We start from the raw sequence: 121,896 nt of genomic DNA, 5'->3' as shown, positions 1-121,896 counted from the left end.
AAATTTCCTCTCACCTTCTATAAGCCTAGAGCCCAGACTCGTACAGTGCGCAGCAATGAAGCTGCCTGTCAACAAATGGCAACAAACAAGGAGTGAGATGACTTTTCCCTTTCTCCTGATGCTCATGAATCATATGGAATCAATGGGTGTATATAGGGCTAACTTGGCCTTAAATCACTATATTTCAATTTTTCCTGTTCAGTGTAAAAACATTGGCGGGTAAAAACAGCATGAGGAAGGATCAGCATAGCTTTCAGAAATCTATCAAATCATTTCAGTATTTTTTGTTTTATACTCTAGGATTTCTCCCCTCAGTTACACACCATACTTCTTAGATTCATTAGTGGGCATGCAGTGCTAAGAAGCCATGTTTATTTTCAGTGCCAAGAGAAAATACTGAAATCAGAGACACTGTTGATTATTTCAAAGAAAAAAACCCACCAAACTAAAATAGAAAAAAGATAACAAAATGAAGGTTGACTAGCTCCAAAATAAACTTTTAAAATTCTGAGTTTATTTTGACAAATCTGCAAGAAGCATTATCAATTTTGTGAATAATATTAAAAAAGGATAGAGATTCGATTGGCTGTGTATTTTCTTACAACTTCTACATTTATGTCTATAAATAAGGGGTTTTTTCCTGTTCTGTCACTAACATGCAAATTTCTACCAGAATCAAGAAACATGCATAATAGGATGAAAAAAATATTTCAGGGTAGCATTGTTTTTGGGGGGAAGGGGGTGGGCAGGGTGTTTCCCCACTGGAAGTAAAAAAGACATTTTTACACAACTGCTAAGCAAACAAGAGAAAGTCCATTACAATCTTCAGACTTTTGACAAAGACTCTTGGATAATTGTACTGGTCTAAAAAGCAGATAAGACATATAATTTTAGAAGAAACAACCCACTGAATCCTTCAGTAAACACAGCTTGGCAATCTATCTTCAATTCAAAATAATGAGGTGGCAGAAGCGTGATAAAGAAATAAGTCTTCAAAAACATCACGTAAGGGAATCCAGCTGTGCTTGTATAGTTTCCAGCTATTTAAAGGGAAAAAAAAAAAAGAGAGAGAAAAAAACCTCCACTCATAAAATGTTTAGAAACATGCAAACAGAAATATCCAATACCTTCAACTATGTATACTAAATATATTTGCATACCAATAGAAAAATCCTGTACTCATGAATATTTGTTTCTACATGAAGCTATTAGAATTCATTGCCGCAGTTTAAATATTCAAATTTTAAAGAAACACTTGTCTAAATAGTACCTCTTTAGCATGCACAGATGTTTTCCTGAGAATTTCTAATGCATAATAATAAGGAAAAAAAAAATAGTTCATTTTGACTGGATTATGAGCCTAGCATCTTGGCTGAAAATGTAACTTGAAGATGGTGTTTCCAGAAAGATCCCCTCTGTCAATCATCAGCTACTCCTACTGATCTAACTGCCCGGTATGCTTACAGTGACCCAAGCCCTGCCTATTCCAAGGCTGAAGGCACAGACTCTTCTTGAAAATCGTTTATGTGATCAAAGAAATCCAATCACCTTAATTTAAGCTGGATCCCTTTTCTCCAGTTTTATTACATTTAATTTATATAGGCAACACTTCCTGCTGAGCAGCCTAAGGTGTTTACAAAGAAACCATAATATTGTAAAATCCACAGACCTTGTTGTAGAACTCAAATAGCTCCTGATGGCTAAATTCTACGAACATCTTCTTCAGGTTCTGTAAAGAAGAAAGGAAAAACAAATTAAAAAAAAAAAAAAGTAATAAGCATACTCCTTTTCTCTTTTCTCTCTTCTCTCTTCTCTTCTCTTCTCTTCTCTTCTCTTCTCTTCTCTTCTCTTCTCTTCTCTTCTCTTCTCTTCTCTTCTCTTCTCTTCTCTTCTCTTCTCTTCTCTTCTCTTCTCTTCTCTTCTCTTCTCTTCTCTTCTCTTCTCTTCTCTTTTCAACATTAACTCCAGTAAATTTTAAACTATATGAAAGAAAATGGTTAGTTTCCTTGGATTTACTATAATGTTCCTTGTACATGTATATTTCATTTAAGTGAGGAATTCAAATCTACCAGTATATCTATTTTCCTCCTGTGAAGAACAGTAACATTGAACTGACACAGTTATTAATGTACTGCATAGGCACAGAGAGCTGATACTTCCATTCATTAATCTAACAGTTCCAATCTTAGCATGCTGACACTGCTATAGGCATCCATGCAGAATCAGCCCAAGTTAACAATTAACACAACAGCTTCAAAGCAGTGCTTAAGCACTTAAAAAACCCACAAAATAACACAACTGATGAAAACTACTGTAGATAAAACAGATGGTGATAATAATCTTCTGCATGCATGTGCTGATGTCTGTGGAGATGGGGGTTAAATTAAAACTTCTGTCCTGCTTAACTTGCTTGTAGCCTGCTACCATCAATCACAGTGCAGATCTACCCACACAGTTCCTAGCTTTATTCCTCCTACTTCACTTTGTGACTTTATTTATTTACAAGTAAATTTCTATTTCTGCACATTCTCTTTGTTTTTCTTAAGACTTTTCAAGGCTTGGAGGCATTCCTGAGCGTAAAAGCTGTACTTCCATAAACACTAATGAGGCTCTGTGAAAGCCAAATCTCTGGACACCTCTACTCACAAAATACTATCAGCTGAAATAACGTACACACATCACGTTTCTTCAACTGGTACCAACTTCATGTACCTCATGGGTCAACAGAAGAACACTTGTTTATCCACTCAGCTTAAATGAGCAAGGACTTTTGCATACAGACAAGGCTGAGGGCCAGATTCTGTGTACTCAAAGCAATGCAAGTCTCAAGTTATGCCAAATAATGTCACTGAATTTGGCACACCCAACGCACAAGAGCAGCAGAAGCCCTGGGAACACAGTATAGGTACTGCCTGGTGCCTGCTCCTGAAAAGGAGCTGTAAGAGACACAGGAAAGAGATAAAATAGCTGGGGCCACCCTGTCTGGTGCAATTCCTCCTTCTCACTCTGCAGAAAGAAGGATCCCTTCCAACAATTTCAGGATGGCTACAAAAGCCTAGAAAAGGACCAGTGATTTGCATGAGAAACCAATCTTCCCCCTCTGGGAAGCAACAATGCAATACTGTGAATTGTATGGTGAATACAAAATAAAACTACCGGGACAGCAGTTTTCTCTGCCATGACTCCAGCTGATCCTCCCTCCAAAGCACATAATGACATGACAGGAAAGTAAAGGCATTTTTAAAGGCTTTCTAACAGCTAAGAAACAAAAAAGAAAGCAAACAAGGGTTTTTTTCAGAAGAGAAAGTGGGTAGAGGAAAGATACACAAACAGCAAAGGGATCTACCATTTCAGCTGGGACGTTTGATTGGTATTTGCCTTCTGAGAAGGATTTTGGTGACAGAATGAAAGGAATCAGAACTGCAAAGCGGAGGTTCAACAAAAGGAAGATATGTATTTTAAAAGTTTATCAATCATAATTAATAGCTAGGATCATTTCTTGAATGATTTCTGGAAGGGGAGTCTGCTGGATTTTGATATGACAGTTTTGCAATGGCTCCAGAGAGGGGCAGAGAAAGAACTCTGACCATCAGATCTCATTTCTCTGATCTCTGTGTCTCATTCAAAATGGGGATCTTCTGGTACCACTTGAGATCAGCAAGCACAATCAATTCTCTTTCTCTCTCTCTCTAACTGCTTGTCTTTCACATTTTCTAACTACATTAGTTACTGTTAGTTAGAAGATAGAGTATGCAAATGAAAAAAAGTGCACACCTTTTAATTCATGTTCTCTTTACACTTAATTTAAAAAAAACACACTATGCTTTATGAACAGGATGAGATCTCTCTTTCCATTATTATTTTATAATCTCACTCTGATAACTAGGACAAAACTTATGATTGTGGCAGGCAAATGTCTGTGGAGATAAATAAGAAAGTATGCCATGCTAAGCTATGTTTCTGATCTGGGGTGGGAGTAGGTGTATCAATGGGAGACAGGCGTAGCAATCTTGTATGAAATATGTTGTTTATCTACACTTAATCATCTGCTAAAACACATTTGTTCATATGTGTAAAAACCTCGTACATCTACTACACCACTACAACAGAGAGTAGTATCATAAAAAACCCCATGCAGAGGTATGGCACCAATTAAAAATGTTACTTTACTATATTAAATTTCTCACTAGCATGAGTCCATTAAGGAAGGTGACAAATTATCTGTATTATGTGGTCAGGAGTTCCTATATAAATTACAAAAAGATTGTACAGTGATTAGATCCCTCCAAAAAGCCCTACTTCTCAGGTGGTTGATGGCCCCTATTTTTAGCTGAGATATCCATTATTTACTTATTTGCTTTATTCTGTGTGAATATAAACAAGTGCAATTAAAACTGTGTGCCACAGGACTAGGTTATCATCCAGTTCTTCAATTACTGAGTAAAACTGTCTTGAAAATGACTGTATAGATAGAATATTGCTAAATCCCCCAGAGCAGGCAAATTCCTAAAATACTTAATGGAATTTTACTCAGATAAGCATACAAAATTACAGACCCCAATATTTGAACCGTAACTAAAACACAGGATGAAAAAAATGGCTTTCAGCTTACTTAATTGTCACTGTGTGCAGACAAAGCCTCAACCTATTTATGAAAAGTACAGCTAAGCTGACTTCTTTTATCTGCACACACAAGTTTTCAGATGTTGCCTCTGATCTAGTATGTGCTTCCCAGATGTAAATAAGATAACAGCAGTTTGCTGGATGTCTAACTTCTTTCTTTTTTTTTATCAAATACATCATTCTTTTTTCCTCTTTCCTTATAAATTTCGCCCCATCCCTCATCTTCACACTACTCTCTCCCTCATTTTTGGCATCTCATTTTCTCTCTTTTTATCATCTTCATGTGAAAGAAAACTAAATTGAGCAACCAGAAAACTGAACGAACTTATCCCCATTGTCACACTCTGTCACTCCAATAGCTTTTCTAATTACATCCCAAATTTTGTTGCTGTGCCAGGTTAATTCCTAGTTCCTCCTTTTAAGAGTTTAACCTTGAGTGTGACAGTTTCATAGCATCAGAGAAACATAGCTGAACATGCTATTCTTATGAAGACAAAGAAATCTCTAAAGTACCAAACATTCACTCTTTGGGTTGCTTTGATAATACAAAGACAGGCTTTTTGTCTGATACAATCTCCATGAAGGGTGGCAGGGACTGCACTGGAGCAATATGCTCAATGAGCATAGCTAAAGAGTATGTGCAGCACATTAGCTAAATAAAGTTGCTGTTAAGTTCAGTGTGTTCATCTACTGTAAAACATGACAAAGCATTACATTTACTACTGGAAAGGTCTGTGTGAATTGCAGGTGTCACCAAGAAAAATCTGAATTCACTGCAAGGAATACAGTAATAAGCTTTTCATAAGAAATGTATGGTTTAACATGTTTGGCCATGTATCACTAGTGAATGTATTTTAAGTGTAAAAATTAGATTTCAGTGCCATTTTGCCTTCATACATCTAGATGACATCTGATTCGATTCCACCTCTTCTCACACCTCAGGGTTGTATCAATTTACAAGTTACAGCCTCCTGCGAACTGTTAAATTCTAATAAGCTTAACTGATTAAGGTTGTCTTCTCCCCTTAAGTATCTTTTCAGTTACTGTCTGCTATTATTTTAAAAATCATAACATCTTCGTCAGTCTCTAAAACCAAATTTCCTTTGGGGGTGAAAGGGGGCAGGGAAAAGAGAAACAAGAGGAAAACGAAGATAAAACCTTTGTATTCCCAGTCAATATTAATATATTATCCTAACCAAAACAGCCCTTGTGAATGGCTAGCTAATTTGATGAAATAGCCAGAGTCTTTTAATATACACTTAGCTTACAGCCACCACCAAACAGTTAGGAAAATTTTTAGCTGAACATGATCCTCAGCATTAAATTATGAAGATACAAGTATACAAGATACATAGGAGTCTCCAATTTCCCGTTATTTCAAATTAACCAAAAATTTCCCATTATTTTGGTTAACTGTTTTGGTAGTAACTTTTGCAGCAAGAAGGTAACTAATACCTTCTTGCTGCAAAATGTTTCTGTGGAAATCAAGCAAAAATTGTCTCCTTAAAATACTTCAGAAAGCAGATGCAAATTTCTGGTTATAACCAAAGGATTGGGGTTTCCTTTTAAGGGGTTGGTTGGCTTTACAGTTGGGATGTTTATTTGTTTATAGTTTTTTGTTGTGTTTTTTTTAATACAGTGCTCTAAATACTCCTATTTTAATTTAGTAATACAAAAAGCCTTATTACTAATGACAGAGTTTTGCATCCTTACATACTACGCAGCTACTCCACACATTTAGTCCCCAACTGCATGTGTAAGCATCGAGTAATGCACTAGAAGTTTTAAATAAAAGCTAAACTTCTGGTTTAAAGCTAACTCGAATACAAGAAACTGATACTACTGATCTCAACACCAAAGCTATAACTACTTCAAAGATGTTGAAAAATAAATGTCAAGTATTTGGAAGCAAACGGAGGGATAAGCTCAACTATATAATATATTTATAAGCTAAATGTCTACTGATAATGATAATGTTCTGTGACTGAGCCGTATGTAAAAAAATAAAGTATATTCAAAGCTTTTTAATAGTAACTAAGTTAAATGATACATCTGAGTCTTCATATTCTAATATTACCTTTAATACTGTCTTGAGCTGCATTTTCTTTAGGTTTGAGAGAAGACTATTTCCACATCTGCTATCCATTCTCCAATTTATTCCTGTTAGATTTCCTTAAAATCTCAGATATAACAGAATGATATGGAAAACTAAGCTAATCAGTTTATAGACAAATTAAGATTCATTCCTAAACAGACCCCAGTTGATTATTACTAGCCTACATTTCCCTGTAGACTTTTTTGTGCTACATTATTTCAGACTTCCTTTAAACTGGCATGGACCCTGGAGAACTGTACATTCACCTAGGTACTTACAACTTACAGCCCTTTTCCATCTGTATCTCACAGAATTTATCAAAAAGTTTGAGCTGCTTGGTCAGGAAGCTCAATTTTAAAAAGAGCATATGCATTAAAACAAACCAGCATCTCTTGGAAGCACAGCTGTTTCTTAACTCTCAGCATCTAAGAGACAGTAATTAAAACTTCTTCATATTCTTTCAGCTGTAGACACATGTGATTCAGCTCAGGGATTCAGCAAAACGTAGGGAGTTAAATACAGACTAATATATTCCTAATTAAACTTCTTTCATGTCATCAAAAATGTGACCTTCAAACTTCATTTTTTCCAAGCTTATCTCCATTTGCAATACCAAATTACTATTTTGTAGAGGAAAAAAAAATCATGTTTTATGACTGAATTACATGCATTTCAAGTTTCAGTGTTATAAAATGTAAGATACTAATTCACTCCTCCTGACCAACATAATATCTAGTTCGTAAACATACTGCGTTCTACCTTTCAAAGTTGCATTTCTTTTTCATATAAGCTTAAGAAATTCAAATTCCTTGTGGATTCAGGGAGATCAAGATCTGCATCATACTAAAGATGTCTTTCCCTCTCTTTGCAATCTATATGCAAGCATCCTAACCAAGGTCTGTGTCAATGCCTGAGATCTAACCAATGTGTCACTGGAATTTATGGAGGTACATACAGATAAATCTTGAATCTCACTCCATCAGATTCAGGATCATTTAAACATATTTGCATGGAAAATGGTAAGAATAAATTCATTGCCCAGTCTGGTAATAAGGCAACAGATACTGCAGGTATTTGGAGACCTACAGAAGACCTGACATACTCCCAAACTGCAATAAGAATTGTCAGTCACTACCATTTTCGTTATTCCTGTTCCTTTCTGTCCTCACAAAAAATATCCATTACTGGCTGAATGATCTGATGCAAAACTATAGACAGGAAATGGGACACAACTACCAAAAAGACCACATAGGCTGGGAAGATCACAGAGCATTAGAGGCAGACAGATCTCTTTCTTCATAGTAGGTAAGAAAAATGCTTTTAAAACTGAGAGAATTATCTGGAAAAAAAAAACCCCAAAACTACAGTTTTCACCTCAGTGCATCGTGTCAGAGTAAATACCATCTCGCTAAAGAAAAGAGAGATAGAAAAGCCTTTTTTCCAATAGCTGTATCCAAGCAAAAGTGTTTTTAGGAATTTACATTCCTATAAGTACCATCATTATTTTAGTTGTCCTTTTAATGATACTTTTGCATGGAAAACCTCTCAAAACCAGAAATCTAGAGATAAGGGTTGACACTTCTGTGCAGATTATGTTAAATACACTTTTAGAAAAACATCACAGTGAACAAACATGCTTTTTGGAGAGATGAGTGGCAGATGTCTATCAATGTATGCCTATCACTTAAAAGCATGTCTTTTGTATTGATACTTCCCTGTATGTTGCATATACAGAAAAATGCCTCATAGAAGATCTGTTGAAAGGCTGACTTGCTTTATGTCAGTTCTGTATTTACCTTCATATGCCCTCTCCTTTTTTGAAGATAACTATACACACTGCACAAGCTCCTGGCTGATTCCTCAGCAGACTCACATGGATTCAGTCACTAAGAGTAACAAGCATCCATCCACATGAATGTTGTTGCATTTTCAGGATTCAATGGCAAAACATGCATAATTTCCAAAAACAGTATATCCAACAAAACGTGTTTAAAAATCAGTTCGTTCACTGAAAGGTGCCACAACTACTAAAAATGTCACAAATTAATCTGAGGAACACAGGTCCTAATAATTATTTTCTTCCTGTTTCATCTCTCACCAAATTTTGTAAATTCAACAGCACTCCCAATAGTGCAGAAAGCTCTCTGAAGAAGCAACCTTACTAAAAATTAAAAAAATACTCCAAACACTCTTCTTCCTATTAAAGTTCACTGTATCAAGTTTGGAAAAAAGAGTTCACAGGAAATCACATACACCCTAATTGGAGCATGCCACATATACTGCCTGTAACTAACAAAATACAACATTCCTCTTTAGTCAGAACTATAGTGTGATAACTGGTTTTATTCCTCAGAAAAAATGAAATATTCATCTTTCATATTTTGGTACACCTCACTTGTCACAGAAGTTATGATATTTTAAAAATTAAGTTCAGGAACACTGAAAGGAAAACTAGGCAGTTGTGACCCTGTGTTTCTTTTATTTCCACTGGGGCTAGCATGTATAACTCTTCAAAGTCCTAAAGACCAGTGAGTTCACATTTCCATTCTAAAGACAGCCCACATCAAAACGGACACAACAGTCTTACATTCACCTCAAACAATAAGGAATTCACTTTTCCTCTACTTATTGTGTTCATACATAACATCTGCTGAAGAAATGGGAAGCGTAGGCATGCTAGCACCAGGAACGCTTTCAAGCTTTTCTGACCTCACATGTTCATTGGATTTGATCACAGCTGATGCCATTTTGATCTGATATCACATTAAATTTTATGAACTGCATATCAAAAAGATGTCACATAGCTATAGTTGTGAAATATTTTCATTATTGAGATCAGAAAATAGTCAAATTCTAGCAATCTAACAGAACTGAATGTAAATATTAAGTGCAACATTAGCCTAGTATTGTCATTCACATGGCAAACAATGCACCATGGGTAAGCGTCCTGGAACAGTGAAGCTCAGCACACAGTATCAAAGGCAGAATGAGAACCCTTTGCATCTAGATAGACAATGGTCAAAACCCCGTTGGCTCAACACCACACACAGAGTATTTTAAAGAGCTTCTCACACAGCTTGCTTGCAGCTGATGTAACTAACTTGGAGTTACAAATACTTTCTGTTCTAGCCAGTTACACATCTAATGTTTGGTCTGATGCTGGATTTAGAGGAAGCTCAAATTGTCATCCAAACCACTCAGAAAGCCACCCCTTTCTTCTTGTCTAAAAGCCAGATAAAGCCTTCTCTGTCCAGAGAAGAAACCTGGGTTGTTATCTTCTGTATCCACATCTAGAGCTACAGATGTGACAGAAATATTACACAGTGAAGTCATGCAGATGACCAACATTTTAGGAAGGATTTATACCTCCATTTAAGACTGGAGGAAGGTGGCATCTTTTTGAACTATTACCTTCTGAGCCTACCTGGTTCAGTAAGAAAATGCAATGCTGTATTGTTTTACCACAAAAAGCTATTCTTTCTTCATCACTGGAGTACCAGACAGTATCTATTGTTTCTACTGAGGCACAAGAAAAGGGGCTGGATAAGAGATGAAAGATCAGTGAGAGGCAAGATCTAAGGAAGCTCAGATCCACATGAAATCAGTGTGACTGATGTGAAAACATCCTTTCAAAAAATCTGCTTAAATATTTACAAAATGTTGAGATTAGATAATTTGAAAATTAGTTATTTTTGTTTGAAAAAGGTCACTCAGAGCATCACAAATTTGAATTTTATTAGGCAGATCAGCAAAGATAAAATGTTTGGGGCTTTTTTTTTTTTTCCTGTGCTATAACGATGCTAGCGCCTGTCAGAAAGTATGTTTTTGATCTCCAGTGGGCAAATCATTACAGCAGCTAGCAACTGGGGGCTTGCACACAAATCTCAGCTGCTGAAAGACAAGGAAGTTATGCAGAAATGAGAGATGTTAACTAGCAGTCTAGTCCCCAGAAGGATCAAAGACAGAACTCTTAGGGAATAAGGTTGTTTGTAAAGTAATGCATATTTTATCCTTCTTTAAAATGCATTTATTTTTATCAGGAAGTCACCTCCTTACTATTTTTACGGTATTCTAAGGGCTGTAAAATATCTACAGCTTTTGCTACAAGGCTCACAATCTGCAAATAAGTGGTAGTATCTCTTCTTTGCCATAAGCAACCCAGCAGAGCCTTGAACCAGTGCTACCTGTTTGTACCAAGGACACACTGACATCAAGAGTGTGAACAAAATTACATTGCATTACTAGCCTGACCAAGTAAACATCAACATTTCTCAGGCAACAGGCCACAGCAAAAAACTGGAAGAGGTCATTAAAACCAAAGTTTCTCAAATTGGACAAAAAAGCGTTGCCTTTTTACAAGAATTACATATAGATTAAGTGGTCTTCTCTTATTACGACTCCACAAAATTATTAAGAATGTGGAAACAACCACTTACTATGAAGCAATCAAGCAACACCTTTCTCATTTGTCACTGAAGGTTACATACATTCTGTCATACATACATTTATGTCATACATTAATGACATAAAATCAGCTATTTTGGATTTCAGACAATGAGATTTCAGTGATTTTGCTTTAATACTTTTGCTGACAAGTTATTTAAAGCTTGATGCAGTGGAGTAGTGTGAATTCTCACTGCTTCCTGAAAACTGGACAAAGTACTAAGGACAGAAGGTACAAGTTCTGTGTGTTTTCACATACACCAAAGATGAAATGAGATCTCTCATCCACAGTTTCCTCCAAAGCCAGACTGTGAACATAAGTGTGTAAGTCATATCCTCTCAGGAAAGAAAAAAACCCCTATTTTTGGCTGACATAAGCAACTTGAAAGAGGGTATCAAATCCCTTTTTATTTTCTTCAAGTCTTGAGTGCTATTGAACTACAGTTCATCCAGGTTTCTTTAAAAGACCTACTTTAAAAGTAAGTAATAAGAAGGGAAATAGTACTAGATTCAGATTATTTTACAGATGGCAGGAGCACAATCCAGTACTCAGGCCAGATGCATTGGTTTCAATGATTATCAAAACCAAGATACTTTTTATGCTTCTCTCTCAAAAGGAATCCTTTCCGCTCCCAATTAATTACATTTTTCTCTTTCACGACAGCACTGCATGATGCCAAACAAAAATGGTAGAGCAAGCAATAAAAAGTGTATGTAATCTTTTCTCAAAGATAGACACAAAATTAATATTTAAACTAAACTTAATGTCATTTTTATCTTTTTAACATATTGTCCTGGGTTGTAGTAAAGGACGTGTACAAGGTATTCTATCACCATCTTCATGAACTGTTGAATCCAACTGTTGGAGCAGTGTTTTCCCAGGCCCCCTCCCTCTGGGTTATCTTCTGTTAATGGCCCATCAAATGACTTGCTGCATGACTCATAGATAACACCGTCCAGGAGCTATTTCTTTTTAATGGGCCATCAAGGACCCCCTGCATGACTCATCATCCCATTGTGAGATGCACCGCGCAGGGGGAGGAACTAAGCATTCTCACCTGGATATAATCTGGGGTTTGGGACAGTACAGGTAGCCCATACACACCGGATTTCTAGAGGACCAGAGCTACCAGAGCTTTCTATGGGATCACTGCTTCAGGAAGACCACCTCATCTGGAATGCTTCCATCACCCTGCTAAGGTTGTATTCTGACTGTGTCAGTAGTCTTTTTTATTATTGCATTTATTTTATTTTATTTTATTTTATTTTATTTTATTTTATTTTATTTTATTTTATTTTATTTTATTTTATTTTATTTTACTTTTTTTCCTTTCTTCTTATTAAATTGTACTTCTGACTTGGAGCCTCTCATTTGTTTTGCTTTCAAACCACTACACATATGAGTTCTTCAAAGGGAAAAATGCAATAGTAAGATGTTAAAGGTCAGTTTGCAAATACTATTTTCTTAGAATCACACATCATTAAGGTTAGAAAAGACCCCCAAGATCATTGAGCCCAGCCAACCTTTGACCAAACACCACCATGCCAACTAAACCACAGCAATAAATGCCACATCCCAGTCATTTCTTGAACACTTCCTCCACTGCCTTCCTGGGCAGTTGACTCCAATGTTTAACCCCTTCCAGGAAGAATTTCTTCCTGATGCCCAACATGGACAGCTGGAGCTGCTGGTGGCCATTTCGTCTTGTCCTGCTGCTAGTTGCCTACCTTTCGACAACCTCCTTCGAGGTAGTTGTTAGTACCAAGGCAGTGTCCAGTTGCATTCGAGGTCTAAAACTGGCCACTGAGCAGCAGAAAAATGAACTAGAAGAATGAATAGGTGACAGCTGAACTGGTAAACCAGAAAGACAGCCTGATGATCGTAGTCAGGATCAGGGTGACAGCAATGTTTATAAAAGAGCATTTTAAGAGTATCTGTCCTTTCTTACTGGTGTGACAGAATTAACAGCTGAACACACACTAAAGGGAGATGCCACTGGATTCCAGGCATGAGAAATGTTTTGTATCTATTGAAGAAAGTAATTCCAAAACCCTGCACAGAAGACTGAATTGCCCAAATTGCAAACCAGTTTCTTTAAGGAGAACAACAGTCTAAAGTACTTGGGAGCATTATTTTTAAAGGATTAAAACACTATTGTGAAAGAGAAGTAATGCCATTTGGACTGTTTCGTTTATTTTGGAGAAAAACAGGTTGACTGGTTTACAGCCATGAACTAGGCAGGATTCTATGGTCAGGCAATGGCTCTGTGGGATTAGAGGCTAACTGAGGAATACATAGATCCAACAGCTGATTTGCCAGTTCGCAATCTACTTTTCAAACTGATAAACACACTACTTGGGGTTTTGTGGCATTGGTAAAATTCCCTAAAAACTTCTATTTATTATCCTCTAAAGGTGAAGCCTACAGAGATGTGAAATCTAGAACGCAGTAACAAAGCCCGATACTACAAAATGGGTCAACTGAATAAGCTGGATGTCTATATACCTATATGTAACAATTGTAGCACTAAAATGTATCTCTGTGACAGGTGATTACAGTTTGTTCTGTTGAATACTAAGAGATCCCATCTGTTAAGGGAGTTCACCTCATAACAAAGAATCATGTTTTGCAACAAATAATAACCATCTCTGAGTGGAAGAATTCACAAGGAATACCATTTCAATCCATTCATGACCACTAAGTTTCTCCAAATCTCACAGGGAGCTGATCCAAACAAAATTCCTAAAAGCTGGCAACCACATTCTTCACTCTTAAAAGACCTAGATCTGGATGCACAAGTTATTTCAATAGATATTGACTGATAAGCAGTGAGAGTAGACCATAAAGATGATCTAGATCTTTGGTAGGAGGACAGTGAAGTTCACAAGAGACAAAGCTGTTGAACAGTTAAGTCTTGGGATCTGAAGACTTACTGGCCTCCTGTTTGTTTATTACTACCAGTTTGCAAGTGTTGCGACTGCAGTGTGATTAAAGAGCTCCAGCACAAACTTCAATAACTCTGAAATTCTAAAGAGGGTATGAAACATCCAGAAAGAGCAAGAATACACCCAAAGTGAATGCCCAAAGGGTCCTGAGCTCTTAGATAAAAAACTGCCACTATTAGTCAGCTACACCACCATTCAGAGCATCACTGGGCCACAGGGCTCTTGGTGTAGAGGCAAAATGCTATGGTCAGATAATACAAGGAGCTAGATTACCTTCAACAACTCAAATGTGCTTTACAGAAAGTCAATACGTTAATTTGGCATTAGTGGTTGCATAGCCCATTCTCTCAGAATCTAAGACAGCATAAAAACACAAGGCTGGCATAAACTCTGTATTAGCTGCATATATTCTAGTTAATGTGACAGAATGGCAATCTTGTACCCAACATTACAATTCCGTGAGCAATCCAGCAGTGCAAAGATATAGTATTAATGATTGAGAAATCATGCCTTGACTCCACGGCTTTAACTTAATTGTGAAATTAGACTTTGTTTATTTCACAGCTGGGTACTGACAGGCTATGAATTGAACTGAAAATGCTATTTACAGGCCAGTATGTGGCAATACTTCCAATCAAACAAGACACTGAAGAGGTGAAGATAGATATCAAAATGGGGCTGTAAATTACCTTGCTGAATGCTCTTACCCAAAAGCTGCCTGGAATATTTCACTACTCTGAAGTCATACCAGAATTAATCTCACAGGCCATTATTCAGAAAATAATACTAAGAGTGGTTACTAGAAAATGCTGCATTTTCTACACTACTCTTTAATACAGCATGGCATCATTTCCCTAGTGTTGCACTTTCCCGTATAATACGTTTTTCTAACACTGATTTATGGAAACCAAGAAACAGTGACAGCGACTCACAATCAAAACCTACACAAATTAATGAAATTTTAAAGCAATTTACTTTAGTTACTTCATATAATCCCAGCATCTCATTGCTTCTAGTTGCTGACTACAAAAAGCACCAAAATCTTCTCTAGTTGAATGACTACATTTGAAAGCACAAAACAATGCAATATTTTAAAACTAAATATAACTTTGTCACAAGTAATGTTTTCCACCCTGACCACAGTGATTTAAATAGCTTCACAATCAAGAAAATGTGTGAAATCAGTTGTGACTGGGGATTACAAAGAAAGTAATTAGTTCATGCAGCTCAGTCTAGAAATCAACATAGACCTTGGGAAAGACAGACCTCAGGATCAAGGGTCTGCAAGAGTGGCTTCTGTCCAGCCCTACCATCACTCTGTGTTCTAGAAGTGAGAAGGAAAAGGCAGTCCTTCTCCTGCCATCCCCACAATACCCAACTAGATGATACCTCACTTCAGTAACAGTCTGTTCCCCGCATTTCCACAGCAAAAAGCAATTTCAATGGACCACAGTTACAGACCACCATAAAGTCCACCTATTAAAAAAATGTACCTAGAATCAACTTGTTCCTATTTAATCAGGATTTGAGTAGTGTGCTTCACTAGTAAGAAAGAAAAGTTTTTTTATATATATATATATTTTAAAAAGTAAAAATGTTAGGTCTTGCAGTGATAAAAACTTCCTGCTCCATCAGTGCAATAATTTTTTTAATGCCTTTAATTAAGTAAGCAACTTCTAAGAACCTCTCATTCACTTGATGTTAAAGTCTCAGAGTATGCCCAGTATTTTTGCCAGTATAGCTACTTCTCAGTGACCTGTAGTAAATGCTCTATTATTTAATTTATTTAGTTGGGTTTTGTAGCTGTTTTCCAGTGAACTTCAGTGAACATGTTATTTGGGCTTTTTAATTTTTTGCGAGGGCTCTGTATTACAAAGCCTATCCATGCTACATGAGAAATGGTTCCTTCCACACTACCATTACCTAGTAGATGGTTTTGCCCTAAAACCCGTAGGTAAATATTGAGTACATATATGCAGCATTCATTACTTAAAATCTTGGGTTCTGTTCTTCAAAATACTTATTTCACTTCAATCTTTTTTGAATAACAGGGAGGAAGAATGCACCTGAAATAAATAATCTCATTTTAGAGATAATTTTTAACAAAAATGAAACATGATCAAGGGCATCCACATTTTATGTAAATTCTTAGCATGAAATCATTTTATTTGGTTAAGATAAGTATCAGTGGACAAAAGGGGGGAATGGAACACTGTAAAAGTACCAGCTTTTTTGTATTCACTGAATTAATACTATGCCAGTGTACACTAAAACAACTGCAGTGGTGTATACAAGTGTATAAAAATGTACACAAGTGAGCTTTCCAGCACCCCTGAGAACTTGCCAAAGATATACCACATTTGTTCACAGGTTTGTGTGTCATCTGCAGCACAGCATGAGATTAGACTGGCTGTACAGTCTAATGCTTTCTTGGTAAGTTTATCTAGACACAGCTCTGATGTTCAGGTCCACCTTTTGCAGAAAGATGAAATGACTTGCAAACACTTCTGCTGACTTCATTTTCCTCTTGATCCTCAACACTAACAGCAGAAGTTTTAAAAGCAGCACTTCTGAAAAAGCTTAGGAGAACTCTAAGAGTGGTAACTTGCCTCATACATCATTTCCTACTAACAGTTCATATTTTTTACTAAGAGTAAAGTGCAGATCTGTATAAATCAGTAAATTTAGTTTCCTCATGTTGTAATGAAGAGCTGTAACACTTTGACTCTTCAGTTATTTTTATTTATTTCCAATCCAGGTTTAGACATCTTTTGCATGAGAGATGATGTGAACTCCTATACTGCCTAGATTCTACTTTCATAGTCCAATAGAAAATGTTACGTCACACAATATACTTCTTGAGAAAACCCTCATGCCTATAATATGAAAAAGTCCCTATCAAAAAATTGAGACTGAAACCTCATTTGAAAATTGCTTTTCAAAAAATCCAATTAATTAACAAGAAGGTTTTAGGCAAAACCATCTGTCTGTTTCAAAAGACAATTAATATCTTTGTCCACAACATTAAATTTTACATGGCCATAGAAATACTAACAGTTAATTCAATACTGTGCCATCTTGCTAGAGGGAAAATACAGAATAGCTCTTTTGTAAACTCTATTAAAAATGTATGAGATATTTTTTTGTTTTGGAAAATTTGATTTTTTTAATCCATAACCCTTAAAAGTCACACAACACTAAAAACCCACATGTATTCTAAGCAAAGTAGATCAGAAGCAGGCAGTATATACTTATAGCAATGGGCATGGAATCAGAATGCCTGTCTTAACATGAGCAGGTCACATGTCTGTACGGCAAGCAGACTCACAAGACAAACTTTCTCAATATGCAAACCTTTTGTCCCAAACTACTTTTTTGAAAATTATGACACATGCATTTTATACAGTCAGGATAAAAAAAGTGTTATTACTTTTAAAATGCAAAGCTGTATTTGGTTTTGCCCAAGTAGAACTGGCAGAGGACAGAAAAAGTAAACGGGGGAAGTTACCATTAAACAAAACTAAGATAGAAAATGCATTTTTTCCTGTGTTAGAAATTATTTCAACAAGAGACTGCAGCATGTTATAGGAATATCTAGTAATACCATGGAAGCCAGAGATACAATCTTGGAGAAGGAAGCTATTTTCATTGTAGAATCACATACTGGCTTGTGTTGGAAGGGGCCTTAGAGGTCCTCTAGTTCTGGGACTGGACAAGGATGCTATTCACTATATCAGGTTGCTCAGGAACCCATCCAACCTGGCCTTGAACCCTTCCAGGGATGGAAAGTGCAACAAATTTTATTTTGCAATATCAGAAAATCAAAGAATTCTGAAAAACAAAGGCATATTTGATGCTTGATTCCATTCCTAATCCAAGTTGATCCTAAAGCCCTCTACAAACTTTTCAAACTTGAAATCAACTCAGTGGCCCAGAAAGAAACACCTTCTGTCACACTCTGCTAACCAGAACTGCAACGACATTTAAATTCCACCAATTTCAAATGGTAAATGCTCTTCAGGCTTTCTCTTCTCCCTTCATGCATTTGCAGGGTAAGTATTTCAAACACTTTGGTATTGCTGTCAAAGGTCTTTGAAACTACCTCTTGAAACAATGTGTCTGGCCCTCAAAAGTCATCAAATGCTAATTTATTTTCCACAAATCTACTTGCATTATCCAAAGAACCCTTCTGTGCATGCATGTGTTTAATTGACAGAATAAACTTGGAAGTAAACTCTTGGTCATTACAATTTTTGTTCAGTGTTATAGAATTAGACCAAACTGGCATTCCAGTTTAATTCTAGCTCAGAACACAAAACGTGACAAATTCTCAAGCGAGTCACCCTATGTCAATATGCCAGAAATTACAGAACAAAGATTTGGCATGAAAAAGGAATAGGAAATGTGCAGGCAGAGCTTCCCTTAAAAGATAATCTGCTTTCCAGATTAAAAAATACACAATATTTTCAGATTTCTTCTGTTTGACTGTGCACACTCTGAAACCAATGGCTTTAAAGGCAGTATGGATGCATTTCCAAAGACGCTTTTTCAGAATTCAGCTGCATTTCTTGAGTCTTATGTGAATTCACTTGTCTAATAACCTTCAACAGACCTCTGTTCATAGGCTTGTCCCATCCTTCCTTACACTCTCATAAAAAGTTTTCAACCACATTTTTGAGCACAGCTTCCAAAGGATTATTACTTCCGTGACCATACCAACATTTTGGCTTCAATTAAAAATACTTCCAGATGTATCAGCTCCGTTTATAAAGTCAGTTTGACTCAATGACAGTTGCATTGCTAATCTCAGCAAATGTCTTCCCTCTATCTGTTAATTGCCATGCCATTGTCAAATTGAGGGGAATATATTAAGTTGCTGCTTAGAGGTATACTGCATTTTATCCACTCAGCTTTAGAAAGATATATTTTATAATGCAATAAGGATGAATTTGCTTTAACTCCCAAAACACCTTGAATCTCAGTTCCATTTTTTTCCACCTTTATCCCAGTTCCTCTTTCCTGAAGAATCTGTTTTTCTCTCTATACATAGAACTCACTGTTTGTGAGGTCTTCACTTTCTTTCAGGAAACAAAAAAATCCACACTTAACTAAAGGAATGGGCCAAATATGACTTAGAAATGTGAATGAACTTTAGAAAAGCATGATGTCCTGCTTTTAGTTCTATTTTTAAGAGTAAGAAACAATACAGATTCTGAAAAAAAAATTATTATTATTATATTGTATCATAATGAAACAGAATTATTGCTCACCATCAACTCTCTCGCAAATATGCATCTTTTTACGTAGTGTTTTTTTTTTCAACACCTGGATAAATCCTTAAATTTTGCATTCCTATTTCTAAAGCCCCCTTTTTTATAAAATGGTGGTTGTCCCTTAGAATTAGGAATTTCAGATTATTATAATATTTTTAAGTAAACACAAAGTACAGTAATTGATTTAATTATTCTTTCTGCAGATTTAGTACATATTGTTTGTTCTACACTCTCACTTTCAAATTTAAGAACCCAATGAGCCCTTTTACTATCAAATGTTGCATAAAAATAAATGTGCTAACTATGAATAAGCCTTAAATTTACAGTAAAAATACTAAAAATCTTATTCAGACTACAAAAACTATGTAATTGATTTCCTTTTTTTTTGCTGCCAAAGCATCAATTGCTTCTCTAGATGGTAAAATATTTTTCCTTCCTTGTGCAACCCCCCTATGCAAGGTTATCACTTCACTTCATCTACTCACTCCCTTTATTTCACTAAAATGCAATCTACTGCTCTACTGTAGAGCCTGCTGCTTAACACTGGAACCTGCCTAAACATGTCTAAATATGCTTCAAGATTTCATACAGCTTTAGGTGACAGCATATTAACGTAAATAAGGATTTCCACCCAGACAAATCTGATAATAACTTGCTATAGTTGTCAATTGTTTATCAGCTTATGTTAAAAGACAGCTGATTTTTGTGCATATGCATGGTTAAAGCACAGTTCAGGAGAGTTCAGCTTACGTGCCTTTATCCATATGGAGCAAACTGGGTGATGTCAGTCAGCGTTTCAAATCTACAAAGACTTTCAGGCACAAGAACGAAGTTAGATGTTACATTCTCATAATAGCTTAGCCCCTTCAAGCCATTGCAAAGCTGGCATGCAAATGGTAAGAAGCACAAGCCACCCCAAAATGGAACGTGCAGCTGATTTTTCTTCTACCAAGATTTCAGAGTGTTTTCCTCAATAATAAAGTAACAACTTGTCTGAATTTAGTAAGTAAAAGAACTCATATTTCTTGAAAAGTATTTAATCTCAAATACGCTTTATAGCACACAAAATACTTTTTAGAGCTTTAGTACCCATTATATTACTTTATGTTTTTACAACAACCAAGAACACTTTATTACTGAATTGGGGGTTGTTTTGTTTGTTGTTGGGGCTCCTTTTGTTTCTTTGTTTGATTCTTTGTTTTAGGACATAAGCAGCTAAAATTTTATCTACAGGACATATGGGTAGACCCTTCAAATTTCTTAGTCTTAGCTGGAGTTTCCTGTAAGCTAAACAAGAACAATGTTGTAGCATTCACATATGTCAATATTTAAACAATTTATTTACTTTCTATTATCTTTCTCCCCACTATAAGAATGTGATGTGTTTCACCAAAGCTTCTGCTTATCATGTAAAACTTCTAATTAGAACAGAGAAATATTTTCATCACCTTTACCAGAATTCTGTGATTTTTGTAGGCAATTGTATTAACATAACTCTAATTAACATTAAAGTTTTTAATAGACACATATACAACAGGCAAGCTTATTCTCCTAATACAAGAAGAAAAAAAATAAAAAAAGAACACTATAAAGCCATAATTTATTGTAATGACTTAATGAATCTTTAGACATAAAATAACATTCAATGTTTAGTGCGGTGCAGGAAAGAAGAGAAATGAGACATAAAAGAGGAAAAAAATCTACAAGACATATACTCTAAATATAGGGAAATACTTAAAGATGCTGAAAGTGATTTTCTCTCCCCGTATATGTATCACAGCACTTTTCAGGAACAGTATCTACACCTAGGCAACAGTTAACATTAGTGTAACAGTTATTTAAATTCATTTCTGTTCAAGCCTGTTATCACTATAAAATTCAGCATAACAGCAGTACAGTGAAGATCTTACTGTGTCTCCTCAGCCTCCTTTGTGAGAATCTCAAACGCAGGCTGCAAAGACAATCTTTGTTCTTCATTCGGCCAGTTTTCCTTGTTGACTTTTTTTTTTTTTTTTTTGGTCTTTTGTCATTACAGCAATGAAGAAAACAAAGAACTTGTTGAATGCATATTACTGCCTTGGTTCTTCTGTACAGAAGTAGTTTAGTATTTGATAACTCTGCAAATTTACTGGCACTTGTGCAACTAAACGCAGCTCAACGCTTGGACAGCTTATGATTTCACAGTGCATCTGCAGAGGTCATACATAATAGATACTTTCCTGAGGTCCATCCAAATGAAAGGAACTGAACAGACGCAATCTGTGCTGATGACATCGACATAATCATAGCTGGAAAATGTAATGCTGCAAGGAACATGATGTCAAAATTATATTGCAATAGCCAGTTTGAATATTTAGAAAGCACAGTAAATCTAGTGCCCATATATGCAGGAAATATTATACATAGTATTCTACATCGTTAAGCATGAAGTCTACAGGGCATCTAGAAAGAGAAAGGGAATACAGATCCTAAGGAATACTGAAAACTTTGCATTTAACATTATGTCAGTGGCATCATGCTACACCACTAAATATAGAGAAGAGTCACCAGTATAAAAAGGCAGTGAGAGTTTACCTCAGCTCCCCCAAATTCTTTCACAAGGAAGGATTCTTTAAATTATTACAGAGCATAAATAGAACAAGTGCTTAAATATGACTGAGAGAGAAAGAAGAGGGTAAAAGAACATTGGAATGAAAACAAATCTACATAAATTAGCCAAATACTCTCTTCAAATTGAAATAAAGGTTCCTAAACACTGTGACAGGGAGGCCTAGAAGAGTCTTGTCATCAAAGTAATGGGGAAAAAAATCTGAATTAATTTTATAATGATGATCAGAAAACTTACAAAGGTGCCACTAGACAGAGCAATCTAATGAAAGCAAGGAAATAATAGCAGATCTTTAGCTCCAGATTCTTGAATTCTCATCTAAAGAGTAATGCGCCCTAAATCAGAAGGTATCTCTGAGTGCTATATCACCAAATATATTAGAACAAGGTGAATTCAGAGATATTAGAGAATATTAGTTTCTCAAAGCAGGATAAATATTAAGCCACAAAAGCCAAAAAATCCACTGGATATTGACAGCTAAGATCAGCTAGTGGCACAAGCCTCTGAACCTTAAAATCATGAAGCTCAAAACAAACAAGCAGCCACACACATACCTTATTCTCTGCCCACTGATTGCAATGCTGTTGCTAATATGACCCAACATGACACAAAGCTTTCAGTTCTACATCCAACACATCATCAATAGCAACATGTACCCTAACTTTATCACACCTACAAAATCTCAGAAGCAGGCTTTCTACTACTGTGAAGTGACAAAATAGTATATCAGATTGTCAGTCCATTTGTTTATTTTGCTTCAGTATATGTGACAGATTGTAAGACAAAAATCCACTCTGTCCAGACCCTCAGTTTTGTGTACCACCCCTGAGATACTGGGTACACTAACCAGCATCTCTTCCACACCTAATTTTACATCAAACATCCTAAACCATGTTAGACTCAGTGATGTCAGAAATAGCTTCAGGGAATATTGTGTATTGTCACTGTGAAACAGGCACAGCAGGTTACTTCAGAGAATAATCTCTTTCATTAAAATTGTAAGAAGTGAAATATCATTAGATGATTCATCCTCTGCAATCTGTATTGTTTTGTAAAATAATTGAAAAAGGAGTTCACTGATCCATGTTTTACTTCTTTTTCCCTTTAATTCTCTTGGACACAGAGGAAAGTCTTCAAAACTTTCAGAAGCAGTTTATTTTACTCCTTCATTTGAGACGAGTCCCAAAAGGGCTAATCTTTAGCTGAATGAACACATGCAGAATATTTAATTTTGGTACCATCATAGCACTGATTTAAACACAACAGAAAGAAAACATCCTCAGTCAGCTCTTGTCCAAATTGAAAATCTCCAATCTTCTATCTGTTTTCATATCATCTCATCTCCTACAGCCTATTGCTTCTGCACCAAAAAACCCTGAAGCTTTCTTTATTCAAATTTGTCTTTAAATGCAGTCTTCTGATGCTCTTTTCAGATACACAACAGAAACTAATTTTAACTTTCTTCTTGTGCTTTCATTCAACTATTGGATACAAAAAGAACATTTAAACTGCAAAGCTGAATTTAGGAGATTTTGTAGAAGGATCCTGTCACACTTCAGTAATTGTATATAACTAAACAATCTGCACTTGAGTGAAAACAAGTTTAATGTACTTAATGAAAGTTCAAGTTTCCCATTCCTCAAAAATTGCTTTGAAAACTGAGGACCTGTGTGAGGCACAATCTGATTTCTAAGAGCAAATTTGCAAAAAAGTAATGTGTAGTAGAATCTTCTGCATCTTTAGGGTTTGTTTTGTTTTGTGGATTTTTTTGTTTGTTTGTTTTTGTGGGGTTTATTTTGTTTTGTTTTGCTTTTGGTTTTTTGGGTTTTTTTGGGTTTTTTTAAGAAGAAAAAGGACCTATAAAAAAACAAAGACAATGTAAGCAAATGCCTTATCAGGCAGGCACATGTCTGTATGAACAAACAGAGAGTAAACAGTAAATTCACACATCAGATACCATGAACACTAAGAAAAAGTTAATAAAAGACTATGCAAATTCAAGTTAAGCGGCCATAGAAGCCATAGCTTAGGATTGTCTGAGTAGCTCATTTTATGATGAAAAGGGACATTATGCTTTTTATTTGAAATATCTGAAAAAGAGCAGTGTTTCTCAGCACAAGTCAAAAGCTACCACAATATAAAGCCACTAAACACAATGTCTATCTTTACATGCTACTTTCAAGCATCTCTCTGTTGAGAACAGGAGATAAAAAAGAGGTAGTACATGTAAAATATACATTATAGATTTGATATGGAAGAAAGGAGCAGTTCCAGCATGTGAGAACAACACAGAGTTAAAATCTGAACGTCTTGAAATTGTCAATCTTCGCAAACAGTTGGTGGTGAGGATTTACAGGATTTTATTCTGTTACTATTTTTACTTTTCTGTAACTGACATTTCGACATTGTCCCTCATTCTAAATCAAAATTTACCTTATTGCTAAATGTAGATGCTTGCAAAACTACCATAACCCCAGGACAATGGATGATGCAGTATTACAATCCTAGTACTAAAGTACTGGATTTGCAAAGGGACACACAAGAATGAAGTACAACAGAAAAGCAGCCTCTGGCCACCTGCTGTTCTTGCCGCCTCTCAGCTACCTCTCCTTCTCTAAATGATAAATCTCCTCCACATTAACAGCAGTAACTTTTCGAAACATCCACTTTAAGATCTAGCATTTCCAAATAGAAGTATCAATTCTAGGCAGAAAAGGGAAGAGAAAGAAAGGAAGATAATCTAATGAGTAGCAATCCACCTGGGGTTTTATTTGTTCACTCTTGATGTGCTTTGGGATACATTGTTTCATTAATATCACACAAAGATAACAATCGTGTTCAAGTTAATCTTTGCAAAAATTCAGTCAGGAACATGCACACTGACCATTCTCTGATTGCCAGTAAGTCTCATCAAGCTTTACAATACATTTGGAAACAGGACAAACAGTTCTCCCCTTCTCTGGTTTTCAAGTAATTAGAATAAAAATATTTGAAACCAAATGTTTGCTATTAAGCTCTGTAGCTTTAAAAAACTAAACCAGCAGGTTAGAAGTTGAACAAATATTCAGGAACAGAAATATAAGTGTGAAAATGTTTTGAGGTTTTAACTATTAAATATAGGAAAACTTGGGTGGCACACTGCCTTGCAAACTGTTGATTGTGATCTGTAACAGGATATATCAAGATTGAAATGTGAGAAAAATTAGAAATGATTTACAACCTATTCCTTATGTCCAGTATCTTTCTTTTCCCTCACGTTTAAGTAAAAAAATCTAAATGAACTGCAAAACATTTTATACTTCTTCAAGCTCCCTCTTGGAAACCAAACATCCAAATCCTTATTTCTTCTGGATATCTTAGTTTTCTGGCCTGACTTCATAAACAGTATTGTAGACACATAGATGCCAAGATATCACCAACTTCCAACCTCCTAATTTTTTTTCTTTTTCAGGCTGAAAGAATTTAAGCTTTTAATATAACCAGTTAAGAATGTTTCACTATAGTAACTTTCAGGTAGAAAATGCTGAATTTGACATGTCCCTGAAAAAAAATTTAATTTTAATGAAGGAATAACTAGAACATGCCTCCTCTCCTGCCTGCTTCTCTGCCTGCTTCCCTGGGCCTGAAGACCATCAAGGACACAAGGGTTCCCACATTTTCTACCACTAGTCTGTCCAGAGGACTGTTGCAGAGCAAAAGACACCTGCAAGTAGGGATTTCCAAACCGGTGCCAGCCCTGGCTTGCGGACAATTAAGACATTGGAGTTTCTGAGCTCTGGACCTGAAAGCAGCACCTCTAGGGCCTGCTGGAAGCTCTGGCCAACAGGCTGTCTGGTGGCCAGATGGATCCTCAAGGCTACCAGTGCTTCTGGGTGGCAGCTGGCTAAACACCTGCTAGTCTGCCATACTGCATAGCGTACAAAGTCTTCCAGGTTGACCTGGCATCTGATAAGTTCCTTTGTAAGAAACCAAGATCTCTATCTGTACATGACTTTCCCACATCTATTGTTAGGTATGGGAAGGCTTGTAGTTATAACAGCCTCAGCCTGCTTCATAAAGGCAATGGCCTTTTGTTACAAAGGACAGAACACAGTTAAGTATCTGGTTTTCATTTGTGTTGCTGGTGGGGTTTCAAATGATCCAAAAACAATATAAAAGAAAACACAATAAATTAATCTTTTCTTTGCCTTGCCCCTTCACTGGGACTTGAATTTGTACTCTATAAGGCTATTGATTTAACCACATTTGTGGTATTATCCAAGAGAATCAGTCTGCCCCTTAAAATTTGGATTTGGACACAAAATTTAGGCTGTTTTTACTTATATCTCAGCTAAATGTTTGAATAGCAAAAGACTACATATACAATGACATCTTGGATCCAGAAATCCTGACCCATTCTGTACGAAATATCTACCAACCAAATCTGAAGGGTAAAATCAAATAAACAATTGTTCATTAAATAACAGATTACTTTAAACATTATCATATAAACTGGTCCAAATAAGCATGGAAAAAGCCTTGCAGTCAACCTTTGTATCTGTTGCAATGTGAGCAACACATAAACAGCTTAAAAAGAGTAGTAAAATCATAAGTTTCTGAGCACAGCCAGTAAACCAGGAAAAATAAAGTGGTTTCTTAAGCAAAATAAGCATTGAAATGAAGTAGAAGTACACTGTGCTGAAAATGGATGAGAAGCTGGTGAGATGTCCAGTAATGATGCACTTAAATAAGCAATTTGGCCAGAATTTGCAGTCATCTGTGAATAATTTATCAATTTAATCAAAGCAGCTCAAAAGAGTACACTGGCTAAAATCCACTGAATATTTTTGCAGTGATAAAATTCAAAGTCTCCCTCAGCTTCAGTTCTTTTACTTCTAAATCCATAAAACCAGTGAGAACATTCCAGTACACTGCCTAGGTGACAGCTGATCAGAGACTATATTTTCCCTCAAAATATTCCTGAATAAAGACCATAAAAATGGTAAAGGCTTTCTTCTTTCTCTGGGAAAACAAAATAAACACAAAATACAACTATTTAAGCATCACACACATTCACATTGAGACAGTACACTCTCCACACAAGCTGTGAAGTACAATCAGGGCCTGAGATCAGGCACACTTGCTTATCCCACGAGTCATACATTCTGTCCTCAGCAGCCCATACAAAGCCTGTGTCATAACACAGTCTTCATGTATTAAATTAAAAAAAAAAAAAAAAAAAAAAACAACCAAAAAAAAACCAAACAAAAAACCACCAAAAAACAACCAAACAACAGCAGCAGTGGTCTCTTCATTCCTTCTCCCACCCTACACACTACAGATGCTGAAAAGGGATTTGAAGGCTTCTTTAGGATGAAATTCTTATACTGTAGTCAGACTGGTTGGGTCCTATTTTTAAATATTTTCAATTCTAGCCTTACTGATGAGAAGAAATCAGAATTATGAAATGGTTTGTGCCAGAAGGATGTTTTAAGCGTCATCTAGTCCAACCCCCTTGAAAGGAGCACAGACATCTCCAACTAGAACACATTACTCAGAGACCCATCCAACGCTGCAGAAGAACAACAAATTCTAGCTCGTTATAAAACAACTCACTCTGTAAGACAAATGTGAATAGCTTTTACACCTTATCACTGTCCTGTGATCAGGAAAAGCACATTTGTTGCTATGAACTGTAGAGTCCAAGGCCCCCACTGTATATTTAATTACAACACACTTCTCTTTAGACCGCAGAGGTTACTGTCCTCAGCAAGCATGCTTACCTGGAACATGATGATAAAGGGCAACTTATTTCACAACATTTAAAAACTGGATCCCTTCTTTTCGACCTGCAGCTTAGCCCTCATAAATATGCTTTCACCCAAATGCAAAAAACTCCAATTTCTGGCACCCTTTCTTTAATATGATGCAACCTTTCACTATTCCTCAGTAATGCAGCTCACCAAAAAAATCTTATTCCCCCATTCCCAACATAAGCAGACTTGGCTCATATTTCCACTAAATTTCTCAAATACAGCTTCCAGAAAAGGGAATACCAACATCCTTTTACGTAGGAGATACAGGCTGTAGTTGAATCACCCAGACTGGGCTGCATTGCTGAGGCCTTTGGGCCTCAGCACTGAGGCCTGTAGGAGTTTGTGGCGCAGATAGAAATTCAGTGCCAGGAGTGTGGTGCAGTTAGAATTATAACTTAAGGTGTTGGAAGGGGTCAGAGGGTTTTATAGTAGTTAGCAAGTAGAGTAATTAGTGTGGACACAGTAGCTGCCTTAAGAGTTTCATATAAAACAATAAGTGTTTGCATTCTTCCCTGTGCCTAGTGCCAATGAGAATTTACCTGTAAGTGTAAACTATGTAGAGTGTATAAAACCTGCCATCTTTCACACAATAAACGGAGAAACGTAGCATTAATCATATTGATCAGATCTGTGTTTTGCTCTTGCCAACTTCCCACCTTTATCAGGGTTCCCCTGCGACTTACGCTTTTACTGTTTATCCAGCTCATGCAACAATTCATTTTTAAAAACCCCAAAATTTAAACCTTGAAATTAAAGCATTCCAAATACTTAAAACCAAAATCTTGATGCCCTACCCAGCATGGAAAAATCGGAAAAAACTGTCTCCACATTGTGGAGCCCATGGATGCCTTAGCTGCAGAACTTCTCCTCAAAATACAGAACAAGGAGAACAAAGCACATATTGGCATGTTCATAGTCTTCAGTTTAACAAAGCCAAATGACTCCATCTGAGAAAGTTCTGGAATATTTCACTTATCAGCAGAATAAAATGGCATTGCTCAGTATGTCATGGGTGAAATATGTTGTAAGATTATGACCAAATTAATTTTCTTAATTAAAAAACCCCAGTTAAACCCTTCCACTTTACAACTCTAAGGACAGAATATTGAAAAGGCCCTAAAGACTATTAATTAGAAGACTTTGATTTGTTTTGCTGAAGAAAGCATTCAGATTGCTGAATCCATGTAAAACTGATATAAGAATATTGACATGAGACAGAACTCACATTTGCACTAAAAAATAGTTTCCTGATCTAGAAAAAAGAGTATCATTAATACTTTTTCTTCCTAGAATAAGTTTGAAAAAACCTTCAGTGACTTAACCTGGTTTGACAGTAGTGATCACTGCAATGATTTAAAAGGGAAGTAAATATATATGTATATATATATATATATATATATATATATATATAAAAAATGTATTCTGAAACACACATATGCTACTCTAGATTTTCAGACACTACTTCAAATAAAGTAAGTTGTACTAATGCAATCTATATTGCAGCATATATGCAGGACAAAAGAACAGGAGCATGACACAGCAGCTCTCACCAGTTACTTTTTAAAAGTTGTATTTGAAATAGAGAAAATGGAAGAAGTGGAAATTAATACAATCTTAACTCATGATCAACAGATCATGAGTTAAATCTATTAAAATGTGACTACTATTGTGCCAAAATGAACAAACTTCCTTCAGCATTCTGTTTAAGTGAGTTAAACTTTTCTTGATACATTCTCACTTGAGGCTCAAGAATCCATTACAAATGTCTAAACCAAGACTGGATAACATATGTCTTGTGGCTTTTTCATATTATCATTTTAATTTTAAAAATATCTCAAGAGGTAAAAAAGCAGTGAAGATGAAAGTATTTCTATTAAAAGAAAAAAAGAAAGAACTCTGCACAATTTAATTAGCTAAGAAACCAGAGCTTTGTTAAAAATTGTAAATATAATAAAGATTATTGCTCAGCCACAGAAAAAAAAATCTCCCAGCATGCCTCTGAAGAAAAATATTTAAATTCACCAAAAGATCAATTACTGTTTGCAAGGATAACTATGAAAGTTAATGGAGAGCACTGGCAAGCACTGTTCTCCTAATAAGCTGGTAAAGTACCACGGATAAATTAATACAAAGTGTTAATGCTTTAGAGACTATGGCTCTCCCAAAACACAGCTCAATCACATACAGAAAATAAACAGAGGAAGGGCATAGCCAAGACTCTGAAAAAAACACAGTCCACAAGTTAATATACAAACCCTTGTTACATTTTGGCATTAGTGAGTATTCAAATACTTTTCAACAAAAGTATTCTTCCTCAGCTGGCTCCTCTTAAGATCTGCCCTTAAGGCAACTCATTTGCTACCTCCTCTTCATCTGAATTTCAGCCTGTACGGATTTGCTGAGTCATGCACACAGGAATGAAGCAGGAGAACTTCAGCAATCTTACACTTGGACCTAAAAGATGTATTTTAAGAAGCCTAGTGCTCTCTTACACATTTTCCTAGGAAAAGCTAAAATGGAAAGAAATATGACAAAAGAATACTCTTTAACTCTGTACGTTTTGAATTTTCACAAAGCTTAGTTAGTGCAGTTCAAATGTGCTACTGCTGTCTCAGGTGCTTTTAAACTATGCCTTAGGCAATGAAAAATAATGTACTTATCACCTCAGCAATGGGATCTTGGTTATGAAGTCAGGGACCAGCCAACAGTCTCTTGGAATGGTTCATTGACAAGTGTCCATGGATATGAAAATCTCGGCTATTAGTAGAGGTTGTCCATCTTTTGATTTCTTTGGAGCTCGAAGATGAACTCCTGAAGAAAGCTACTGTCTGAGAAATCCATAGCCAGAACTGATAGCCAGGAGGCCAGACTAGATGACGGTTCTCAGGGGCCTGAAAATTGCTAGAAGATACATGAATAGATACATGAATGAACTAGAACAATGTGTTATTGTTTATGCTGTATTCACACATTTACATTCCACCACATATTTGCAAACACTCCAGCTGCATTCACTATGTTAACACTCAGTGTGGCAACCAGTGAAGTTGTTAGTGAGAGCAGCCGGGAGGAGCTGCATATTGTGATTTGAAAAGAGTACATATTTATCCCAAGGAATCAAGAATGCCTCCTTTCAGGGCTGAACTGAATTGATTGTGTGGGAAAAGTTCCCAAGAGATGAACAAAAATGCCTCCGTGTCATGGAATTACTAATAGCCTACTGGCATATATGACAATGAATCCTGAAAGTATAGCAATGGGTAAATGAAAGGAGCATCTCAGAATGAAACCTCAGGCAAGCCAGCTGTAATTTGTGAAAAGTAACCTCAGTGCCAGGAAATACCCCTACTTATCATAGCGATTTAAAAATCCAAATTTTGTCAGGCAAAGAGCCTAGGTGTTCTGTGCCCAGAGCTGTTAGAGCACCTGCAGAGGTTGTGTAGAGCATGTGAAGACAGAGCAAGGCATGATTCCAGAAATTTAGAATTAAAATCCTGTAGCAGAAGCTGAACACATTAAATCATGCACTTTCTGGTTTCTCGAGTCTTTGTATTAGCTATTCTCTATATCCTCAAAAACTACAGAGCACCAATGAATAATGTTAACCCCATATAAGTGAAGTTTTTATTCATTTATTTCCTTGGTCTTCAAAGCAACAGATTTCCTGGCAGACCCTTAATTCAGAGGCCTAATCCTTCTTTCAATTTATGTGAATTCTTTGAGGAGATACTTCTCAATACAGAATGCTCTAATTACCCTTTTCTTTGCCCTTATATCATCCTCCCATTTCTCTGCTGTTCAGCAGAGCCTGGTTCACACTCTTGAGGTATTCTCCCAAAAAGAGAGATCTTAGTAAAGGTATAGAGAACTGAAAAGCAGAGAATGCAAGAATAGAAAAGAACCTGCTTGCAAAAAGGCTGTAATTAAAAGGTTGTGAAAGAGCAGGGATCAGAAGTACAAGAGGAAGATGGATAAAGGCAGGGTTTATGCCTTATGAAATTTGGACTTCATATTCTGCTCTTACAAGTTCATTATGCAGTTTGGGGCAAAATGCTTAAAACTTACCTATGCCCAAAATAATCTGGTGATTTGCCTGTGTTTAAACTGCTATTGTTACAGTTCACAAGCAACTACAGAAATAACCCAGTCACCTTAGCAAGCTCTGGAGAAGGTCCAAACTACCCTGCATTCCTCTGATTCAGAAAGCCTATATATTGACAACATTATTACTGATATCTTCCTTCTTTAAACCAAGAATTCCACCAGTAATAATAAAGGATATGTTCTGTGGGACCTAAGCTTCTAACAGGCAATGACTTCAGATGCTCTTCTTCGGATGCAATAGATGTGTCTAACCCCATGTGACTCAGTGTATGAACTGGACATGAAAACCAGAGGCACATTTGTAAAATGCTGTAAGCCAAAACACTGAGCATCACATGTGAACCCACCTCTCCCTCCCAGTATGTAGATCATGCAACCAGCCAAAGGCAAGCTTTCTGTATTCCAGGAGAAAGGTGCACACTGATGGCTTCAGCCTCAGCCTCTGATATTTGTCCCTACCCTTCAAAGGAAGCACAGGCATGTACGAGGGGAAAAAAATGAATCAAGTCCCTTAAGAGCACAAAAATAAATCCTACCAGATGATTTCCACCAGACTTGTTAATGCGTGTGCAGGAAATCTGGCAGACTGTTGATCACTCTTAGGACGTGACCAGCTACACAGAACCATCAAATCTCAGAACTTAAAAACTCCTGAGAGGAAACAAAAAGGTGCTGTACGGATTTTTTTTTTTTTTACCCAAAAAAAGGGGAAGCATTTGGTACCCATATATATGAGAAGCAGAAAACACTGTTCCTGCATTTCACAACTTACTTTAGAAGTAAAAATATTGCAGGCGTTCTCACTAAAAAAAACCAAAACAAATCCCACATGCAAATGTGAACTGGCAAGACTATTTCACAACCAGAATTCTATCCAAGTTGTATATTTTAGAATATTCAGGGGAAGTGAAAAAATTAGGGTACAAAAAGTACCCTAATTACCAGCAAGTTGGTGTTCCATAATATTAATTGTTATAATAACATTCAAATAAATAGATCAAACAATGATAACACAGACACAAGGAAAACTATTATTTCATCAGTAACTTGGTATTAGTAGACTTCACCACTTCTGACCTGCACAAATTGTGTGTTCCTACATTTAGAAAAGACATTAAAACAAAGTATTTCCCTTACTTTTCTTCCACAGCAGGTAATGCTTGCACTTGAACAATAACAAGAAACAGCAGGAATCAGTTCAAGCAGTATCTTGGGTTGCAAACAGAGAAAATACAGCTTATTGTTATATTGAGCAATTCTGTTTCAATTTTAATAAATTCTTTAATTAGGAAAAAAACCCACCAACATCTCAGCTGCCACATGAGGCTATTACATTCTTCCTGTTTTTTACACTATAAAAGTATTTGGAAATCAATGACTCAAGCAGCACAGAAAGTACTGAAAATAGAAACACCAGTCGCTCAGCAGGATACAGCATCCTTGAACTTTCAGATGAGAATGGTTAAGAAAGAATAATTCCTGTAAAATATGGCACTTTCATCCAAATGATAACTTCTTTTATAGAGTTTCCAGAAAACTTTTATAATTACCATTATAAAATAGCATTATGGAAAGCAGTATTCTACTCGGTCAGCATAAGGCACACAATTCTAGAAAAAGATTATACATAATAGCACTTACCAAGCCTTATCTCCTGTGAAGATTACTGTCCTTTTGTAAGTCACAATTAGACACATTATAAAAATGCAAAACCTCTCATCAAAATGCAATTCATTAAGGAAATGTTCATTATTTTTGTCACTCCTTTATTCTTCCATTCAATTTGGAAAAATTTTTCCATTCCCAGAATAATTTTCTTTTACTTCACAATACCAACTGCTTAAGTAAAAAGTTGTCTTTTAGGGCCATCCCTACTGTCCTGGCTACATTTCTGTATCACTCAGTCTTATCAAATTCTAAGATTTGGTCACTACATTTCAGCATGTCAGTGATAGTCTAAAATTCACCTTTATTAAAAAGCTTCCATCAAGAAGATTTGATTCATCATTATAGCACCAAAAAGCAATACATGGGCTTGGAGGAAGATGAAAATCCCAGAGCCTCCACTGAGTTTACTCAGTGGAGGCTTGAGAGCTGCTGGGTGGCTAAGAAGGAGTGAAGAATCACACAGAAGGGGACATTCAGGCTTGCTGAGGCAGGAACAGCCCTGTATTTATGAAATACTGCTCCAACTGCTTTATTCCACAAACTTGGATGCATTCCTTGACAGCCAGATTGAAGCCAAAGGCTCCTGCCATCAACCATGTATCTCTCCAGCTACTTGGAGGAACCACAATGGGAATTCCAAAGGAATTCAGAAACAGAAATTTTCTTCACACTTTGGCAAGGGACACTAAAAGTAGGATTTCTTGGATCTCCATTTTCACTTTAGCACAAAGCCCTTCTCATAAGACATTCTTAGAAAGGTGGTCAGTGTCCAAGGAAAAGTTAAATGATAACAGAAACCAATCATTCATTCCACACAGGTAAGTTTCTTTTGATTTGCACCTCATTGTATCTTTTATCTTCAAAACTAAAGAGGTATCCTTTCCAAGAACAAGTAGCAACAGCACTTCATCTACTCAGTCTGCTTTAGCTTCTTTAAGACCACCCTATGAAGTTAAATTATAGTTTTGCCCTCTATCCTCAGTTCAGATTTAAATAAAACAAAATACGTCATGAGAATCATGGGACCTACAACATGTTGAAGTGCACAGTGAAAGCTAATTTAAGTGCTAGAAATTAGGTGAAAAAGTGATCTTGGGTTTAATGGATATTAAAGAAAGGCTTTATTCCTGAACATAACAGCTTCATAAAGGTAAATTCGTGTTTCTTAACAATCCAGCTCTTAATACCCATAATATCATGTCAATGTACAAAATGTCAAGAGTAAAGAATACAAAGAAATGCTAAGAATAAAAAAGGAAAACCACTCAGAGGACATTGGATATATTACTTTTAAACTAAAATAACTGGGCTATATTTGTCATGCACTTTCCTCTCGGTAAGCTGCTGGGCAAAACTGAAACACTGATTGTATATTTATGCTTAAGCATTCCCTAAACATTCTGATATCCATGAAATACATACGTGCTAACATGTCTTTACCTTGTAAGAGGAGTTCTTGTAACAGTACTGTTCACAAATGTCACTTCTGTAAAATTGCCAGGCTGACATACAGCCTGTTTTCCTAAGACCAAAAATAACTTCTTTTGTCTATACTTGAAGTAAACAGTTTCAATCACATTTCAGTTAAATAGCTTGATTTCTTTATTTAGACTGCTTTTTCAATATATTCCAAGTGGACTTTACATACTGATCCATTTACTAAAGCTGAAAAACCCTAAACAAGATCAGAGCCACCTAGTACTGTTCATTTATTCAATTATTTCAGGGAGAAGGACTGAGTCTCTGTATGTCTCTGATGAGTCAATACAGGCTCACGCACAACAAGAATTTGATCAAGAGAGATGTTACTCAAAGACAATTTTTTTGTGAAAACATAGCAATTTCATAGTTTCAGAAGATCATTTTAAAAGGTGACAAAATGTGCAAGAACTCAACAAATGCAGTTTCTGTTGCTGCAATACTACTGTATTAATGACAGATTTCAATACTCCAAAATTTCTAACAGCTAATAAACCACTTTTATCAAAGTATATATCTATTTAATATTGTCATTTGTTTAAACTAATGATTCAGGTGACCCTAGAATGCTTTGAAGTATATGCATTTAGCATGCAAGACTCCCTTGCTTTTCAGGCATGGAAGTAAACTCACTATCCAATAAAATTTACCAACAAGAGTATAAAAAAAAGAACCAACTAAAAAACCAAAACAAAAACACAAGCAAAACAAAACTTAACAACCCAGAAAGTGTAAGTCATTTTCCTCAGTACTCCACTGCAGTGATGAATGGATAAGCTTTAAGAAAATACAACGTAAATTCTCCAAGCAATTTTGAGGCTGATGCATTAATTTTTATCTTCTGACCCTGGTTGCTCCAACTCAACAGAATATACAAATCCAATCATTTTCAATTATCTGAGTAGTCCCATAAAAGGAAACAGAAGTATCACAGGTGTAACTTGTACCACATGTAAACAGTCTGTTGGATCAGAGCTCCCACACAGCAACATGTAAGAACAACAGTGAAATCCTATTGAATAGTTCAGGACTTGAAAGGCAAGACATTGACATTATTTTAAAACATACCAAGAAAACAAGCAAAAAATCTGAGAACTTGTATGGTACTCAAAGGAAACAGATCTTTCATATTACTGAGTGAGTATGTAATTTTCTTGGAGAAGAAAACAAAACTTGGAAAGCTAATGAACTGATAACAATTAAGTATGGTGCTTAATGGGCTATGCACCTGTGTGCACATACTTGTGTGGTCCAGGTAAGATAAGGCATTTATGACTTCTCTTTCCTACATGGACTCTCTTTGCCAGATGGTATATAAACTCATTCTGTAGCTTTTCATCCAGTCAAGAATTTACAGAATGCTCTACATCCTGCTCTCAAGATTAGCAAGAAAGAAATTATCTTTGATACCTCTGCTCTTTTTCCCAAAGTTAGAAGTAAACAAAGAGTTTCAGATTGCTACGCAGTGGGAACACAAACACTGACTACATAGATGACGTAAGTTTTACTGTCTTATAAAGTACAGGACAAGAGCAGGAACGCAGCCATTAAATAGCTGAACACTCTGCAAACCACAGCACAGGGTACCAGTAAGACCTCATCAGAACTGAGACAGGCAAATCGGCAAATACAGTGATCCATTTGCAAAAAATATGATTCAATTTGGCAGAGAAACAGGAAAAGGATGCTAGGAATTTCTGGGAATGGAAAGCTTATTTATATTAGCATAGGATTGCAACACAATGGCAATTAGGGAATAAAATTTGCTCTTTAAATGTCAGAGGTAGCATTACAGGAAAGTCTTAGGATGAAAGATAACTCTTATACATACAGAAAAACAAGGAGGGAAGACTTTGAAAAGGGATCCAATAAAAAAGTTCATTGTTCTCAGAGCACAGATACTGGTCAAAAACTTAGTTGCAATAGCAAAGGTAAACCACCTAAGTACAATAAAACATACTATACTAATAATCATACTGCTCAAGATGTCTTTCAGTTTCATTCCACACCTATTATTTTTTTCCCTTACATGATGCTTTGCTTTCGATATCCAACCCTAAAATGGTATGGCTTGTTTCAAATCCCCTGCCATGGGAAGGAACCTCCCACCAGCCCAGGCTGCTCAAAGCCCCATCCAACCTGACCCCGAACATCTTCAAAGATGGGGCATCCACCTGTACCAATGCCTTACCACCCTGACAGTAAAGAACTTCTTGATAATATTTTATGTAAATCTACCTTCATTCCATTTAAAACAATCCCTACTTGTCCTGTCACTACATGCCCTTTACAAAAGTTCTTCTCTGGCTTTCTTATAGGCCCTGTTTGGGTACATGATGGCTGCAATAAAGTCTCCTCGGAGCTTGCTCTTTTACAGACAGAACATCCTCAGCTTTCTCAGCCTTTCTTCACAGGAGAGGTGCTCCAGTTCTATGACAATTTTTGTGACTCTCCTCTGCACTAGCTCCAGCAGGTCCATGTCCTTCTCATGGTGGGAACCCCAGAGCTGGATGCAGCACTGCAGGTGGGGTCTCACCAGAGCAAAACAGAGGGACAGAATCCCCTCCCTCGCCCCACTGACCACACTGATTTTGATGCAGCCCAGGACACGGTTCTCTGGACTGCATCCAGCTTCTCATCCAGTAGCACTTCCAAATCCCTCCTCTCTGGGCTGCTTTCAACCCATCCTCTATCCAGCCTGTATTTGGGCTTAGGTATTTATTTGTCAAAGTATTTATATGTCAAAATAGATTCATGTAATCAGGATAAACATTCAAACACACAGCCATACAGCTGCAGTAATAAATATGCTGAAGTACCAAATAATATTACAGTATATTATTTTGCTATGAAAATAATAAAATGCTATACCAGTAGTTGTAGTAATGCAATCCCTACACCTTTAGCAGGTGCTTCCAAATAGGGAGTTTCATTTTACCTTTTGACATGTTAAGAAGTTAGCTGGAAAGTTCTGTGGATTTCTCTTTATAATTGGCTCAGAGCCAGCCCAGGAGTGTAGACTGGACCCTGGAAATGTTACTCAAAGACTCTTGGTACACTCATTGGGCCAAGGGCCAAAATAGTCCACCTAAGCAATTAGGTACTAAAGAGAGAGAACAAAGGAACTCCACACTTAAGGCTTTTCAAGATGTGGTAGCAAGGTGTCTGAGGTTTTCTCAGGCACCTGTGCTCAGTTTATTATTTGTTTTCTGCAACGTTTTGTTACTTTGTTATTTTTTCATTATTAAAACATTTCATTTACAAAACATCCTCCAAAAGCAGTCTCACTAATTATTGTAGCCACTTTTCTGCAAGGCTGGACCCTCAGAGTGTAGAGTGTAAACCCACACAAGTAGCCTCTAAGATGAAAAGAACTTATTTCACTATATGATTTGGTAACTCTTGAATCTGGTTACAAAACCAGAATAACAGTAACAAAAATTACAGGTCTCGAATAACTGGGGGCAGGAGAGAAAAATCTAACTTTGGTAATGAATTTTAAAATGTGAGTCATTAATATTTTAAACATAGAAAATGGAAAAAGGTCAGAGAGGTCTACTAAGTAACTCCTAACTATATACCAAAGTCTCCAGAAGATTCCCTTTCAGACTAGGTGTCAGGATAGATATTCATTAGCAATGAGAAGTGTTATTCCAACATCTGAACTATTTTAGATCTAATTAATCAGCAGGAGAAATACAAATGGTGTCGATATACCAGCCAACACTTCTCCTCTGGGAGTGGCATACAAAAGCTGAACAGCTCCTTAAATATCCACTATTGAGTAAAACTTTCAGAACTAAAATATAAGGTATTGTTCAAAATAGCAAGGTTTCACAAAATGAAACCACAAGCACAGCAGCCGTCATAATAGAAACTCATATGAAATCTCTTTGCTGTCAGTTTCTGTGAAGAAATACAAACTTTCAAGACCAAGATTTGGATAACAACCTTGTGGACCCACTTAGCCACTCTTGTCTCTCCAATTCTTGTGTATATTTCCCTGCTCTGTAACAATGGTATTACTCTTTCTCTCACGCTTGTGCCCACAGTAGTTGGTAATGCAAATAATTTCCATAAACCAAAGGTTTGAGGTGTCACATAAATCATTCCATTATCAGGACTACCATACATGTTCTGAATTGTAAAATTCAGCAATTCTAAAAAGGAGCATATTTCAACTTGCTTCTGAAATTAGTGAAAAATCTTTTCAGTATAATTACTAATAAACAGCGGTAATCCATGCAGTTTCTGTGGGGGGTTATTACTGGCAGAGTATTTAACCTATGTGCTGCTACTGGAAGCACACAAGGGACTGTGACAACAACCTCTGTCAATGAGCGCAAACATTCCTGCTGGCCAACAGAAGCCAATTCCTCATCCAGGAGCAGCATTCAGCTGGCTGGCCTTGGCACAGCAAGGTCATGATAACCCCCATGCCTGCAGCAACAGGCAGCTTCACCAGGAGTGACAGCCCCTCCCAAGGTACCAGGCTGTGCTTTACTGACTTACTACAAGAATTCTGTGTTTACAGAAAGAGCAATAAAACCTGGTGACCGCAGGATCACAGTTTAACATAAGACAATGGAATCAAGTTGAAAAAGAGGAATTCAGGATAATGCTGTTCTTCAGTTATTTTGAAGACAAATACGTAGAATTCAAAAAAGAAAACAAACAATAGAGCACTGATTACTCCAAAAGTGAAAATTCCAGTCTGCTTCAGAATTAGCCTACACTGTTGAATAAGATAGGTCCATAAATATTCACCATTAAATATACTTAAGTAAAGGTAGTATTTGTCTTCAGCTTTGTCAGGAAAGCATTTTACTCCATCCCGATGGGATGTCCAACAGCAACGTGGAATAAAAAATAGTCAAGAACTAAAAAGACAAAGATGTGATTTTTAAAACAGGTATTGCTCTGAGAGACAAAGACTCCCTTTTGAAAATTAAACATGCAGAATAGTAGCATGAGGATAAGTCTGTTCACCAGCCTTTTAAATGTTTCATATGGGCTTTTAGGCCATGTTTTCACTGCCTTTAATGAAAGAACATGAAGACTGAAGAGAATAACACCTCTTATTAACCTTCAAAAAAACAGAATTGCATCGTTCACGGCATTCAGGGCTTATGAAAATTCAAACCTAGCAGCTGTTACAAATGATAAATTATAAGTTACAGATCTAGATATTTTCTGGGAAAGAAAGTGTATTCAATCAAATTTCAGAACTGATTTGAAACTGAAAATGGGCCAGAGGCATATGTCATTTTTTTTTTGTTTGCTTTATATTTTAATTCTTTTACTTACTTATAATCTGTTTTGCATGTCAACAAAAGCTTGAGGGGTGGGGGAAGAATTTCCAGTAACTGAGTTTATTTTTACAAAAAATACCATCTTTATTCTTAACACAATTTTACTAATATAACAATGCCAATGTTTCTTTATCCTCCCTTCAATACTAGTCTCTAAAGTGATTATAGCTAGAAAACGAGCTTTAAAGGCTAGGAAATTCAAAGAGTTTGTACGAGAGGAAGAAAAATAAGGCTATTTGGTTTTTCAGTAAAAGGATGGTATTCAGAGATTTGTTTCCATATGAAAAAAAAATTAGCAGTTTTATATCCTCACACAATCCTGTGCTCATGGCCACAGACAAGGCAACATGATAACTACTAGGCAGTGTAGCATCTTATTGTAATTGTAATGAAAACTCCAAATACAATTACATTTTGGTTTTATCCAGACTAAGTTAACCCGTACTTAACAGTGTGCCTTACCCACCCACACAGGGTGCTGAAGTGATCTTTTTCCTTTTTCAACAGAAGTTTCTGATCAGGACTCAGACAGAATAACATTTATGCTGACATGTCTAAGATACTTGACTGGTACAAACATGAGTAGCTAAAAATTACATGTGCTTTGTAACCATTGTTTCATATCACTTCTCCATGGAAAAACATCTTCTAAAATTAATACAATACTGCACACAAGTGAAGTCAATTGCATATTAATTTTACTATGACTAACAAATCTGTATCACTGTTTTTGCTTTAGACTTGCAGTATATTTGAAGTGCAATCTAGACAAGATACTTACACAAACAATTTCCACCCTTCCCCGCTTTTTCCCTCCTTCATGCAGTATCCATATAATACACAAACATTTCATCACTTTTATTTTTCCAAGGTTCCTGCCATAAAGCATCATTTAGTCACAGCAGACAAGACCTGCACAGGGTTCAGAAAATACTAGATGCTCTGGAAACTGTTAGGTTGACTGTGTTTACTCTTTTTAATGACAAATTTGGTAGTATGACAGTAATGACAGATTTACATGTAGATGTATTCATACTTTTTCATATTTTTCTTTGGGAAATGGGATCTGAAACAGAACCCAAAGAATAGATTCAAATGTTCCTAGGAAAAAAAAAAAAGAGGAAAAAAAAAAAAAAAAAAAAAAAAGCAGTATTCTTCTTCATAAGCTCTGGCCCCAAGACTAAAGAGCCATCCTTGCTCCCAAAAAAATGAATGAAGAATTCTCTGATCTTCCTAAGCCAGCTTTTGCTCTTTTCAGAGACTTTCCAATGGAAAGATTTGCATTACGGTCTTCTTTCCTGAAACTTTTTCATTTTCTCCTTGGAAAAAAAAAAAGAAGTCTTAGATTTTTCTTTTCTCTATAAAAGAGTGACCTTTGCAGTCAGACTCCACAGAGTCTTTAATGCTGTTCTTTAATTACTTTTACAATGTCACAGATTTTGGGAGGTAGGGGTGAGGGGGATGGAGAAGAGCGGAAACAGGAAGGAAAACATAAAAAAAGCAATCAGCCTCGCAGAACTCTAATATCAAGCATTTCAAATGCAGATAGTTCCCACTCCTTTTCTTTTCCTACAGAATGAAAAATGGCTCCAGATTTGGAGGAAACAAAAACAAAGTCATTGCCAGCAAAGGAACCATGCCACCAGCACCGAAAGAAATTTAATGCTGAAATGTTCAGAGGTGACCCCTTCCTGTAGAAAAGGATCCTGAACCTATTTCAGACCACTAATTTAATCAACAGTGGGATGATGCTGCCCCCTCTAGTGTATTAACAGAAGTGCTGCATACAAGACACAGAGATTTGTTGTTTAGGGCTTTTTATTTGTAGAAGAAAAAGCATCAGCTGTATCCAGTTTCAGTTACTTCACTTCAAATGACTTCATTAACTTCATATGCACAAACTGAAATGAATTCACGGAAAAGCAGCAGCATGAAGTAACATTCAGAGAACACCGTGAACCAAAAAACTGAAAAAACAATCTGTTTGTAATCAAATAATTGATCAAGGGCATATATTTCACAATTTGATACATTCAGAAGACTGCTACAAGAGAGATCTGTGCTCCGTGGTCTTTTTCATGGTAAAACTACTAAACAGACAAAATTGCAGTCACAGACATTTAGGGTCAATATCGATAGAGCTGGAAAGAAAATTTGCCCCAGTAGAATGAATAGAAGAAACTTAAGAATTTCTGCCACTAGGAAATGCAAACAACAGTTGAGAATTATTTGCCAATAAAGGCTTAGGCATGAATTTCCATGAATTTTCTTTTGCTTTCCAGCTCATCACTTCCACCGTAAATTCAAAAAGACAAACACAGATAGTGTGGTAGTGAGGCCAGCAATTACTTCCTACTTGCCACTTTCTCCATTTCACTGAGAGAAGCATGCAAATGTAGGGTAGCTTCCAGAACAACTGGGGCAGTTACCACAGGTATTTTCACATGCAGCCCAAAGACTCTATCTTGCTGCTTTACATCACTTCAGGCCAGACCACTACATGCTGCACCCAAAACATGTGTAGCCAGCTCCTCCTGTATCTAGAGAAACAATTATCAGTAACCTTCCTGCAGTAATGTAGAATTAATGCAAATCCAGCAGTATCTGCAGGATCCGGTTTTGCACCTCCTTCTTTACACTTTTCCATCTAGGCAGGCAATACAAGAAGCCTTTCCAGATTTAGAGACTGGGTGAAGATGAAAGGGATTTTGAAGAACATACAGTTCAAACTCCTTGCTCAAGGTTTTACACTGTCAAAAATGGCTAGATCTGTGTGTTCAACAAGTTTGGTCACTCCCAACCTGATTAAAAGTCTGGATCTGCCATAAGGGAACAGTAAATAAAAGTTTGCTGGATAAATTAAGGGTTTAGTTAATAAATTAGAAATTATTTATTAATACGCCTTATGAAGAATTGAGTCATCATGAGAGAATTATCTTCCCCAAATCAGTATGCTTTTTCATATGTACCATAATTTCAGGCTGTATTTGATTAAATGAATGACAGTACCTAAAAGAAAGAAAAACAAACTATACTGTTGTAACTACATACTGAAAGCAAACAATCAAACAATACATTTCCTTTACATTCCAACAAAACACAGTGAAAAAGCAGCACAGCAAACAGCTGTATTCACAAACTGGTTTTTAACATCAAGATCATTCCAATACCGTAATAACCATCTGAGCTTAAGCAGCCCATCTTGCAAGTATAAGAAGGTGCAATGCATGAACTGATCAGAAAATAAAAGTGTTAACTAAGCATTTGTTCATGATTGTGTTTCCCACACATTGTACAAAGGCCACAAAAAAAACCACTACGGAATTCGAAAGTTTAAAAAAAAGGATTCTAAAGGCTTTTCTAGTTGTACCAGAGTGGAAGTTAAAGAGCTGTCTTGCACTTTCACTATTACTCAAACAGCAAGTGTTGTATCTTTCTGGTATACAACATTTTGTCCTAAGCAAAGTAGTCTCTGCTCCTGGAAAGAAAAAAACTTGCTTTTGCAAGAACTGGTTACCACTGAATAGTGAAGAAAGTCTAAAGATAATGTTTTGTCAATCTACTCAGGACCAAGATACTGCAAGCACAATGGATTGCATCAATCAGAAATTGGAGATCACAAATATAACTTGGATTTCTATCAAATCACCATACAATTTGCAATACAGCTGAGCTGCTTCTTCATTCACTCAGCTTCTAGTTTTCGTTCTCCTGTAATACTCCTCTACGTGGGAATGTCCCTAGATATTTTTCTCTCCTATCACGTCTTTCTACGCCTAGTGTCTAGCTGCTGAAATTATGAAATTTTTAGTCTAAATTACCATCCAATTCACAGATTCTGTTTTAAGTGTTTTAAACATCCAAACAGTGCCTCTAGACATGAAAGAGCTGCCCAGACACATCAATGAGACCACAGCAGTCAGGCATCACTAGAAATTCCATTAGATTTTTAAGAAAGCCTGGGGGTTTTTTATCCAACCATATAAACTTGTATTGTATTTGGTTAGCCAACTTATGTTTTAGGTACCTCTATCAGTGCAATATAATTAAAAAATTATGATAAGTAATGTCATGCATTTTAAGTCTAAGCACTGATCTCAAATAAAAAATAAAGACAGCACTGTTAGAAAATGCACAGATTATAATGGAATCACTAATTCTGTTCTGTATAAAATTTTACCTATAATTTATTTGGGTTTTCAATTCTGCAGGGACAGACTTTCACTTTTTATTAAATTTAGTATGTTTCAAAATCATGTAACCAATGGTGCAGTCAAAAAAGTATTTCAAAATGCAGGCAACAAGAACAAAGATTAAATTACCTTAAAGTGTACAGAGACCGTTTCAGAGGAAGATTTCACTTCAGTGATAAACTTTTTGCAATTTACTGTCCCATAAAAGTCATAAAAATGAATGATGCAATAGTCATGAAATAAAAAATGAAAGGCAACTATATTTATAGGTGTATATCTATTAAGAAGTGTCTATTAAGAAGTGTTTTAATAACAGGCAGTATTTTATCACTATCAGCTTCAAATGCATTCTAGACTTGTATTTAAAATGTTTAGTCAACAACTACCACATTAAAATCCCAGATCCCATAAATCACAAGGCAAACTAAAACCTCTTAGTATACTAAGTCAAATTTACAAAGTCTGAGACTCTGTTTAGTGCTTAGCACTCTTTTTGTGCAGGCAAAAAAAAATCTTTTTTCTTTTTTTTTTTTTTTAATTTGCTGTTTCAAAAATAAGATAAAACATGACCACAGTTTAAGCATTTTGTGTCTTTTTTCTTCACCATGTCTGGAGTAATAAAAACAGGATGTAAATATTTCTGAAACTTCTTGTGAACAAATTTAGAAGTGCCTGAAATTTAGTCCACATTTAGCTACAAGGGACCAAACCTCAGCAGAATACGATGTATTGTTCCCAACAAGTAACAGCTTCCCTCTCTAAAATGCCTATTTTGTCAAATCACAGTAAGCCTTGGAGAAGTATCCAAAAAGTTCTGCAAGAAAGTTTTTGCCTTGTGGTATACACAGATCAGTGACAGTTATGGGGCAGGAAGCTTTCTGAGTTTGCATTGAGAACAGAGAAAGTTCATTTAATTTTTCATATTTCCTTGCTTTTATCCCTAGAGTTTGGTGGTTCAAATATTGATTTATTGTCTAGAAATGATGTTCATTGTTAGACTGCAGATTTTATTTGACTGGTAAATTTTGAAAAACATATAAATAAAAAACAATAAAGAAAGGATAGTTTCCAAAAAGACAGCTGTACTTAAAAGACAGATTTATATCTTTTAGGTAGGTAGAGAGACAAATTAGTTTGATTTTTAGATAACCACTTACTGCCATCTATGCAAAGATAATTCCTACAGTAGATGTATTAAGATATTAACTGACACAAAAATGGTCAGAGTAACGCATACACATGCAACAGTAAACCTAGGAAATGGACCAGCATACAAGACATTTTCATTTTAACTAAGATTCAAGATCTTACACACAACTTAAAATAAACTTCCAAGGTATGAGGAATTCATTAAAAATTACTGCAGATCTACTGACCTTTGAAAGAAATAAGTCAACTCTCTTTAAGACTATATACATACATTCAAGCTATCTAATGTCTTCATATACACTACACCACTTCATCCAATCCCAGTTTTCATAATCATATACATAGAATTTCTGGATTTTTTTTTAAGGAGAATTTTGGCAACATTGCCAAAACAATTCTTGGGTTAAAATTTTCCATGACATTGTCTGCCTCAGACTTTTTATTCAGGTTCTTAAATTCTTTTAATTATTTTTGGCAAACACTGATTTAGCTTTTCCAAGAATTCTCAAAAAATATTCTAATTTCTTTGTCTCAAGACTGTTATTCTTCTTCCTGATACCTTTGCATATATCATTATACACCTTCTACAAAAGAGAGAAATGCTATGAAAAAGCAGCACACTGTCCTGTAATCAAAGAATGTTACACAGATGTACCCTTTAATGTCTGTGCCTGAATCTGCAGCCTTTAACTCCATAATGCTATACAAGTAATTAACTCAGGATCATTTATGAACCATGCATCAATTTTACAGACTGCTCCCCCAACAATCCACAATTAGATATTCAATGAAATGACAGCTCAATCTTTTTTCTCACAAACAGCAACACTTCAAACAAGCGAACTGACTCTCAAGGCTGGGCATCTGTGGTGAAAAAAATGCAGTCACTGTTATCTGCAGCAGTTTTTCATATATGTGCATCTTGCATGTGGCATTTTATTTTGTCATTTGTTTTGGTGACATTTATAGATCAAATCAGCAGGGTGGAAAAGGACCTTGAGTTCCATAAGTGATTTTAGCCAAGCACAATGTCTGGTTCCTACTGGTTGGCAAATAATGATGAAACTGGATTACAACAGACTAAGCTTTACTTCTGTGTACGTGTTGTGGATGAAGGCATAGAAGGAAAGAAAACCAAGACTGCAAAACCAGAAGTCAATTTTTCTGAACTGAAAACTGGTAGCAGTGAGCCTAAACACCACAGATCAGGTTATTGAACACTTTCTATCACGATATAAAAAATATACAAAGTGCTGTGACAAATGTCACAGATGAAACCACAAAATACAAATCCGTGTACACTCATTCATGTAAAAATGCTGAGTCTCTTTCACCATTAGACCAGTCACACCTGCTGCTGATAATCAGTCTACTGTTCTTGAGCCTTGACTTCATTTTGGCTGTACATCTATTTTTCTAGAGATGTGCTTAAGAATAAAAGGCTGCTGGTGCTCTCTAAGAGATAGTTTACCAATATTTTTGTACTGAGAAGTGAAAAAAAAAAAAAAAAAAAAAAGAAAAATAAATTATAACCATAAAAAATCCCTACTGTTTCTCTTCTTTCAGTGTCAAATACAGGCAATGAACAAAGTTATTTTTTTTAAATCTGGAAGTAGTTTTTAAAGCCTTGAAGGTTTAAAATAAATCCTTCACACTAAGTTTTTTAAGGGAATACTTTAAAAAGCTAGGACGCTTTTTTAAAAAAGCTTTTTAAAAAAAGACTGAAGCAGTACTTCTGTCTTCTGCAAATCATGGGTTAGGTGACACAAGCTTCATGAAGAAACCACATCAGTGTGGTCAGATTCAAGTAACTAACACAGAAAATTTCAATTTAATGCATTAAAATGAACTGTTAGAAAGCAGGTATTTTCCAGCAATCAAACTAGGGGCTATTTTCAGCTATACTGAGAAAAAAACCCCCACAATTAAAGTAAGTAGTTGCATCCAATTCCATGACACAAAGATGAAATTACATCACTGCTAGCAGGTCCAACCTAATGGCAGGCAGTAATCATGCCACATACTTTATAGTTCAATGCAGGATCAGCAAATAGCTAGATTAATATCAATAATTTAGTGAGCAACTAGGAAGCTAGTCTTTTTTCTCCCCATCTACATTTACACAAAGGATGTTTATATAAGAATATTTAACAGTGCCTACAAGTACCAAGTGTTTAAATATATAAAATACAAATGAATACTTTAAACATATGCTCAGCCCAGAATGCAGACATAAGTATACCTGTAACACTTTTCTGAAAATGAATACATTGCTGCTAGATCAATTAAAACTTCTGTATAAGTAAGGACTTATTTTATCTGCATATTAGATTCACAATTAGTTACATTTAGATTAAGCCAAAACCAAATAAACCTCCTTAACTCTCAACGCTATATTTCTGTAATTTCACTGAAATATATTTCTAGTTACTAAATATTTCTGAAAATAATATCCTAAATATCAACTGTGAGGATGACTGGACACCAAGATCAAGGACAATACTGATCCTGGGACCTGCCAAAAGAGGAATTAAAACATAAGTATGTGCTGTACTGCTTTTTTAAGTGCATTTTATGAATGCAGTTATGATGGTCAATGTTTTAAATGCTATACTCTGCTATGTATATAGGATTAGACAGGAACATAATTCTACCTTCCCTAGATACATGAAGAGTGACAACACTTCAGAGTTTCTAGTCCTTGATTTCACAGACAAATACGACTGGCCTCTTCTGAGCTACAACAGTCTCACAACAGTAACTCTAGTATGTTAGTTGTATTCTACAATGAGAAGATTTTGGGAAATTAAAATACTTTGCAAATTTCTTAGATGTCCACACTTACTTCCTGAATTTTGCAGCCTACCACCATTAAGTTAGTTTCTTCCAAAGCACATAGAGTTTGAGAAGTACATCTTGGGGTTCCAGCACACCTATTTCCTTCCTACTCATCAGACTTACCCTCTATGCATCCAGCTCTTTTATTCGTGAGCTCTCTTTTTTTGTATTTTCCTTTTTCTTCATTGTGTGTGATTCTCACAAGTTTCATTTTATGACCTAGGTGTAACATAGAAGGATTCAAGATGCTACTGTATAAAAAAAGTGATATACAGTTACTTCTGTTTTAACTGAAAACAGTGGTAACTCTGAAATGGGATGAACTAAGCTATTGTTGGTCAAACATATCTGAATAATAACAGTGATAATTATTAATAATAAAAATAATAGCCTTCAAGCACATCACAACACAAAAGAAAGACTCTTCATATACGACATCTTTGAGCAATTAGGTTGAAGATTACCTTTTTCTCAGGTAGAAAAAAAAGTAGAGACAAACATCAAGTTTTACCTTTAAAGAAAATCCCAAGCCCAGAAGCCTGAAATAAATAAACAAACAAACAGAACCCCATATTAATCTTGTGCATCAACTTCCTATGCCTTCTGAAATTCTTTAAAAAAAGGTCCTCTAACTTACACAAGACAGAGGCAACTCACTGCTAATATGGTTTCAAGGAATGCTCTTTTTTATCTTGTGTTTCTGACAACACAGGGATATTTCTGTAGGGCAGGACTGCCTCATTACTTAAAGGTCTATGACAGTATGAAACCTAGGTATACAAGGCTTAAATACATCACTTTCAGAGGGTAATTAAGCTGCAGCATCTGCAAAAATTTATCAGAACAAATATTTTCAGTCATATTATAGTTCTACACTTTTTCTGTTAGATGAAGTCTCAGGTTGAGTAGGCTTCCAAATTAACCTATTAACATTCAATTCCAGTGGCTAAACCAAACTTGCCAGAAAAGAAAGTTGGCCATGCTCCCTCCCTGCTACACTCGGGAGTTTTTTCACAGAAGCAGGGTTACTAGAGGAGATAAATTGAGCTCCAATGCTCCAGAAGTTTGTTTGGCATCACTGTAATGCCTCTTCCATTGCGCCCTGGGTCGTATCTCCCATGAGAAAATGTACCAAGTTCTCTTCTTTTATCTTCTCCCTCTTTGGCCTGCATTTTAAAACTGCCAACACAGCACTGAAAGATCAACCTACCCCTGGGTAGGATAATGTTCCACACTGAGACGTAGCAATACACAGCTACTTAAAGGCCCTCTGTTGGCAAAAGAAAAAAACATATTTGGCTGAAAGAGGGGATGAATATCTACAGACCGTATTTTTATACATAGCTTAAAGTGACACATAGACATTTTCTTAGTGTTTCTTTCTTGTAACTGTCTCATTTTTAAACATTGTTCCCCACGTCCCCAAGTTGCACAAAAATTCAGACTCATCCTAGTGCATTTGAACTCATCTGATGCTATCAAGGTGAAAACACATATTTTTAAACAGCTTCAGTTACCAATAAGACAAAACCCTGGATTACATTTTTGCATTATAGAGAACTCAAAATCTATTAGTGAGCTTTATCTGTAAATTTATCTGTTTTTTTCTCTCTGTTCATAAGCTACTACTCATATTATGTAAATAACAGGACTCTTCTTGCACAGAACTATGGAATCATTAAAAAATCAATTACATCAAGTAATTACAATAATGTAGAGCCAGACAGAGAGCCAGACAGAGAAGTGTCATTTCCAGTGTTAAAAATAATTTTGAGAAATCATTGAAAAGAACTAAGCACACACTTTGTTTTCTTTGGAAAGGATCTACAAAGTAAAGGGAAGGAAGAGATATTTTAATGCCCCTAAGGAAGTTCTATTACTTTTTCCCCTTAAATACTATTCAGTCCAAACACTATCTTTTTACCTAGCATAAAGCCTACCCAATCAATTTCTGTTGTATAACCACTGAAACAGCTTTTTCATAGAGGCACCTACAGTCAAGTTTTCTTTGCTGCTGCTTAGCATCACACATTGTTGATGGTGCCAGTGTCACTAAACACTAAGATGAAAACAGGAGAAAAATCACTCACAGTCATTGACAGACAGTAACCTTTCATTCCACCATTGCCCACGAGAGAGAAAAAACAAACTGTAGCACATAAACCTCATCACACCTTCAATTATTTAAATCACCGTGGTGAAAAAATACTGTGAGCAGATCATCAGAAAAACAGTTAATATGTAAATGATTTTAGAAATCCTAAATGCCAGGAAGGTGAGCACCCATTGCTCTGGTGCAGCTTTTGCTGTGTTCTGAGCACAGCCTTAAGCATCTCTCAGTGTTTCTTTTGGCACTGGCTGCTGAAAGGCTGGGTTCCCTCTCCATTCCCTATTCCATCAGCACAACAGCCATAATCTTCCACAACAGCACAACTGACAAACAATAGAAAGCACTGAAATGAAGACTTTCATGTGACTGCGACAAAAGACAAGATGGCAGCAATTGCTCCTGGAAGAATAATGCATCTTAACCATGTGCAGAATAGGAGCCTCAACCCTTCAATTTACCTTTTCCCTCAAGTGTCTCACACTTTCAACTATGAACTAATCAAGCTAAAAAGGCAGAGGGAGAGAGACTGTCATTTCTATTTTTAAATACAAAGGAGACAGTCAGGTACTATCCAGATGAAGGCTCGCAAGATTGACAGCTAGGACCTAACAATCACATCTAACAGCCATGTTGGTTAAGGCAGGCATACACCAATACAGGCCTCCTCCAGCAGATTTGTATAGTATGTTTCTGTTCAAGACAGGCTTGAATAATGTATTTCATTAAGATGTTCTGAAATATTGTGGCTGGACTGCTAGTGGAACATTGCTGGCTTTTCTTTTAATATCCCTGAAATTCTTTTTCATCATAAAAAAGAAAACTCAGCATATTGCAAAAAAATTTTTGTATAATGCTCTGCCTCTTTCAGCATGAAGCAAGCAGGAACTCAATTCTGAGCATAAATATTAATTTTTTAATCCAAAAAATGAAAGGTCACCAGGGTTCCCAATTACCTAATACACTTTTGAAAAGAATGCCTAGACAGTCTTATAAATAGTCTAATAAAAAGGCATAGACAAGCTTATAAATAAGCATATTTTACATTCAGAAAACTTCATAAGTAATTCAGAGAGACTGCTAAGAGTCACTAATGGTTCTTCTGAAGGACCTCATTTTCTTCATTTGGCATTTTTATCAACTTCATATGGCATTTTAATGAACGGATTCTCATCCAAACAAAAATGGCTGAACTTAAGTTATGTTCTCATACAGATACACAATAGCCCAGGGTAACTTGTTGTTGTAGAGGTAACTAGTATTTAAGACAATTGAAATCAATGTGTCTTAAAAAAACAGGCACTTCACTATTGTAACACTAAGTGTTACAATACCAAATTGTAGGGACACTAGTAAGTAAGATACAAAAATCAATCTAAATGCAAAACAGTATCTTACTAAAGGATCTTACCAAAAAAAAAAAAAAAAAAAAAAAAAAAAAAAAAAAAAAAATTTGAGGCTACAATGTGGAAGGAAACTATTGAAAGATGAGATTAAGAGTGGAGTTCCTTACAAACCACTGTGAGAAATGACCCTGTGGCAAAAACAAGCAAAAAGCCCTGGATCATAAATATGATACTTGATGATGGTTAAAAAAAAGAATAAAATTGGAACCAGTATCAACACAGAGTAAAATCAGAATAGTATATTGAAAGAACTGAATAGCCTTCAAGGACCAAAGTGATAGTAATGACAAAATACAATAGCACAAAGACAAGGTCAAGCATTCTGGGAACAGGACAAATTTCTACTTGTAATTCTACTAGAGAATCATCAAGCCAAAATAATAAAGCAGGAGAATGACTTGGATGTATTAATCAATTGGGATGAATACAACCTGTCAAAGAGCTAGAGCTGTCAAAAAGGCATACGCAGTCAGACTAAATCAAGGGACAAATTTTCAGTAGAGATGGGGATATTTTATGAGAAACTGGTAAGACCTCATCTGGAACTCTGTGAACAGTTTTGGTCACCGTTCTTAGAAAATTCATGATTTAAGCCCCAGCATGTGCAGGGGAAAGTTACAAGAATAACCACAGAAGCAAGGACAGGACAGTACAAAGAGGATACCAACAGAGGCTTGTTTAATTAGCCTAGTAAAATGAAAGCTGAGAGGCAGTAATTACTCTTTGTAAACAAACCAGGGATGTAAGAAAAGGGAAGCAGAAAAACTCTTAAGCTATAGGCAACACTGGCACACAACAAGAGGGTATTAACAAGCAGTGCTGGGAACTGGAAGCCTGCATCATCAAGTGAACAATATGCTGAACGGTTTTTGCCAGCAGTAATCAAGGCAAGAAACATCACAGGAGCAAGATACTTTTTTTGTTTGGTTATAAGCAGTACTACTGTTGCTGAAAGCAATAGCAACAAGATCTCAGTAGTCCTTTTTTTCTACAGGCCTGTGCCTTACTCATATTCCAAGCTCACACACCACTTTTCTGACTCATTTCTTTCACATCTTCTCTTTTCGTGCACAGTGTGGAAAACCACTTGCACACACTTCCCTACAAAACCTCCTCACTCTGAGATATTCCTCAGCTTGAATACTCTAGCTGAAAGGCTAAAACCTTTTCTGACCTAACCACTAATGCACCTAAAGGCACAGAGATGGTTTTGTCAGGTTCACCTGTAAACAAAAGCCATGGGTATTTTTGATGTCTGAAAGACATCCCAATGCAGCAGCATCAAACAACTTTATAGCCCGTGCTGTTTAGCATAATTAACCAATTTGCCAATTCCAGCTTCTTCTCCCAATCCTTATATTGAAATCCCAGAGAGCGCCAGTAATAAACTAACAGCTGTTCCATATTGCAATGTAGAACAAACTAAATCAACTAGCCAAGCACTCTAACCACACTATTTAATATAAGCAAGCTCACGGCATTGTGAGCACCTTACGTAAGAATTTCAATCCTTCAAGAAATGTAACTTTGTCATGTAATGTGTCATTAGGTATAAAGACTGTAACACAATAACAAATTTCATTATTTAAATGCTAAAAAAATAATGCATTTTAAAAATCAAGTCCCAATTTAATGATAAATAAATAAATAAATGAGGGTGCATACAAATTGTAACACATGAAAAGAGTATACTAGCTGCTTAGTAACTTTTCACAATTAGAAGCAGCTGAGATCATGCTGGGACCTGACAAAAGCCTGAAATGTCAACCATCACAGGGACCTGACAAAAGCTTGAAATGTGCTTTGCAATCTTTATCATGCCTACGTATGTTCAATTTAGTCCATATACTAGATCTGTAATACTTACTTGAACCTACACACAGCAACCTAGCAGGGCACCTATTATTTTCAAATAGGGGGACAGCTGAGTGTAAAAATACTGCTTGCTCTACCCAAAAGTTGCACATTATCCTAATGAAGAGTATTCTGCTATGAAAAGATGTATGTCCAGAAATCCAAGCAGACTAGCAATACATGACCTTGATTCATCTAGCACATCAGTTATTTGCATTAGTCTGGCTAGTTTATGAATGTGCAACCAGCAAGAAGATGCGTGGGCACATCCCGAATCCCTGATGTTCAGACCCTTCAAAAATCTCTCCCCAGTCAGCTGTAGAAAAGCAGTGTATCCTAGAACTGTGCAGACACAGTTCTAGGTGGAAAACCACACTAATCAAACCTGTCCAGACTGCACCATCAAACTAGCATGTATTTTTGCACTCTAAAAGTGGATGGTAATAGAACTGAACATAACTAAACACGGAAGTATATGTTTAGTTACAAATGTGAAGTATATGAACCACGGGTATGATACACAATCCTCTTTATGTGCTGTCCAGGCCTGGCAGGAAAGGTGAAGAGCTCTTTATCTAGGGATGGGGAGGTATTTTCATTCAGTTTGAAAATAGGATATATTACTTAATGTTTAATCCTGTATTACACCTAAACATCACGTAAATTGTGCAACTTGTTTGCCCAATTCCCACCATTGTTATATTACTCGTATGAACAGTTACTTTTCCTTCCAGTTTGCTAGAGCTTGTGCATACAGATAGTGTGCTTACACACTGATCTTAATTACTGCTGTTTTTGAAAGCTCACTGCCAGTTTCTGTAGGCACTTAAAGACAAATTTAGCATGGACAATTATGGTTTCTGCACATTATTCCCTTGCTAGCTTGGTTTACTCCCTTTCAGCTAAATTCAGTCTCTGCGTCACCATGCTCTTCCTTCTAATGAAAAAATCCTAACCAGGTATGATAAAAATCATTCATTCTTAATAAAGCATAACAGTCTCCATGTAATATGTGGTTCAGCCTGATGCACGCATACAATACAAAGAAAACCATATTAAGGAAGGTAGCATGGTGATCAGGGGGAAAAATCAAATGTAAATACCAAGTCAGCACAACCAAGAAGGTAACTTGGAAGGGAAGGTGTTTCTTGCTGCTTCAAGAGCTACATTCCTGGAAAAAAAATCAAGCTGCTACTCTTTCCGGATCAGGTATACACTTAGAAGTCTCTCTGCATGAATGATATTGATTTGGAGGGATTCCTTATGTAATGGCTATCTGTAATGTTATAATTAGACTGAGCAGCATACATGCTGGATTCCTTTTCAACTCTGCGAGCATGCAGCCCTTCACCTGTAACTAGAATATTAGATATCTTTGGCAATGACCGCTCACTGTGAGATCTGTCCTTTCAGGCTAAACAGTATTCTCTGCTTAAACATATTTAGTCATCTTTGGAAGTATACAATAATCTCAGTAGACACCTGCATTTCCACTGGTTCTCTAAAAATGACTCATTTGACAAGAAATATTTAATTACTGAAGTTACTTGATTCATCAACAGTATGAAACATTCCATGATAACAAATGAAGAAGACATAATAATAATTTAAATGAAAATGTTTTTCTTAGAAATTGTCACTTTAAAGTTACCTTTCAAAAGTAACACCATCACTAATTTTCTGTTGCATTGTTATTTTTCCTTCTGCTGCTAACCTGGGGAAAATATTCCTGTTAGTATCTACACTACTTAGTGTCTACACTACTAACAAAACTTACTTAGTGTCTACACTACAAACTACTTACAGTACTACAGCTACAAAAAGACAACACGTGATTTTCCCATTGTGTGGTTTGTCTATCAGTTTTGAAACAGATCAAGACGGATTTTATTTTAATAAAATCACCTTTGAAAAGAGGTGATGATTGAGGAAAATGGCTAAAATAATGTATCTAAACCAAATGTGACATTGAAATCTCATAGTTCTTTGTGTAGCTCTTTCCCTAAATTCCTAAAGCATATCACACATTTGTGGACAGAAAACATGAAAATACCAATACAAGAGAATACAACTAAAAAAATAGTATTTACACAAGACGAAGAACCACAAGGTTAAAAACACAGGCTATACATGTGCTCCGCCCTACAGAAATTCAACTAGGCACAATTATCTAAATCACAGTATGGATCTGTAGGGCATCACGAGCTGAGATATTCACCCTCTGGTGGATTCTTCCATGTGTTTCAATTTCTTAGTGACATAAAAACTGTGTAATACAACCTCAATCTGATCACAGAATCTGTTAAACCTGTCCAAGTTTTTAATATCCACTAGCTACTGGTGGCTACATATAGGACAATCTCAGACCAACTGCCGAAAAATATGTATCTGCACCCCAAGATGCCTTACAACAGACTGCTTTTTTTTGTTCTTTTTTCTAGGTAAAATCTGTTCTGTCCAAAACTCACATTTGAAACACTCCAGAAAAATGCTGAGAAACTGTCTACATCTCCACTGCAATTTCCAAGTTTCAGTGCTTTCCTCAAGGTACCCGAGTAGGTACAACCTTATGTATACCACTTCAATCCTCATTAAATAAAATATATTACTTTCAGATAAAGTTGTGGCACCGATAAAATGACAATTTGTTACAAACAATAGAAACACATAGCAAAGTGCCCTGGTCCAGTGCTATTGTACCCAAAGCAATTGTCCAATAACTTAGCACAAGACCACAACCAGAAAGAAATCATAATGTCCTTTTCCTGCAAGACCAACATGACTATCTGTGGTAAAGTTCAGCTCACAATTACTACATAGATCACAGTGCAATATTTAGCCTGAAGTGAAACATATATTACTTCCACTCTTCCTTTGCAGTACTCCTTTTCCTCAAGCTGGAACATAAAAGGACAAAATCTATTCTCAGAAGCAGAAAAGCTGCTCCAAATAGCACTGGATTAAAGCACAGAAAACCACTAGGCAGAGGAGGTCCCCAAGACATCACCTGGAAGCACAGGAAGCACCAGTACAACTCCTTCAACTGGGATGAGGCAGTTGCATAGACACCGTGATGCCACCCACAGTGATTGACCAGTGACCACGACCATCCCCCTGACGTAAAGACCAGTGTGATACTTTTGTGATAGCAGAGAATGGAGATGAGCAATATGCTGCAAACAGCATCCAGACCAGTAACCTTAAATCATAGCCCTTGATGGAGATTACCACTGTGTGGTAATAAATACCAAAACCAATAAAGGTATATGGCACAATACAAAACAAGTGCATTCAATACTCCCTGCTTTCTGGATGCTACTAAGAAAGGTTTCCCTCCTAGGATTCCTCCTTTTGAAAACATAAGCATCATAATTATCTTTCCTCCCTACATTTCACATGAAATTTAAGTCGGAAGCCACAAAATTTGACTAGGAGCACCAAACTGTTCCTTAGAGAGTAAACAAAAAAACATCTAAAATCAAAAGCATGTTTCCTAATAAAATGTGCCGTGGTATTAGATTCCAACAAATACATCATTAATAAGAAGCTAAGCTGGAATAAGATGCATAATAAGAACACTCTATAATTAAAATCAGTACTGTATTGAACATTGGATGTCTTTACTGTATTTCAGAAATCTATTCTATAGTTTATTATACATTCTTAATAGCACTGTTAATAACAGCACTGTGGAAGTTAAAACTACAATTATCATATGTACACATAAAACTAAAAAAAAAACAAAAACCCTTTTCTTATGATTATTAAGCTTATGAAATATTTTTAACATTTTATTCTCATTGCAAAATTTCATGAAGTATTTCCTTTCCCACTCTTTATAGACACTATGAAAACTTCAAAGAAATGTACAAGCTTCAATGGACACGAAATACAGCTGTGTATTTTCAAGCAGAATTCTGAATCTAATTAAGCTGAAATACTGTAAAAGATGCTACAAGAGGAAAAAGCTGATGAACCTGTAACTGCATTTCAGTTGGGTTTGCTGTGGGGGAGTATTTTTTCCCACAGAGCAACCACTGCTTAGAGGCATTTAGAAACTTGTAAAAATAACTGGAAGAATTAAGTAGGCCACTGTATGAATTTGTAAAAGGCAGACACCAAGACTAGAAGCTTGGGTGTGTGTTGCTAAACCCCCATGAAAGTGACATTGCTTCATATACTGCTGCTTTGCTTCTGGAGTCAGTTCAGGTGCTGAAGCCTTACACTTTGATAAGAAACCAAATGTAATTCTGTTTTACATATCTTAAACAGGAGCATTTTTAATGCATCATTCTCTCTCTTTCCTATATTTAGTAATTCTAGATGACAAAAGTTCACTTTCTACTGCTTTACCACCTGTGGTGTAGTGACAGTAATGGCTAAAACAAGGAGAAAAAAGTTTGTCTGAAACAGGCATTAATGAAACAGCAGACAGCTCTTCACCGCAGAGAAGCGAAAGCATGAATACCAGTTTTCCAGACCAAAACTGCCCCTCTTATCTGCAACTAATCAGATGCAGTAAAGTAAATGGGTTGTACATGCAGTTTTCTTTATGTACTGTTCAGTACTTCCCATGTGCAGTTCAAAATTAAAGTATGTAAGAAGTCCCTTATACCTAAACCAGTTTTATACTTCACAATGTTAAACCAAAATTAAATGCAAATACAAGAAAGTAGAAGAAACCAGACAATGGATGCTGCTTGTGTTTAGGTCACATGTGCCACAAATTCCCACTTTGATCTGAACATTAGCATTGTTTAAAATCTGTCTTCACTTTTTAAAAAAATGGTAATACTGAGTGATTTATTATTCATCTTTCAAGGAAGGTGGCTGGGGTCTATTTTCTTAATACTGTCTTGACACATTACTATAAATGTTTTTCTCTTAAAAGGACTACATTATTCCATAAGAACAGATTTTTACGTGTAGATCACCTGCACTTTAAAACATCATCACTTAAAACTTTAAATAAAAAATAAAGAATGTTTGTATAGCTATCCAGCTATGATTAGTATTTTATCCAACTTCCAGACATTACAGTGCTCAATTGATCAAACATTTATTAATAGGTGTTATAAACACATTATTTCTTTCTTGAACTGACTCAGAGGTAACATGCAAACAGAATCTCTGATCTGAAGCTTTTTAAAAAGCTGGAATAAATCCTCATCCGAATTTTATCATTTTTTTACCCACCATGCCCCTCATAAAAGGAAAGATTCTGTATTTTCCAGCAAATAATTATTCCCTATTAATAATCCAATTATAGCTATGTGGATGTCAACATCAAAAGAAACACTGCAAACAATTATTGCAGGTTCTCATCCTTCTATCTGGCACCCGTGGTAAAGGCTCTGCTTTTGAACAAGAAAAGGCACTTAAGTTTCAGTTCAAAATAAGCTCACTCTTTTTCAGACAAAATGAAATCTAGGATTCTCACATAAAATCTGTGAGAATAAAGGTAAATTGAAAAATTCACATTAAAAACACCAAAGCTTGCAACACTATAAGCACTTAAGGCAAGTGTTGCATGGTATCCCAAAATCATGTCTTCTCACACTGAGCTGTACAGTGCATGCACTGAACAAATATCAGATTAGGGCACAATATTCCAGGATTCTCAGATATAGTGTTTTTCAGAATTGTCTCCAAATCCAAATGTAGTGAAAGGAAGTAAAAAATCAGCAATGGAAATGTTACTTTAGTCCTCAATATCCCATTACTTTTCATAGGGTTGGGTTTTTTTAAAGAAAGTACTTTGATAATGCAATACTCCAGTAAATGTGGAAAAAAAATCCCACTTTTATCTTCTAAAAACATAAAGTACTTCAAGGTCAGCATAACAAATTCATAAGAAAGACCAAGTCTGAGCATGAAGACACCCTTTCTGCCTTCAGTTTTAGCCTTTGCTTTATAATCATTTTGTGAGTTTATTCAAAAACAAGCTTTAGCACTTGGAGAAAAACTTGGCAACTGTGAGGAACCACTTGTATACTTGTTCCTCTTACCTTACAGTTCTTTCCACTCTACAGGCCGAGTTAATCAAAGCCAAGACACTTCTAACATGCTCAATGGATACACTCGAACTTTACAACAAAGGAAACTAACTGGTTTCCTATGATCTACTAAGTTTATCTTCAATAATGAATAGGGTTCTACAACTTGATGCTACCAGATTTGCCAAACACCACAGCAGCACTAATACGGTATCAGCTCATACTTTTTCTTTAAAACCTCTAGTGGCAATTAAAACAACTCCTGATTTAGAGTCTAATTAAGAAACAAGAAAAATGGGATAATAAAAGTTCTATTTAAAAAGCTTAACATTTTCAGTCTGATCTCTCATGTCACTTAACAGACTGCACTGCTGACCCTTATAATTGGCTCTTGCATACTTGTTTCTATAGATTCCTTTCCTGCTGTAGAAGTAGGAGCAGCTGATTTTTTTTTTTAACCTCCTGAAGCAAGAAAATAAAAATAACCCAGAAGCTCAGTGGTAGGTCTGGTTCTGGTTTGGCATCTTTCTGTTTTCTTAAGAAGCGGGACTGTGCAGTTCGCAGTAGATAAGTCACACAGTAGGCAAATGACACCCAGTATTTTAACAGGAAAAGCTTTGTAGGTCATCTGATTAAAAAACTTGCTTCCTTTTGCTCTCAATTGTTTTTGTCTTCTTCCAGTCTATCCACCACAGCTCTGGGACACTGTATGATACTCCAAGTTATTGCTGGGTCAGTCAGCACACATAGACATACCTGTATGTTTTATGGAGTATCATCCCAATGAGGAGTTGGCATCTGAAATGCCTTTATTATAGTAACAGAAATGAGTTTTTGCACTTATTCATTTACTTCAAAATCATGTAAAAAGATCTCCTGGTTTTGCTTGTTGAGCAGAGGAATACAATCAACCTCTTTCCAGTTTCATTCTTTTAAATGCAGAAAGTGAATTTATGTCTACTCAACTAATTGCATAAACCCATTACTCAACAAAGTTATCTCTGTGGATTCCTTACAGAAAATCATGCAGAGAAAATCCTAAAATACAGCAGAAAAGAATTGCCAGTGGTTTCCTCTACAATTAATTCAATGCAGAATTAGCAAAATTGATTACTCATCGAGTCATGGCTCGCCTTGCTGCACAAAGCCCAATTACAACATTTTCAATTCAAATAATTCAGTATTTTCATTATTTCAGGTTTGTGTTGGAAAAATAAGCTGAAATGGCCAGAGGTTCAGGGTAAAATTTACAAAGCCAGAACAAGTAACAGAATCTCAGACAAGGAGATGTCAAATTTTCAGAGTTAAAATTATTTTATCAAAAGGCCATAACTGGATCTGACAGCCTAGACGCTACTATAGAAATCAGCACCTAAATTTAAACTGATAAGCAAGTTAAAAATAACAAACAAAAATAAAGAAATAGTGGAATATTGGGACAACAATTCAAAATTGCTTCTGCAAGAGACAGTTCTCCTATTTTTTCTTTGTCCTGCTTTGTCTGAAGGACAGAAACAATCAGAATTGCAGAGCTCTAAATTTCAAGTGCAAGATTAATTCAGTGTCTTCTATCCCACAGCAGTGTGTTCTGGAGTATTTTCAGGTAGTATTATCAAAGTAATTTGCACCTTACTGATTCAACTCTGAAGGTAGCTCACAGGCAGTTCCACCAATATATAAATTAAGTAGTAACACAGGTTACCACTGAAAAATTTTAAGGACAAAGCTCCAGAACCTACTCTCCTTATAGGACAAGAGACAAAGAAAAAAAAAGTCATTACATTTTTATCCTCTGATGTAACAATCTATCTATCCTCAAAGCAATGTAAAACCATGAAACAATAGCAGGGTATCTCCCAGCCCTCCCCCCAAGTGCTGTCCACAATTTATCACACTGTAAGCCTATTGAAGTGGCAAATTTTCTTCGGCAAATGCATAATCACAATGATTGCCCAATTTCCAGTGAAATCTGAACTCACAAGCAAAGTAAGTTCTCAGCAAGAGACAAGCTCATTTAACACCAACACTACCACCACCACAGTCTAGCCATTAACTGTGATCTATGCCCACCCACAACAGAAAAAAACACTTTTGAAACAAACATATGTACTAACAATTTGCTATCACATACTGTAGAGATCAAATTTTATTCTAACGGACCTGAAGGGTTCTCCCAAGACCACAGAAGTGGTATTTTTCACAGATACAGCAGTTTGCACACAGAACACTTTTTTACTGTCCACTCTTCACCTTCTCTTCTTAAACATTTTGTCTGATCTGCTGCTTCAAGAAAAAAAAAAAAAAAACCTGAAGCCAGGCTAACATAAGCACTGAGTCTATTTGGTTTTAACAAACAAAACACCATGTACCAAAAACAGTTATTACAGATGAATGGGGGGGAGGCATTTTTTTGTTGCTGGAGAGAACACAGGGAGAAAGAAGGAAACATGTTTTTATTTAGAACTCTTGAAAACCAAAAAACACATAGGAAATCACAAATTCTATAACCACAAGCAAACAATTTATATTGCCAGCCATTTTGGTATCTGAAGAGGATTATCAGACTACTGCTGCCCTCCCCTAAAAGCATCACAAATGCAGGCTGGTTGGAAAATCATTAAAGAACTTTTGATACAGTCATGTTCTTTGCAAAATAGCACACAGATTATTTTAAGTGTCACTACAGTTCAAATGTTGCCACTAAGGAAAGCAGAAACACTTAGCTCCATTTTGTTTCTTCAGTGTGGTTTTGCTGGAAAAAAAAAAAAAGTTTAAGTTTCATCTCTAATTAATATACTATGAAAAGCAAAACTTAACCTTTTCCCACCATTTTCAACTCATGCTTCACTTATGCAAAAAAGCTCAATTTTCTTCACCTGGGTCTCTGCACTTTTTCTCCCTTTAGACCTATTTGGAGTTGTGAAGATGTTCATCCCACATTTAAGCTTTTTATTTTATGGTACAGCTCTATTTTTAAGACTTAAATGTTTCAGTCAACATGAGGCATTATGGTAGAAAGTAATTGTTGTGATCAGTTCCTCTGTGTTGCTTAATGAAGTAAAAAGTTGTATAGCAGTTTGGCAGCCTTACTGGCTGTGGAATGTCATTAAGCAGGCGATGGCAAGTTTTTTTCCATGCACCTCTGACTACTAAATTCACAAAACAAACAGAAGGTTTACCATGGGAGGTAGAGAGAAACCAGGCAATATCCTCAAGTCACTCTTCTAGTTAAACAGTGCATGGTTACTAAAATTGCTATGGGAACATGGGAGTTCATCAGAAACACAATTTTAGATGTAAAATATTCCTTAACCTTTTATATTACCACTACTACTACAAAAAAGAAAACAAAACCAAGGTGTAGAGTCTTGTGCTCATACTCCAGAGAAAACTAAAACATAAGTCTGAAACAGTGTAATGATAAAATCTTTTATGCAACCTTAGTTGCTAAGCTCTAGCATTTGATTAAGGAAGGAAAGTCTCCGCATGTGCCCTACAGTGATGCACTTCACTTGTATTTAACACATTCTCTAATTGCTACTGAAAAAAAGAGGCTACAGTAAAAGGATAAACAAGAGACAATTGTCTTCTTTTGGGTCAGTGCTGCACGCCATTATTCTGTTCAATGGACTACGCCTATGATTTTGGACAGCAATAACATTATATTTGGATATCTCCATAGTGCACAAAAATTCTGCCCCAACTTCCATCTATGTTTTATGATTCACTGATTATCAAACTGCATTAAAAAGAAAAAGGCCTTTAGGCAAAAATGCCTTCTAAATGAGAATTTAAATTACTGCCCGCCATATTACTCACAGTTCCACTAAATCACAATGTCCTGTTTACAAATATTGAAATTTAGGAAACAAGGGCACATTCCTTCTAAACACCAATTAAAAGTATCTTTAAGGACAAAGTAAAACAGTATTCCTCAACACCACCTCCAGAATATATTTAGATTTTGTACCACGCTCACAGTAACTGTTGCACTGAGGAACTCTTGGTTCTCTGATTCCTGCTACAAGGCCAAAATATGGTCTAGAAATTAATATAAATGTCAATTATTAAAACCGATGTTCCAAATGCAGAATTCAGGTTACTTAGGTTATTTGGATTATAAAAGTCTGATATCTGAAAATACAAATTAAACATTCCAACCTAAATATAGAAGCAAGAAAGAAAAATGTATTTGTTTGCTACGTAGCACGTTTCTTTCTGCTTGCTGCCATTTAACCTATTAGGACTCTCCTTTAAAGTGACATGGGTGAACTGGAGAGGTCATCTGAAATTTTTACGACTTTTCCAAGGTCATGGATATCATGGACATAATGTAATAAATAAGATCAGTCGCATTGATAAAGCACAAGGAATTAATTAGTCCCTTGCTCATAAAAAAATTTAATCAAGGAAAAGTAAATAATATACAGAAGCTTTTTACTTTCAACACGCAAGCTATCCATCAAATTACAATGTCAAAAGAATTACTAGAATAATGCATAACATACCCTGGTAAGAGTGCCTTTAATAAATTATTCAAATAATAATGAATATGTCTATGACCCAAAGACCTGAAAGACAGGACTATTAGGTTAAATCTAGTCTAAAAATTATGCCTACTTTCTACTTTTGTCAGAAGTTACCACAACTCAAGTGCCACAAGAAGCTCTAAAAAAGCTCCTGCTCTGAGGCAGGCACAAAAGGCCACTGTAAATGCAAATCTTAGATAAAGCAAGGCAACACATGCCAGTGATTTTAAGATTTCTTAGATTATCCACTTCCATAAAAACCTTACTTACAACATATATCCCCAGTGAGATGCAAATCTAAAGTTTCATTTACACTGTTTTAACTGTGCCATAAACATCATGACTGTCAAAATCCACTCCTTTACTCCCCCACCATGTTGCTCTGCATGTCATATTTGCATTGCTAAAAGTAAAACAAAGGAGTAAGCTGCAATAATACAGTCCCCACCTACAGAATGGTTACAGCACAGGATTAAAGACAATAAAAGCATGTGTGAATTTTTTATTTTAAGCAGCTATGCCTTAGACATACTTATAAGTTCTGAGAATCTAATAGTATAAAAATATATTCAGCGTTCATCGACTGTTACAAAACACATCACAAATATCTTTGTTCCCTTCTGTTCACAAGAAGCAGAATTAAGACATCCTGCCTCCCAGGAGACAGAGCTTGAGTTCTATTCCTGAACTTACCACCAAAGTGCAGCATGACCTTTTGTTAATATTTTACCTCTGTGTGCATTAGTCTGTTTCAGATTACAGAATTCAAGTTGGTTGTTCTGGTTTGGGTTGCTTGGTTTTTTTAAAAACTTTTAGCAATTTACAAATAGGAATAATATAGAAAATTTAATGGCAGAATCTATTACTTCATACGAAAATACATTCTTAGAATAAAGCCATTCCATTCCTAATTCACAAGAACATTAAGAGAGAAAAAAACCTCAACTCCTCCTTCACTGCAATGCTTGTTTCATATGATAAAGAAAGTAAGGATTAATTCTGCATTTCCAAAACTTTTCACAAGTCTAATTTCAGAATTTAATCAATAAAATAAACAAGATCCAAAGGGAAGTAGGGCACATATTTCAGTGTGTGATTTTTTTAACTTCAAATAAAAGCATAATTTTTATTAGGATAAATAAGTGAGGAAGGCAACAGCATTACTATTACCATTATGTATTGTAACAAGCACAACATACCTTTACCACCAGCAAGCATTGGATGTTAGGATGAGCACCTTCCACTGGCAGATTACCATGGTTAAAGAAAAACAATATATCCAAGGAAATCCTGCTTCCAAGCTTAGCCTAATAATAAACAGTATTTTTTATTTTATATTATGCTTCATAAAAAGTTTTTTGATTTATTAACTATAGCAATGTAACATTCTACTACATCTTTCTTTTCCTTACACCTTATGAAAATTAAATGTGAATTCAGTCCAACAACTGGCTTGTGCATTTTTCCTTTTACAAACACCTTCAGTAGGTTTAAAAAGTGATCCTACCAACATACACCACCCAGCAACACCACAGAAATGCAGCTATGCACTACTCCACATTCCCCAGCAAGCAGCCCAGCTCCTCTGCCCTCACTCACCACCCTCATGCTGGTGGTGTTTGCAGTGGACTGAGAGAAGTGACATGTTTTGGCTGCACCTCTAAGAGAAACCCCATTAGCATGCTCCTGACACCTGACTTGCTTGTGGAGGCACTGCGAATGCACAGGCGCAGTGCCAGGTGCCATGGGATGTGCTGGGACTGCTCATCCCACCGACAGCTTCAGCAACCAGACGAAGCCCTGAGCCAGCAGTGGAGCACAGGCATGTGCTCACCCCGCCAACACCAGCTCGGGCACAGGTGTTAACTGGGTGTGCAGCTCGTCACACTGAAGTACAGTCAAGATGCAATTTTAGCAGCCAGTGTATTAAATAGGGAAAGCTGCTTTTCATTACTCGCGAGAAAGAGAAGCAAAGCTACACAGAATCCAAAACTTCCACAGCATTTCCACAATTTTTCTAGAGAGTATTAGCACTGCATTAAAATTAGTATCTAAAGAAAGCAGTGGAGAGAATTCAAGCCGTAACAGCAAACAGGTTAGAACACTGATGTGAGGAAACATGAAAGTGCTAGACTAAAATCAAGTAGTCTGAAAGGAACATTTCCAACGGCAGCAAAAACCTGCTATTTTTAAGTACAAAGAAAGTGGATCATGGCTGCATGCAATTTACAAATGCTTATCTTATTTACACACAATGTAACTTGTTAAAACAAACCTACCAGCAATTTCTGACCTTCCAAGGGAAATTAATTATATAAGTTACCTATTACAACACTGTATTTTCTCCACGCAGAACACTGCAGAGTTTAGAAAGGAATATGCAGCAAAATTAAGGTCAACATTACAAATGCTGAAGCTTTCCAGGGATAAAAAAATTAACTAATTTTAACATTTAACCTTCATGCCTCACTCACCAAATCCTACACTGTAAAATGCAGAATCAGATTACAGGTTCATGGAAGAAATAGAAAAAAGTTTCCCTGTAATGCTACTCCACTTACTGGTACTAAACAAACGTAAAACTCTGTAGTATTACTCTAGTAAAAAAAAAAACTAAGTCAATAATCATAAAGAGTCACAAGGGATCAGAATCCACGCCTTTAACTCTTTGTTTTTTAAACCACAAGCCATGCCCAGACTAACTGCAGCCACAAATATATACCCAAATGTTATTTTCATATAACATTAAACATGGGATACCACAGTATTTCCACTCTAGGCAAAGAACAAGTATTGTCCTTGGTCCTTTATCCTGAAAATAGCTTTTAGCTCATTTTGGTGCTCATTCTTGTCAAACTGCCCCTTATTGTGCATGTTTCACATAATTACTATAATGCTAAGCCTTTTTAACTATCATACTACTGATTAATCTTTGACATAGGTCCCAAGTCTGCCAGGTTATGAGCTACTTGTTATTTTCCATTATCCAGTAGAGACTGAGTGATTTTTAATGAGAATCCATTTCATTGAAGAACTCATCTGCAATGCTATGGGGTTCTTTTTTACATCTCCCATTAAGCAGCATTTCCAATGAATATCCAGTTGGACATCTTAACATGAAACTCAAAATAGAAGATGTGACCAACTGACAAGTACAGCATGATTTCTTCAAAGAGTCAAAACGAACTAGGAACCATCCACAAAAGGTTCACCATTGGAACCCAGGCACTCTATCTCACTTTTCTTCTTTCAGCAAAACAGAGCAGATTAAATACAAAATTATCATTAATCTCTTCAGCATCTTTTTCAGGGTTCTTTAGGACAGAATGGAATAGAATAGAATGTCTATTTACATTTCCATAAATGAAATCTCTGCCCAACTGCAGAATAATTTACCTTGAAAATAGGCCTCAGGAGGCCATCTGGCCCAAACAATGACAGATTCCCTGCTCAAAGCAGGGATACCTCTGCAAGTCCAAGTATTTTGCATTACAGAGAATTTTCAATATATACCCCACAAATGTCTACTTCTCACATCTTAGTTGAGGACAGCACATTCAAAGTGTGAAAATTTCAAACTTTTCAAAGTTTGAAACCATTTCTTCCAAACCATATTTAGCCATTACCAATGATGTTCTCAGTTTTTCCCCTCCTTGAAAATGTTACTTAAAATACTAAAGGAATACATTGAAATCCTTTTGATAATAATCACTATAATCACAGACAAGAATCTCTGCATTTCAGTTGCTGTCACCCTGATCACTGCAACCCTTGTCTTTGATGTTGTTTTTTTTAATCATTGGATATATTACAAGCAATATCCCTCTCATACATGATTTCCTTAGCTCACTCAGATACACACCAACTATTAGCACTAAAAACAAAGTGGTAGGCTAACTCCTGCAGCTCAAAGAGGAGTTTGATTCTCAGCCTTGATCAATTTCATACATTTCATGTCACTCTAGATCTTTTAAGCAAAAGTATTTTGGCTTTATCTTATCTATTACTAATTGACCCAATATTTACTGTAAATGTGGTCCACACTGACATTTCCACAATTCCCATTCTTGTTCCTCTCCTGTTTTGTTTCATAATACATGCTGATTACAACCACATAAGTTTTTCCTTCCTATCATTGCTATTTCATACCTGTGCCTTTTAGTTCTATGTACTTCACCTACATATCAAATTCTTCTTATTGTATTCTTTTGCTTATGTTTGGATGCAATGGAAAATTATTTCAAAACAGCTATGGTAGCACAAGATACATTCAGCTCTAAAACTTTATACACAAACTTTATACAGACAACTCTTTTATAAACTGAATTGCTTGGGGTAAAAATTGTCATTTTAAGGTTAAACATACGAACAACACTACTAATAAGAGAAAAACAATCTAATCAAATAGCACTTCAGACAAACAAGGACAAACATGACTAAAAAAAAAAAAAAGCCAAGCAATTTCCTGATTTTTAAATTTGTGGGAATTTTTTAAATACTTAATTTTTTCTCCATCTAACTAATTTCACTAAAAAGAAATGCCAATGCATCAACCTTAACAAATTCCATGCAAGTAATTTATCTTTCCTGCCTCTGAAAAGAGTTTTAATCATCCTAATCTTTACATTAGTAGCAATACTAAAGGGACGAACATACATATGTAAGAGCCTCACTTTTATCTGCATCTGTAAAGCAGAATGATAGTCTTTAAATGCCTACTAAAATCTGGGAGATGACTGCTATTTTGTGAAAAAGAAGTGTTAACAGTTAAAAACACATTTTCTTTGCTATGTCACACCCCTCCCCATGCTAACAAGTCACAACCACCTGCAAATCAGCCTATTCCTTGCAGTGCCAGTGCAGTTTTTCTGTAGATCCCACCAGAAACACGAGATCTCATAATTTCTAAAAACTTTCAGGCCATGAGTTTTGTTTCATTTTCTAATACATTTCCAGGCTCCATTTCGCAGCACAGCTTTACAAACATAAAGGCACAACTGTGAGAATGTGAACTTCATTCACGCTCTACAGAAAAAAATACACACTTGGGGGTTTGATGTATTTAGAGGGAGAATCAACACAATTCTCAACTGCCAGAGGAAGGCAGGTTCTAACCAAAGTTTCTATCTACAATCACAGCTTGTTCTACTGCTCTTGTGTTAGCCTTGAAACTTGACAACTGCTGACAAAGGTATCTACTTTCACATTCAAAACATACCACTTACGTTAAGCATCATTAAGGATTAAAAACATCTCCAACATTCTAACAAGAACAGTCAAGAAACTGAATCCCCCATGATGGACTACTGTCCTTGATGCCAGTTCCAGAGGCAATCTTCTCCTCCTTGGTCTAGAATTCCTTGTCCCATTTTGTACTAGTTTCCAGGTGCCATGCAGGCCACAGACAGAGGAAGAGAAATGAGAGCAACAAAGATTTTATTGTCACTAGCACATATGCAGTCCCTTATTACTTACTACTTTCATATATACATTAAATTTTTTCATTACAATCAAAAGAAGAACAGGGAAAATCCTTTGGGTCACCTCACCCATCTTTCTGCTAGCATGAGTGTGTCCTATTTTATACTCCCTGGAAATGTTGGGGGTTTTTATTTCCCGTAGAGCATTCACACACCTGTGGGAATATCAGCCATCACCTTCTACATTATTTTATATACCAACTTCAGGAAGCAGAGGGAACGCAACTGATTCCCTGTACTAAGATTCAAGGCAGGAAGGAAGCAGCGTCAAGCCCTCTTCTGCTCCAAGGTGCAGTATTTTCAGAACCTGGACTATGTGCTCCCCACAGTGCCCAAGAGTGTGACGTTTATTGACATCAAAGCCCAGCTTTAACTCAGAATGGTGATAATGACCTAGTGTTTGGGCAAAAATACAGGAGTTCTATGAGAAACCATTCGCAGAAATGGAATGGTAATTTTTATACCATTTAGGTCAATTAAACTTGAAAGGCATTTTGTGGCACAAACTACAAGACACTTTTCTAGCCACAAAGGCTTTCTTTTTTGTTCAGTAAAGATACTAGTAGTCTTTAACAAAAAAAAACCCAAACTCCCCCCACAAAAAAAGTTCTGAAAAACAAACAAAAACAAACAAAACACCAAAAAAAATACACACAAAAAACCTCAAACCCATAACTAAAAAACAGTATTCTACCAGAAGCTTAGGAATTACATGCAACTAAGGAAACAGTGGTTTCATGTAAACAGGTACTTTTAGAAAAAAAACAAGTTTGCTTCCACAAAGTCAAAGAATAATTTATTTTTCAAGCTCTGAGGTAATATGAAGATAACAACACATGTACAAATACAATGGCAGATTACTTTAGCACTTGTTCCAGACCTGTTGCTAGAACAGCACACTACTGGATGCTGCTTCCAGTGGTAATAATGTGCAGTCTTCCTGACATTCACACTCACCCTACTCCTGCAATCCTTATTGACAGAATTAAACACATATCAATTTCACATAACTCTGAAAATGGGATGTGCTTCTCTGCATATAAAGAAACATACTAAAATAATAGCACTTTGGTTTCGACATGCAAAGCTATTTTTGCAGTTTTAAAGGCTGATTCACATTTGAGCCACAATTTTTATTCCCATCTTTATTAAAAAAAAATAAAGAAGAAAAAGGAAAAAAAGAAAATACTAATGATGAAAGCACATTACTGAACTGCTTCATAAAACAGAGGGAAGAACAGAATTCCCTTTTTTTATTTATTTTTCCAGAGTCTAAAGCCACATCACCACAAAAAGCCAGCAGTCTGTCAAGTTGGACTGTAATATTTTGGAAACAAATTATTTTATTGCAAAGAAGGAAAGAAGGAGATGAGAACAAGTATCCACGAACTGAAGCCTCACTGCAGTGCTTAAGTTACAGCACTGCACATTGCATGCTCTGCATTGACAAATATGTTTCATCTATCTATCCATAAAGAAAAGAACAGACAGATGCTTTTTTTGGTAATGGGGGGGGGGGGGGGGTGGGGGTGTTGGAGTTTTTTGTTGCCATATCCTTCCTCTGCCTTATTATTTCCACATTTCCTCAAAATATCTGCTGTCAGCCTGTGGCTCATCCTTGGAATGCAGTCCCTCAGATAAAAATGTGTCAGGTTCTTCTCTTCTGAAACTAGCAAACACAACTTGCTTATACATCATCCTAGACAAGCATCATAGGCCTCAATGTCAATGCCAAGGATGGTTTCAAGTGCTATGTGACTCCCTGAAGGCAACAGAAGTATACAATTGTAGCTTGAAATGATAATGTGAATTTTAAAGCAATTCCACTAAAAAAATAAAATCGAATTATGATTGACTTGAATTTTCAAGAGCTTTTCAGAATGACTATTCAGTGCATGATAACAAAGCACATGCATCATGCTGCATAACCCTTCTCAGAGTGCATCATTTTCTTGCAAGATAATTATCTTCAGTTGTACTCCAGAAAACTTCTTCAGGTTCAACTCAACTTCAGGTAGCTCCCAAGGAATACTACTTTCTTGCATTTCTGTGCTCTTCACTGCCCTTACTGCCTCCACCTCCCCATATCTATTTCATGCACTTCTCCTCTGTGTTATATCATTTTCAAACATCACCGTGAATCTGCCTGGCTACAGTACCCTTGGCAAATTAATGCACTCCAGCAGAGCTGCTCTTTGCTGCTACAGCAAAGTACCTCCCCTGAAAAGGTTTATCTTTTCTTCCTGCATGGTGGCTCAATTACATCTACAATTGGAAAGAAATCAAAGAAATCAATTTCAATACTAAAACCTGGATGTTCTTCATTTCATCGATAATATTACCAACGCATTTTGGTTCTCACAAGAAAGACTTTCATTTTCACTAAACAGGATACAAATTTAGAAGGAGGAAAATAAAATGCTCAGTCAAGAACCTGGTAAATTTTAGCATTCAAAAGTACAGACAGGAATATACTGCCACTCAGGAACTCTGAAACTGTATAAAAACCGCCTAAACATCCTGCGTTTATAGAACACTGTGCTTCACATCCTTTAGGAGCGAAAGATACCCTACAGAATAAAAAGGGCTCTAAGGCCTCAACAACAAAGGAAACCTATCTAATAAAGGATTATAATGATATATTACTTAATCAATGATTGTTCAACAACAAAAGAAACAGAAATAACCATTTTAAAAAGTTACTAGTTATAGATGGCAGCACTTGAGAGCTTGTATCAAACTGAGGAATTCTGTCCCACTTGAACGGCAGCTCTGATATTTGAAGAATTTCAAAGATATTTTGGAATCTGTTGCATTTCTTTGATAGAAGAACAATGCATCTGTTGCTATAAAGATGAGATGAGATAACAAAAAGGAAGAAAGAAATGGGAATGTGAAGAGGCAAAGTGATCTAGAAATGACAAGGAAAAAAACAACTCAGGAATTGTTCCTCTGTAGTCAAAAGGACTTTCCTGAATCTACAGAACGTTTTCTTCCTGCCTCTAACTGCATCCTCAAATAAATCTTCTCCTCCTGACTGTTCTTAAAATCTTCTAATAAAAGGCACTTACTTTCTAGTAGTAAGTTCAGGTATTTTCAGGCAGTGTTTGCCTGATAATGCACTTGTTCCTGAACAAAAGATATTTGTTTTCATGTGTGTATGGTTAGATTTTGAAATTCTTTTATTTGGGATTCAGAATAGAGGAGTAAAGATGACATTTGAAAATCTGAAAATTTTGAAAATTTTTGAAAAATTTGAAAATATGAACCCCTCTGTGCAGTTACTCAATCCCATACTCAGTCCCAGGCTGCAAACCTTCCAGAACTACTAGGTATGATGGCACACTAAATTACCTGTTGGCAGCCCCCTATGGTACAGTGCCCATTCTCCATAAAGCTTAAGCTTGTGACTCTCCTAAAGATATCAGGAAAAATTTCTTCACTGACATGATCAGGCATTGGAGTGGGCTGCCTACAGAAACAGTGGAATCACCATACCCAAAGTGATCAAACAGCATGTGGATGCGGCATTGGGGATTTGATGATCTAGAGGGTCTTTTCCAGCCTTAAGGATTCTATGATTCTCTAACACATTTCTCCAACTCATGAAGCAGACAGGTCAACCCTTTAGTGCTGAAGTACCAAATCAAAGAACTGTACACCAACAGCAGAGTCGTAGTAGTAGTAGTAGAGCTTCATAGTAATCTAGCTATTGGCAACTTGTTTTGCTGCATAATTCCCAGTCTCATAACATGACTAGGCATCTCCCAACTTCTGGTCTCTGCTGACATTGCAAAAGGGGACAGAGAAATTATCTAGTATTTTTAACCTTTTTAAAAGTCTGCTGCCTGCCTCTATGCACCAGAGGTAATACAAAAAGCTGCAATTCAGGCATTACTAAAAACGATACACAGGCATTTTCAGTAGCTTTGGCTCTGTTTTACCTTTTGTATCATCCTTTCATTACTCCAAGGCTTCAAAATGCATTCTTAGTAACAGGATCCATCTCAATATGCCAAAAAATGTCTTCTTCCTCTCTCCCTTGAAATCTCTTTTGATTACTGTCTTGCCACTGAGCATGCATTTCTAGAAATATGTTTTATTTCATTAGTAGTGATTTTATACAATCATACTGAACAAGATTTTTTCAGATGCTGCAGGACATGCTGTGGGTTGTGTCTTTCTTGTGAAAGAGGTCATATTTCATTTTAAACAGTGAAAAAGGTCACTTGTCACAGCAGCTTTTAGAGTTTGTTAAACATTCGTACAAAGCCACGTGGCACAAACTGAGATGCCACACAGTTTTAGATACCAGACTCCTGTCATTGGTAAACAACAGGAAGCAAGGTGAGTGAAAATTGTCTCCTCTGCATATGACTGAGGTGATGACCTACCTTCTTCCTACCTGAAGAGGAACTGGAAAGGGAGTCACAACATTAGACACTTGTTCAATATCAAATGCTCACTGCTGATACTGTTTGACAGCATGTACTTCATATTTATTGTCTGGAGCAGGACAGATGTTAGCAATGCAGGAGATGCTAACTTTCTGCTCTTAGAGGAACAGACATACTATTTCTCCAGAAAGCCATATTTGGCAATTACATTAGTTGCAAACTGACAAAAAATTAGCAAAAGTAACAGGAAAGCAAGTCCAGCAATTCTGCAAAGTGGGCAGTCAAGTTGCTTTTAAATTCAAAACCAAGATTACTTTTCCTTGACTGCACCATTTTGTACCAAAATTCACAAAACAATGAATTTAAAGAACTCACAAAGAAAAACACAAGAGAGAATTGCAATGGTGAACACAAATGCAAACTGAATGCAAATGATGAAGTGTGGGCTCCTATACTGCTCTGAGCAGACCTGGTGAGATGCCTGTCACATAAAACAACTAATTAGTTAGTAATAGGCTAAGCTAAATACAGAACTGCTGGCAAGGTATGAATCAACAGAGTAATTGGAAATAGTCCACCTCACCATAAATGTTTCTTAAAGGCACATGACACAAAAGCAAGGTGTGATCTGCACAATACTGAATTGGTTTGGCACCTGCTCCTTGTCAACTCATGCATCTGTTTTCACAGCCTCTACTGATATGAATATTGACATTATCAGGAAGAAAAGATAAGTATATATCTTTCCACAAGACATGTGACAGATTGTGTATGGAGGAGGGAACAAGACTAGGTACAGGATGCACAGCCCCAAAGCAGTCCCAAAGTAAGCTGTGGGGTCTGACCCTGGTAAGATGTAAATACTCTGAGACAGATCAGTTTTTCTCCTTTGGGCTGCACAGTATTTTTACTTTACTTATTTTACACAGTAATAGAATCTGCAATTTCTTAACCCAAATTAAACAGTTTCATGTGCAATGCCTGACTATCATTTAAGTGAAGGTATTTTTCCTCATAACCAGTCTAAACCTCCCCTGGTGCAAACTGAAACCATTTCTTCTTGTCCTATCACTTGCTGCCTGGGAGAAGAGACTGACGTCCAGTCTATGGCTGGCTATATACTGGCTATGACCTTCTTTCAGGCAGTTGTAGAGAGCCATCAGGTCTCCCCTTGGCTTCCTGTTCTCCAGGATGAACATCCCCAGATCCCTCAGCCCCTCCTCATCAGACTCCAGACCTCTCACCTGCTCTGTTGGCCTTCTTTTTGTTATACCTTGTGTCCACTTCCAAGGTGTGTGTGTGTGTATATAAATATATATATATATATATATATATATATATATATATATATATATATATATATATATATATATATATTCCTTGTGCCTCCAACTCCAGTTCTCAATGGTAGCAGTCAACATCAGTGTGACAGGGGAAAAGACAGAACAGCAATACTGGTAACCTTAGATTCACTATAGAGCAAGTCCAACTTTCACATTAATCTCTCCCTAACCTCACTCATTCCTTAGACTACCTTATCCTTCTACCATAGAGTCAGTAAGAAACAGACATAGGAGAGATGATGGTTTTTAACATATTTGTGAAGGTACCACAGAGCTTATTGCCTCAGTAAAAGCAGAGGGGAAAAATAGTGTCCAGAAGTTCTGCAAAAGCATAGCAAAAGTACCGAACAAACAGTGGGATCTTCCATTGCTACACACAAATAAAAGCAACAGTTCATCTGTTAAGGCATTGCATAGTTTCTGAGAATAACAGGCAAGAAAGTATATAAATTCCTGAGAATGCGCCATGAATCCCAGGGATGTGTCAACTTCATCTGAAAAACTGAAGTACCAAGCCTACAAAACCAGTTTGGGGAAACAGGAAACATGTTTTCTAAAAAAAAAAAAAAGATGTCATGAACAACTGCATTAAATAAGAAAAGCTCACCAGATGTTTCTGTTTTTCAAATTCCTTCAAGGCCCTGAAGTTTAACTCTGCCTGGCAATGAAACGGGCCACCAAGTTTAAACTTAAGTATTTGAACTACTTTTCTGCTGTTTATTGGGACTGACAACAGTACAGCTACACATGACAGACAATTAAATTTACTACTGCACAAAACAAGAGTTTAATTTCTAACTGTAAGCTGAGGTTGCCCAAGGCTGCAACCAACTATAAACACTCAACTGGCTCCATCTTCTTCTTTAGTTCCAAGACACAAAGAGACAGGGAGAAAGTCCTAAGAATGTTCTGCCATGAACAGAGCATATGTAGAGACTGTAACCAGTTACAGGGCTTGTAAATTTATATGAAATAGTCTGTATTAATAAATTGTGCATACAGCAGATGAAAGAATACTGTAAAGAGATCCTTTCTATAAGCTGGATAATTAAATAATGTAAAATCACAAATGAAGTCAGAGAATTAACTACACACTGCAGAACAACTGCCAGAGGTGAGTGCATACTCCTGGAGCCACACCACCTGGTAAATGGTTACTAAGAAAAATTTCAAACTACTTCCAACTTACAGAACACAGGCTATACCCTGCATCCACTTCCACGCTCGTAAGAAAACAAAAAAGTCCTCTCAGCTTTTTAAAAATTCTGGACCACAGGTCCATTTTTTCCTCTAATTAAATAGATTTAATCAGAGGTAGTAATTATGATCAAAACAAACCAGTGTAATGTAAAATTTGCTCTTCATCATAAGTACAGAATTCCCGTCACTTATGGTGGAGGAATTAAATTTCTGTAAACCTTTCACAGCAATGTGACTGCTGGAATCAACTTATAAATTTCAGCCTCATTTTTCTGAGTTGTTCCACACACTCAAGATTATACTGTCACTACCACTCCTACAAATACGAGCACCTTTCTCATATTCTGAAACCTCCTCATAGGGAACTTTCTTCTTTCTTAACAGTAGCACTATTTATTAGGGGTTAATTCTCAGAACAAAACTCATTTCATGATGTACACCTTCCCAAAAGCAGCAACATCACTTGTTCAGAAGCACAAAAACACCTTGAACCAGGACTGTGTTGTCTGAGGCTATCCAGGTCTCCAAATAACTCCTCCAAACAAGAATGAAGAAATCCTTTTCTCTCAACCTAATCTTTAAGCATTTTTGCATTCATCCAAGGCCAGTCCTACTTTTCTTCTTTTGCAATTGTTACAGATTTACAAAAAAGCTTGATGAGAAAACTAAGCTCAGTTCCAGGGTGTACATATAAGGTTGTTTGTGCTCAGAGAAGAAAAAGATTAATGTCCCCATCAGAAAAGAAAGTGGTTGAGGGGGAGCTGATGAACATGGGAAGCAATTTAAAATTGTTTCATTTTTGGACCTCATGATAGTTCTTTCAGCATTATTACTTTCAAGTGTCCTCCTTTTTGAAGGCCCTACAGATAAAAATTACTCCTCTATTTTGGGAAAAAAAAAAAAAAAAGGCCAACTAAATGCATTATCCCCAAAGGCAAGGACTTAAATGACAAACGAAAGGAGTACATGCTCAGTTCTGCCACCTCCTACATTTCAGAAGTGGGATCATGCTACTAGCATCCACCAACTCTCACTGTTGCGCCACTCCACAAACACAAATTCTTTTCACAGAAAAATAAAGGACTAAACTGAGGTGGAAGGGGAAGTACCACCATATTTCCTTAAACACTGATCAATGTGCAGGTCCTGCCTGCATGCCATACAGGCTGCAGAGAATCTATAGTGTGAATTAAGTAACTGATGTAGCTCTGATAGAAGATTTGTCTCTCATTTACTTTGCTTTGGGTTTGCTTTTTTCTTAATGGGAAAAGTAATGACAACGGAAAACTCAGAAAGCAGAACGGTGTACTTATTGAAGAAAACAGAGAAAAAAGGTATAATTTTTGTTCACTGTCCAGAAATATATAGAAAGTCTGCAAAAATCAGGAGGAAAAAAAAAGCCCCAATACATGTGCTGTTAACAAGTAAAAGATAACAATTACAGATTTCTAGGTTTCTAATTACTCTGCAGAATGATGAATATGTAGTATCAGTTCAGTTTCAAATGTAATCAGACTGCAGTTTAATTTTCATAAAATCATTCTGAGCTGGAAGTGACCCACAAGGATCAAAGTCCAACTCCAACTCCTGGCCCTTCAGAGGCCCAAGAGTCACACCATCTTCCTGAGAACATTGTCCAAATGCTTCTTGAGCTCTGTCAGGCTTGATGCTGTGACCACTTCCCTGGGGAGCCTGTTCCAGTGCCCAACTATCCCCTGGGTGAACAACCTTTTACTAGTACCCAACCAAAACCTCCCTTGACACAGCTTCATGATGTTCCTTCAGGTTCTGTCACTGGTCACCACAGAAAACAGATCAGTGTCTGCCCCTCCTCTTCCCCTCACAAGGAAGCTCTGGACTGGCTATGTCTCCTCAGTCTCTTCTTCCCCAGGCTGAACAGACCAAGCGACCTCAGCTGCAGCTCACATCACTTCACCTGTACTCCGCTCACCATCTTTGTGGCCTCTCATGGACACTCTCTAATAACTTAGTATCTATTTTATATTGTGGCACCCAAAACTGTGACAACACTCCAGCTAAGGCTGCCCCAGCTCAGACCAGAGCAGGACAATCCCCTCCTTGCCCGGCTGGCCATGCTGGGCCTGATGCACCCCGGCACACACTTGCCCCTCCTGGCTGCCAGGGCACTGCTGGCTCATGTTCAACTTGCCATCAACCCCTACATCACTTTTCACAGCGCTGCTATCCAGCATCTCCTTCCCCAGTGTGCCCATATATATAGGCTGCCCCATCCCAGGCGCTGAATCTGGCATTTGTCCTGATTAAAATTCATTTGGTTAGTGATTGCCCATCTCTCTTAATTTGTCGCAGTCTCTCATGTGTTATATTCCCCTGTTAAAGCATCTTGATGTTAGGGGAAATCATTTAAAAGGAAATAAAAGCAAAAGATAGGATAATAGAATTCTAATATGATGTGTCTTTCACCAAAAGTATTACACTGGCTGGTTCAACAAACCAGCACAATTACCAGTTACTTTTTGTCTTGCATTAGCAGATAAAATCCTGTAAAAATTCTTCAAATACATCTATAAAGAAGGAACAAAAGAAGCAAAATATTGATTTTTCACAAGGAATCTCTAAGTAGTATTTATACTGAAAAATAGAGCTACCCCAAGAAGTTCTTTATCGTTAAGAATAAATTCACAGATTAAATAAGGAGAAAGAAAACCAAGAAAAAGCAAAGCCTTCCATAGGAAAAATTGCAATTGGATAACTGAATCTAATAAAATCTGCGGAGTGGATTTACAGAAGAAAATTGGATAACTATCAAGAGACAACACTGGGCAAGAATAATTTATTTATCCTAACGATTTTCAAGCATAAATGGTAACTAGAGATCATGTGTGAAATTACACAGTAACAAATACCTTATATAGTAATGTGCCTTACTGGATCCTCTTAATGATGAGTAATAGCAACAACCCCTTAAGAACACACTCCCACTTCTCATATTCCTCTGTGAAGATATTCAGCACCAACTGTGTGACATTTCTGAAGCTCTTTAATCTTTCTACACACTTTGATATTAATTTATTTATTTATACGGCTCTTCCTATAGTTATAGGAAATTATCACAGTTGTTTAAAAAACTCTGGACTAGACAGCCTAAGGAATTACTATTGTTAACAGTGGGAAGAAATGTAAGAGGCTGTGTATATGTGGACAGTTACCAGACTTCAGTAACCAGATACCAGTAAACAGATTTCCAAATGAAAGAAATATTAAATAAACACAACACTTTTGGGGATCAGTCTTTGTCTGCAAATTAAAAATCTAAATTGGCAACACAGATAGTCAGGATTGTTAATTTGTGCTCCTTCTACTGGTCAATTGAACACACATCGATAAAAATAATGATACTCTGCACAGAATCTCCAGGTATTCACGTTGCAATCAACAGTCCAAAAATCTGAAATCAAATCTACTATTAAAAAAAAACCCTATACACAGCTGATATGTTACACATCACTTCTTAAATGTCACCTAAACTCATCAAAATGTTGTAAGGGAAGCAAAGGGACCTTGCAAATCAAAAATATGTTTCCTATTATACTAGTCTGTTTTGTGTGTCTAGTTCATAGACATTTCATTTCCCTCAGATTCTGAGATGCAACTAAACATTTGAAAATATTAGTCATTGTAATAAAACACTGTAAATTAGATTTTTAATTGGAAGCTTCTTTTTTCTCTTTCTCATACAAAACATCAGCAGCAACCAAAGCAGCCTAGATCACAGGACAACTTGGGCTGGAAGGTTGTGTCTGGCAGCCCACCAGATCCATCCTCCTCACACAGGGGCTAACACAAGCATAATTCCATAACACAAGCTTTGAGTATAAGCAAACAGCAAATACTCAGTAAAAAAACAGTTAAGCAAAAATCATGGGCTCTGATCACAATTCACGCTAGTCACAAGCAGTGCATTTCCTGGGAAATGCAAATAGCACTAGCAGCTTGAACCACCTGAAAGAACTAAAGGACACCTTACATTTGCATTTCGATGGATTTATTCCTCTAGGACTCTGCATTTCATCTGAAGCTGACAAAATGTACTCTATAAATATTTATACAGCATATGAAAGATTTCTTTTCATTTCTCAACACACAAGCAACATCCATACAGCAACAGATTTTATGATTACCTCTCCTGGAGAGATAATTTAAATACTAATTTTAAATGTCATCTTGTGAATAAGAACTGTTTAAATGTTCTTTAAGTAGTGTGATTTGTAGTAAACACTAATGTATTAGTATTATTAATTTTATTTAGCAAAACTGAAAATAATAGCCTACTTCATTTACCTTGCTCAGAATATTTTTTATTAATAGGTTTTATTTTTTTATATACACAAGAGAAACTTCTCTTGTCATATACAAACTAGAAATGTAAACACTTAAACACTTCCCACAACTACTGACTTCAGAACTGATTCTAAGTATTATCTCAAAAAAAAAAAATCAAAGAACCAGGGTGACAAAGAGCACTACTGCCCCCTAATGAGCCAGCCCATGAAAGCTCCCTTGTAACAGCATTTTGTCTTCAAGTCATTATATCCACGAATTATGGGAAAAAAAAGTGAAAAAACAATACAATCATTAAGAATTTATCCTTTAAATTCACACCACATTTCACACAAAAGGCACATGCATAATTCTGTAGAGGAAAAGAAAAGGTATCAAATAGTACGATTTTCAGATATAATACTTAATGCATCAAGAGACCACAATGATGCATGATACACCAGAAAAATTACCTACACTAAGCAAATATTAGTCCATCTCATGTACTAGAATGTAATCCTGTTGTGATCTTCACATCAATACAGATTTTAAATGTTAATATCTGCACTGTGAGAGCAACAGTTTTCTTGTTGCACTGTTTTATCTAAATGCCCGTCACAAGTTTATTCTAGGCTTGTAATTATTGCAAAGTAATTCTGATCTTGGTATCTAAACATATCCACAAAAAGAAGTAAGAGAGGAAACAACAGAAGAAGTTCACTATCTGAATTCTGTTTATACAGGAAACAGAAGAACTTTCTGTCTTACATGAAAGTGATATTTTTCCCTCTATCTTTTTAATAGTTTTGCCATAAGATCTGAATCTGTATTCAGTGTTCACCAATGCACCTTGGACATAAAATTTAGTCCAGTTCCTGTATCTGCAGCAATAAAATGATGAAAAAAATACAACTGCTGCAAGTCTTAGTGAGAAGTGTAAACATAAGCTGTGTACTCTCTTTTATTTCACCATAAATCAGAAATTCCACTCACATTAGTAAAACTACTGTGAATTAAATCCAATGCTAAAGCATCACTGAGTTCTGATTTCTCCCCCCAAACTGCTTCCACTGGATTTTTCATAGGTAAACATTCTGACAGACACCACAGACTAAAGACTCCAACTTCCATTAACAAATAAGGTTAAAAACAAATCACGTCTCATCTGAAACATGCTGGCTAACAAAAGACAGATTTTATGAATAAAAATTTATGTTCTCTAGTGAGTTTGGGTTCTGATATGCCACCAAGTCATTAAAATCCTTGAACTTAAGAATCTACCTTAAAACCTCCAAATACTGGGTTTCTGTGGCCTCACATAGTGTCATCATTCATATAAATACATCATTAGCACAGAAAGGTTGCAAGTGATGAGCAATGTCTTATATAACTACACACATAGTAGAAGGCTGCAACCTACTATGTATTAAAAGCATAAGAACTACAATCATATGCTATGTGATAAAAATAAACGCTCTACAACAACATTCTAGAGACCTAAAATAACCATATTCCTGATTTCTCCAGTTACAGCCCAAAGAGCTGGTAAGACAGCTCTCAGTCTACTGAATATTTATGCTATTCTATCAGTATTTCACAATTCCAAGTGTTTACCATAACCTTTACAAAATATAAAAACAAAAATAATGACAAGAATAACAACAATTAAGAGTTCCAAAGGATGCTTGCAACAGAACATTAACATAAGGCCATCACCACAACTTACTCCAGACCTGCACTTGTATTTCTTACCTTTGAATCTTCATTGCTCACTCCCAGCTCTAGCACAGCTTGAGGAGACTTCAGCTTTGCTTGCATGGACTCTGCCATTTGAAGATTAAGCTGCCATCCAATTGTTTCAAGCTATAAAACACAAGTTTAGGTGACAATCAGAAGGTACAGAAGCACTGCAGTCAATTTTCAAAACTGCACTGAAGTCAATTTTCAAAACTGCCAGTGGTCTGCATCAGTGAACGCAGTGTCACACTCTACAAATGCCAAGCACTTGTATACAATGCATTTCCCTCAAATTATCCTGGACTCCAAGGCAGATTTGCTTTTCTCTTGTCAAAATTACTATTCAAACTCCCTACAACCACTCAAATAAAGCAACTTCTTCTGTCTCAGATCTGATACACCCAATCCATAGAACACAACTATGGATTCAGAATAGGGTAGCTTCCTCATCCTGTGGAAGTTTACCAGCAAAGCTGCAGATTCAATTTCATTTCATATTTATTTTACTTTTAGGAAAAAGAAAAAAAAAATAAATAGTAAACCACCCAAAAATGGTAATTTCTTAATCCACAGATCTACCCATGCGTATTACACCGTGTGTAGATCTTAACAACAAAAATAATTCTGCTTCTTGAATCATTAATGCTGAAAGGATAAAACCCAGGTAAGCATGTGAGCAACAGATTTTTTAATAGAAAATTTTAAAAAAATACATTTCAAATTCTTTTTTCATCAATAATCTGAAGTAATATTCAAGCATTATAAAAGCATTGATCATGCATAAATGAAGTACACAACAACAGAACTACAAGATAAATGATCTTCCTAGCCTCAGTGAATAAAAAGAAGTGGAAATACAAAATCTTACCACCTGCCAAGAAAATTTACACACAAATTCTTTTTAATCTAGTGCCTTCCCTCTTTTAGTAAATACTGTGGCTGACTTGGTAAAACTGGAACTGTGCCACATCTTGGTTAACCTCACCAATCTAACAGCTAAATTCAGCTAAAATCATAAACAGAATAAAGCCATGCCAAAGGCCTCGTACTGTGAACAGCAATACATGGCCTGCATCCTACAGTGACACTGATCTCTACATGAAAGATAGCAAAGGATGGCAAAAGCTTCTTCCATGGACACACCTCAAAGACAGAACTTCCAAAACTTCTTGCAGCTATACAATTTACATTTACCTACTAATATATGTTACACTGCATTTATCTGTACGCCAGATCAACAGCAGAACTATGCAACAAACACTAGCCATCACATAACCAGAAGGAAAACTATGTATCATGATATATCTTAACCACCAAGGCCAGTACAAGATGGTTAAGGAGTTTAGTCAAGGCCACAGTTAAGGGAAAGACACCATCTCCAACTGACTTCATGTGCAGCTATAGGAACAGGACAGCAGGAAGAACTTCAGTGGGTCAGCCTGCTCTGTCAGCTGCTCTGCAATCAATGCATCATTCAAACTTCAATTTGTCATAAAAATAAGGACATTTACATCTAATCAAATCCATGAAAGCATGCAGACCACACAAAGGAGTGAAGATGTCCCAAGTCTGGTGCCTCATTTTGAGTAGCCTTAATAACAGCCAGCCCACAGCCTATGAATTAGAAGATTCTCTAAAGAAAAGTTACATAACTTATAAAAGCAGAAGAATTTTTAATCATAATTCTGCTTTCATTTTCTCTAAGTTGATTACCTCTTGGTTTTTGAAAATAATAGTGCATAGTCCATCCCACCCAAAAGCACGTAACAATCCAGAGTGGATTCTGTCTACATGTTCAAGTCATCACACTAATGGACAACTCTGCTAAGTCCCTATGGGAGCCAGGATTTTCCAGGAAATTATATCAGAATGATACAACTAGAAAACATTTTTTTCTCCACAAACTTCAAAGAAATTAAGAAATTAACTCTGATTCTTTCAGGAGCATGAAGACCGTACCTTAAAAAAAAAAATAAAGAACTTTAGGTTTTTCATCAAGAAAAAATGTATAGCTCATTTAACAAAATTGGTAATGGTCAACAGAAAAGCACTCAGATCCTAAGTTAAGGGTTATAGTGGAAGCAGGTCAAAGCAGGCAAAGTACCACCTACTGATAAAACACCTAACCACAAAGGACAAACAGAGACATCGAGCTCTGGAATGTGACAGCTCTTCATACTGCAGTCACTATGGTTCAAGCCCTCAGCTCCTCAATTTAGAAAGGACTTTCTACCAGCTACTTAAACTGTTTATTACTATAGTGTGGAAACCAAGCCCTAGACAGGATAGCAGGTTACCCAGGATCATAAAACAATGCCACTAGAGACAAAAACTATTTCCAAGGAAGCTTGACTTTTAAGACTTTTCTGAAGTTGTTACTGTGTACTCTGTGAGGCATGTAGAACAAACCACCAGAAGAAAAAGAAATTCGTTTGTGTTTTCTAATTTACTTTTAATACACATCTATCCTAGAACACTGTAGAGGGCTCAGAACAAATACAATACATGTGACAGCACACTGGCCTAAATTTATAGCTGAAAAGCGGCTGTAGCTCTTGTTTTATATTGCTTTACCTTTAAAACTACTTTGTTTTCCCATACAATTCATGTCTGTTTTCTATTTTAAACACAGAATATGTTTATGTCATATGTATGAGAATAAGTTTTAATTAATAGGAGCACGCTGTCTAAGGCATCAAAATGGTCCATTTTCTTGAAAGGAAAACGGTTGTGTTTGTTTACTTAGAAGACATTCAACATCCTGCAATGTCAATTAACCTTTTGAGAGTAGTGACATATTTCTGCATAGCATTTGTGTCAAGGCAAAGTACTTGTTAGTCACAAATGGTACATACTTTAGGGCAATTTTTTTTCAAATATGAAAGGTCTATAAAATTATTTTTACTTCTGGTATAAAACTTGTTACAGAAAAAAGAATGATGGAAAAACAATGCCAGAATCTGTGATATACTAACTGAAAAGCACTCTGCACTGGGGCAGAGGAGAAATATTTCTCCATGCCTAGCATGAAAACAAAGCTGTGTTTTTAGCTACTGTAGACCTTGAGCTTTTCACAATTTCTTATCAGCAAGCTACTTTGTCACTGCAACACTAAACACTGTTGAAAATACGCTGTTTATTGCTGTAAATTCTTACTTCTGGCACTTATTTAACTTCAAGGATATGTTTAGAAAAAAATATAACAAAAAGCAAACAGGTGCAAGCTGGAAAAAAAGGAAGGGAAATAAACATAGGTACTAAACAAAACCAAGAGTAAGAAAGAACAAAAATGCTTCAGATGTGTTCCATGAACCCTCTGGCAAATAAGTCAGGGCAACAAAAATATGAGGAAGCTTTCAACAACCCCTGTAAATCCTCAGTTCTTGTGTCTTGTTTCATTCAGGCTTCTGAAGAGATGACTGTGGCACTCAGGACCGACAGACATGGAAGAACTCACGCACATCCCCCTTCCAGCACCCACTCAGTAGCGGCTGTAGAAGAGGTAAGGTGTCATTACCTGCTGAACCAGCTAGTACTCCCTCACACACACTGCTCTCAGTGGGCACCCAAAGCTGTCCCAGGGCAGATCCACAGAAGAAAGCACTATAAGATCTGACCCTTCAACTCAAGATGAGCAGCACCTTTACATTAAAACACCACCTCTGGTCTGTCTGCGATGGCATAGTCATTTGCTTCCAGTGTAAAACATCAGATTTTACAACTCAAGCCCTGTCCAGCAGACTGTTTTCCATACAAAATAGTCGAGTGTAGTATTTTACACAGTAAGACAAGATCATCACCAATGTAACATAACTATGGGAAAACATCTGGGTCAAAGTCACTCTCTAGAGAAAGCCCAGTGCATTGAATGTCAAGGCAGCCTTTACAGCTGATATAAACCTCAAGCACAATCTTCAGCTAAATTAAAGTTCACACAGTCAAAATTAACACCCATAGAATCCACCATTTCTCTTACAGCCCACTGTGTTTTTACACACTCTTTTGTCTCCTCCCAGCATATCTTCACCACAGTTCCTTACTTCTACATTTGCTGCCCATAAACCTTATTACAAATTAAACCTAAACTGAGAAGAAATTCAAGTCTGTCAAATAGGACAAGTTTCTATATTAATTGTCAAAAAATACTTCTCTCAACTACACAGATGTATTTATTTTACACTCTTCAATGAGAAATCAAGTAAATGTCCTTTGGCAAAGAAATTCAGGCTAAACATCTTAACCATACAAAAACCAGGCAATCAGACCAAGAACGAAGAACTACAACTTTGAGAAGGAAAGCAGAACAAATGTCAATAATAGGCATGTTGCAGGGCTCCAACCTGAAAGAGCAATGACAGAGCCCAAGTGAACAAGAACCTGACACTAAAAAATGGTTGGCAAGGACTTAATTTGAAGAAACAAAATAAGGGGAAGTATTGTGAAACAGGGACAATGAAGTAGAACAGAATTTCAGAAAATATGTACTCACCTAAAATTTCTTACCTAATATCTCCAACTTTGGTGAAACTGCTGAAGCAGGGTTGAGTATTTTTAAAAGATGACAGAAAAAAGAGGCTTAAATGTTCAGTCAGTACCAGAGGAGGAAGAGAGGATATTTTTGAGTTAGTTTTGGCTGATAAACTGCGATCACATCTCCTGACTGTCTCCACACCCAGAAAGACTGGAAGTTTGTTTTCATTTTAAAGCAGAAATCTGGAATTTTCACGTAAATTACCTGATTCTAGAAAGGTCGTAATAAATCACTACAGAAACTACAGAAGACCAGTATTATATGGCTCTCAGAAGTCACTGATGTGGCAGCTTACTTCTTACCACAGTGCTAGCAGTATGCCACAATACCATGCAAAGCATGGTTTCTCATCCATGATTTGGCACCTTAGAAAGCACAAACATGGTACCATGTTTGCCCCTTAGAAAGCACTTTAAGTATAGACTCACAGAAAGTAAGAGCAACAATGAGTTGCTCAACACAGCAATGAACCTGCAAGAACTACACTATGGAAATACTGCTCAGACACATAAAATCAACAGCACTGAGGTTTTTATAACCACCAGGCATCTAGACAGTTATGAGACATCCAGTTACTTTACAGATCAAATTTAACCTGTTATGAAGATCTAATTGTTTTGTTCAGGTTCTAGCTCTCCATTTTCTTGGTGAGATTTGCTGCTTTCAGAACACCTAGCTTTTACTAAGTAGAATAAAACGTTATATTCAGAAAACATACTTGATTCAAAATAAGGGGACAATTAATCAGCATTACGGGCTAAATGCTACTTAACAATCCACCACATATAACCTGGCTACAGGAAAGAGTATGAAGATCCTGTCATATCCAGTATTAGCCTCTCTGGCAAGCAAATGACCATGAGCATTTCCACAGGCAGAGCAATAAATGCTGATTAGCAGTTAGCAAAGAGCAAGAAAAATGCTCAAAACCAGTGTTTCCTCTTAAAATCTAAAAAGGGAGAAAAATACCGTTCAGGGCTGAACTGGTTAAGAAGCCCCGTGGGCAAAGGATGCAGAAGCAATTCCAAACTAGCAGCAAGTGTCCTGTAGTTTTATGCTTACGAAGGAAAATAGGTTATGAAAGCCCTGGATGGAAAAGGAACATATACCAAAGGCAAACTAACATATCCAATTTGTAGAAGTCTACTACTAGTACAACAACAGATGTTTTCAGTATAGCTTAAAGGTAATTGGTAAATAAAAGTGATAACATTACCATATAATTGTTTTCTTTGAAAATCAGCTGTATAATACAGTATTTCAGCAGATTATTTCAATTCAGTTTCTCATCCACTGTCAACAGGGTATGGTTTAGTTTATCTGCTTGAATTTTTCAAAGCAACAAAACTCCCTAACATGTGCCCTTTCAGGTAGCAAAAGATTGCCACAAAGTTGCTAAGGAACAGCTAAAGCCTTTGCTTCTGCAAATTCAAATCTTGGCAGAAAACTAAGTTCTTCTAATCATAGAACAGTTTGTTTTGAAGGAATCTTAACAATCATCTAGTTCCAACTCCCCTCTCCGTCACACATGTGGACAACTTCCACTAGACCAGGTTACACAGAGCCACATCCAGCCTGGCCTCTAACACTACCAGGGACAGGGTATCCATAGCTCCTCTGGATCACATATTGCTGAGCCTCACCACCCTCAGAGTAAAGAATTTCTTCCTAACATCTAAACTAACCTACCCTTTCTCAGTTTTAAGACATTTCCCTTCATTCTAACACTACATGCCCTAGTAAAAACCTCTTATCCAGCTCTCTTGTAGGCTCCCCTTGTGGGGTCGACCCCTCCTGGCACTGGTGGTGCTTGATTGACATGGACACCCCTGTTCTTGGCTGCCAGCAGCTTTCTACGACACAGAATGCTTCTGTAGACTTGCATAGCAAAGAAATAACATCCAGGTCTCCTGACTTTATGTCTTTATACTCAAAAGACGGACTTCAGGGGAGTTTAAGTGCATCTAGTTACTTCCATTCTCAGACAGTCTGATTAATTTGAGGACATGCTGAAGCAATGAAATTGACTTCATTTTTTCTGAAGTTTTTAAAAACTGCATAATAGAAACAGAATGCCAATAACTTCTTACTGGTTCATTTTTTTACAGGCACCAGAGAAAACAATCTTCCATTAGGCTGAAGCCTAACAAACTATTGCACATAAAGTAAGTCAGTTACAGCAATACAGAAATTAGTGTCATGCCCCACTGGTACATAGATCCACTCATTTGATTTTCAAACAATTTAATCCTTATTTTGAGAGAGCATTTAGTTCAAAATGATCTGGTATTTGTGATAACTCCAGTGTTACTGAACACCAGATTATGCTTTTCATAGCCTGAGAAAGAAATTGACACGCTTGAAGCTCTTTCTATTAAAAACACTATAATGAACAAGTGCACGGCACTATTGTTCAAAGTTACAGTCTCCTTATCTATTTCTACTACATGTGGTGTATCTGTAAGAGCATGTATCAGTTTACACTTATTACAGCAGCTACTCTTGGAGGTAAGTTCAGCTTCACTAAATAAATGCTGGAGTGCTCCCTACTTAATAGGCTACTTAATTCATAATTAAAAGTAAATATTGACATCTTAAGACTGCAAGTCTAAACACCTACTATTTTAGTGTTAAGAATGAGTAAATAACACTGTGGAAGAGTGCATAAAAGGGAGATGAAAATCCAACCTTCAGCCTGTTCTCGAGGAAGTAGATTTCTCATCACTGAAGAAAAAAGGAACTACCCTTTAATATCCCCAGTGTGAGCAAAAACTATACCTTAAAAATGAAGCCTGTCAAACTGAAAAAGTGCCCTACATAATGTCACTGCTTGCAGTAATGGGGAAAATTAACTCAATATCTCTGCCCACATATACCTTAGCAACGTACGTATAACGTCCCAAATACAACAGTTATAGAAAGAGAGAAATTACATCTTATTTTAACAAATGAAATCAGAATTTTGTCATTTTATCTCAGATATTAACTCATTCACTTCATTATTTTTCCCTCTTATTTGAGACCAATAGTCCAACTTTATGAATAAAGCATTTCCTGGAATAATTGAAAGAGCTGTTTATGTAATTTATGCATCCATACTATCCTAACTGAAACTGTTATGAACAGTAAAGAGATAATGGGGTACGAAAGACATCCTCAGGAAATCTTTTTCTCATATTATTACAGTAGTATATATCACACTGACAACAAAACTTTTAAAAATGTTCTCCACTCAACAAGATATTTTGAGGAAATAAATAATCAGTGTAAGAAATTTTCCAGTGCAGTTCTTTCACTTGTATTTTTTTGGTTGTTCTAAGCAAATAACCTAGAGGAAAACGAGAACAGTCATCCTTTCACTCAGTTTAATTCTTGAAAGAGTGACTGCCATACTTAGTTTCTGCACTGAAGACAAAATATGCCTCAATTGATTGTAGAAAATAAAAATCAAAATACTCATGCTTAAAGTTTTGAGAGCTCTTCCCCTCATCTTTCAATAACTAATTAGAAAAAATATACTAAGTCACAGTTAAATAAATGAATAATTTTCACTTAAAGAAAATACATTAAAACTATACATGCATGTTGCAATACCAATTATCAGTTTTGTATGATAGGAGAAGACTAAAAGTGTATTATATATTTTTTTAAAAATTGGTCTACAATGCATTACTCTAACTTCATATCTGTGTAATCACACCAGAATAAAACTAGAGGAAACCATTTCTTCTATCTAAAATCTACAGCCAGAGATGCCAATTACACTTTTTATCAGCAAACTCAGCACTCCAGAATTAAAAATCAAAATTATAGAAATGAAAATATCAATTTTGCCTGCTTTGGTGATGAAAATATTTTAAGAATGATTTAAGCATAACAAAACATGCCTGCCTATGAACTCCTTCAAAAACTCTCTCCAGCTCAAGAAAACAGTATTACTGCATGGGAGACAGCAGCAGGATGTAGCCAAAGGTGCACTCAATATAGCAAATAAATACTAAAACAGAAAAAAAGAGGCAATTTTTTAAGAGAAGGCAATGACTGATGACCAAAATTTACCAATTACCGCAGGTAGGGTCTTCATCACAGAAATAATCTGTCATGAGGAAGAGAGTGTGTCCTTTACAGTAAGCCCCAGATCAAACACCAATTTTCTCCTGAATGGAAACTTGAGCATTGTGAGTATGGGAGATGACTGCTCAAACACACTGATTTCTATTCTCCATTGTTCCTACTGACTTCAGTTTGACTCAGGTGGCATGAACATCTCTGAAGGAAGTTCTGGATGTTGCAGCTTCTTTTCAGCAGACCTTGCTGCAACAATTGCTCCATAGGTGAGCAATCCTGCAGTGAAAACAGCTGGGTTTTCATATGGTTTCATGAAATTTCTGACTGCAATCCTTTACCACATTTTTAATAGCAATAGAAAAACATTTCTATTTTTTAATAGAAAATAGAAAATAAAGTATGCAGTACTTAAATATCTGTCCCTCTACTGGACAAACTTATTTAACTTCAATGCAATTCAGTATCCCCATTTCATAAATGGGCTACTGAGGCATTTTGTAGTTTCAGTGATAAGTACTCCTTAATGACAGGTTTACAATTTGTAATATTCATATTTTATCTGTATATATGGATTACAAAATAAGTGACTAGCATCTTCAGCTGTCAGTATTACGCAAATCTTCAAATTAAACACAAGATTTGGACAGTCCCCATAAAAATAGTATGTAACTATCCACAAAACTGTAGGTACAACCACTCACGCACGTAACAGATTCAGTACAATAGGCTCAAGATTTTTATGAACGACAAGTCTGTAGTTACAATCAGTCATAACACATATGCGCAGCCAAGTTAAGCAGAAGTGGCACAGTCTACAGTGACTCATACTAAATTTTTAAGACTGAACTTTGAAACTTTAATGATATTTTTGCTATGTTTCTCAGTCATGAAGGTAAAAGAAAGTAAGAATCACTGGATGGATCCTGTCTAGACACAACACTAGAATGTAATGTCAAACCAGACTGCCTTAATCTTGTAGATACTGTGAGACCATCAGCAAACAGGCAAACAAGAAAGAGGGGAGGGGAGGGGAGGGGAGGGGAGGGGAGGGGAGGGGAGGGGAGGGGAGGGGAGGGGAGGGGAGGGGAGGGGAGGGGAGGGGAGGGGAGGGGAGGGGAGGGGAGGGGAGGGGAGGGGAGGGGAGGGGAGGGGAGGGGAGGGGAGGGGAGGGGAGGGGAGGGGAGGGGAGGGGAGGGGAGGGGAGGGGAGGGGAGGGGAGGGGAGGGGAGGGGAGGGGAGGGGAGGGGAGGGGAGGGAAGGGAAGGGAAGGGAAGGGAAGGGAAGGGAAGGGAAGGGAAGGGAAGGGAAGGGAAGGGAAGGGAAGGGAAGGGAAGGGAAGGGAAGGGAAGGGAAGGGAAGGGAAGGGAAGGGAAGGGAAGGGAAGGGAAGGGAAGGGAAGGGAAGGGAAGGGAAGGGAAGGGAAGGGAAGGGAAGGGAAGGGAAGGGAAGGGAAGGGAAGGGAAGGACTATATTTTTCACCAGCAGACAAGAATAACTAGAAATAAGGGTAGTTAAGTCAATTATTATTACAAAGCCATAGTATAAAGGCAAGGAAAGAGCTGGACTGGGCTAGGCATACAGTGAATTTACAAAATCATGTAAAATATTAATCAAATGGAGCAAAATTGTCAGGGGGTGAAGAAAAGCATCTCAGCCTCAAAAGAAGGCATTATTACGACAAAGAAACTGAAAATAGGTTAGGTCAAAGACTCTGTCAAGTGATTAAACCAAGCAAGAGAGAGTAACTGAATGTGAAGAATCTTCACTAATGTGAACAAACACATTATTATGTTTGCCATGCAACTCTTCGACCCCTCAGCGTAACTGTCCCCAATAACAACAGTAACTTAAGGCAGCAAAAAAAATTAAAATGAAGATTAGTAAGTTTTTTAACTCTATAAGCTGTTAGTTTCAGCTTGTAATTAATGCTAGAAAAAGCAACAGGAACAAAACAAAGAGCCAGTACCTCACTTACCTCTCATAGAAGGTAGTAAGAGCATATTAAAATTAGAAAGGAAACTAGAACTTAACTCTAAAAGGAAAATATACACAAATTATGCACCTAAATTCACATTATTGGAAAATATTTAACTAGATTCTTCATTGAGACTAGCTGGAGGTTAATTTCTTCTCATTTCCCATTTTTGTCTTCAAGGATAAAATCATTTTTCTCTTCAGCAAACTTTACTTAGCATGTATACCAAGAAAAGCAGTATTTTCAGACTTCTCTGTTCGATATTCAAATCGAACCCCCTCATCTCTTTAACCCTGGAGATCAGGAAAAAGACACACTCCAAAAAGAACCGGTGTGCTTCAAAAGGAAGGATACAAAACAAATAACATAACATGAAATTGATAGAGTAAGACTACTGCTAAGCTGCAACAACTTCAAGAGACTTTGCATTAATTGAAGTTACTGCAAGTTTTCATCTTTAACTGGTTTTTACTGATAAACAGCTAACTTGAAAGCAAACAGAAAGAGACTCTATGACAAACATTAGAAACAGAATTTCGGTTTCAAAAACTGTAGCATTTAGGGGTTCACTGTGCAAATTGCAAATGTCCTGTTGTGCTCCGTCTGTGCCAAATTTGTGAGCACAGAGTTGCAGTAAAAATGTGCCATTCTGTGACCGCTTTTTTAACTCATGGCTGACTGGTGTTTTTATCTAGCAGAAAATACAACAAGATCCAATGGAGGAAAGATTAAGTTGACAGTTTTTAATTAGAGATAAGGCAAACATTTTTAGTAATCATAAAAAAAAGAAAACCCAGAAGTTACCTGTCATTTCAAGCCTTGAAATCACAACCAGACCCCTATTCCAAAAGCACTTTTACATATTGAGGAAAAATTATAGTTTGTATTACACAGGAAGTTAGACAGTATGAGGAGAGTACTCATTTTTATAATTTTTTAAAATGCTATTTTGCATGTAGAAACAGAAAAAAACTTACAGATCTTTCTAAATATTCTCAAAATGTACCTTCTTCCAACCTTCATAATTAATATTTTCCTGGTAGAAGACAGAAGAGGGCAAGGATAGGAAGCAACTCATTAAAAAATCCTGAAGAAGTAGTACCTAAAAACTGCAAACAATTAAAATTCCTACTAACAAAGCTGAGTAAAAGAGTAAGACCCATTTGTGCTTTAGCAGGTGATTAAAATAATCTTATTAGGTATAAAAATCTGTGGTTTTACTTTGTATTTCATCATTTGCAGTCTCTTTGTCCCTGTGAGTGTATTGGCATCACCTAATGCAAGCTAGTTCACAATTTACTGTGACAATGCCCATGGGTAAAACACTGTTTTTGTGATCTCAGCTTGCCACTGTAAGAATGATTAGTTGATCAGACACTAACAAGAAACTGTAAAATCCTTTCTTATAGTCTGAGCTGCATTCCTCTTCATTTTGCATTCTTCTGATATCAGAAAAAAAATTTCAGCCCTGACAAACGCACACAGCAGAGCAATTCTCTTCTTTTTTTGGCATAACCACAGTATGCATGTGTTGCAGGGTATTTCTGTAGATGTGCCAGCATTTAGCAGAGGGAATTTAGCATATTAACATTACAAATACACCCATTAGCAGGAAGGCCAGTTTCTGAGAAAATCACTTTCAGAGTTTTTCCCATATGGCTTCAAACAGGCACTCAAGATACTGAACTGACAGCTCTGTCAAGAATTTTAGGTATATAACTTCACTAGTTGCATTCCCACGCATCATTATATTAAGCAATGCTGTCTGAAAGCTATAAAAAACTCCTCTTGCTTGGCAACATAGGACTTTTATCTTTTTCACATATTTTAAGGATACCCTGAATAGTCTTCCAAAACTAGAAAGCTATGAAGCACTTAGCTTGATCTGCCTCTAAAACAGAGATTTGCACAGAATACTGAAAAATACAGATAACATAATATTAGGGGGAAGAGAAGTGGAGAAAAGCAACAGAACTGATGTAAAACTGCCATGAGAATTCAGAGTGAACCCTATCAAAAATCTAGCTCTTCTTTGCAAGAAGAAAAAAAATACATTTTAATCTGATCAGTGTGTCCTCATTTCTAAACTTATACATTACCAAGAAAATACTTAAAAACTGGATCAGATTGATATCAAACTATTATCACTGGCCTATCATTCTAAAGGCCAGATTAAGAATGTGTTCAAAGGAAAAAATTGAACAAATACCATCATCTTAATTAACTACGATTGTATTATCATCAGCAGAAATAAAAAAGGCGCTGTCATATGAGTAAGGACCAAAGAACCAATTAATGCAACAGCAGAATATACATAATTAAAAGCTCTGTGCAGCTGAAGGCTCCTCAAAAATTCACTGAAGAAAAATGAAAAGATGAAATGAGAAACAGTATTAAACAGTACAGCTTTATTTTAACTCCACAGTTTTTATTAATTTCTCAAGTCAATAACATCTCTATCTACTAAGCAGTCTGCACAAAAAATTCAAAAACCTATCTTCAAAAAAGAATAGTTTTTCTCAAACAATTAGAAATAGTGTTCAATATGCCACAGAAAACTTCACCTCAAGTATTCTACAAAATAGTTGTTCTGCTGCTCTAACAAACACAATTTGACTTGTCATCCCAATGAAGATATCAACCAGCACACTACCACCTACACCTTTTGCAAAGAACTGACAGACCCAGAACTCAGAATACTACTTTTTAAAAACTTGTACTTTGCAGGCAAGAAAAGAATCTGGTTTAAGAGAACAAACTTGTCAATACAGACAAATTATCTCTAAGAAATTATTTTTCATAATAACTAGTGGTCTCGAGTCCAAACCTGAACACTTCTGTAAGCCAAAAGATGCACTGGCCTACTCTTAAAAATGACAGAAGTCAATTTTTTTAGCTTTATTATGAAATAACAAACTTGGACAGTCAGCTACCCACTAGTTTTGACCATAAGCTAATCAATCCCACAGGTTCCAATATTTTCTTAATGTGTAAACCATATCCCTAATAAAAAAAAAAAAAAAAAAAATTGTCTGTCATTTCTTGTTGTTTTGAAACAGAAATGAAAAATTACTGCCCAGTCCATCTTGTGTATGCAACAGAAAATACTGAACTGTCAGGATTTGGATACCTCTGTAACAGACAACCTCTAAGTACCATATAACAGGAAAGACTCAGAATTATTTTGCCACCCAGATTTTAATAAAAAACAATATAAAATTCCAGATAGATCTTTCCTAGTTATTTCATAAACTCTGTCTTGTGGGTGTGTGCAGGGACACTGTGTATGGGTTGGAACAGAACTATTAAGACCTCAGTAATGCTTACCATGACCCTGATTCTGCACTTGGATCCACACATGCAACCCCTTTACACACCCACTAAAGCTGCTTTAAAGAAAATTTAGAGTTACTAACATGCAAGAATCACATATGAACTAAATTCTGAATTCATATATAGTGCTGCACACCACCTCAACAGTCAGCAACAGTCCCTACCAAACATGCAGTGATAATCAAAAAGCCTGTATGCATTTAAAAAAAAAAACATGAAAGAGAAAAGAAAAAAACAACCAACAACTAGCATTCATTCACAGAATGGTTTGGATTGGAAGGGGTCTCTGAAAATCATCTAGTCCAACTTCCCTACCATGGGCTGGGAACATCTTGATCACTAGATCATGTTGATCGATGCCCCATCCAATCTTTTCAATGTGCGCAATGACAGGGCAACCACAACCTCTCTGGGCAACCTGCTGCAGTGTCTCACCATCCTCATCAAGAATTTCTTTCTTTAAATCCAATCTAAATCCATAATCCTTCCATTTAAAACCACTGCCCCTTGTCCTGCCACTGGTAGACATGCCCTGGTAAAACATCTCTCTCCATCTTTCTTGTAAGACTCCTTTAAGTACTAAATGGCTACAACAATGTTTCTCTGGAGCCTTCTCTTCTGCACGCTGAACAATCCTACTCTCAGTCTGTCTTCACAGCAAAGGTGTTCCTGCCCTTGCATCACTTCTATGGACCCATTTCAACAGATCTGAGTCTGTCTCATGATGGGGGCCCCTTAGCAAGCTCCTCACACAATACTCCAGGTGAGGTCCAAGAAGAACTGAGAGGAGTGGCTGGTACACCAAAGGGTTGCGCTGCCATCCACAGGGACTTGAACAGGCTGGAGAAATGGTCTGACAGTTCTTCTCATGAAGAGGAAGTGAAATGTCCTGCAGTGAAGAGGACAAGCACCAGCACAAGTTGGATGCTGTCCAACTGGAAAAAAGCCATGTGAAAAAGAACCTGACGGTCCTGGTGGACACCAAGTAAACCATGAGCCATGCTGGGCTGCTCTAGGGGGAGTACTGCCCACAGGCTAAGGAAAATGATCCTTCCCCTGTACTCAACAATGGTGAGGCCTCACCTGGAGTAGCATAATCAGTGCTGGGCTCCACAGTATAAGAGTCATGTAGGTACTGGAAAGAGTACAGCAAAGGCCACCAAGATGATGAAGGGATACGAGCACCTCACATATGAGAAGAAGCCACAAGAGAGTTTCTTAATTCCTTGTGTGAAGGAAAGCTATATAGACTGAGCCAGGCTCTTTACAGTGATGCCCAGTAATAGGACAAGTTGCAACAGACATGAACTAAAACATGGGAGGCTCCCTCTGAACACAGGAAAACATTTAGGCACTTCAAGGGTGGCTAAGAACTGAACATAAGGTGCCCAGGAAGTTTGTGGAATCTGCATCCTCACAGATGTTCAGGTGCTCTCTAGACATGGTCCTGAGCAAGTCAGTTTAGATGTCCCTGCTTGAGCAGAGGGGGTGCAACAGATACACTCCAGAGGTTCCTCCCAACTTCAACTATTCTGTGATTATGTTGCTAGAACTTGCAATAATATGTCATTCTTTTTCTGTACAGAATATTGCTTTTGGAAGAGACGTGAACAACGTAAATTGGGAATTCATATATGGCCACGTAAACTAATACTGATATAGAAGGCATATTTATAGGATCAATTGTTTAATATTGTACACTCATATTTACATGTTGAAGAGGGTATGAATAATTCAATACAAATCCCTTTGTACAAAAAAAGTAAGTTAATATAATCTCTAAATCAATATAAATACCTAAATTGTATATCTAATCCAAAAAGCAATCACCCTTCTGTAAGTATTTTTCAGGATTATAAACTTTTTTTTTTTTCACTTCAATTGAAGGGATGATGATGAACATTTACAGAAAATTGGCTAGGACAGCAATGTACCACAAGAGAATATTTTGCTTGCTATTTTTCAAGGTACAGAAAGGTAATACAGAAAATATATGCAGATTTGTAATTATACACAGTATTGAATGAAACACGGCAGACACCTACTGCACTTGTAAGATAATACAAAGAGATTCAGAAGATTACAAGAACAGGGGAAGTTGTTCTTCCATTACAATGCAATTTTAAAAATATTTTACTCTCTGCTAGCTGAACAAATTCTTTATTCAGCAATTAGTTTTGTGAACTTAATCTTTAAGGAAAACTCTCAAGTCTACAGGAGTAATACTTCAAAGACTTTCAAAACAAACTGAGAAAGCAAATCCAAGTTTCAACTCCAGTTACACTCAAACTGATACTCAACCTGTTATCTGGGCAAAAAGGCAGGAGGAAAAATGATGGTTTAAGCATATGTAGGGGCACACAGCTGTATTTAAACCTGGTTTCACACTAAAAAGCAAGTAAATGGCACTACAATATTTTTGCAGTTGCTTTCCTCCTCGCTCAATTAAAAACTACAGATTAAAACTTCTTTATATGGGATGCATTACAGTAGGAAACCACTGTTCCATTAGCAGACGGTGCTGAATTTAGACTGTAACATAAAACAGAAACATTGTATGTTACAGGGCTCACAAAACTGGAGACCAGTAACAGAGTAATGCCATTCCCAAACCAGGTCACAGAGTGACCACAGGTATGTATGGTACAAGCTGAAAATTAAAGAGGATGAAAGGTGTTTTTATTAGTTTCCCATTCACGGAGGAGCCAGCAGTAAAATATATATATTAATGCATAGTCTGCCTGAAGAAAATTTTTAAAGACATCTGCTTTGTAGGCTGTCTTCAGAACTGCCTTCCGTTCTGCACATATACTCTGTATGTTGAAAAGTTTACCTTATAATCTTTATTTCACTTGGTTTTCAAATTACTTACCTCCTTCAATGGACAGTCATATCTGGTTCTATACTTACTGTACCACTAAACCATTTAAACTCTGGGACTTGTACGCTTCGCATTGGTAATATTATTAAAAAAAAAAAAAAAAAAAAGAAACCAAAGATATCTTGCTGATTTTTTTTTGAATACTTATACTATCAGTCATTTATTCTGTTAGATTCATGAGTTATTGTAATTTTGCATACCAGAATTCTCTAAGTTTTGTGCCTAAAATTACCCAGTTTTACAAAGGACCAAGTTTAAATACTTTGAAAAAAATCAACTGTGATGCAATTCAGAGTATCTTTAATCTGTTTCATAGATATATCTCCTCCTCTCAAAATGTGAATTTTACACCTAAGTGAAATTTTAGATTTATTTAGGAGCAAGCAGGCTGATACAAATTATATTGTTCTAGTTCTCTCTGTGCATCATGTATACTTAATATATACAATTTATTTTCTATGTTTCTCTTACTCACCAAACCATTAATTAACAAACTGAATCTTAACCCAACAAGATATAAAGCAATGATAAAAATAAAGTAAGAATAACTGAATTGTGTTTGAGAATTCTTTCTAAAAATTTGATCCTGGCTGACACTGGTGTGCTCTATATACAATTCCTTATGCATTTGAAGAGTTACTATGAATCAACAAAATTATGTAATTTATACCTTCTCATAGATATAGACGTCTATGTCCAAATATACAATGAGACTTCTATAGCATATAGCAAGTTTTAAGTGGCAATATGCACACAGGAAGCAAGATTATATGCCATTGTAGAAAAACACCATAAAATTGTAATGAGTATCTCGCAAAACTGACTACGCAAGCAGCTTACAAAATTAAAGATGGCAGGAGCTCAGATACAAGTGTAGAGAATGACCAGCCTGATGAGCTCAATCACCACCAATGCTCACGAACACATTGTCCCCTGGCCATGTTGTAAAGCCTGTTCACAAACAGTATGCGGGTTGCTCATGATGCATAAATAGCCGGGTTACAGCAGTTACAGCAGCTCAGCTAACATGTAGCATCTCTTTAAGACAACAGAATTCAACTGTCTCCAACAAATGTATCTACTACCTGTAATTGACCAAGCACCTTGTCACAAACTTTGCCCCTTAGTTTAACCTCCTTGCTTCAAACTGAACTAATACAACTTTATTCTCTCTCAGAAGAAAAACCACACACATTACCTTCTGAGGGGTCAAAACCCTCTGCCTGAACTTTTCAATCATATCTTGACCTGCAGTCGCCCATGCACTAGCAAATGCTTCTGCTTTGTCTTGATCCAGGTGAATGCTTTGCAGTTGCTGTTGCAATGAAGCAGGCTTCAAACTGTGATAGACTGCCTGTTGAAGGAAAAATAAATGGTGTTGCCAAGTGCTGATCTACAAGTCATAGCAGACATGTTCTAGCATAAACGGCCACTGTGGTCACACAAGATTTTTACTAGGAACTCCACTAGGGGAATTATATGCATCCTGTTCATCTTAACCCTCTTACTTGGTAGACAAGTGTAACTATTGGTAGAAAAGTGTAACTATTTCAAAATGCAGTCTTACAAATTACTCTTCTCAAGATAGACAAACTACAAAAAAAGTAGACATAAGTCAGATCTGAGTGTATGTACAGGTTTCCACTGCACAAAATGGCAAAGCAGCTATCTAAAGAAAAAAAGATGGGCTTTGAAGACCATTGTGACCATCAAGAAAGGAGAACTTTTCCAAATTCACACTATTCAAGCAAACCCAAACGTGGAGGTAATATTCTGAAAAATCAAGAACAGCTTGCCTAAACTGAATGAGTTACCTCCCAATTAGCATCAATTTTTTGTGGAAGACACTCCATATGGATCTTTATCAAAAGAGGACTGTGGCAGCAATAGGTCAGGTTAAAAAAGGAAACAACATATGTGGCAAAGACTGCATGGCAGTCTTTCTACCTATAATGCCTCCACAGACTAAAGGGCTGTTAAAACAGGTATTATCTGACAGAACAAGCAGCTGCTCCAAGAAGCATACCTATCAGCAGGAAAACAAAGAGTTCTCATACAATATGTAGTACATCTGGGACTCTTTTTTTTTTTTTTTTTTTTGGCAGATATTAATATTCTTCCCTCTATTTTTTGTTTTAATGCAAAAGAAGCAAGAAGAGAATTAACTGCTTTTCCTGTTCCTCTTCAATAATTATGATATAAATTAAGCAGTCTGAGGAAATCAGGACAAGGTAGTAAACAGGTAATTCTGCTGTTTTGCCAAGAAGAAAATTTAAAATTCCAGTCTGGAGGTGACCTCAAGTTTTATTTTGATTTTTTTGGTGGATGGGTGCCATGAGGAGAACTGGTTTATTTCTAATGCAGTGGAATGTGATAATTAAGTGAACTGATCATAAATTGACAAGTGTAAGAAAGGACCCAATTTAAATCCATCAAAAGACCATCACTATGCATGCCCTCTGCACAAGACTCCACGTTCTATATTTGCATGAAATGGATGGATATCATCGGCTTAACAATTTTTAAAACAGTAACCATATTTACCAGGTAACACAACACCTTCCCAGCTTTAGCAGTAATCAGAAAACCTTCTCTGTTTACAAGGTCACTGCACCATGCAGTCATCCACTGCTCCGAATACTCGAGCTACATTAGTTGTGCCTGTTCACCTCAGTACAGACTGCTTCTGTGCATGAAAATTTTCCATAACTGACTCTTAAAATAACTTAAGCTGTGCTCAGTAATGTTGTCTAGGATTTTTCTCACAAGAACTTACAAAACACATGTCTGGCTTGATACAAAGAATAAGAGGGAATACAGTATCTCATAGTTATTAAGAGTTCCCTTGGAGTCAAGCAGGCCTCACTTCTAGCATTAATATCTACATTAGCTAAAAAAACACTGCACAAAGGCACCTAGTCCCATCCAAATCAGAAAGGTATGAAACAAAAAGCAGTTAAATCATAACCCCAAAATATACCACAGATATATTTCACTAATTCCTTTTTAACTTCACTGTCCTATTTTTGAAATATATAGCTGGATATAAAAAATGCATTTATCAATGCCTAATGGTGAAAACAAAATACCTGTTCCAAAATGAATGACATAGTTTCAAGAATCAGATGAAGATCCTGTTTTTCCAATGAAAAAGCTATTTTAAGTTTTTCTTCCTCCTCTTCACTGAAGGTACTTTCAGCCTGAAGCACAAAAAACGTTAGTCCTGACATTTCATTTAAGGACCAACAACATACTTATCAAAAACTTTCTCCTCATCTTCAAGAGACCCAGTGGCTATCCAGTTGTTTCTAAAATAGAAATCACAAAGCAAATGCAATTCCTCTCACTGAAAATCAAAATTAAAAGCCAACACATACCACAGGATTACCCGACATACATCAGAAGAAAAACCTTTCTCTTTGTACCTCATAGACACTACAGAAATTTTCTTCTTTCAATTATCAGATCTGCAACAACCTTATATAAATAAAAATAAGGCAAGTACATAACTTAAAGCGCATTACTTAAATCAGACCCCAGAAAACAGAAGGCAAAACTGTAGCAAAGTTAGTTATGTATGCTTCTTCCATTCTGGATATCTTTCTAAAAATCACCCATGCTGTTTCAAAAGAAATAAAGGCCTAATGTATATTTTGAAAGTTCAGTTCGAATCTGTTACCCTACTGCATTACTGAAGACAATTGAGAATGTGCTGTACTTTTAAAATACAGCAGCTGTACTTATTACACTACAGCAAATTAAACAGTAATTTAAAATGCAGATACTGCCTTCTTTTAAAACCCAATTACTAACAAACACCATATTTAGATCACTTAGTAATCCAAAACTGCAAAGCTAGACAAACAAAGCAATTTAGCTGTCCAAATAAAAAAATAAGGCAATTATACAAAACTTTCAATGATCACAATGTTTATAACAAGAGTATCAAAATGAAAACATTATTTGAATCATTAGTTGTTAAAAGGAAACACAGAGAACTTCACTGCACACAGAACACAGAGAACTTCATTGCCTTAATAGCAGAGCAGTTCTGCTTTGTTAAGGCAATGAAGTTCATTTCAAGCTTCCAGCAATTTAACTAGTTACTTAGTTAGGTACTTTAGAAAGTAAAATTATTCATGAGATTGACTGGGCTGAATTACAATAACCACTTCAGCTCATGGAAATGCCAACTAAAACTGTGAACAGCTAGTATAATGCTATAGAGTAGTAAAAAGAACAAACCAAACAACCCAAAAGTGGGTGATACTTTCCAGTTACCAAAGAGTTACAAACAAAACAACTCGAACAAAACAACAGAGAAAACTCTCTGCAATAACAGCAGCATCCAAGTTAGTGATGCTTACAGAAAAAAACCCAAACCAGCAGTTGAACCAAATGAATCCTTACAGTCTCACACTTATAATCTTTAATATAATGCAATTTTTGCATGCTGCTCCTGTAATATTTTATCATTTAGTCTTTATATATGTGCATACAGAAAACAAATTCCATGTTTCTTTTTATACTTTTTCTAAGCACAAAACAATGGAATGAACAAAATACGACACTGTAAGACAATGAAACTAACAAAATAACTCCTGGTGTAAGATTCATTTTACAGCTTCCTGTGCAATATTTAGTACAAAGTTTAGAGTTGACCTGCAATTAACATTTGAGCACTGTGAAATGAAACTGGCTACTGATTTACTTTCTCTTTTTCTTTTTTTTTTTACATTCTGCAATCAAAAACATCTTCTGCAAAGATGACAGAAATATTCACTAAAAGCCCTGGATTTCATTTTTATCCTCAATTCCACAGGTGTCTTTAGTTGATGGACATACGTAAATGTAGAAAAATAAATAAAACACCTGTTTAGTGTTTCCTTTGTGTTGTAAAATGCGGAACATGTAACATTTTCTTAGGAAAGAATGTTCTTTGATGGTTGATCTTTGTATACTTCCAAGCCTAATCAACAAGACAGGTGAATTAACCCATGAAACAGAGAGCAGCTAACATGCTCTAAGTGATGTGCAGGTTTTAGAAAGCCAAATTACTTGTTGGAAGAATTGCCTTGTTAAGGTTTATGGCTTGACATACATCAGTGACCTCAGACCTAGGGAAAGGTTAACAAATTTTGGGAATAAGCATGTACCACTGATAGTGAACACAAAGAATGCAGAATCTATGGGCCTCAAGGACATTTGGCAGAACTCCCAAGATAAGGGAGAAACTGATAAAGCAAATTCAGCAACCATGCTGAAATCAGCTTCAGCTGGGTATAAGGTAATTCCTGCAGCGTAATCTGGGACCACCAGTTCAGGGACAACAAATCCAAGAAGCCCACTGACTCAAAGGAAGAGGAAGACTGAGCATGCAGACTAATTGGCATGGGAAGCAAGAGAGTCATAAACCAGTAGAACACGGAATTTTAACTAATAAGAACTACATAACTTGTCGCCAATGAACACTAAAGCCTTTGTTTGCTAAAACGTATAAATGGTAGAAAGTTTTGATGGTTGGGGTGCTTGACTTGGGGAATACCACTGAAAATCGGGCCTGCACAATTCTGAAATAAATAATCAATGTCTCGTTTGAGTGTGTAAGCACTGGCTTTTTGCAAACCAGAGAGCAAATCCGATTTCCGTGGACGACATTCCTGAGAGCAGAGAACGAGTTTGTGCAAAAGGCCAAGCAACTCGCGTGTCCTCAGACAGCGCTCTCCGAGGCACCAGCATCTGGAGTCAGCGTGCTACAACAAGCACCATCACTCGTTCTCATGCCATTCACCTTCTCACGCCATTCGTAACCGGCTTTTATTTCGTCTCCCCGACGTAGTTCTGAAGAACTAGCGATGAATGAAATTAAGATCTAAAATCCTTAACAAGGGGTGGTGAGGGGGAGAGACGGAGGGGGGTTCAGGCTCCGCAACCGCGCTGCCCAAGCTCCGGCCGGGCCCGGGCCCGGGCCGGCCCCGCGCCCTTCCAGGACCGCCGAGCCCCGCTCCCACCCCGCCCACCCCCAGCCAGCTCCCCGCGCCCCGCCAACCTTCAGGTGTAGCTTCTGGAGAAGGCGGGAGAGAAGCCGCGGAAACCGGCCCGGGTCCACGGCGTTGAGCAGCGACACGGCCCTGCAGATGCTGGGAAAAAGGAACAAGGGTCAGAGGGGCCCTGGCCCCACTGCGTCCCGGCACCCTGGCGGGACCTGCTCTGCTCTGCCTCACCCCCATGGGCCGGCAGGCCCGGTCAGGCCCTGGCGGGAGCGGCGCCGCCGAAGTGCCGGTACCTGTCGCTCTCCGGCACGATGGGCGCCGCCATAGCTGCGGCGCGGACCCGCCCCCGACGGCGGCCTGGCGGGGCCAAGCCTGATGTGCCGCTCGCAGCGGGGGCAGCGCGAACTCACAGAATAATCACGACATGAGTAAGGTGGAGGAAGACGTCTGGGATCGTCGTGTTCGAGCCCATCATCGGGCGCCACCGTATCAGTTAGACTGTGGCACAGGAGTGTCACGAGCAGTCTTTCCTTAAACACCCTCAGGCCCGGTGACTCTACCACCTCCCCGGGTAGTCCATTCTAATGTTTAATCACACTTTCCGTGAAGAAATCCCTCAGGTTCAGCCTTAACCTCGCTGGGCACAGCTTGAGGCTGTGTCCTCTCACTGGTAGCCTGGGAGAAAGAAGGGCCTTGACCCTGCGGGACGGCCTGAGGGCGCTCCCCGCGGGGCTGCGCAGCGGCGGCGGCTGAAGGGCCGCGGCTGAACCGCGGCGGGGACGGGTTCGAGGCGCCCTGGGGCCCACCAGCGGGCAGCGGGGACCAGTGCTCGTCCTTGAGTCACATCCCTGAGCCCTCACTGTGTGGCGGCACTGCTTAGCCCCTCAGGCTGAGAGCCTGACACGGCGGGGCCAGAGTCACACCCCAGCAATGCCAGTGATTTCCATCAGCCACCAGAACTGCTTCGTAAGCTCCTACCGTCTCAGGAGGAATTTGTCGCCGATTTCCCTTTGGCTTTCAGACCGGCTATGGGGGGCCGCCATCCTGGAGGGGCAGTCACTTCACCATTTTAAATTTCTCTTTTTTGCTGGAGGGCCAGTAAGATTTAGCTATTTTGTATCTAGTGTATCTATTTATTCACTGTTGTATTTTGCCTGTTGCTGTTTTCGCATGTAAACTGGTTTTTTGGTGTTTTTTTTTCACTTACGTCTGTTCATATTTGTTTCCCCTTATGGCAGAAAGGGACTGGTTAAAACTGTAAGGGGAGGTTGTTAATTTCAGAGTGTCCACTTTTTAAATTGTCTTAAACTGAAACAAATTTTTACCAGAAGTTGGACCCACAGTCATTGTTATGAGTGGCCATTACATTTTCCAAGCTAGTGTTCTGGGGTGAAATACAATTATATTCAACTATTTAATCTGGTTTTCTGTGCTCTTAGAAAACATGAAAAAAAAACCAACAAACAATTCTTGCAAGAAATTTTCTTGGCTGAAAAGAAGAATGAGTGTTTTGCTCCACGCTGAAAAGAAACCAAACATATCTTTTTGTTCTAGGAAATCTCCCCTGAGAGCAGAATTTTATAAAGTTTGTTCAGGCAAAATGAGTAAGGGCGGCTGGAAGTCTAGACAATTGCTTACTTATTTCATAAAGTTCAAGTTGATACAGGTATTAGATGTCCTGCTCAGGTTTGCTGCCACTTCTCTGGTTTTACAACCTGGACCTATTTTAAAGTGTTTTCTTTCACACTTTGCTGCATCAAATGAATATTTAAAATGAATAATCAGGAGAATGAACATTAAGAACTCAACTAGACAACCTGCTCCAGCTGGACCTGCTTCACACAGGAGATTTGATTTGCAGACCCTGGAAGTTTCTTCTATCCTGTATGATTCTGTGTTCAGACCCTTACTGAAGCAACATAGGAAAGAGAGCACCTGATTGGAAACAATAAATAAGGAATCTAACCTGACAAGGTACTGTCAAGTGCACCATTATATAATTTTTTATCCTAATACCTCTTCTGTTACTAAAAAAGAATTCTAAAAAGTTGTGACTTCTCAAACATCCATTCATTTGTTACTGGTTTGCATTTGTACCCATCTCATGAATGAGTGTTTAAGATTGTTTAAAAAATCACAGGCAAAAGTATCAGTAAAAACAGGTTTAATATAAAAGCTTCTCTATGTCCTTTCTACTACCTACAAGATGGTCAAGGCACACTGAAGACAGAAAGGGGAAGGATAAAGGGGAATACAGCCCAAAGGTCAAACAGCACTGCACTTAATAGCATTTAAAGCAGTACATCAACTTAACAGCATTTAACTTAACTTAAAACTTAAAACAATTTAAGCAGTTGAAAATCTAGGAGGAGCAGCATTTCTCCCACATTTGGTATAGAACATGCACACTTGTATGCACACAGACATAAAGAGTCAGTGCTTCTAGCCGGTCAGTCCCCAGCTGGTGCTTGGGATCATTCCTCCCCAGGTGCAGCACTCTACACTTGCCCTCGTTGAACCTCATTAGGTTTCTCTCTGCTCAGCTCTCCAGCCCATCAAAGTCCCACTGAATGTCAGCAAGCCTTCAGGTGGATCAGTCACTCCCCCCAGTTTTGTATCAGCCAACTTGCTGCAATCCCTTCATCCAGGTCACTGGTAAAGAAGCTGAGTAAGACTGGACCCAGTACTGATGCCGGGGCAATGCCACTGACTACAGACCTCCACCTGGATTCTACTCTGCTGATCATGATCCTCTGCGCTCTGCCATTCAGCCAGTTCTTGATCCATCTCACTGTTTGTTCATTTAACCCACGCTGCCTGAGCTCACCTACAGGGATGCTATGGGAGACAATGTCAAAAGCCTTGCTGAAGCTGATGAAACATTAATTTTGAAGAATTAAAGATTTTAGTTAAACCAGATATTGCTGAAGTAAGACAGATAGACTTCCCTTTTGATAAGCAGAAGCCAGATTTAAGGAACTGATAAATCATGAGGCCTGTCAACTTCTGTTTGTGTATTCTGACTAATCAATAGGCTTCAAGAAGCACAATAAATTCATAAATCAAATACTCTTGGGAAAACAGGATTCAGTTGTCACGCAACACTAAAAGGTTAAAAAGTCAAAACAAAGAAGACACACTTACTTCATCATTTTGAGACCCTGCCCCATAAAAAAAGACCACTGACCCATTTCAAAGAACAAACCACGAATGCTTAATAGCTTTTGGCTAATTACCATACAAAGCGGGGAATGGGATGTACTAAAGTCATAAATATACATTTGTGTTTTGGGTATTCAATACTTCTGTACATAAAAAGACCTTGTGATCATCTGTGAGCGCGCATGTGTATTTGGGAGCTATCCCGCACGCTGCCCGGCGTCGTAATTAAACATACTCTTTCTAACTTTAAACTGTTAGAGAGTCTTTTGTCCGTCATAGTTGGATATCGGCATTAGGTCGATATTCATATTTTTTTAATAATTCACTGAAGTAGGTAACATCCACTGCTCTCCCCTCATCACCCCATCCTTCCATGCCAACTCAAAAGAGCTGTAGCACCTGTAATGCATTTGGTGCAAATATGTATTTAAGGATATTTGAAAATTTATTCAGAAAGTATCGGTCTATATTTCTTTAGTCCATCTCTTTTAGTTTTTGCCCTAAAGTGAGTCAAATCTGTATTCTACCATAGAATGGATGGGTGTAGACAAAGTTCAATTGTGCTCTTACAGAAGGTATTTCAAAGGATAATGAAAACTGTCTGGAAAAGAATTCAAAAATGTGTCTTTTTTTCTTTTCTCTCTCTCGCACTTTTTTTTTTTTTTTTTTTTTTTTAATGATGCAGCAGGACTGAGTGGCACTTTGCCATATGCAGAAGTTCATTTTAAGCTGGGGGAACAGTTTAGTGGTCTTGTAACTGAAATATGTAGACTTTCTGGAATCACAGATCTGACTTTTCCCAGGACTGACTGTTCTTCGTAGTTTTTAAAGCACTGAAGGTAAACTGAATACCTTGTGGCATACTTAAGTTATCTAATGTTAAGTCCCCATTTGGACAGGATTCCCATAGCAATTTTTATGTAAAAATGTGGGAGCTTAGTTTGAAAATGAAGATCTCAATTTTCTGCCTGTTGTTTTACAGTGCTATCATCTATTGTATTCCTAGTCTGTGTTTCAGACGTGCTATGTTACAGAATTTTTCACTGTGGAACTTTGCATGAAGGACTTGCAAATACTGAGCAAGGAAAAAATCAGCACTGTGTGTCCCTTTTAGTAGCAGAGAAATAGAGGTTGACAAGAGTGGTAGTCCTGCTACAGCTGGCTAGCTAGTCAGCCTTGTGCCCCAATACAGGTTTGGACTTGCTGTATTCGAAACTCCCATCTCTTAACTCACCTGATAAAGCCTCAAATGTTCATGGTCTTTCACATAACTTCACATCTAAAAAGTCATAATATTTAATGGCTCTTGCCTTTGCTTCTTCTGAGCCACATGCTAATAATTATATTAATACTTCCTTTTAATTGGCCTTCGTTGTAGGAGCAGTTTTAAGGATCCAATACAATATGAAAGGACAGCTATTGTGGTTTTTTTCCCTCAGAGTTGTGACAACTTCAGATACAGAGAGGTAGACACATTGTTAAGTAGAGACTGTCTTTAGTGGATAGATTTCTAGCTTGTTGTCTAGCTCAGTGCAATGAAGGCAAACAACATACTGTGCATAGGTCTTATTTTATTTTCTGAGTTTTCAAATCAGTAAAAGGCAGGAGATGCACAGTGTAGTCTTTGGAATTAAAACAACTCCAATAAGACAATGCCCAAGTACATAGGAGGCTAGGAGGGGAAGAAGCATCTTTATGCAAAAATCATATGGGAGCACACTGTTCATTTCCCTGAGACTGGCTTCTTTGCAGTAATAACATCTAATAAGGCAGAAGGTGAGTATCTTTTTCCAGATAGATAATGATTATAAGCAAGGGAAATACAGTGGAAGACACAGTAATTTCAAATTAAGAAACTGAATCAATTTTTTGGCAAGAGATTGAGAGATGCTATCTTAGTTTAGGATGCAGTTTAATATATATCTATCTGTACTCTTCCCTTTCTGTAAGCCAGAGTGGGATCACTGGGAGCCATCAGCAAAACTGTCACATGGACAAGGAAAAGACAGGAAAAGTAAATTCAGAGTCACAAGTAGTTTAACCTGCATAAACTGGGGAAGAGAGGAGGAATTGGAAAGAGAGAGAAGGACACACAGACCTTAAGGAAGAATTCATCGATCTGCTTTCCCTTATTTTAAATAGCTTTCTAGAGCAAACATATTGCATAGGGAAAATCATATTCTGTTTAGACTGATTCATAAGGTGTAAAATAATCTCATGTCATCTGGAGTTTAACCACTCTCACAAGAGACTACAAAGTGTTCTCTGCCATTTCCCTTGAGGGATTTAAAACTATAATGTCATGCAGTGTGGTATTATGTAATTGCCTAAGAAAAATATCAGATTTGGGTACTGTGTTGCTATTTGTATCTACCACTAACTTTCACAGTCCATATAAAAATGTGTAACACGTTTTCTTCTTCCCCTTGTACATCTACCCTAATAGAATTATACTTGTGCACTCTGAACTGCTCATTTGGAATTTAGGGAAAAGTTAGCAGGATCACTGCAATGGTAGAGTCATTTTCAGACTACAGCAGAACAGCCTCTGACCTATTATTTCTTTATCTTGGCTTTCACCTTTCTTTTCTTTTCAGGTTTTGTGCTCTATTTCCACGTTGCAGTAGGTGTGTTTGTGATGGCGTTCTCTTAGACTTTGCATGTAGTAGCTATGACTGTGACTGAGTAACAGACCATTTTAAAAAGAGTAACACAAATGAACTCAACAATGGGATTTTCATCAATCTGGTATTAACCACATTACTCAGAAAATGTAAGATGTAGCCTTACCACAGGAATTCACATAATAAACAGTTTAGGTTTTTGCTTTAAAATAGAAAGAAATAGGTATTAATTGAAACCTGTCCATTTCATATCTTGAGGTTATGTCAAAGGAAAGCTGCCATCTCCCTCTCGATATAAATCAAATTTATCTTCTTAAAGAGCTGCTTGTTCCATCAAGACTATAATGAGTCTATGGCACATCTGGAACAAGAAACAATCCCTAACTCCTGACACGGCAGCAGGAATTCCACCTACCTTAAAAAATATAGCTCAGATATGATGTGGGCTATTTGGACTCTTGGCAGGAGTCAAAGGATACTTGGGGACCAGTGAAGTACATAAGAGAACATCACCAGATCCAATTACCGGAGTGTTTTAAACACCATAGAAGATATTCCTGTGATTTTTTTGGTAGTGGGTGTTTTTATAGAATCATAGAATTGTTAAGGTTGGAAAAGACCTATAAGATCATCGAGTCAAACCACTAAACCACATCTTCAGGTGTCCCATCTACATGTCTTTTGAGTGCTTTCATGGATGGTGATTCCACCACTTCCCTGGGCAGCCTATTCCAATGCCTGACTATCCTTTCAGTGAAGAAATTTTTCCTAATATCCAATCTAAAATTCCCCTGGTGCAAATGGAGACCATTTCCTCTCATCCTATTACTTGTTACCCAGAAGAAGCCAGCACTCATCTGTCTACAATCTCCTTTCAGGTAGTTGTAGAGAGAGATAAGGTCTCCCCTGAGCCTTCTCCAGGCTAAGCACCCCCAACTTCTTCAGCTTTTCCAAATGAAACTTGTACTCCAGATCCTTCAACAACTCCATTGCCCTTCTCTGGACCCACTCCAGAGTGTGAACATGCTCCAGAGTCAATGTCTGTCTTGTAGTGAGGAACCCAGAACTGGACACAGCACTCGAGGTGTGGCCTCACCTTTGCCTGGTACAGGGGGAGAATCTCTGCCCTGGTACTCGTGGCTACACCACCAGCCAATGGCTTTTTTGGCCACCTGTGCACACACTGACTTTGTTCAGCTGCTGATGACCCGCACCCCCCAGGTCCTTTTCCTCTATGCAGCTCTCCAGCCACTCTTCGCCAACTCCTGCATGAGGTAGTTGTGGCCCAAGGACTCAGCACCTCACCTTGTTGAATCTCACCCAATTGGCCTTGGCCCATCAATCCATCCTGTGCAGATCCCTCTGCAGAGCCTTCCTACAATCCAGCAAATCAGCACTCCCACCCAACTTAGTGTCATCTCTGAACCGACTCAAGAGGCATTCAAAGCTGGTTTTTAACAGGACTGGCCCCACACTGAGCCATGGGGAACACCACTGCTGACGAGTCTCCAGGTGGACCTAACTCCATTCACCTTCATTCTCTGGGCCTGGCCATCCAGACGGTTTCTAATCCAGGGCAGAATGCCCCTGTACAAGCCATGAGTAGTGAGTTTCTCCAGGAGAATGCTGGAGGAGGACCACTGTTGAGGAACAGTGTAAGCTTTGCTGGCAGCTGAACAGTGTCAATTGTTTACCAAAGTCCAGGTAGACACATCCACAGTCTTTTCCTCATCCATTAGGCTGGGTCATCCTGTCACAAAGGAAGATAAAGTTAGTCAAGAAGAACCTGCCTTTTCTAAACCTAAACTGGATGCACCTGGTACCCTGGTTGCCCCGTACATGCCAAGTGAAGGCATGTGCTTCATGACCCTCTCTGGCACCAATGCCAGACTGACAGGCCCATAGTTCCTTGAATCCTCCTTCCAACCTTTCCTGTAGATTGGCATAATATTTCCTACCCTCCTGTCATCTGGGACCTCATTAGTTATCCAGGACTGCTTGTACATGATGGAGAGTGGCTTGGTAAGCTTAGCTGGCAGCTCCCTCAGTAACTTGCAGTGGATCGCATCCAGGCCCATGGACTTGAGTGTATCTAAGTGATGTAACAAGTCAGTGGTCATGACTCCTTTAATATGCAGGCTTCATTCTGATCCCCATCCCTGTCTTCCAGTTCATGAAGCTGGGTACCCAAAGAACAACCTGTCTTGCTATTAAAGACAGAGGCAAAGACGGCACTAAGTACCTCTGCTTTTCCCTCATCCTTTGTCATAATGCATCTCCCCACATCCATAACCTAAGGAGATCCTCCTTAGCCCTCTTTTTTTTCCATGATCAGAGAATCACAGAATATGCCGAGTCAGAAGCGACCCACAAGGCTCATGAAGTCTAACTTTTAGTCCTGCATAGGACTTCCCACTTGCTTGTGAACATTGTCCAAACCCTTCTCTATGTATTTATGAAAACACATATTCATAAAAAACATTTATGTTGTCTTTTACAGCAGTAGCCAGATTAATTTCTGGGTTCCGTCCCTTTTGTTTCCTTCCCTGCTGTCTTGGTTTGGGAAGACCACTATCTGCCAGGTAATAAAAAAAAAAACAACTGCAGTTTCCTTTGGAATGGAGAGCGTAAACCCCCCCCCCCCCCGCCGCCCCCTTTTTTTTCTTTTTCAATTATAAATTACAATCAGAGGCTCTTAGGCAAAGATTTGGGAAATAGGAATAGCAGTTCTTTACTAGTATGTATTACAAAGCAAACAAACACAAAAAAACCCCACCAAACAACTACAGCATTAATAACAAACGAAAACAGTACCAAGAACCTTGACGGCTTTGTTTCACAAAACCCAGGGCAGTTTGGTTTTGGTGTCCCTGCAGGATCCTCAGAGCACCAAGCTGAAACAGTGGAAAAGTCCCGGGCTGGTAGCTGGGATGGCAGGGTGTCTTGGAAGGCAGGGGCAGGATGTCCCAGCAAAGCAGGGGGTGCAGGGTCACACTGTAGCAAGAGGAGCAGCGCCGAAGAAGCCGAAGCCGAGGCAGGGCCAGCCCAGCTCCTGCGGGTGGCAGAGAGAGCTCAGGGTTCAGGCCGAACTGGTGATAGTAGATTTCCCAGGACTAGATCCCTTTGGCCACAGTGAAACTCTTCCAGCCAGCACCAGCCGTTCTCTCTCTCCCCAAACGCCGGAAAAAGAAGAGCCCAAGAGCCCGCAGCTGCCTCAAGCTCTGTCTTTTACCTGCATTATCTCCCCCTTCCAACTTTGTCCACCTCTTTGTTTTGGTTAAGTACTCTCAAGTATCCAACACTTGGTCTCCTTGGTAACTTATGGGGAAAAAAATTCTTTAGAGAAAGAAGGAACAAACCTAACCCCCAACACCTGCATAACCTCACGACATTCTTGTAGTCCTCCTAAGTTACCTTCCCTTTCCTCCAAAGGTGATATATTCTCTTTTTTACCCAGAATTCCACGCAAAGCTCTCTGTTCATCTAGGATGGCCTTCTTCAACATTAGCTTGTCTTTTGCCCCTTGAGGACAGACTGCACCCTGCAAAATTCCCTCTTGAAAAACCTGGACTCCTTTGCCATTCAGGACTGTCTCCTAAGGGATTTTGACGACCAGGTCCCCTGACAGACATTCCAAAATCCAAGATGGCAGTTATGCTGATTCCCTTCCTTTTTTTCTCTGAGAATTGAAAACTCTATCATTTCATGGTCACTGTGCCCAAGATTGCCTTGGACCATCATTTCACCCTCTAGCACTTTTCTGTTCACAAAGAACAGGTCCAGCAGGTGCCTCCCCTTGGCTGACTTGCTGTGTCAGAAAATGGTCTTACATATACTCCAGGAGCTTCCTGGACTGTTTTCCCTCTGCTATATTGTATTGACAGTAGGTATCTGGAAAGCTGAAGTCCCCCTAGAGAAGAAGGGCAAGCGATTGTGAGACTTCTTATAGAATATTTCATCTGCCTCTCCATCCTGGTTGGTGTCTACAATGGATTCCTACCAGGATATCTGCCTTGTTGTCCTTTCCTCTGATTCTTGCCCAGAAACACTCAATCCTATTGTCACAATCATTGAGCTTGAGCCTCTTCCTGACTTACACAGATGCCTCCCCCCCTCTCCTTCCTCACCCATCCCTTCTGAAAGTTTGCAGCCATCTATCATAGCACTCCAGTTGTGCAAGTTGTCCCACCCTGTTTTACTGATGGTGACGCTGTCACAGCATTCCCACTGCACAATGGCTTCCAGCTCCTCCAGCTTGTTCCCGTGCTGCCTGCGTGTTACAAGGTGTCATTAGTTTAGAAGAAAAAAAAATCTTACCAAGGTAGCAAGTCAGAAGGAGATTTTGGTGTTAAGACATTTTTGGGGTCTGTTCCCAAGTTTCTTGTATTGGGAGATGTCTTTATCTTGGAGCAAAAGGTCTTTGTCTCAGAGAATGGCCTGTGCTAAGGCAGAAAGAAAAATGGTGCCACATCCAAAGTTGGGAGAGTCTCCTCAAAAACAAATGAGCACTAGGTCCAAGGAATTATTCCCCCACTCACAGGATGCTCCTGGAAATCACCTGCAACTATCTGTAGTCTTCTCACCTTCAAGATCCAAAGGGACCCTCACTCCTCAAAAAGGACGTGGATGCCTATCATGAATAAGAACACCTACCTCATAAGAAGACTGGGTGTAAGTTACTGTATTTAAAATCTGTCATGTCTCACATGAAGAGGAAACCTCTGGAACTAAAGAGACTTTTCTGTCCAGAAGGAAAAATATCCACTGTTTAGCCATATAATTAACGACCAGTGGACGTTTAATGTGCCACATACTTGCTGTAAAAAAAATAGTGCTGACTGAACATATTGGTTTCGGTTTTTCAGCCTAAGCAGCAAGAAAGAATCACCGAAAGAGAGTTGTTTCCACCGTCTTTTGCTTAGTATACAGACGGACATGGAAAGTAGTGACCTAGTTTCAAAGAACAGTGTTATCTCAAATGCCTCCTGCCTCACCTGTATGAGAAATGAATGCATCAAGATGAAAAGGCTCTTGGACAAGCCTACAGAAAAGAAAGGGCTCTGTCACACATCTGAGTAAATGAACGAGCAGAGAAAACAGCAAAAAACCCTCATTACAAGTAATGCAGATCAACTTCCCAGGGTAAGAAAATTATCTTCCCATTACAATTCACACGCCTTCAATTTTAGAAAGTCAAGATTTAGAAAGGATTGACTAGGTGCCTCAGCAAAGCCCACAAGGATGAGGAAGAATGAAATACCTACTTTTACTTGATGCAGAATGGTAAAGTTTGCTAGGTAGGCAGTAGTAAAAAAGCAAAAACTCCACTGCCAGGTGCTTCGTTAGAGACAATTCATAACACCAAGATTTATTTTAATAAAACATGAAGAAAAATGAAAAATGTTCAGGCACAAAAACTAACAGAACATAATCAGTCAGGGACAAAAAATGGTAGCACACTGATCACATCCCCAGCTTCAGTCTCAATCGTATCATAAACCCATTTTCTATTGCAGCGACATTCTGGTCCACATTTGTTTGAATTGCATTTGGGGCAAGGATAGAAGCAACCCAGGCAGTCCATTTCCAGGCAATCACATAAATCTATGCCATTACAAAGCAGCTTGCCATGTTTGTCATACTTCTTTGTAAATCTGTGAAAGAGAACAAAAGTTATTCTCAGACAATGCTTCAACACATTCAGAGACTAAACCAAACATGTGGAAAACATCTGTATAACAAGTATTTAGTCTTTAACAAACTCACAGCAAAATGAAGTACCAGCATCATATCCTAATTGCAACAGCCATTGGTACTAAGAAATGAATGCATGCCATACTATGAAAAAATTCCCTTAAAGTCACACAGAAAAATCTTGTTTTCCCAACACAGCTTATTCCCAACAGGGTAATAAGAAATCACTCTGCAAAATAAAATGCTTTTATTAATTTTGTTTAGATTCACCGAACAGCCTACCAGCCATTTTTTAAAATAAATCAAGCAATAAATCAGAGATCTTACTTGGACTCATTTAAAAAATTTTGTTTCATCTGTGACATGCATGCTTTCTTTTTCTGCTGTCTAGTTTCGGGATTGAAGTCAGCTACCTGAGGTCCTGGATTTTGAAAGGCTAAGCATTTTAATTGTTTCTCCAGTTTTTGCTATAAATAAATAAATAACAGAAAGTTTGTAATTAGTAAAATTGGAAAATATTTTTTAATATGTTAGCTGCCAAGTGTCCTCACTGGCTTTTGAGTGACATTAAAATTAATATTCCTGATAACTTATAAGATCAAATTGGTTGTTTAAAATGCTTGCTTGTCTAACTATTAATCAAGTGTTCCTTTTACCGGCTGTGCATCCTGACAGGAGATGGAACAATCATGACTCTGGGCACATGACTCTGGTACAGCAGCATGGAGTTTGCAAGTTGCCATGTGAGAGGCAGGACTATATGCTTTGTTCTTCAGCTTCATCTAAAATGCAAAAAACAAGTACTGTGATTATAAACATCCCAAATGGATTCACTCTTACTTTCACTGTTCCCTCAGGTGCCTAGAAACTGTCTTTGTCCAAATAATCTGAGGGCAAGAAAAATGTCTGAAGGAGCAATTAATACAGTAAGGAAGCATTTGCACAAGTGAGAAGTATGAGGAAAAAAAAAAAAAACCCAACAGACAAAAACAAAGGAGTTCAGCTGAGCAGAGTTTTCTAAGAAATAGGAGGATGCAATTTTCTGCCAATTTTGTGGAATTCATGTTTGCAATTAGCTAAAACTGCTGAATACTTCTGGAAGCTAAAACATTATCTCTGTGTATTACCATTCCTCATAGTCCATGTGTGTAGACAGACATTTCTAAAGTCACTGCAAACAAATATAAGCATCATGTCAAACAATTTCCCTTTGGACAATGACTATGAGCTTCGACCATACACTTGTCGTTCATTATGTAAAGGCAAAAAAATACATGCAAATTAATCTTTTTCTCCTGTTATGTAAATGGAGCTCCCTTGCCATCTTTTAGCTTCCCTGGAGGGTGTAATTCCTTTCAGAGTCCACAGTGATTTTCCACAAACAATTGATTTCTCTGGGGAAAGCAGTGGCAGTTCAGCCCAATCTGCTGATATATGATTCAGAAATATCCGTGCACTTGAGTGCACCTTTTACTAGGTGGCTGATGCTGTGCATCTTCAGCTGCATCTTCCTGAAAACGTACAGGGCAATTTCGTGTACCTTATTCAGACATGTCTGCTTTGGATTCAGGGGTAATTTTCAGCATCTTCACCATTCACAATCGTAAATAATGCAATTTTTAAGTTTCAAAAGAACAATAAGGTATGGTGATAGTCCTTTCTCTAAGACTACTCTTCTGTTTCCCTACTTACTTAGAATTGCTCATAGCCCTCCAAATCACTGCACTACAAACTTGATCCATTTCACTGTTGTTGTTACTGATACTTTCCCCTTGACTCCAGCTCTCTATTTTTGTAATGACTGAATAAATTGAATACAATTGTAAGTATCTTGATAATAAAATAGTACTGGAGAAGTCATACCAAATTTTTGTGTCCTATTGAGCAGTTCTTAGCAGGAGACACTTGTTTTTCCACAGATGTTTCCTGGGAAAAATAGCTTTTCTTGCAGTTTTCTTCCACGAGATCACTCATTTGGCCACCCGTGTGAAATATGCACCTATTTGTTAAATACATACAATGATATAAAGAGACTTGCAATTTAAAGTTGAATTTAAATTTAAAGCAGGTGATATCTAAACAAAGCTTTTATGTGTTCTTAATCGGCAGCAAATGCAGAACAAAATGTGGCTCAGCAACTGACTCGATTTTAAAACTGTATTTAAATACTATCCCGAGCATATACAGAAGCTGTATCACCAAAGCCAGTCCATAATTCGCAAAGCACACGCCGGAAAGCCGCCGGTGTTTAGGTAACCCAGAGCTCGGGAGCTCCGCTGCCACGCCTGGCTCCTGGGCGCGGCGAGCACGCAGTCCCCGCATCAGCCCGCAGGTGGCGCTGCTGCTCCAATCGTGCGCCCGGCGCGCGCTGCGCCCGTCTCCGACATTGCCCGCGGATCCACGGTGTCCTTCCCGGAGATTCCAACCAACGGGATAAACGTAAGGTGCTTGGGTTTTGAATCTCACTCCTTCGGAAAGATTTTAAAAATAAAATAGAATGTGGACCTTTTAGGTTTAATAAAAAAAAGGGCATCAAGCGCTCTGCTAACAAAGTACTCGGGGAGATGCGTGGGTTCTGTGAGTCTACACTATAAATGCCATCCATCACCTCTCTGCCATCAACAGAGGCTCAGGAAGGATATTAGCTACCTCTTACCAACCCTGTGCAGATATTTAGTTTTAAAAAATTATGCAATATATACAGTACCAGCGTCTCTCAGACTTTAGCACCAAACACAATCAGAAATAATTTAAGATTTCTGGAGTTCCTCCAACCCTTCCCCACATGCTGCCCAGTCTCTCCTATTACCACTGAAAGGTAGCACAGTGGCCTCTATCAGTTTACCCTGTACTTCAGGACTGTTACCCCAACCCTGTCCCAGAGAAGATCTTCATTTCACCCCTACCGAAGGACCAGCACCTCTCTAAAATAAGCAGGAGTCCAAGCCTTAGGTTTCCTCTCTTGCAGTCACTTCCTGCAGGGAGACAGTCAAAGTGAGAATAGAAACCAGAAGAGAGTGACTTTGTATTACCTGGAGGGGGTGTCTTTTAGAGAGGTGAAACAGCCTTCAGTCTGTTTCAGAGGGGGTTTCCTGTTCTCTTCAGTAATCTGAAGAATGACAGATGTGACACCGTTCTCAATGGGAGGTTTGACAGCAACTGCTTTAGTTCTGGGACTTGAGTATGATTGTAAAGTTAGAAAAGGAATTCTATTACCAGGCAATTACTATTTACTGGATGGGGGAGCCTGCTTACCTACTGGAAATTTGTTAGGGGTCCACAAATGAATAAATAATGAAGGACAACACTCTAAAGAAGGTGAGTACTGCTCTTCATATGCACTCAAGTTGGAGTCCTTGTCAGGATTTGCTTCCTACATTTCCTCTTGAGTCCAACCATACATCTAGCATTGTTAAAGTACTTTATGAGTATGCATGATCATCATCCCTGCCTGTTTTTTTCACAGTATGCCAGGTTCAGGAGCAGAAAAGCCATCAGCAGCTACCAGTGTAAGCATGCAGTTTCCATGTGTCCTGTGGTGATGTAAAAATTTGACGGCTTTGACAATTAAGTCCTAACAGTTATCTAGAACCAAACACACTAAATCGAAGACCTCATTTTGAATACTAACAGAAAAGAACAAGCATCTTTTTCAACAGATGTGTTCCAAATGCCTTTGCACCTCAGCAAAAATATCCTACACAGAGAAAGTAGCAGATTTCTGTCTCCACATACATATACTTTAAGTATATAATGTTGAATTTTAATGTCCAAGAGAGATTACAAAAAATGAATCAGAATGTGTCTAGGAAAGTGAGCAGGACTGATTATCCTCCACAGTGTGTTCTGAGGAGAGATGGAAATGAGGGAGACACAGACATCCACTATGAAGTCTGGAGAACCTAATTATACAAAGGAAAGTGTTCTTAGTCCTGAAATGGATTTTTTTTCTTCTGCTATTTTTAGTTTGACTGTAGTGCTAATCTGGGGGGGCAACACACTGGACACTGGTCTCTTCCATAAAAATTTCAACTCTGAGGATAACTACCAACTGCACTCTTACTCCACCAAAACCTGTGTTCTCCCATGCTTTTTGAATAGAGCAAGTACTTTTCTGGAGGTGATCACCCAGAACATCCCATTGTGGCTACAGTGTAGGGCTATGAAGTGGCAATTTCAGCACAGAGCCCTGAAACAGCGGACTAGGCTAAAAGCAGAGTAAAGGAGGAAGAAAATCAGATGCTGTATTAAGAGTCATATCCATGACACAGATATTTCTGCTCAGAGAACAGTTTGAGAAGTTGCAGGGATTTGGACAGAATTACATTTGTTTATGATTCTCATGAAATAAATATTTTCCTATATCTGGTTTTTCAAGAATTTAATATTTCTGTTTATGATTCCTACAGACTACACAGCTAAATGTTTCAGCTGGTGTGAAATGTGGTGACTGTCATTCCAGATACATCAGGCTGTTTGGTCTCAGCAGCCTAAAGCCTCTGCAGGGCTTGCCAGAGTGAATTTACATTGTTTTCTAGTTGTATTTGTTTGTGCCATTGAAGACATTCTGGCTGACATGGCTGACATTCATGTTCATCACCTTCACCAGGGCAAGATGAGATGCTGCCCCTATGGCTTTAATCCCCCTAGGCATTCACGGATTATAGACCTATTGCAATAGTCCCACATTCCTCACAGCCTAGCTCGGCAGAGATGTCTGTGGGCTCAAGAACCAGCAGTCAATTTTGTGGCACATTA

The 121,896-nt window shown here is 37.3% G+C and overlaps 2 protein-coding genes across 7 annotated transcripts in view; both read right to left on the bottom strand.

Annotated features, from left to right (window-relative positions):
* Positions 1-492: 492 nt before the first annotated feature.
* Positions 493-106,034, bottom strand: COMMD10 (COMM domain containing 10). Of its 5 annotated transcripts, none has more exons than XM_066181348.1 (7): positions 105,952-106,034; positions 105,715-105,805; positions 102,755-102,865; positions 100,864-101,019; positions 82,893-83,003; positions 1,670-1,729; positions 493-1,040 (listed from the first exon to the last, which is right to left on the bottom strand). In XM_066181348.1, the coding sequence occupies exons 1-7, from the start codon at positions 105,981-105,983 to the stop codon at positions 1,002-1,004; spliced, it is 600 nt and encodes a 199-aa protein (XP_066037445.1). In that variant the 5' UTR covers positions 105,984-106,034; the 3' UTR covers positions 493-1,001. The 5 variants fall into 5 exon arrangements, with proteins under 5 accessions (XP_066037445.1, XP_066037449.1, XP_066037444.1 ...); XM_066181347.1 differs by lacking the exons at positions 493-1,040; positions 1,670-1,729 and adding exons at positions 48,521-48,745; positions 49,038-49,065; XM_066181352.1 differs by lacking the exons at positions 493-1,040; positions 1,670-1,729 and adding an exon at positions 20,484-21,683.
* A 10,821-nt stretch (positions 106,035-116,855) lies between these two features.
* ARL14EPL (ADP ribosylation factor like GTPase 14 effector protein like) overlaps positions 116,856-121,896 on the bottom strand; it is a 5,684-nt gene continuing 643 nt past the window's right edge. Inside the window, exons 2-4 of one of the 2 annotated variants that reach the window (XM_066182384.1) lie at positions 119,002-119,137; positions 117,466-117,605; positions 116,856-117,098 (exon numbers count right to left, since the gene is read on the bottom strand). In XM_066182384.1, coding sequence (XP_066038481.1) covers positions 116,876-117,098; positions 117,466-117,605; positions 119,002-119,112 — 474 coding nt within the window. In that variant the 5' untranslated portion in view covers positions 119,113-119,137 and the 3' untranslated portion in view covers positions 116,856-116,875. Of the gene's footprint in view, positions 117,099-117,465; positions 117,606-119,001; positions 119,162-121,896 lie in introns of those variants that run through there. The other variant, XM_066182383.1, reaches the window with a different exon arrangement.

Source organism: Chamaea fasciata, unplaced genomic scaffold, assembly GCF_029207755.1.
Source record: "Chamaea fasciata isolate MVZ Bird 193981 ecotype frontalis unplaced genomic scaffold, bChaFas1.0.hap1 SCAF_4, whole genome shotgun sequence".
Classification (NCBI taxonomy): domain Eukaryota; kingdom Metazoa; phylum Chordata; class Aves; order Passeriformes; family Sylviidae; genus Chamaea; species Chamaea fasciata.
This window is presented reverse-complemented; position numbering and strand designations above follow the sequence as displayed.

Bases quoted from the DNA above. Each gene is read 5' to 3' on its own strand.
- COMMD10 (XM_066181347.1), bottom strand. From the start codon at position 105,983: ATGGCGGCGCCCATCGTGCCGGAGAGCGACAG. The intron at 102,866-105,714 runs GTTGGCGGGGCG...TTTGTGCTTCAG, and splicing joins TCCAGAAGCTACACCTGAAG to GCTGAAAGTACCTTCAGTGA. The intron at 83,004-100,863 runs GTAATGTGTGTG...TGTGTTTTATAG, and splicing joins GGGTTTTGACCCCTCAGAAG to CTTGAAACAATTGGATGGCA.